Raw genomic sequence first — 120,646 nt, 5'->3', positions numbered from 1 at the left:
AAAGCATGACCTATATCTTTATCAAATTACAAAAAAATCCTAATATGAGCATTCATGTATATTCCAATGTACTCCAAAAACTGTAAAAAAAACTAGTAGTAATTGCATCAAAAACATCAATAGCCTTTTATTTCTTTCTTTTTGATAGTTTATATCAAAACTTGTTGAACAAGAAGCTAAACTATTTTGTGACAAGAAAAAACTGAATAAAACAAATAAAAAATGTCTATACACAATTCAAAAAGTGACAATGGCAGCCATTCTACCTAATCTGGATCATCAGTCTGAAAGAGACAATGCCTATTTGACATGGTTTTTCCTAAGGCTTCTTGAATAACACGTTCAGATTCAGCATTCAATGCACTTGTGGCTTCATCCAGAAGCAGAATTTTCGGATTCTTCAAAATTAGCCTTGCTATGGCAATTCTTTGCTTTTGCCACTGCCAATGTATCAATTTTCTGAAAACATAACAATAAACTTTCATTTATCTTAACCAAACATAATTAAAAACTTAAAAGAAAAAAGAGCAATGAAATTTGAATACTGACATACCTGAGGCAACTTGTCAATGAAATTTTTGGCTAACCAAACCAATTTGTTTTCCTATCCATCTAAGTTGGAAATTCTTTAAGTTGACCCCATCTGTCAGTAATTCTCCAGAATCAGGATCATAGAATTTTTCTAATAAACATTCGCAGTTGACTTGCCACTGCCACTTTGACCAACCAAAGCAGCAGTTGTGGCATTTGGAACACACAATGAGAATCCAACAAAGATATGCACATGTGTACAACTAATCGCTTCCTAAATCAAAATCAAAGCATGTTTGGTATTTACTTTTAAAAAGTACCAAAAAATAAATTTCCTCTATGAGAAAAAAATCAAAGCAACTGTACTGTACCTTATACAAGTTCAAGTCACCAGGAAATTATTTATGTTGTAATTATGGAGACAATGAACTCATACATAAAAGAATTTATTGAAACAAGATTTAATAGGAACATAAACATAGAAGTAGGAGATATCTGAAAATGGAACAACTTCTAATGATAACAGAATCAAACGCAATATAGGGACAAAATCCACTTTTCTCAATCTTTCACTCAATATGGTTTATTATATACACATATTGCGCTTAGATTTTATCAAGGTTGGTTTTGAATTTACTGGAAAAAAGTTTAGGCTGCAGTAATAATATATATACAGTGTCAAACCATGATTGAATTGAATCATGTTGATTCAATTTTAAGAATTTCTAATTTTTAAAATCTGGGTACCTCAATTACTCGCATTAGAGAGCATAGACAACAATTAAACCTTTTTTTCATGATTGAAATGCTATCAAAAGAATTTCAAATATATATGACATATATAATCACAAATGATGAAACCAGTTTTGCTTATTAATTTGCCTTCACAATAGAGTACTTGAAACAGAAAGATTAATCTTTCAACTTATGATCCGAAAATTACTTTCAGCTTATTACAAATAAATCTATGATAAACCTAAATAAAGATAAAAAATTTGTACAAGAAGATCCTTAAAAAATTAAATTGAATGTCAGATAATTTACAGTTCCTTACAAGGTCACAAGAGCACATAATGAAAGATATCAACTAAAGGATAACATAACTACACCAAAATGAGATGAAGGATACCAAAACTACATAATAAAAGCGTGCTTATTGACTCTTTTACACCACGCTTTTAAAGTATCGCAAAAAAAAGCGTGGCGACAGGATTTTTTCTTGTAGTGTTCTCTATTGTTTTCAGGGTGTAGGGATGGCTGTGAAGATTCTAGCGTTTTCGTGAACCATCATTTCTAAACACTCAACAAGTCATGCACACTATGGCTGAGCTTTATTACGAGAATGAGGCCATAATCTCTCAAATATTTTATAAATAAAAAATGAGAAAGTCTAGGAGAACTTTTATTGAAATCTGACCGGCACTTAACCATAAAAAAAAATGAGTAATTCTATACTATTAAATGTCATCTCACACTATTAAAAATATTAATGATGACTAATTGATAACTATACATTACAAATTCTCCTGGCCTCCTAGCATTCCTCTTAAAAAATAGTTATGACTTGTTTTATTTATATAAAAATTATTGAATTGGTTTTTATTTTCATGCAAGTCTTTCACAACCAGTGATCGTGGGTTCAAACCACATTTTGTTTTTTTATGCTGAGTTTAGAAAAGGGACTGAGACCGAGAGGTTTTATATTATGTTTCACATAAAATATATTTGATTGTGTAAATTTAAAATTTAAAAAAGTTAAATAAGAGAATTTTTAGAAAGAAATGTTATTAAAATTTTAACCTCCATCTATAGAAATTTTAATCTTTTATGTTTTTACTTTTTAAAAGTACTGAAGGGATTAAAATTTTGTGTTTCAAAACTAAAATTTTAGTTTTAATCTCTAATCACCAAACACAATACTCAATTTTAATCTCTCAGTTCCAGTTTCAATCTTAAAAAATAAATACAGCCTTAATTCCCATGGTTCAATTCTTCTTTTATAATAAAATACTTTTTATATTTCACATTATAATCATAAACAGCATTTCTTAAGTTTATACTTAGAAAGATAAGCAAATTATTTTAAATTATAATAATTTTATTAAATGAAATTCAATTATGAAATAATTTATGAATAAAAAAGTTCATACTGTTTTAATAATTTTAATATTTTATAATACAAATTTCTTTTTTTGATTATATATATATATAGAAGTGTTTATTAAAATAAGTATAATTTTTTAATTTTTTATGTCACTATCAAAATGTATTGCACAATAGAATAAGTGATATCATATAATCAAATTAAAGATTTCTTAGATTTAAATTTTACCATTTTATATTTTTTTATTGATCTTTATTTTTTTTTAAATTTGGACAAACAAAAATATATATTTATTATCATTTTAGATGCTATTATGTTAATTAAAATTTTTACTTTTTAAAAAATTTATTGCAATTCTATATTATAAATTTATAATGCCTATTGGAAAAAAAATCAAAGAATTAACATATTTAATTTGAGTATAAATATTTTTATATAATTTATATATTTAATTATATATTTAATCTCCTAAAATTTTTTTTTCAAACTCCACTATTGGATATACGGATCTACATTTTCCTTTCAACTTTCACTGAATCAATCATTCATGAATAATCTTTCTTCCTTTTTTTTCATTTCTAAGATTTAAGGTGTAATATTAATTACTTTGGGACAATGTAATAATTAATTAATTAATTAATTGAGGATGCTACATACTTCGACCATATCATAGATCATATAGGAGGGTGGCTTTCTTAATTTCTCTAGTGATTTCTGATATTCACTATTTTTATTATTATAGTATTTTAAATTCAAAATTTATTATATCAACCTTTAAAATTTAGATTTAGGTATCGTATTTATCTTTGGATCTTTTTCTATGTTGAATCAATAAATCGAATGTTAAACTAATTTTAATGTGTGTTATCAAAGATAGAAAAACTCGAACCCATAACCTCTTAGATGAGTATGAGGAAACTATGCTATTTGAGTTATAAATCATTAGTAAGAAGATGAAATAGTTTTTTTTTTGTTTTTACCAAAGATAAGAGACTCGAACCCGCAACCTCTTAATTGAGTATTGGAAGACTATACCATTTGAGCTATTATTCATTGGCAAGAAGATGAAATAGTTTGCATATCATATAAAACGAAACGATATAGTTTAAGCATATATTTAATGTGACAAGTCAAAACCAATTTAATATTTAATTCCTTAACTCACTGTTAGAAAAGTCTAAAAACTAATATAATATTAAATTTCATAAACCAGTATAATCAATTTTAAATTTAAAAAATTAAAATAATAAAAATTGTGAATAGGAAAGACCAATTTGATAATTAGTCCGTTGGCGGCACTTCCTTTGTTAAAGTTTATTGGATGTAGAATCTCAAAGTCTTGGTTACGTTTCAAAACATACACTAACTAACTAAATATTAAGAAAAAGGATTCAGCACAACATTAGCCATACCAAATTCAATTTATCCTTTTAATTTTAATAACGCCACGAGTTCTAGTTATTCCATGAAATAACATAAATAATAAAGTTGACTACTGATACCATGCGGCTTATACGTTAACAGAAGAAACATGGATTTTCAAACTGATTCAACGAATATGAAAAAACAATGATTATTGTTTCTTGATTGACAATGTGGGTTATATGAAATATATGCGTATTATTCAACCCACATGCAAGACAAGTTTGCAAGTATAAAAAACTCCCCAACCTAACATGAATATGTTGAATATATATAAGCTTTTATTTATGGGGAAAAAGGGGACAACATTTATCATTTATAATTATCATTGTCAAATATGTTGGTGAATTTGCTTTCTGTTAGAGAATCAATTAGAATCATTAGAATCAATTTAGATCAATTAGCATCGTCTATATTTATATAGCATATCTGTACATTAATTGTAGGATTCTATGTCTTTATTACTTTGATTTATTTAGCACCTATAAATACCCCTTGTATATTGTACCTGACACACAACTCAATAATACACTTTTCACATCATTCTCTCAGTCTCTTGTTTCTAACATGGTATCAAGAGCTTAGGTCCTTTTTTTTTTCAATGAATATTAGTTCATAGCCCCTTTGTTTTTTTCTTGTCGGCAGTGTTCTTTGGCCTCCTTTTTCGTACTTTTTTTGACGCTTTGGTTCGTCACCCCCATACCCTTCTTGTTCGTCTCCTCGCCGTGATTCCAACGCAACCAAAACCGTCGCCATCCGCCGCCGGACGCGCCTCCACGCGCCGCCTAAAGACGTCGTCACGACCAGGTTGATCTTTCACCCGTGCCTCTTTGCTCGCGATTTTCGAGCTGTTTCCGACGCTTTGGTTCGTCACCTCCGGTATCATCGTGTTCTTCTCTCCGTCAGCTTTCCAACGCCGCCAAGATCGCCGCCAACGACCACCACACGCGCCTCCACGCGCCGTCAGAACATTGCTGCCGACCACCATTCTTTCTCATCCGGAGGCTTCAGCAGCCGTTGGATCTTCGTGCAGATCGGACGTCCCTGGAGCGTCCACGTGTCACAAGGTAAGCTGGTTGGGCAACCCGACCCGCGACGACCCGACCCGACCCGCCCTGAGACCCGCGTGCCACCTGTGCGCCAGCGTGTCTCCATCCGCCTCTCCCGTGCTGACACGTGTCATCACCCGCTGACGTGGCGCTGACGCATTGCTGACGTGGCGCTGACGCATCGCTGACGTGGCTGCCAAGTGGACCATCCCTAAGGTTTTTTGGTGAGCTCTTTCCGATTCCGCGCTCTGTTTTCTCGTTTTCTGCCCCGAATTTGCAGTTTTCTTCTTCCTTTGCTATTTCTTCTATTACTATGGAAAAACCGGATGTCTTTCAGCCTATCCCTGTTATTCTTAATGGCTCCAACTATGCACATTGGGTTGAAGCCATGCGAGGATTTCTTAAAGGGAGAAAATTATGGCGATATGTAACTGGTGATATTGCTTGTCCTGTTAAGCCAACTGTATCCAAAGATGGTACCTCCAAATCCAAGGAGGATGCTGAGAAGGAGAAGGACTATGCAGAGAAATTGGAAGATTGGGATAGTAAAAATCATCAGATTATCACTTGGTTCCGCAACACTTCTACTCCTGGCATTCACTTACAATTTGGGCGTTTTGAAACTGCTAAAGAGGTATGGGATCATTTGGCGAAACGTTACACTATCTCTGATCTCTCTCATCAGTACCAACTGCTTAAGGAACTTCATAGCCTTAAGCAAGAACGTGGCCAAGCAGTTTTTGATTTTCTTGCTCAAATGGAGATTATTTGGGATCAGTTGACCTCCTGTGAGCCTGTTCTTAAAGATCCCACTGATGCTAAGGCATATGAGGATTATCGGAACCGGACACGTCTCATCCAATTTCTGATGGCACTTACTGATGACTATGAGCCGGTCAGGGCTTCTCTTCTTCATCAGAATCCCTTGCCTAGTCTTGAAGATGCTCTTCCTCGTCTTAAGTCTGAAGAAACGCGCTTGGGATTGCTTCGTTCTAAAAGTGAAACTGTCTTTGCTGCCACCGACAGAAAGGGAAAAATCTGTCGCAATTGTAATCGGCCTGGGCATTCCTTCTCCGACTGTCCTTCTATTGAATGTCGTAAGTGCAAACAAAAAGGCCACATTGGCTCCAATTGCCCGAAACTGTTCTGCCATTATTGTAAGCTCTCGGGTCACTTGATTGCTACCTGTCCTACTCGACCACCACGCTCAGATCAGAACAAGTATCAACCTCGTCCCAACCACTCTTCGCATGTGCCTGCCTCTGCTGCTGCTGCTACTGAGTCCACCTCTTCCACATCTCTCAACACACCTTCTGTCTCTCCATCAGATATTGAAACCCTTCTTCGGCAACTTCTCTCTTTCTCTGGTAATACCCCCGCTACTCTTTCCACCCCTCCAGGTAATTCTAAATGGTATTTTGATTCTGGTTGTTTCAATCATATGTCTCCTTTGCGTCATCTTTTTTCGTCGTTGTCTCCCACTACAAATGCACCTTCTGTTAACACTGCTAATGGTTCCCTCTTGCATGCAACACATCACGGGGTTATTTCACAGTCCAATATTCATCTTTCTGATGCTTATTTTATTCCAAAATTGAATTTTAATCTTATCTCTGTCGGTCAGCTTGTTGAACTTGGTTTTGATGTCATTTTTTCAAATTCTGGATGTCGTGTGCAGGATCGTCGGACGGGAAAGATCATCGGGACTGGATGTAAGGTTGGACGCTTATTTGAGCTCGAGAACCTTCATGTTCCCTCTACCCATATATGTGCTGCTTCCTCTCCATCTACTCTTCACTTGTGGCACCGACGTCTTGCCCATAGCTCCTTAGGCAAATTACGTCCTCTTATATCTACGGGTGTTTTAGGTCAAGTTCAAAATGAGTCTTTAGATTGCATTTCTTGTCACACTGCAAAACAACCTGCCTTATCCTTTAATAATAATTCCTCTATTGCATGCTCTCCTTTTGATCTTATTCATTCTGATGTTTGGGGACCCGCTCCCACCGCTTCTATGGGAGGGGCTCGATATTTTGTCCTCTTTATTGATGATTATTCCCGTTTTACTTGGGTCTATTTGATGACTAATCGTTGTGAGTTGCCTCAGATTTATATTAACTTTGCCACTATGGTTCGAACTCAGTTTTCAAAGGTCATTAAAATTTTCAGACGTGATAATGCTATGGAATATCGTGACTCCAAACTTTTAAATTTTCTCGCTGAACAGGGTACTTTGTCCGAGTTTTCTTGTCCTGGTACCTCTCAACAAAATGGCAGAGCTGCGCGTAAACACCGTCATATTCTTGACTCTGTCCGTGCGATGCTTATTTCCTCTTCCTGTCCTGAGCGTGCTTGGGGTGAAGCTGTCCTCACTGCTGTTCATGCTATCAATAGACTCCCTTCTTCTGTTCTTGGTAACACTACTCCCTTTGAGCGTCTTTATCGTACTTCTCCCGATTACAGTTCTCTCCGTGTTTTTGGTTGTGTCTGTTTTGTCCTTCTTCAGCCTCATGAACATAATAAGCTTGAACCTCGGGCTCGCATGTGTTGTTTTCTTGGGTATGCTTCTGAACATAAGGGTTATCGTTGTTGGGATCCTATCTCTCGCCGTATTCGTATATCTCGTCATGTTGTCTTCTGGGAACATCACATGTTCTCTAGTTTCTCCTCCTTTGAGTCCATTCCTTCTACTCCATCACCGTTTTTTACTAACCCAAATGTTGATCTCTTTCCTAGTGATGATACTACAGGGTCTACCCCAAGTCCACCACTCGAGGCTCCTGATCCTCCACCTTCTCCATCTCCCGATGATTCCAGTCCGGACGGCGATCCCACTCCTAGCGTCATGCCTCCTCCTCCCACTCGTTCTTCTAGAGTAAGGAATCCCCCTCCTCATCTTCTTGATTATCATTGCTTTTCTACTATTCTTCATCAACATGAACCTAAGTCATTCAGAGAAGCCTCCACAAATCCAAATTGGCAACAAGCAATGCAGGAAGAAATACAGGCACTTGAAAAAGCACACACTTGGGATTTGGTTGATCCTCCTTCTGATCAGGAAGTTGTGGGCAGTAGATGGGTATACAAGATCAAGACTCGCTCTGATGGCTCTATTGACCGTTATAAGGCACGATTGGTTGCTCAAGGTTGTACGCAAGAGTATGGTATTGATTATGAAGAGACTTTTGCTCCTGTTGCTCGCCTTACGTCTGTTAGAGCTCTCCTTGCCATTGCTGCGGTTAAAAGATGGTCTCTCAGTCAGATGGATGTGAAGAATGCATTTCTTAATGGGGATTTGAAACAGAGAGTCTATATGAAACCACCTCCAGGATATCCTTGTCCTTCCAGTAAGGTTTGTCTCCTTCGCAAGGCACTTTATGGACTTAAGCAAGCTCCTCGTGAATGGTTTGACAAGTTCAGCACTACCATATGCAGTCTTGGCTTTATTTCTAGTCCTCATGAGAATGCGCTTTTCATTCGTAAAAGCGACCGTGGAGTTGTTCTTCTACTTTTGTATGTTGATGACATGATTATTACTGGAGATGATGTTGATGGTATCTCTGATCTCAAGACCTCACTTCAGCGTACCTTTGAGATGAAGGATCTTGGTTCTCTCAGCTATTTTCTTGGTCTCGAGGTCATCTCCACAGATGATGGCATTTATCTCTCTCAGGCTAAGTATGCTTCAGATCTCCTTGCCCGCGCTGGGATTACAGATAGTCGCACCGAGTCTACTCCTCTTGAGCCTAATGTTCGATTTACCCCTATGGATGGCACTGTTTTGGATAATCCGACACTTTATCGTCAATTAGTTGGCGGTCTCGTCTACTTGACTGTCACCCGACCAGACATTGCCTATCCAGTTCATGTCCTCAGCCAGTTCTTGTCTGCTCCCCGTACTACTCACTATGCGGCAGTTCTTCGCATTCTTCGGTATGTCAAAGGCACTCTTTTTCATGGCCTTTATTTTTCTGCCCATTCCTCTTTGACCCTTCAGGCATACTCTGATGCTGATTGGGCTGGTGATCCCACTGATCGTCGTTCTACTACTGGTTATTGTTTGTTTCTTGGCGACGCTCTCATCTCTTGGCGTGCTAAGAAGCAAACGTTCACTGCTCGCTCAAGCACAGAAGCTGAGTACCGTGCCCTTGCTGACACCACTGCTGAGGTTATCTCGGTTCGTTGGCTTCTCGAAGATCTGGGTGCTCCTCAGTCGTCCCCTACTGATGTCTTTTGTGATAACCGCAGTGCTATTCAGATTGCCCATAATGATGTGTTTCATGAACGCACCAAACACATTGAGATTGATTGTCATTTTGTTCGGCAACGAATTCTTATTGATGCTGTTCGTCTCGTTGCTGTTGGGACACTGGATCAGACTGCTGATATCTTCACGAAAGCTCATCACCCGACTCGCTTTCGGATTTTGTTATCCAAACTCAAGCTGGTATCCTTAGCTCCCACTTGAGTTTGAGGGGGGATGTTAGAGAATCAATTAGAATCATTAGAATCAATTTAGATCAATTAGCATCGTCTATATTTATATAGCATATCTGTACATTAATTGTAGGATTCTATGTCTTTATTACTTTGATTTATTTAGCACCTATAAATACCCCTTGTATATTGTACCTGACACACAACTCAATAATACACTTTTCACATCATTCTCTCAGTCTCTTGTTTCTAACACTTTCGTTAGAGAAGATTTGATCCTATTTTTTTATTTTTCTTTCATTTTGGGTAATAATATATGCAGTCAATTATAAATATTATTACTCATCACTAATTTGATTGGTTTTGTAAACTAAAGAACTTAGGCTTCTTCATTAGCTAAAGTTTTTAGCGTTGCACTTTCACGTACTGGAAATTACATTTAAATCGAATAAATTAAATATCTTTTTATTAATATCATGTAGAATAAATATGGATCTAGAAATTGCTATATGTGAATTGACAAAATAATTAATGTATTATTAGTTCTGTTTAGATTCCAACTTTTAATGGCCAACAGAAATTGCTACGTGAACCATCACTTTCATCTATGCACAGCGTGATACTGTATACCTAGGCTTTAATTAATGTATCTTAATTAAAATTACATTTAGTAAAAAAATTTAAATTTTTATTTTGATAAATACATAATAAATACATTTAAAATATAAATTTAATTATATTTTTTTTTAAAAAATACAGTGTTACTGTGTTAACTAAACTCATATATTTATAGTGTGAAACATTATCCGTTGATTTAGTTTATATTATAAAGTACGCTTAGACTTTAGATAGCAGAGGATACATGATAGAATAGTGATGATGATATGAAATTGAAATAACAAGAACTTGATGATAGCTATAACTCTTGGTTTTTTTTTAAGATACCAACCATGAAAATAGACTTATATTATATATCTACCTGTTACCCAAATAAAATACTGTTAATGTGACTATTGGATGCTACCCATCAATTAAACCAATGTTCACTGTGACCAAAAAAGAGTTCACGGGCACAAATCTTTCTTGATTAAGGTTCAGGGTAATTTATTTCATGCTGTTTTTTCCCAGTGAAGATTAAAATTATTCTTAAGAGAGCATCTAAGATAGGATGATGACACACATACATAAAAGTTAGATTATCTGTATTTTTTTACTATATATATTTACATTTTGCTATAAAAATATTATGCATCCAATAAAAATTCATCAATATATTAATTGTTATGTATTTGTGAATAGATATTAGATACAAACTTTTATATATTTCAACATATATTTTATTTAAATAATTAATCTAATAAATAATTTTTAATATACATATAATTGTTATTACATATTTTATTCAGGGTTACTTTTTAAATAATAAGCAATCATGAATTTTTTTTGTTGACAAACAATCATACATAATAAGATCATATGAAAACTTAATACTTAATAATATTATATATAATAAAATTATAAAAAAATAAAAAAATAAAAAATAAAAAATAAAAAAATAAAATTCTATTAAAAAAAGATAAGCATAACTAACTTAAAAAAAAATAAGTATAACAAATTTTATTTAAAAAAATAAAATAACAAAAAAAATTAATAATATATACACCTAAAACAGTTGTGATTATATGACCTTAAATTTAAAAAGTTATCTAAAGCGAACATCAAATAAAATATGCAAATAGTATTAAGCAAAAAATTAATAGGAAATAGGCTGTTCTACCTGTGCCACATGCTGGTGGTAATGTTGAAGATGATTTTACTATTTAAAGGACAACACAAATATTAACGAAAAAAGCTGATTCCAATTTTCTTTATTTTTGAACGCTCATCATATAAGCAGGGGTAGGTTATTTTATTTTATTTTATTTTTTCCCGTTTTGTTAAACTATAGTATTAACTATTAAGTGTCTAATGAATGAGTCAAAGTGTAGTAAAAGCAAGGAACCTGTAAGAGTTGGTTTGACCAAGAAGAGAAATTCAGAAAAAGTATTAAATGAAGTAACTAAATTAACTAACTACCCTGAAGAGTGAATATTATATAATGTTACAGAAAATTAAGAAGTGTTACTTAATTAATGCAAGTTACATTAGTGATTACATGGCAACTAATTCCATTATTACACTAACTAAGGATCAATTACAGTACCTCAAAAAAAGGTAAGTACGCAATTCCTCGTAGAAATGAAGGGCATTCTTGGAAATTCACCGGGAATAAGATCGCGCTTTGTCGCCATGTCATTATCGTTCAGATTTGTGATTGAGATTTCCCGTTTTCCATTTTCTCTCTCTTACTCTTCTTTCTTTCTTTCTTTCTTTCTCTCTTTCTCTTTCTTTCCCTCCCTTCCAAATCTTCAACATTGAAAGCTCACAAAAATACAAGGAATCGATGAAGTGGAAGTGAGTGATTCAGGCGAGGAAGAAAAAATGAAAAATAGAAAGTGATTCGTATTACACGATTGTGTTGTGTTTCAAAGTGGGAAATTGGATTTGAGCACTCACTCACTGGTCCAAAAAAGCTGCTTCTTTTATTTCTTGTTTTTTTCATTCTTTGAAATATTGGGTTTGCTCTGAAGCAACCAAGTTGGTCACGAGAACTCAGCAGTGCAAAAAGATGGTACCTTGGGTGTGAAAACAAGGAATGCATTGCTACTAGTATTCAGTATTCTTGAAGAAAGGTAGAGAGAGAAGAAGAAGGCTTGACTATATTATTTTTTGGTTTCTGAGGAGTTGAAGGGGGACAAGAGCGTATCTGTGAAAACATAAAAATTGGATTCAGTTTCTAAATTAAACAAAGAAAAGTAAAACAAACAAGAGAGAGAGAGAGAAAAACTAAAAAAAGGGCAGATCAGAAAACAAAGCAAGGTGGTTCGAAATGTTCATTGTACCATGTACAGGTAAACATTGTCTCTCCTTCAAAAATCTCAACAACCCCCTCCCATCTTCTTTCGTTCTCTCTCTCCTTCATTGGGTAGTGTGCTTCGCTGTATGGTGTTTATGGGGTCAATCTCTTGTTTTGATTATTATATATGGAAGGTAGGGGTGAGTGTGTGAACGTGCTCATGCTTTGTCCTCGACTCCAACAATAGTTTTCACGCCTATGCATCATGTTTCATTTTTTTAATGTCATCCTTAAATCCCAAAACTCTGTTAAAAAATCACACTTAATTGAATAGAGAGAGAGAGAGAGAGAAAGAGAGAGCCAAAGGTGGTTCCTTTGAAATTTGAGCTGTTTTCCATCTTTTGAGACCCATGCTTGTCTCTCTCACCTTTCTGATTCTGAATGTGATTTTTTCCTTGTTTTATATTCTTCCTTTCTTTCTTCTTGGCATTTTTATTTTGGGGTAGTTTCTGAAATGGGGTTTGCTTCTTAAGGGGAGAAAAATAAGAGGGGGAATTATTTGGCTACTCATACATCATGCTTGGTTTGCTTTTTAGGTTCTCCTTTCTGAGGTTTGAATCACGCAAAACAATGCTGTAATGATGCTTTTTTGCTTGGAGTTTTGTTCTGTAACCTTTTTCTTTCAACTTTTGAAGACAAAGTGAAGTCCTCTTATTTAAGCGCTCATCATACTGATCCTTGGGACTTCTTCTCCAATCTCCTCCTAATAGATATGAAGAGTGAAGGGGACATAGCAGAAGCCCGTAAGAACTAGGCAAAGGGAGATTTTTCTTCTTTCTGATGGGGCTTGGGTTGAAGATGAAGATTCAGGAGATGCAGATGGTGATGCAGAAGCACCATGTCCCTGTGGCTTTGAGGATGCATGAGCAAAATGGGAGCCAAAAGAGAAAGTACACTTTAATTCAAAAAAACAGGGCTTTGATTCCACTGTTTCTGCTTCTGTGGACCCTTGTGATGGCTTACTTTTGTTGGTTTATCTTCAACAAAATGGATGCTGATGCCAAGGTGAGGAGGAAGGAGGGTCTAGAAAGCCAGTGTGACCAAAGGGCAAGAATGCTGCAAGATCAATTCAGTGTTAGTGTCAACCATGTTCATGCCCTTGCCATCCTTGTTTCAACCTTCCATTACTACAGACACCCCTCTGCCATTGACCAGGTTCGTGCTTTCGATCTTTCAATTCCACTTTCGCTTATCTGTTTATGGTTTTTATATGTGTATTGTTTATTTGCCTTCAGGAAACCTTTGCAGAATATACAGCTAGGACAGCATTTGAAAGGCCATTGTTGAGTGGGGTGGCTTATGCTCAAAGAGTGGTACATTCTGAGAGGGAAAGATTTGAGAAGCAACATGGATGGATTATAAAGACAATGGAGAGAGAGCCCTCACAGCTCAGAGACGAGTATGCACCGGTGATCTTTGCCCAGGAAACCCTTTCCTACCTTGAATCTCTTGATATGATGTCCGGGAAGGTAATTAACAACCTTAGTTTTGTAGTGCACATCTTGTTTTTATCTTTTTTCTTCTTTTAATTGCAATTCATTTGCATGATTTAGGAGGATAGAGAGAATATTTTAAGGGCCAGGGCCACTGGAAAAGCCGTTCTGACAAGCCCCTTTAGGCTTTTAGGGTCTCATCATCTTGGTGTGGTTTTAACATTTCCTGTTTACAAATCTAAGCTTCCTCCAAATCCAACATTGGAAGAACGCATTAAAGCAACAGCAGGGTATGCTTCCTCGTTTTCACTTCTTCTTGGTTTCTCAAGTTTATTTCTTGGATATATGAGGAGTATTTTCCATTTCTAAAATGCTCCATTGAGGCAGTAATTAAATATTATTTTAATTGTTTGGATTTTTTTCGCCAAAGAATAATAATTAAAACTTTCTTAATTCAACTTAAAAAGAGATTTTTTCTCCATAAAAGAGAATTTTAAGGACAACTTCTTGGTTCAATTCTCAATTAATTGATAGTCCTTTTGATTGCACTAGTGTAAACATTTCAATTCATACACCATGAAGACAGGCTCCAACTGTCCAACATAACACAGGTGACTTTGTCAATTATGGCCTCATTGCTTCCAGTGATAACCAAATACTGTGACAGCTTTTGCTTCACTCACAATTCATGGAGTTACGGAGCTGTTGTAATATGCATCCATGATCACGTTTGTTTGTCAATGCTACATTCATTGCGCCCCTTGGCAAATGGCAGAATACTATTTAGCCAATGGGAAGATAACAGTTGCATTCTCGATTATTAGGCTTGCTTTTGATTACACTTTGTTTTTCATTTCATATCCTTAAATGCAACATGTCTGCTTTGTATTCATGTCCTGTACAATATTTAGTTCAAATCCCATAATCACATCAGTGGACTAGTCAGTTACTTTTAGTTCACTCTGGTTGCTTACTTTTTACTGTGAACTGCCTACTGGTACAATGAGTTCAACAAACTTTCTGATTGAAGCAGATATGTCGGAGGATCCTTTGATGTTGAGTCCCTTGTGGAGAATTTACTCGGTCAGCTTGCTGGTAACCAAGCAATTTTGGTGAATGTATATGATGTTACAAACTCTTCTACCCACCTGATCATGTATGGGAGCCAAAATGAAAAAGGTGACATGTCACTTGTCCATGAAAGTAACCTTGATTTTGGAGATCCTTACAGGAATCATACGATGATATGTAGGTAGGTAGTTTGTTCTGTCTTCTGTACATTTTCTGAAAGGAAAGAAATGATTTCTAATCTTTTGTTACTAGATACTTATCTTCTAGTTTTTGAACAGGTATCATCAGAAGGCACCAACTAATTGGATGGCACTTACCACAGTATTCCTATCCTTTGTGATCCTCTTATTAATTGGTTACATTTTGTATGGTGCTGGAATTCATATTGTCAAAGTAGAGGATGATTACCAGGAAATGGAGGAGTTGAAAGTGCTCGCGGAAGCAGCTGATGTTGCCAAGTCACAGGTACTGTACCTTGCATATTGTTAGCATGTTTTGTTGTTTCCCCAGATTGCATACTGATTGCGAAAGATGATACTTTGTTGTTATTGCCAGTTTCTAGCTACTGTGTCCCATGAAATTAGAACTCCCATGAATGGAATTTTAGGTAACATCAAGTTTCTTGCTCTCTTTCATTATTATTTAATTTATAACATGTTTTGATCCCTTCAATGTTTATGTTACTGATGCTGTCATTAAAATCATATCACTGTAGGAATGCTTGGTCTGCTTTTAGATACAGAGTTGACTTCAACCCAGCGAGATTATGCTCAGACAGCTCAAGCATGTGGAAAGGCACTGATAACACTAATAAATGAGGTGCTTGATCGTGCTAAAATTGAGGCTGGCAAGTTAGAGCTTGAAGCTGTTCCATTTGACATCCGTTCCATTCTTGATGACGTCCTCTCACTTTTTTCTGAGAAGTCTAGGCATAAAGGTTTAGAGGTAAGGCCTAAGGTTGTTTTGATTCATGCAAGCTTCAGAATTTGATAATTCTGATTCCTTTTCTTTAACTAATGATCTTATTTCATTTTCCACATGGTTGCTATTCTTCCAATTTTGACTTTTAAATTGTTTTGGGAATTATAGTTGGCAGTGTTTGTTTCTGATAAAGTTCCAGACATTGTTATGGGAGATCCTGGGAGATTCAGACAAATAATAACAAATCTTGTTGGCAACTCGGTTAAAGTAAGTGTATATTGTATTATTAATATGCATGTTGTATTAATTTCTTTGCAAGGTAGTGACTGACAAGTATAAATTTGTTGCAGTTCACTGAACGAGGACATATATTTGTCAAAGTTCATCTAGCAGAAAGTAGAAAGCCCACAATGAATGGAACATGTGAGACTTATCAAAATGGAGAAACAGATGAAGTTGGGCATATATCCGGGGGTTGTAATTCAAAAACTCTGAGTGGGTGTGAAGCTGCTGATGAACGGAACAACTGGGATAATTTCAAGCATCTAATTGCTGATGAGGAATTTTTGTTTGATGGTTTGGTGAAGAAGGTGGCCTCAAGTGAATGCTATGAGCAAGTTACTTTAATGGTGTGTGTGGAGGACACTGGAATTGGAATTCCTTTCTCGGCCCAGGATAGGATTTTCATGCCTTTTGTGCAGGCAGATAGCTCGACGTCACGACACTATGGTGGTACCGGGATTGGCTTGAGTATTAGTAAGTGTCTGGTGGAACTAATGGGTGGTCAGATAAACTTCATAAGCCGACCCCAAGTTGGGAGTACATTTTCATTTACTGCAAACTTTGGGACGTTCAATAAAAATTCAAAAACAGATGTGAAGAAGCTGAACGTGGAAGATCTTCCTTCTAGTTTTAGAGGGCTTAAAGCTATAGTGGTTGATGGAAAACCTGTTAGAGCTGCTGTCACAAGATACCATTTGACGAGACTTGGTATTCAAGCTAAAGTTGCAAACCACATTAAAAAGGTTGTTTTGTTATGTGGGAAGAATGGTTCTTTAACTTCAGGGTAAGCTTCAATTTCCTTTTTGATGTTTACTATCTTTTATGTTTTGTAATTGAGTACATTCACTGAAGTTCAAATAATTGGATGTGGCAGATTATTTCAGCCTGATATTGTTTTGGTTGAGAAGGATTCATGGTTTTCGGGAGAGGATGGAGTTTTCAATATCTGGCAACTAGATTGGAAAAAGAATGGTCACATGTTGAAGATACCCCAAATGATACTTCTTGCAACCAATATTAGTAATGCCGAATTCGATAGAGCCAAAGCCACAGGTTTCAGCGACACGGTGATCATGAAGCCTCTGAGAGCAAGTATGGTGGCTGCTTGTCTGCAGCAAGTTCTGGGGATGGGAAAGAAGAGGCAGCTTGGGAAAGACATGCCAAATGGCTCAACTTTCCTAAAAAGCCTTCTTTGTGGAAAGAAAATGTTGGTGGTTGATGACAATATTGTAAACAGGAGGGTCGCCGCCGGTGCATTAAAGAAGTTTGGAGCTGATGTGAAGTGTGCTGAAAGTGGCAAAGTTGCTCTTGAGATGCTTCAGTTGCCTCACAATTTTGATGCTTGTTTCATGGATATTCAAATGCCAGAAATGGACGGGTATGTTTCTTTGCATTCATTGCTGCTACTGCTGCTGATTCTCCTTGCATTGCATTGCATTGCATTGATTACCACTTGATGAATTTTGCAGGTTTGAGGCAACTCGTCGAATTCGAATGATGGAGAGCAAGGCGAACGAGCAACTGACGAACGGCGATGAGCACCCCCACTTACCGATATTGGCTATGACAGCTGATGTTATCCATGCTACTTATGAAGAGTGCTTGAAGTGCGGGATGGATGGATATGTATCAAAGCCGTTTGAGGAAGAGAATCTCTATCAAGCAGTTGCAAAGTTTTTCAAGTCAAAGCATATCTCAGCAGCCTCATGACATCAAGTTTTGGAGGCTGCCATTCTTTCTTTTTTTTAATGATTTATGAAGCTTTCATCATGCATATGGAGCTGTAACAGTTGGTTTGGTTCCTAAGGATTCTTGATGATACAAAAGAATCAAGTTATAATATCTAACCAGCTGAGTTTGAATGTATACCACATAACAATCCATCCCCTCCTTGTGTACAGGTTCTCTAAAGGGATGAGTCAAATTATGTAAATTCAATATTTTTCTTTTTCTTAATAGGTTTTTTCTTTCCCTATTAAATTATTATCTTTGGACAGGATTTGGCTATTATATTCAGAAGGGAGGTTGTTGCTTAGTCTGTAGGCATCTCTGGCAGAGTGGTTTGATTCATTATGAAACATTTGCCATCATATATATTCATATGGTTCTCTTATTCTTTTTAATTCTTTCAATGTTATTGTTGTTGCTGGGACCACATGCATTTCCGGTCATATCTTGAATTGCAACCATAAGGAGATCCTATCCAACAACTAGATCGATGATCATCACTTTTAATAATGAAATAGATTAAATATCATTGGACTAGTTAGCTAGTTATTATTATTTATAAATATTCCATAGATACTCTTGAAATTGATCGCATAAATAAACTAAATGCATGTTAAAATGAATACAGCAGACGTGTTCTGCAACTAGAAGATCTGAACCTAGTAGCACATGGGGTGACGGACACGTGGCCTGTGTGAAGTGGCACGTGTCAATACCTAGTAGCAGTTAGAGTGACGAGGCAGTGAGCAACTCCCTCTAATATAAACCCTAACCTAACTCCACTAGTTACAATTCAATAGCTTGTTATCCAAGAATGGCGCACTATCAAAACCAGTATGGTGCAGTTACTTCAAGTGCAAGCACGGATCCAATTCAGAAGGAAATGGACCTGAGCGGCGACACCGCTGGCATAGCAGCAAATGAATACAGTGATACCACAGGTGGTGGTGGTGGTGGTGGTGGTGCATTTCATCATGATGCAGTGGGTGTAAATGAAGTAGAGCAGCACAAACACAAGAAGAAAGGAATAATAGAGAAGATAAAAGACAAGCTTCCCATAACTCACCACCATAACAAGTAGCTACGTACCTGTGTTTCGTTTTATTCCCTTTCGAGCTCAAGTTATGTAATTTTGATGTATGGTTGTTATGTTGCTAAATAAAATATCTAATTGCTGAAATTGAAAAGCGGTTGTTGAGAATTGATTACCCAAGTAAAGAACGTGATCGAAATTACGTTTTCTTCTGTTTACCCTTTTGAGTTCATTATCATTAACCAAGATCTTCTCGGTTCAAAATCAACCGGACATATTAGCACCCTGATGAGTTTTCATCTGTTTAGTTTTTCACTTATATTGAAAATCAATAACTCTGACGTTGACAGCATCCTTTCCTGTTCATTATGAGCTGGACAACGTCATCTCTTTGGTAAAAATCGTTTGCGTACAAAATGCTGTTTAGATAGCAAGCATGGCTACTCCCACAATTATCCAGTGCTTCAAAAGTATATACATATATAATTTTATTATTTTAGAAAATTGAATCCAAATTTTTTTAATTAAGGGGAAAAAAATTTACTGTTTAGCTTATGTCACCTTTCAAGTAATGTCTGAAATAGAGAGAAAATGTTAAAGATTTGCCTTTCATTTCAAACCGACTAGTAAGACATAATTGGAGCATAGGAGTAGCGATCAAGGCGAGAAGGTGCAGAACTGCAACCATAAAAGAGCATCAATCCCTACTAGAATGATTAATTAACTCGCATATGATGCACGATAAGGCATATGGCATTATAGAGTAAGTACTCGGAAGTCGAATCATTTAATCTAATCCCTGAACAAACTGATTTGCACACCTTTTGTAGTCGTAATGATAGTTCATTTCAATTAAGACTATGGAAAACTTTGTATCTAACCAGCGCTATGATTGTAGTTCGTACTTAGTCGTTTGTACCACCATATCATGGTGAATGCACGTAACTTGAGATTCGTTGGTTTCACCGTGGAAAATACGATAAAGGATAAAAAGGTTGCGACGTTTAGAATGAGAAAATAAATCTTAACAATGCCACCACCCTACACACAGAATCTTTGGCCGCCATTTAGTGACCAGTAATTGGAGAAGAGAACCCTTCAAATACAAAAGGAATATGACAGAAACATTAAATCTTTGGGTCTGGCCGCACACTGCTTCTGTCCCTCAGTTCCAAAATATAGTAAGAACCAGTTCACAGATTAACCACAAAATGGAGCAAAAAGACCACACCATCGGCAAATTAAGAACAAAAAAATTCCATGCCCCGGATCATCAGCTTCAAGGGGGAGTACAGTGTAGTCGCTTGAACCATTTGTGTAGCTGCTTTTCCTCTGGAGAACCAATTATCTAACCACCGCAAATTTGAGCTTTGCTAATCAGTGCCGGACCTAGGAGGTGTACTCAAATGGCTGAGGTGGTTGAGGTTCCTCGTCAACAGCCATTGCTGATGCAGAACTCTGCAACCCTGCTGCTGAACCACCAGCAGCTGACGTGGTAGATGAGGGTGTGTCTGTGAGAGAGAGCACTTCAGGCTCACTGGGGCGCAAGTCTTTAAGAAGCACAAATCCTGAAGGTGCCAACTTAACTGGCACGTATCTGCTGTCCTGCATAAACTTAATAAACTTCTCCTGGGCAGGAACCACCCTGGCTGGATTTGTAAGAATCTCGAATGAAGGCTCGGGCTCTGATTTCTTATCCACTGGGCTATCCACCTTCAAAAAATTAAAGAAAGTTATGTCTTTACATCTACAAATTAGATAGTTCATCTCAAGCATACATGTAAGGGTGCATGTATCTGAGACAATAATACAGTGTAATCAACAAGATGTTATTATATAGGGCTAATTTTACAAGAGATGAAAAACACTGGAGTCAGCTTAATTCCAAAACATGTTTTCTGTTTACATTTCATGTTTTCAATACTAAAATTAAACCATGTATTCATTCGGTTTTCCAATTTCAGGATTCTAGGTTTAAAAAACTACGAAAATAAAAAACATTGTTTTCAGCTTTTAATTCAGAGTGTTCTAAAGAAGCCTTCATTTATAATAAACACACCTGCATGGCGTCTCCATCCTTTTCACTTGAAGACTTCCCCTTCCCAGTTCCTGAAGCAACTGATGCAGACTCAGATGAAATTTCAGCATTAGCCTTCTGTTCTTCAGCTTTCTTAGCCCTTGCTTTGGCCTTAGCTGATGTAGACAGAACAGCAGTGGGAAGTTTCACAGCTGATGTAGTGGTGGGAACAGTGGTGGGCTTTGGGTATTCAAAGAGTGAAGGTTTTGCATGTGATAGGAACTCAAACTTTGGAGACTTAAGATCATAGTTCAAACCAATAAAGGCTGTGGGTGAAAAAGCCAAGCTTATGAAATAGATCAGAGGGTACCAATACCAAAACTGGCTGAAAACTGCAAGACCAACCACTGCAGTAATCTTATCATGTTTTGTCTTGGAGAGTAGTCTTATGGTCACGTTTCTTCCACCTGCATCAAGGATCCCAGAGGCCAAGATTGCACCCATCTTGCTCATGGTATCCTCATGCTTGTCCAGAATGATTTTCTCCAATTGCCGCCTAGAAGAATACTAGTAAGTCAGACAAGATATCAATTAATCCAATGCTCAAAGAAGGTGAATGCCTTACCTAAATGTTCCAACACGGGAATCACTAGCTTCACTGATCTGAACCATGACCATAGCCATCGCTATAAGAGCACCTTGACGAACAAAATCAACAACATCCGATGTCAATGGTTCCAACAAAGATATAGCCTCACTAAGACCCGTGCCCGCACAGGAAATGCCCACTGCAAGGGCCGCTCCATATCGAACATGAGGATTGTAAGATTCAGATAGGAGGGAAACGATTCTTGGAGTCTGCAATTTAAGAAAGTAGCATGGCATCTCAACAAAATTTCTTGAAGAAATCACAGAGCCAGAGGAAAACAAGTTCATAACAAGTGATAATAAGAAGAAAGGAAAGTACTAACCTGCTCTGGATCAGAGTACAGCACAAATCCTAATGCTAGAACTGCAGTCCTCCTGACATCATCGCTAACATCAGACACAGCAAAGTGCAGCAACTGCCGAATGGCCTTATTGTTTGCGGTTCCCCTATAAGCCAGGGCCAATGCATACATGCCACCATAGCGTAATATTGGATCCTGATCCCGTGTCATCTGCTCAATCAGAGTGTCTGCTTCTTCTTCTCTACCATAAACCGTAAGAGCTATGCCCAATGCTAATCCCCTGAAACATTAAGACACCAAATAAAGATCGGCAAAAGAGAAGCCATGGCTTAACAACTCGTCAGTTGGAGCACTTTTACCTAATAATCTTTTCATGCTGTGTTTCATGTGCATAAGTAAGCATTTCATTTGCCTTATCACTTCCTGTTCCAACCATGAGTAATCCCATACTGATACCAGCAGCTTCACCAGCTACAGCACTATCAGTGTATAGAACATTCTTTATTTCTTCATAAATATCCTCATCAGCTGTTCCTAGGGATGCCAATCCAAGACCCAGACATGCACCATGTTGAATAACCTGCCCCATAAAACTTATGTTAAAGTATAATCAAAGGCTAATTATTTTTCGACATCAAAGCAAAATTATTAGTTATACTAGTTATGAGCACCTCTACAGAAGTACTACGCAGGCTATCACGAAGAAATTGTTTGATTCCCTCTCCATGGTTAGCATGAATAAGACCAAGCGCATAGAGAGCACCACCTTCGGAGTATGGACTACCACCTCCACCAGTCCCACCCTGAGGCAAGTAAGGTGCCATTAGTGACCTTCCTTGCTGCAAATGGCCTCTGTGGATAACACCAAGACCAGCTGTTGCGCTAAATTTGGCCCAATTAGTTGCTCGGCTCAACCAATCCTAATTTATTCCAGGGACAAATATCTTCAGAATTGAAAGCAATCACACTTCCAAGGAAAACAAGGGGAGAAGGAAAGTGACAAACAAAATAAGCTACAACGACTAACCAAATTTTCCCTGAGGAAAGTATCTACAGTAGTTCCAGCATGCATTATTGCATTGGCATATATTGTAGCACTGTGGCAGACACTATTCCTCATTTCCACAGACTGCTTGATTGTCTTCAGAATAAGGAGGTCGGATCTAAATTCATTAAACAGCCAAAGCAGTATAAGAACCAATATGCTATCTGAAGGAACCTAAAACCAACAAGGAAAGGAATGTATACTAAAATATTACTAAAGAAAATTGCCTCACTTGTTATGACTGTACAGGAACTGCAGAGTCAATTGTATTGAAGTTTCCCCAGACAGTATTCCCTTTATTTTGGTTAGCCTCTCAGCATACAAGGTTTCGCTTGGATCTTCAGGTACACTGACAACAGAAGCTGAATCACCCTCTGTCATTTGAACGTCATCCGGACCACTCGCTGTAGCATTCTGTTCCGAACCTATGTCATTTGGCTTTGCTTGAGTAGATGTTGAAGACTGAGACTTGGGTGGAGCAAGGCGATCTCTAACATTTAGAAGAAAAGCTTGGTGCTCATTCTCCACCAAATCGAACGCTATTTGAAATGCCAACAGAGCATCATCTTTGTTTTCAGATCGTAAAAGCTTTTCCAGGATGCTTGCAACACCCTCTGGCTCATCCAAGAACATAAGACATTGACAAATGCTCAGATAATCTGGTGAAGGAAGCTTTTGATAAACTTTAACAAGGAGACGGAGAACCTGAACAAACAGAAAAACAATCAATGCAAACCTTCATGAGACAGCAGTGTTAAAATGTGTCTCACATTTTCACACTAAAAAGTTGCCAAAAAACATAATTCATTTACCACATGCATGATATGTATTGCAGTAGAGAACTTTAACATGACTAGAAAATTTTCATTTCACTAACCTCCTGTCTGTATTCCCGAAGATTCACAAAGGAATGAGAGACATATATGCAATATGAGAGAGTTCCTTGAATGTTGTCACTCCTTGTAATTGCTTCTTCTAGTTTATCCAACCTCCTGCATTCAATGGCAGTTCCCATAGCTTGCTGGTATTTACCATCTACGATACACCTAAACGAGGGGAAAGCAACACGTGAAGGAACTCCAACAATTAAGGAATAATTTAATACAAACATCAGAAGAATGATTACAGCTTGCATACTTATCCAACATTCTCTCCACGATTGCTTCCAACCTGGGGTCCACCGTAACAGATTCACTTGACTCTGCTGCCTTATTCTTAAGACTGGCATATTCATCTATGGCCTTAGCTGCCAGACAAAAGAAAGAGAATAAAATGTCCATCAGATTCCATCTAGAATTTTGAACCTTCATGATTATATAGCTCAAAATTAACTCACGTTAATCATTTTGTCTAAAACTAATTAAAATGAGTGATCCATATTACCAATCACACCTTGCTTTCATAAAAGAAAATAGGGGGGGGGGGGGGATAATTCTTACCAAGAAGAGTATGCACATAGTCAGAATCTTCTGAAACATTGAACAGAGGACCAGCTCCAAGGGCATAAGATAAGGAATCATTTAGTTCACCCAAGTAATAGAAGACCTGAAAGAACAAGAAGCAAAGCAAAATTAGATCATAAAAAATATACCCCAAAACCAACTTCAGCATCTAATAATACAATTTTAGTTTAAGTAAGAACACATATGTTCCCCTGATGACTGCTATAGATATCAGCAAAATCAAAAAGGAGGAAGTCCAGGTTTCTTTCTGCATATCTCAAATCTCAAATACTATGACAGGCGGAACCGTGACAACCAGGATATTTGAAGCTTGTTCAAATAAGCAACATAATTTCCTCAATGGAAGAAACTTGTACAAAACTTGGCAGAGCAATAATACCTTGGATACAAGAAGTGCAGCAAGTTGCCTTTGGTGTTGATCAAACTCCTCATCCTCATACAGACTCTCTCTGTTTGACAGGTAAAACAGAACATAAATCTTCAACAATCTTCAAAAAGCCTTCAACCAACAATTTTAACATGAACTACCTAGAAAAGCCCTAAATTTGAACACTAAATTGATTGGTGGCGTGTTATTGCAACAACTAAATGCGTATGGGAGTTCAGTCCCTACATCGAATGCAATGGACCCCTGTGTAAGTGGAGCTTCACTACTAAAATATAATTAAAACTTAAACCTTCTGCCCATAAAACTAGACAAATTTTCTTTCATGAACTACCTAAATTTTGAGTAAGGATTGTTGCAATTCAAACCAAACTGCTTTCACCTTGATTAAAAATAAACGTGCGAAACAGCTCAAACCCTCGGCAAAGAAAACGCAGCTGAAAACCCCAAATAAAAAAAGAATAAAAATTCAGAAGCACAGAAAGAGAGAGATCGAGAGAATGCGTACATGAGGGGGACGCTGGTTGAGATCTCGGGCCAGAATGTGTCAACCAGGTTGTTGAGGTTCGAGAGAGCGTGAAGCTTGAGAGAGAGATGGGACTCGTTCAGCATCGCCAGCATCCCACCGGCCGAACTAACCAGCGTCGTCGCCATGATTGTGCTCTCAGACGAAGAATTCGAATAGCTAGGGTTAGGGTTTTGGGTTGGGGGTCGTAGGGATTGGTGATCTCAGAACAAGGAAGGAAGAAATTAAGAATACTCTTCGCCTTGTTTATTTAGTAGTATCTTCAATTCTTATTCAGCACGAAATGTATCAGTTGGATGGATTTGATGGGTGCTCCTTTTTCTTTTTTTCCTCTTTTTAGTTTTAATTAATTCAAAATTTTGAACATGATCCCTCTTTTCTTTTTTTTTTGGATAATTTTTGACAAAAATATTATTTGAACACTAAAATTAATATTTATGTATAAATATATATAATTTAATTTATTTTTAATATTTATTTTATATTTTAATATATATTTTATATTAATTTTTTTTAACGACTGAATTTATTATACACTTAATATGATTGTAAAAATTTTGCATTCCAAAGTAATTTATCAAAGTTTGTTTTGAAATATAATCTTTTAAAAAGTAACTTTTAATAAATATAAGTAATAATAATAATTATATTTGATAAATAATTTTAAAATTTTAAAAATTAATAATAAATATAAATATAAAAATAAATTTAGATATTTATTAATATATAAAATTATATTAAATTTCTTATAAGTTCATATTAATTTAAAAAAAAATTTAAGTGCTTTTAAAAGCGAATTTATATATTTTAAAATAAAAAGATTAATAAAATAATAAAATGAAAAATTAATTATCATTGAATTTATAATTTTTATTATGTATGAGTCCCATTATATTAATTTGAGAGTGATTAAATTCATTTTACGATTTTATTAATTTTCTTACTTAAAAAAATTTGATCCTTCAAGAACATTTTCAACTTTTAGAAAATACAAGCATAAATATATTTTTATTTATTAAATATATAATAAAAATTTATTGTTTTTTAAAAAATATAACCATCTCTTAAAAAAAGTTACCAAATCAAATTAATAATATCTTGTGGTGAGTACTTCAATTTAATTCAATATTTTGATCAACCATAAAGGTGATTGAAGCATAGTTATTAGAACCGAACTGGTAATGAATCCGGTTAAACTACTGGGTCACCGAATCACAACCAACCTAATCCTACTTATCTTAATGAATAACTAATTCTTAAGATATCTTCCACTTATTTAGAAGATAGATCTCAACAACTTTTCTAAAAAAAAGGAACTGTTATTCACCATCAAAGGTATTACACTAAAATGTAGTTATTTATTCTATTATAAATACACTGATACCCTCAAGTATATTCAGAACCCAATCTACTAAAACCCTGCGTAAAGTTGTTTGCTAACTTAAGTATTGGAGTCTCTTGTAGGTACCACTCCCACCTCCTCACAAGGAACTCGGAAGGCCAGCACCTCGGCATCAGCACAAGCCGGACACTATCTCAGAAGGAGTCTGTACCTCACGTTCAGGCCCAAAGCACAAGCTGGACACTATCTCAGAAGGAGTCTGTACCTCACGTTCAGGCCCAAATCACTGTTTCAGGTAACCATCAGAATATTAGCGCTATTGTCGGGGACCTGAAAATCTATACCTAATCATGGCAGACGAGCAATTTGAAGACGAACACACTGCATATGAGTCTGAGCCAGAACCTCGTAACCACGATCAAGCCCTTGTGATACCTCCACGATAAGAAGGAACAAGTCATCGTAATGGGGAAGAAACATCACGAAATCCTCATAGCCGACGACTACAGTCACCCTCCTGAGAACGAAGAACCTCCACACCCAACTGAGATTATGGGACTCATACACGGACATCATGGCCGGTTGGAGTAACTTGAACAGGAGATCAAGTGACAAACGGAAGCCAAAAGAAATATGCGAAGAGGGGTACGAAGTAGAAGGGAACTCGAGAAAAAGCTTCTAAAATTAGAAGCTGATTTATGAAATCGGACCAACAACGCGGAATGAGAAGAAAATTCTTCGGAGGAGAAGATCCATTCATAGAAGAGATGATGCAGGCCAGGGTCCCAAGAAATTTTAAAATCTCCGATATGGATCTCTATGATGGCACGACCGACCTAAGGCATCACCTCAGCAATTTTAAATGGTAATCATTAGATTCTGTGATATTACTTTAATATAAGAATTTTTTTTTTGTTTTTTGAATATGAATATAACATATGTATTTTTATCCAACTTATTTTAATTATATCTTAGTTTTTAAAATGGATCTCACTAGGGAGACAATGGACTATTTGTACAATGTGTACAATGGTTTATTGAGTTACAAAATGAACATCTTCCATACTATCTAGAATAACCATCCGAGTACTAGGGATAATAAACTGTTTTTGGAGTTCACCAAAAATCGAACTCTTGACCTTTCGGATTTAGCGTTCTAATACTATGTCATGATACCACTCATCCCAAAAGTTTCAGTTGATGAAAAAAGGTAACACTAATGATTATATCTCTAATATTCCATAAACCTCCATTGTAGACATTGTTTAAATATTCTATTGGCTCCTCATACTTTCCCTTTTAAAATACATGGATCCTGTGCAATTGCACCAGTTATCATGCTAGTACAATAGATTTACGTGCACTGTGTCCTCCGAAGACAGAGATTTACAACATGCAATGCAAGCCATCAAATTCCACCATTTTCGATCTCTTTTCCCAATCAAACAACAAAACAATGTTCTATTCCTTCCTTCTCTCTTTCTCTGCCTCTTCTTCCAATTGCACCTTCTCTGACCTTTCTCTTCCCTCAACAAAGGGGAGTTTTCCCCTCGTTCAATGCAATGTAATAAACTTTCTTCTTAAACCCTTTGGGGATCGTTCTAGGTTTCCATTGTTATGATTTCACAATGCAGAAAGCTGTAGGGGGATTGATCATCATCATAGCGCTTCTTACGGTGGTTGGTGTGGGTCGGTGTCAGCGTAGTGCCAGTGATGCAGATGTGCTTCGAATTCTGAAAACCACCATCAATGCTCCAATGAGCTTTCAATGGACGGACCCTGACGTATGCAAATGGAGGCGCATTCAATGTGATTCGGCGAAACGCGTCACTGCCATACAAATCGGAAACCAGAATCTTCAAGGCACTCTCCCCAAGGAGCTTGAGAAGCTGTCAGCACTGCAAAACTTGGAGTGCCAAGGCAACAGTCTCACAGGATCGTTCCCTTATCTTCCCAAATCGGTGCAAAAGTTGATCATTCATGACAACAAATTCAACAGCATACCCAATGGCATCTTCAAAGGGTTGGGTAGTTTGCAAGAAGTGAACATGGACGACATCCCTTTCCCTCCATGGCAGATTCCTCAAAGCCTTGTTTAGCAAGAATGGTCATTTCCCAGGTTTGATTTTCTTGGGGCTTTCTGGTAATTCTCTTGAAGGTCCTTTGCCTCCAAGCCTTGGTAGTAGTTCAATTGAGACCGTTTTGGTCAACGGTAACTCTAGACTAAACGGTACCATTTCTGTATTGAAAACCATGACATCCCTTAAGCAATTTTGGGCTCATGGCAATGCATTTACCGGTCCTATACCAGACATGTCAAACCATAATCATCTCTATGATATGAACTTAAGGGACAACCAGTTGACTGGTGTTATTCCACTCTCACTTACCACTCTTCCAAGTTTGGAAGTTGTGAATTTAACTAACAATCTCTTTCAAGGGTCCCCTCCCAAGTTCAAAGATGGTGTAGGAGTTGACAATTACTTGGATAAAGGGAGAAATCAATACTGCACACCCATTCCTGGGGAACCATGCAGTAGTGTTGTGAATGCTTTACTATCTGCTATTGAGCCCTTGGGTTATCCTCTGATTTTTGCTAAGACTTGGTGGGGTAATGATCCATGTGGTAATAAATGGCTTGGGATAATTTGCTCAGGTGGGAACATTTCAGTTGTTAACTTTCAAGGCATGGGTTTGTCAGGTGCCATTTCTCCTAGTTTTGCTAGCCTTACATCTGTCACAAAGTTGGTTCTTTCAAACAATAATTTTACTAGTAAAATACCAACTGAACTTACCACTATGCCTCATTTGCAGGAATTAGATGTTTCCAATAATAATTTATATGGTAATGTACCTAAATTTCGGGATGGTGTAGTTCTTAAATTAGATGGGAATCCTGATATTGGAAAGGATATACCCAGTTCTTCCAGCTCAGATTCTGAAGATGATGACAATACAATAATAATCATTTGCTTGGGATTTTTATCTTACTTGTTCCAGGGATTTTGATATATATGTTCTTGTGCCGCAAAAAGCCTAAGCATGCAAGAAAGTTTCAACATCCAACCGCAATTGTGATACACCCTAATCAATCTAGTGATAGAAATGCCATATTAAAGATAGCAAGTGCTGGTGTTCATGGTGGAGGAGCAGAAGTATTCAGTCCTTCTAGTAATGCTTACCAAGTTGAATCCAGTGGTAATCTTTTGATCTCAATTGACGTTTTGAAAGCAGTGACTAATAATTTTGCTGAAGAAAACGTGCTAGGAAAAGGTGGCTTTGGCACTGTATACAAAGGGAAATTGCATGATGGGACAAGGATTGCAGTTAAAAGGATGCAATCAGGAATAGTGGCAGAGAAGGGAGTAGATGAGTTCATGGCTGAAACGGCAGTGGTCACGATTTGACACAGGAATTTGGTTAATCTCATGGGGTATTGCTTGGATGAAAATGAGAGACTTCTTGTTTATGAATACATGCCTCAAGGTACTCTTAGTAGACATCTATTCCACTGGGAAAATGAAGGGTTAAAACCACTTGAATGGAAGACAAGGCTCATTATTGCTTTGGATGTTGCTAGAGGTGTTGAATATCTTCATGGTTTAGCCCAACAAACTTTTATCCATAGGGATCTCAAACCATCTAATATTTTGCTCGGCGATGATATGCGAGCTAAAGTTGCTGACTTTGGATTAGTTCGCCTTGCTCCGCAAGGAAAAGCCTCGTTTCAGACCAGACTTGCCAGAACTTTTGGATATCTAGCACCAGAGTATGCAGGTAGGTACATATTAAATGCTTATTTTTTTTATCTATACTATACTAGCCACTTGATTTAATTTATGACGCATTATTACACGGTAAAAACTCAAGTACAGATGTCTTCATGTCAAGTGATAGATGAGAATGATTAGATGTTTGACTAAATTGCCATTTAATCATTTTCAAATATCAACTTAAGACAGCTGCATATGTATTTATATGTCTTATTCCAAATGATGCAGCCACTGGAAGACTTACAACAAAGGTTGATGTGTATAGTTTTGGGGTAATTCTGATGGAGCTCATAACTGGAAGGAAAGCACTTGATGAAAGTAGACCAGAAGAGAATTTCCACCTAGTTTCATGGTTTCGTCGAATGCCACTTGACAAAGATTTATTTCGAACCATCATCGACTCGACAATTGAAGCTGATGAGGAAACCTTGAGTAGCATCAAGACTGTTGCAGAATTAGCAGGCCATTGCTGTGTAAGGGAGCCACACCAAAGGCCTGACATGAGCCATGTGGTGAACGTGCTTTCGCCTCTAATTGAGGTGTGGAAGCCTACAGAACCAAATGTTGATGAAATATATGGAATAAACTTTAACATGACATTGCTAGAAGCACTTCAAAGGTGGAAGCAATTTGAAGGAAATAGCACTCTTGATTTTTCTTCAAATAGTTCTCCTCCACAATCTGGAATTGCACCTTCATACAGATCTTCAGATGGACGTCCAAGTTAGAGAACATTTGACATCGATGACCTTAAACTTCACTATTGTATTTAACATTTTTTTCTTTTTTTCTTTTTTTGTTATTGTTTAATGATTGAGTGCAATGTATGTGTAGTTGACCATCTATGACACCCTCCATCCCTTTGCAGAACATCTTCACCTTAGGGAAAAAATAAGAAAAGAAAGAAGAAAAAAGATAGCAATTTTTTTATTTTTTTATTTTTTAACAATGGGATGCAAAAGGATAGAGGTGTTGAGAATAGTTTCTGTTTACTGTTACTTTTTTGGTATACATTATCTCGATGGAATTAGAAGCATTGTTCTATCACAAATACTAATAAAAAAAAATAGAAGACATTAATTTTGTGTCATGAAGGAACAACGCAACATTTGATGATAAAATACATGCTTATATATTGTTTTGGTTTAATTTGTTTCTAAGACTGCAGGCAGAAAAAGACAAAGACAATGTTGTAAAAATGTTATTTGCGCACCTATAATATTGAATCATATATAAATTAAATTACTAAATGAATATATTATACAATATTTTTTTATAAATTAGCTTTTAAATTTAATATTAATTTACATATTATCTAATTTATTTTTAAATAATATAATATTTCAAATATATATTATATAGTATAGTCAGTTTAATTCTCCAATTATTGCGTGAGTCTTAATCTAATAGATATATAATTTAATTCAATTTAAATATGTATTTTATATTTTAATTATATTTTATTTTAATATCTAATTTTAATAGCTAATTTTAATGTATATTTACTATGTTAATTGTGTTTAAATATATTTTTTCGAGGTTTCTATTATACTATTTTCCGCGGTAACATTTTACTTTCCATTTATATTAACACTAGTATATTTATATATGTGAGGTTAGTTAATAATCCAGTAAATCTTTTATATTCTAAGTAGAGAAAACTTCGATTTAAGTCTTAAAAATAATACAATCTTTTTTAAAAAATTTATATATGATAAAAAGTATCTTAGAAAAAAAAAGTTATGCCCCAAATATAATGTATTTTCATTATTTATTGTATAGATAGATTTAGGGATATATACATATACATAGATATATAGTCATATAGATATTGACATATATTGTTATTTCAACATGCGTATTCATTTAAGAATGCAATGAAAATAATATATAAGTGGCCAATGAGTTATAGTTCAAATAGCATAATCTCTCCATACTCATTTATTAAGAAGTCGCGGATTCGAGTTTCCCTATCTTTGGAAAAAAAATAATATATATATAAGCGACTAAAGATGAAATATATAAAATGAAAATGACAATATATATGTGGTAACATATTGTAAGTTATTTTAGCTATTTATTCTAAGCTAAAAAAAAAAGTTGTATATTAAAATATTTAAAAATTACATATTTAAATTTTGTAATAATTAATTATTAACCGATTTTTATTAATTTTCTAGATTTATCATTGTTTTTAATTTTGCTTTAACTAAATACACGGTTATTAAATAGAAAATGTTAAAAGGCACTTTATAAGGAATTGATGTGCATACTCAGAGTACATACTCTTAGTGCTCTTCTAATAGGGTTCTTAATGTGCTATGCTAGGATTTCTATTCCTTCTTTTTTCTAATCAATCTTTCATTCTTTTATCCCATCCACCCTCATGTAAATCTATTATCTTATCTATGTGCTAATTTCATCCAAACTCTTCATGTTTTTATAATGAGCGCCGAAAATATGAAAAATATTTGTCTTGAGAAATACTCTAATGATGCTGTGACGATTGAGGGTGTCAGCCTTCAAATGGCACCCAAGGAGCCATAAAGCTATTAGTTTAGAATTGTCAGAATTTTGGGAGACCCTAACAATCCACAATTTAAAAGGGATTTGTAAATCCCACTCTCTCGAGATTGTTGTTCTCTGTGAAATCAAAAACCAACCTCGACAAGTGGAAGCAAAGCTTAAGTCTTGCGGTTTTGGTTCATTGCGGATCCATCGAGAGTTGCCGGTGGCCTTGCTTTGGCATGGAAGGAGAGATGCAATGTTCAGATTATTAGTTCTGAACATTGTGACCTCGATGGTGGAAGTGGGCACTAATGTTTCTTGGGGGTATTATTGGAGTTTATTTGACCTCTCATGATCAAGGTAGGCGAGTACAGTATGAGACTCTTCAACCTATCATTCAAGCATTTCAAGGACGAGTGACAATCATGGGAGATTTTAATACTATTTCTAACCAGAATGAAAATGTGGGCGGGGGAGTGAAGTCAACAGCTTCTATCGAAGCCTTTAATTTATTTATTAATGACAGCTCTCTAATGGATATTGGAATGGTAGGCAGACCATTTACATGGTCAAATCAGAGATCTGGTCCAAATTTAATTCAGGAATGGCTTGACCGTGTGCTGGTTGGTTTTGAGTGGCAGCAACTATTTCCTAATACTACTGTTCTTCAGCTTTCTAAATCAGATCATACTTCTCTTCTCACTTATTTAAACCCGAGAACAGAGAGAATTAAACGACGATTCAAATTTTAAGAACGGTGGTGTTCTAATAATGAGGTAAGATAGATTGTGAATGAGATATGGATGGAGAGAATAGAAGGCAGCCCTATATTTATTTTATTTCAAAAATTGAAGAAGTGTCGACACAGTCTTGTCTTATGGCAGCAGTCTAATAGAATGAACTCTAAAGAGGAAATTAATTCTCTTCAATCTCAATTGGAGGAGCTTCGGGCAGTAGGGGTCCATGGAGGTAATATCATCTCAGATTTAGAAAGCAAGCTAGAAAATGCTCTTCATAATGAAGAATTATATTGGAAGGAGAAGTCTAGGGTCAGATGGCTTCAAGCGAGAGATCAAAATACTAGTTACTTTCACCATAAATTTTGTAACCGTACTCGTCGGAATAAAATTTGGCACTTGACCGGAAACCATGGCGAATTACTTTCTTCAAATGCTGATATAGCAGCAGTGGCGGAATCTTATTTTAGAGATATTTTGTCCTCCTCTTGTCACAATGATCCAAGCTCATTATTCACTGACTTCAACCCTAAGGTTATAGCTTCCATGAACCGAAGGCTTGGACGTCCGGTTACTATAGAGGAAGTCAAACGGGCTACTTTCAGTGTTCACCCTCAGAGTGCCCCAAGAGATGATGGGATAACAGCTAAATTCTTTCAACATTACTGGGACATCGTCAGTAGTGATGTGTTTCGTGCAGTTAACGGGTTCTTTACAGGAGGTCATATATTGAAAAGTTTCAATCACACACAAATTTGTTTGATCCCAAAAGTCCCAGATGTTAAAGATATGTCCCAAGTGAGACCAATTAGCCTTTCTTCTGTAGTTTATAAAATTATTTCTAAAGTCATAGTTCATAGACTTCAAAGAATGATGCATAAACTTATCATCCCTTCTCAGAGTGCTTTTATTAAAGGCCAACTGATATTTGATAATATCTTAATTGCCCATGAATGTATGCATTACCTCAAGAACAAAAAATAAGGTCTAGAACATGAGATGACCCTCAAATTGGATATGAGTAAGGCCTACGACAGAGTAGAGTGGAACTTTTTATAGTTTATGTTGGAGAAAATAGGATTTGATCCCCTTTGGATTAATTGGATTCGTGAATTAGTGACGAATGTTTCTTATTCTGTGATTGTGAAAGGATAACCTTATGGTTTTTTCAAACCACAAAGAGGTCTCCGCCAAAGAGATCCTCTTTCTCCATATCTTTTCTTATTTTGTGCATAAGGTATCTCTTTCTTGCTACACAGAGCAAAACAAAACAGTATCATTGACGGCATTCAGATTAACAGGCATTGTCCTAAGGTCAATCATCTTCTATTTACAGACAATTATATTATTTTTTTTGTAAGGCTAATTCAACTGTTTGTGGAAAACATCCTTGATTTATTAACTATGTACGAGTGCTTTAGCGGTCAGAAAGTTAATCTTAGCAAATATGCAGTTTTTCTTTTCATTCATAACACTCCTTTTGACTCTCATGCTCATCTGGCTGTCTCTTTAAACATTTTACACATAGGAGCTCAAGATAAATATCTTAGGATGCCATCTGTTGTTAATAGATCAAAGAAAGCCACTTTTAACATGGTTAACGAGAAGGTACAGAAAAGAATTCAAGGTTGGAAGCGTAACCTATTGTTTGCTGGGGGGAAGATTAGTTTTATTAAAGGCAATTGGGGAGGCCATCCCGATTTACACTCTCTCCTGCTTCAGATTACCAGACAGTTTAATTTCCGATATTCATTCCTTACTGACTCAGTTATGGTGGAGTCAAAAAGAAAATGAAAGGCGACTGGTCTGGATCAGTTAGGACACTATGACCCGCCCACTAAATGAAGGAGGTCTTGGTTTTAAAGACCTTAAAGCTCAAAACCTTGCTCTGTTAGGCAAACAGTATTGGAGAATAGCAACACATTCTAATTTTCTATTGGCCAAAATTTACAGAGGTAAATATTTCAGAAACAGAAATATTCTAAATACATAACCTGGAACACTCCCTTCTTGGGGATGGAGAAGTGTTTTGCAAGGTAGAAATGTGGTAGAGAAGGGACTTATCTGGGGAATAGATAACGGTATAAACATTCGTACGTTTGACGACTCATGGTTGCCTCCTCCATATTTATTCACTGTGCCAACAAATGTTCAACACTTGGCCATTGTTGCTCCCAGAGTAAAAGACCTCTGTTGAAGAAAGAATTTGGAATCAGCCGTTAATTACAGAGATTTTTCCAAGTGATATTTCAACTAGAATTCAATCTTTAAAAATTGAAGGTGGAGATGACACACTCCAATGGGCACTGAACAAACAAAAGAAGTATGATACAATATCAGGCTATAGAGTGAAGTACCTATTCTTACACCCTCCGCTTGAACTCTGTCCAACCCATATGCAGCAAAAAGTCCCTTAGATCAACCTTTGGAAGATGAAGCTCCCTCATAAAATCAATTTGTTTATTTGGAAGTGCCTCCATGGTCGGCTTCCGATTCTAGCCCAGATTCACCGGAGATTTCCTGCAACACCGGCACTATGTCCCCGTTGTCAAAAAGAGGACGAAACAATCTCTCACTATTTTATGTAATGTCCAGCTATAAGAGATGCTTGGTCTAATAGTTCTCTGAGTTTATGTCTCCCCATCCATCCAATTACTGAATTTTGGTTTTGGTGGAACACCACGACGGAGCAGATTTGTTCGATGGGTGGTGACAATCGGAACCAACAACTGCTTGCTATTCTATGTTGGAAGTGTTGGAAAGCTAGGAATCTCGTTGTCTTTGAAGGAACCAACACTTCCCCAACTTCTATTCTCAATACTTCTAGTAAACTCTTTCGAGAGATTCAACGTCTTTGTGTAGCTTCTCATTGAATTAGTTCACAAGTCCTATTCTCTGGAAAGAAGTCTACTTTCACTTTTTACAATTTTCTTTTCTATTTTTCACTGTTAGATTTCTTTCTAAGTGTGGTTTATTTGTGAGATTCCCATTATTTATTGTTTTTGTCCTGATATAAATTCTGTATTTCATTTATCAAATTTAATAAAATATATTTTTATCTTTGAAAAAAAACCCAATTATTAAAAATTTGAAATAAAGAATAATTTAAAGATATAATTGTCAATTTAATGACAAATTGTAAGGAGAAAAATTGTGAATGGAAACATTTTCATTGTTACTCTCTCACCATGTATAATTTTTTTTTTCAAATGACTTAATATATTAATTTAGATTCTATTAATATAAATTAAATTAAATTAGTGGAGGGATAAGTTCGATCGGCGGCTTAAATAAGTGTATCAAATTATATTTTGGAATAATTTATTTATCGCAAATTCTTAAATAATGTTCAAATTCGTAATAAATTATTCATAAACTTATCGAGCTAAATGATACCTAAAAGAAAAAAAGATTATTAATACAAAAATGTCAATTATGTTAACTTTTCTAGTTTATAATTTTATGTATATAATATCTAAAATTATATATTAATTTTATCTAATATTATTTAATTATTTTAATAATAATTAATGAATATAAAATAAAATAAGTGTTATTAGAAAATATAAAATAACATAATTTTAAACCGTTTTAAAATTTTTTTTATTGTTTTTCAAATACGATTATTAATTGGGATATTAGCAAGATAAAATAAAACTAATTTAGAATTTATTAAAATAAATTTTCTTAAAAGTAATAATTTAGGTTGTATTTTATATTATCCACATCCGATTTTTGAGACACTAATACAAATAACTCTTATTTTTATAATAACAAAAATATTCTTTAAATATTATAAAAATAACAAAAATAACTAAAAATAATATTTTTTATAAGTAGTAAATAATTTTATATTTTGCAAATTGCTTATGCGTTCGATAAAAAATTTGTAGAAATATTTGAATAAAATTACATATAAAAAAAATAAAAATTCGATCTATATATATCTTTTAAAAATATTTTTTGTGTTTAATAAAAGATTATAAAAATTTATTTAGTATAAAATTATCAAAATTTAAAAATTACTTTTTAAAAATATATATTTAACATTAGGTATTTTCATTGTATTTTAAAATATTTTTGTTATTAATAAAATTGTGATGATTTTTTTGCCGGATATTCAAAAATTGAAAATAATTTTAATAGTTTATTCATATATTTTATATTAAAAATATTATTTATATATTAAAATATATATTAGAATATAAAATATACAATAAAAATAAATTAAATAATATATATTTTTATATAAATTTATATCGATATTTTAATGACTAATTTTAAATTTAATGCATAATTGTATATCGTTAACATATTATTTTATTTTATATTTTGTTGGGGGTAAAACTGAATCACCGGCAACTCCAACTTGTTGCGAAAAGCAAACCCCCTGGGTATCTCTGAAAACCCTAAAATTTTCCCATTGCTCTGTCACAGTCATCCATGGAAATGCTATTCTCTTCTTAAACCCTCCCATCCGATTCATCTCCGTACCTCAAAATTCGCGCTTCTCTCTTGGGTTTCCAATCAGGAACAATGTCTCTGCCACCCATAGAGTGTATTTACGTAACGGAGGACTGTGTTCGCGAATGGAAGAGTGGCAATCCTGCCCTCAGGGTTTCCGAACCAGTTCCATCGCTACGCTTCCTCTACGAGCTTTGCTGGACTATGGTTCGTCCTTTCCGTCGTTTTTTGCACTCATAATACATCTGTTCTTACCTAAATTTTTCGCACCCTGCGTTGGAAAAATTAAAAATTTGGTGGTGAATTCGGAGCTTTATTTCTCCGTTTCTGGGATAAAGAGCTGATTTTTGTTCCTGGATTGATGTCAGGTTCGGGGTGAATTGCCGTTTCAGAAGTGTAAAGTAGCGTTAGATTCTGTCATATTCTCCGACAGACCGCCGACTGAGAAATTAGCTTCAAATTTTGCAGATATAGTGACCCAAATGGCCCAAGATGTGAGTTACCGCCGCTTGAAGCTGTTTTTAGTCCCTCTCATCCTTTCTTATTGATTTTCTTTTTTCAAGAGTAGTTGTTAATTTGTTACACCTGCAAATTGGTTGATGTTCAAAGATTGGAATTGGAATGATCATTATATGTCATTCATTTTTCTTTTCTGTAATGAGAATAGTGAGCCTCCTTAAGTTATATTGTGCTTTCTTTCTCCTCATCTGGTACCATTTATAGTTGTTCAATTTTGTTATTGGTAAAGGATAGGGTGAATTAAATATATTTTTCTGTTTCAAATTGCATGAACATCAAACTGAGCTGGAGTTCCTTTACAACTTTACCTCAGTTGTGTGGCAAGAGGAAATCAGGACTTATATGATGACTATTCCCAAAGAATTGTAAATTGTGTTGATAGCGAATAGTGTTCAATTTTAAGTAGTTGACTGTTAGTTATTCATCGTTTGTGGTCAGCACGATACTATACTTATGTATATCTCTTTCTATACAGCATACAATGTCGGGAGAGTTTCGATCTCGTCTCATTAAACTGGTCAGTTATGATCCCACCGTGTTGATCTCTTCATGTTTACATCTTCAAATTAAACATTACGGTTCTTAATTCTTTATAATTTTTCTTCAATATCATTGCTTATAGACTTTAATTTTTCTAGGCAAGATGGCTTGTGGAATCTGAATTGGTTCCAGTTAGGCTACTTCAAGAACGTTGTGAGGTCTGCCTTTTTTGTTCCTTTCTTTCCGTCATCATTCATACTTTGTGTAACTTAACTTTCTATTTCTTCTGAGGCTTTTGGTTAGTGTCAACTGTAAGGGACTGAGATGTAGTCTTTTGTGAACTAACATGGTTTTTTATTTCTATCTTACACAATTTGCAGGAAGAGTTTTTGGGGGAGGCTGAAATGATCAAAATAAAGGCTCAGGATTTGAAGGGAAAAGAGGTGAGCAATGAATTGCTAGAAATATATTTGCGACAAGATACACCTATTAATTACATTAGCTGCAGACTACCATGAAAATCGAACTATTCTTGCCAAAGGCTGGCATTTATTGTTAAGCTTTGTGATTGCATGTATTTGATTCAATTGGGCTGTTGATTTCAGGTCAGAGTTAATACACGGCTTCTTTATCAACAAACCAAATTTAACCTTCTTAGAGAAGAGAGTGAGGGCTATGCAAAGCTGGTATGATCTCAAATTTATTTTAATTAATATTGTTATTATCATTATTATACAATTGTGATTTTGGCTGAAGTGAATTAGACTGTTCCCTTATTTGTCCAATGTTCTATATTTGTTTTCCCTTTCAAAACTTTGTTCACAATTTTATTCCTTGGTGTTATTGTGACAGAAGATATAGTATAATAGAAACATATTAATTCTAGCTTATAGGTAGAAATTGGTGATCATACTGTACCACGTGTCAGACAACTTAAGCATCTTCTGTTTACCTACAAAACAATTGGAAAATTGAGGTGATGTAAATTGTAGGTATCATTCTTGGTGGATCAAATGGAAGAGGGTTTTGGGTGTTATTTTTGTGATAGGAAATCACCCCTCAAATATAGGGGGGAAATACTACATAGCTACAAGACTTACAATTGTTGAAGAGGATTGAATATTGGGCATTGAAAAGCTTAAAAAGAATAAGCTCAATATAGTGAGGCTAGGAATGAACATCTGTTGTTTGATGACTAAACACTAGTAAAAAAAATATTAAAAGTATGTGTTGGAGAGTGCTAGTATAGTCCCTATGTGTAGAAGGTTATTTAATTTCACCTTAGGTGGTTTGGTAAGAAAGTAGATAAGATGGAGGAAGCTCATTTCTTAAAGATTAAAGTTGCAGAGTGTTTATATTTCAATGACTTAACTATTAAGATGGGTTACGATCTAGGTCATTATGGTGTGATTTGGTATGCTGTATTCAGTTCAGTTTAATTGTGTAGGTCACTCTTCTTTGCCGAGATTCCGAAGCTCCAACTCAAAAGGCATCTGCCGCAACAATTGGCATTATTAAGGTTTTGATGCTTTCAATGACTTTGAGAATCCCACTGTCCTTTTCTGTATTTAATGATGATGACTTTGGTGTTGATTTTGATTAATTCTGCAGTCGTTAATTGGCCATTTTGATTTGGATCCAAATCGTGTTTTTGATATTGTAAGTTTCTTCAATTTGAATTTTTTTTCTTTCTTTCTCGTTTTTTATAGTTAACTTACTTGCCTATTTATGTTCTCATTTTATGTTTTACCTGGCTATTGATGTTTGTTGATCAGGTTCTTGAGTGTTTTGAACTTCAACCTGATAACAGTGTGTTTCTAGAGCTGATTCCTATTTTCCCCAAGGTTATTGTTCTAAGTTTTTCTTATTTCAATATCTGATATTGATTAGACAAGTTTTAATACTCTGGTTTTATCTTTTTTTTTTTGCAGTCTCATGCTTCACAGATTCTTGGATTTAAGTTTCAATATTATCAGCGCATGGATGTCAGCTGCCCTGTTCCCTTTGGGCTCTATAAGCTCACAGCGTTGCTGGTGAAACAAGATTTTATTGATATTGATAGCATGTAAGATCTGCTCATGTGCTGCATAAGAATCACATATTGCATTCTCATAAGGCATTAAACACTCAACTTAAATCCAATATTTGGGTCTGTTTTGACTATTAGAAACATGCTGGTATTGGATGATATTTACAAATTTAATTTTGTCATGGGTTATGATTCCTTATTTTCAGAGTTGTGGGGAAAATGTTGTTATGCAGATGAGGAATGCTTTATAATCATACCAAAGTTGAGTAGTTTGTAGTTTAAGATATAATAAGGATGGTCAACTTTGTAGTTTGATGCGTTCTGTTCACTTCTTCTACGATTGACACCACAAATCTGATCACTAAAATATTGAAGGCATAATAAAATTGTGCAATTCATGTAACCCACTTTACCTAGTTGGAGAAGACTTCCATGCTGTTAATGGTAATGATGTTCCGGTATTTAGGCATGGGAAAAGCATATCTATTTGTGTTGTTAAAGATATTTCAAGTAATTAATTACTCGATAAGTAAGATGGGAGTGGTTGAAGTTAGCTTTTAGTGTATATAATCTGCCATAATTTATTTATCGAGAAACTTGTGTCAAATATATGTTCTGCTCGGCTGAGGTGCTAATGCTATTGGCATCTAGGTCTTGGTTATGTTACGATTTGTTATTTATGCAATGCATAAGATAGCTTTGTAACTATCATTTTGATTGAAGATATGCACATCTACTTCCGAAGGATGAAGAAGCATTTGAGCATTATAACACTTTCTCTTCCAAGCGGCTTGATGAGGTATTTATGCTATGAATGCTTATGATGAACAGTCCATCCTTGATTTTTATGTTTTTCTCTTATTTTTTGGCTAGTGTAATTTCCTGAAGTTTGACAATATCATTCACAGGCTAACAAAATTGGAAGAATAAACCTTGCTGCTACTGGAAAAGATCTAATGGATGATGAGAAACCGGGTGACGTCGCAATAGATCTTTTTGCTGCTATAGACATGGAAACTGATGCAATTGAAGAGCGAAAGTCTGAGCTTCAAAACAGTCAAACTTTGGGGTTGCTTACCGGCTTTCTTTCGGTGGATGACTGGTATGTGTGATTTGTAATTTGCATGTAATATGTGGTGGTAAATGGTGTTATAGTAAATGCTCTATTGTTTTGTTTTCTTTTCATTCCATCTTCCGTAAAATTTCTCGTTCATTTTGTTTACTTGAATGTTGCCATCCCCTCTGACTTCATTAGTATTATATGTGGTTATTGAATGTGATGGATCTCAAATTTATGGATGTAAGATTTAGTTCCTTTCCAGTCATGATAAACTAAGCTATAGCTTGACTGGATCCTTACGTTCTCTTTAGTTTATCGTTAGATTTCTATTTTTGTTTTTGCAGGTATCATGCACATATGCTGTTTGGTCGTCTGTCACCACTCAATGCAGTGGAACATATCCAAATATGTGAGAGTTTGTTTAGGTAAATGCTTGTTCATAATCTCTCGAGTCATGTAGACACTGGCATTGAGAACTTATTTGAGTTACATCTATATATGGAAATGTCCATTGAATGCATATATTGAATTTCTTGTTATTATTTTATTTTCTGCACAATGCATTTGGATATACATGTCATTGCCAATGGTGGTTTCTATATTCTTAATCGAAATTGTAAACGCGGTTAGACAATTAGAGGGATAGTACATCTTGAGGGTGGGAAGATCCAAGTATAAATGTTAGAAAACAAACAAAAGAAAAGATTCAAGAATGCAAAGATGATTTGCAGTGCCTCTGCATATCCTGGTAATACCATGAGTACTGCACTTGCGAGAGGCCGTGGAGAGATTCTTATCCAACGAAACCACCAGCCAAACCCAAGAGGAGTGCATTTACTGCAAGCTCCACCACATTGCGTCCTTTTTTATATGAAAGCCTTTTGAAATATACCATGAGAAATAGTTCCAAATTGAAATTGGCGGGAAGCACCCAATGTTAATGTGGATATCTGTATGGTGAAAGCTTGTGTATTTGTGCATACATCAAACAGTTTGTATCCTTGGGCCTTTAATTAATATTCAGTTGTTCATCCAGGCTCATTGAGAGGACAATTTCTTCAGCATATGATGTTATTCGGCACGCACATCATCAAAACTCTGGATCATCCACAGGAGTTAGTACTGATCCTATGGATGTAGATAACTCCTCAAGACGAAGTTCTTTCATAGATCTTCCGAAGGAGCTTTTTCAGATGCTTGCTTGTACTGGACCCTACCTTTACCGTGACTCTATATTGTTGCAGAAGGTGCATGAAGTTTTTATTTTCCAATTACTTTATTTTCATTGCTGTGCTTTGTGGTAATAATGATTCCCCTTCATTGCCTGTCCCCTAAAAACCAAGTAGGTTTGTAGGGTGCTGAGAGGTTATTACTTTTCTGCCCTTGAGCTTGTTAGTCATGGCGACAGTGCCTTGAATTCTCAATTTCCTGGAATTGGAAATCCTCATCTACACCTGAAAGATGCAAGGCTAAGGGTGGAGGATGCTTTAGGAGCTTGCCTACTACCTTCTTTGCAACTGATTCCTGCCAATCCAGCTGTTGGCCAGGAAATTTGGGAACTAATGAGTCTCCTTCCTTATGAGGTTATACTTTATAAATTTTCATCCTTCTACCCCATGTATTGTTAGCAGTTATCAATTAGTTTTGTTGATGAGTTTAATTTATTTAGGTGCGATATCGTTTATACGGTGAATGGGAGAAAGATGATGAGCGCATACCTATGCTCCTAGCAGCAAGACAAACAGCCAAGGTACTGATCTGCATATATTTGGGACTGCCTAGGCTAAATTCAGTAAGCTTTATTATTTATTTCCCTTGTACTTTTTACTTTCTCTTTCTATAGTTGGACACTAGACGCATTTTAAAACGGTTGGCAAAGGAGAATTTGAAGCAGCTAGGTCGAATGGTCGCAAAACTAGCTCATGCTAACCCTATGACTGTCCTACGAACAATTGTTCATCAGGTGCTGATTTAGTTGAGCTTTACCTTGAAACTTGATCACCATGTGCTATCGATGATATATATTCTATCATGTTGATTTTTCTGTGCGTATGAAATGCAGATTGAGGCATACAGAGACATGATTACTCCTGTAGTGGATGCATTTAAGTATTTGACTCAGGTCTGTGCAAATTCTTTGTTTTTTCACTTTATTCCCATGTTAATTGGATCCATCTATCAGTGATGTCAGCAGGTCTGAGTAGTGTTTCTGTTTCATTTATTCTGATAGTGATATATCTTTGTCAATATATAAAACTGTGTTGTCTATTCATTTACTTCTATTCAACAACTAAAACTTTTGGGATAGATAGTTCATGATAGGCCTGAGGCTTCTATGAGTAAGAGGTCTAGAATTTGACTATTGCTGTCCCTCATTCCTCTAAATAAAAGCTAAATTATGGCACGAGATGAACTGGATGTATGCATTATAAATGCTTCAAACCCATATGAGGCTTTGGTTGGTGACCATATAAAGTTATAAAATCATTTATGTGCCTGTACCCAACAACGTAAGCTTTTGAGAATGATAATTCATGAAAATCTTATAATCTTTTTTCTTTATAGATGGGGTGCTTCTCCATTTTTATATTTCTTTTGTGCATTCTCTATGTGGTGCATGTGAAGTTGTTTTCTTATTGATAGATGGTTTTCAACTTGGAAATCTATTTACTTATTTTTTCTCTCTCCCTCCTTCAACAGCTAGAGTATGACATTTTGGAATATGTTGTGATTGAGCGCTTGGCACTTGGTGGACGTGATAAGCTAAAAGATGATGGTCTAAATTTGTCAGATTGGCTTCAATCACTAGCTTCATTTTGGGGTCACCTGTATGTATATTTGCTTCATTCCCAACTCTTAACTTTTATTATTTCTATTGGATTGGGAGATAAAATCTGGTTTATTATTCTTGGCAGAATGTCCTGTGCATCTGGATAAATTATAGGAAGTAATTATCATGCTTTTACGTTTGCTGTCAGGATATGTGACTGAATCTTCTTGGTGATATGTTTCAATTAACTGATTTAAGGCATTAATTAATTTTTTTTGGATAAAAGATTTAGGAATTATTTATAATGGCTAAGCAACAAATTTGTAGGTTGTCCCTACATATTGTTTTGTCTACTTTTCTACTTCTTTTTCTTTGTGATGGTGTTTCATTCGCGAAAATACAACAGTTTATGGAAATCCTAATTTTATTGGGATTATTCTATGAATTAGTAATCATGGTTGACAATAACATGGCATTTTTCTGCATTTGCGTCATCGTATAGAGTTTAGAACATCCAGAATGCCTTGTATCAAATTCCAGGTTGCAGATCAACCTTAGCAAATGCGGGATTACAGGACACTAGGAGCTTTTCGTACCTAGTCATGATGTCAGATCAGTTAAAACCATGGGCATGCACAGACAATCATATGATGTACCACTGGGTTTTGCTCACAGATGTTTTGGAATGGATATTTGTTGTTGGTTGAATGGGGTGGGAACTTCTTTGTTGCCCTTTCAAATTTCAATATCTAAAGTCGAAACTTCTATTACATTGGTGCCCACTGCCCATGTCATTTTACAAGGGAAGATTAAAAAAGATGAGGAGTACAAATTTACCTGTCTGCTGCAATAGCACTTACCATGTTTGATGGAGAATCATCTGATTGAAGAAGTTTTCACTTAGTTGGACCTTTCCCAGGTACAATTAATTTGTGGAGAAGAAAAAATTATTGCTTTGAAAGGCAATGACGTCAGTTGCAAATCAGTGGATCTTTGAGTCTGAAGAATGATCTGTGTTGTATACATGATTTATCTGAATCTCAACAGTTTGTGGTAATGTCTAATGTCAGTTCCAAAATGACAGCTTAATGGCATTTATGGGATATGATCAGGAGGGAGATGGATCCATGTATTAATGTGAACCAAAAATCTTGTCCATGCTTGTTTTGTGATAAGTTTCATTAAAATTAGGTGCATAGTTGTGTAAGCTACTGGGGATATAGAGAAGATGGAGCCGGAACTGTTTACAATGGGTGGTGGTTATGGGATGATTATTTGTTGCTGACATCCAGCTGTTTAGGCTGATTATAGCTAGATTTGGAATTTTGGATCGATCTGATGACCCTTCAGTTAAAGCGTGCTTTAGGTGGTCTATTCCATTAGCAATTACTTTAATCTTGTGATGCTAATGGAGGCTGCAAGATTCTAAAGAAGTTAACTTCTTCTGGAGCTGTTCCCCATGCTTTTCTGCAAATGCACCTTCTAATGGAGTGTACTGATAAGTGGTATATTCATTCTTAAGTTGAAGATGTAAGAATACTGCTTTTCAGTTCACTTTTAGCATCAGTGGTTTTGATTGATCAACAGTTGTTTAAGTGCAAAGGATGTTTCATGATCATCATCATGTCTGTATACCACTGAGTCCCATCTTCTGAAAAAAGGATGGCATAACAAGTTTTTGTAATATGTGCTGATGGTCTTATGGAGGTAGATACTTCAATTCTTGTGGCCGTGTTATTTTGGGCAAGCATAGCTGTTAATCCTGAAACTTCGGGGGCCAATATTCCACTAGAAAAATGCTTTTGACTTGGAGGGTTGGGGTTGATATTCTTGGAGCTGTTTGGTTTGTTTGTTTTTTTTAACTCCTCATCTCCTTAGCTTTAGCTTTCCCTTCTTCTGTATATACTGATTACTCTGTTATAATATTATGTATTGTGATGCTGCATTTGATTTCTGCATTCCTCTGTTTTGTGAATTAAAGTGTAGGTTGAATGGGTTATTGGTTACCTTCTTTAAAGTGCCTTGATTGTATAATTAAAAGATGATTTGAAAATTTGTTCCCTTTAGGAACTCGTGGAATTAAGGCTGGGTGAAATGTAAGAAATGAATTAGATATGAAGATGTGATCTGTGAAACAAATTAGACCAAAGGCAGTGTCAATATTTCATGATTAAGTGTTGCTAAATAAAATAATCAAAATAATACCATTGAATAAAAAATTAATTATGGGACCATGATCATTGAGTTAGATGTTGAATGCCTAGAAAATAAGTGAATTGGTTATTGGCTTCTATGCATGGCAAACTTTTTGAATGTCTTGTCTACGTTTAGTTGCAGATTTGTGGTCTTGTGTGCTTCTGTTATTCTAAATCTACATTTTCTGTGTTGGTTTATATTCTTTTGTAATCATCATGATAATAACATTAGCATTAGCATTTGGGTTGTAACTTACCTAACCATTGTGATCAAAACCTCGACCTAATATGGGTTATGTGTTCAGCTAATTCTTCATGTGTGAGTGGCCAGTACCTGATTTACCTTCTACACTTGTGATTCAGCTAATTCATCATTTTGGTGGCAATTTTTATGATATGTGGCAATACCACATTAAATGGGTTTGGGTTCTCACCAGACCTAGTTCTAGTTATCGAGATTGGACATTCAACCTCTTTCTGTAATACTATTGGGTTTTAATATTTTGGGTGTGCGCGATAAAATTGGTGTTAACTTGTTATAGCTAGTTCGACTTGATTCTTGTAGTGTAGAACATTATGACGTATTTGACTTATTCTCCAAAGGGACTAGATGGGGAATGTTTTCATGAGCAAATGATATTTGTTTCGTTGTAGGTGTAAGAAGTACCCTTCAATGGAATTGCGAGGCCTTTTCCAGTATCTAGTGAACCAGTTAAAAAAGGGGCAAGGAATTGAGCTTGTTCTATTGCAGGTTTTCATACTTTCCTAAAAAATTGAAATTAAAGAATTGTTATGTATTATATGGCTGCTGATGAAAAAGCCAATGTTCCATGCTGATGTTGGATAAATCTTTTTCACTGATAATTTTCAGGAACTTATTCAACAAATGGCAAACGTCCAGTACACAGAGAACTTGACTGAGGAGCAGCTGGATGCCATGGCAGGGAGTGACACTCTTCGATATCAAGCAACTTCTTTTGGAGTAACTCGAAATAATAAGGTACATAAAAGTATATAATACAGTGATTTTGGAAAGCAATAGATTGGAAGTGGCTTATGAGATGCAAGTTTGTCAGGTGTGGTAAAAAATAATGTCTTCAACTTTGTTTTTTTAAGACTAAAATATAGCAGCGAATGCAATTGTCTGCTGTTTGAATATTAACTTTGGTGTTGATGTTGTATTTAAGTTTTATAAGCTCTAGTAAATCATGTATCTTTTGTTATGGGTGGCCGAAATATAATGTATTAATCTTCGACTACCATTAAAGGAGAGTCTTGGAGCAACGGTTGAGTTGTCTCTATGTGACCTTAAGGTTACGGGTTCAAGTTGTGGAATCAGCGATTGATGCTTGCATCAGATTAGGCTGATTGCATTACACCTTTTGCATGCGGCTCTTACCCGCACCCTCCATAATGTAGGATGCTTGGCACCATACTGCCTTTTAATCTTTTACTACCGTTGTAGAGTTATCCATAGTTTAAGGTTTTGGCATTTGGTTTTCTGTCATACCAAGTTAACTATATATATATATATATATATATAATCTTTTTGATGCAGGCATTGTTAAAGTCTACTAGCAGACTTAGAGATGCATTACTTCCCAAAGATGAACCGAAGTTGGCGATCCCCCTCCTATTGCTTATTGCTCAACATCGTTCTCTGTAAGATTAGAAAACGTACAAATACTGGAGCCATGACTCAATGTTGTTCTCATGATTTAATTTTTTTCACAGGATTGTCATCAATGCAGATGCACCATACATTAAGATGGTTAGTGAGCAATTTGATAGATCCCATGGAACTCTTCTTCAATATGTGGAATTTCTTTGCAGTGCAGTTACTCCAGCATCAAATTATGCTGCACTCATTCCATCGCTTAATGACCTGGTCCACCTTTACCACCTGGACCCTGAGGTCTGTGTTCCCATTCTATATACTTTTGTCTTGTAAACTTAGGGCATGATTTCATAATAACTACTGCTTGATTTTATCACGAAAACTGTTTATATCCCTTCACCTGCAACATTTATTCATTTATTATGCTTGAACTTGTTTATTTTTTATTGCTTGTCGTTTTCCTGGACATAGGTTGCTTTCTTGATATATCGCCCTGTGATGAGACTTTTCAAGTCTCAGAGGAGTCCTGATGTTTGCTGGCCGTTGGATGATAATAATGCTGCAAATGATGCATCTACAGAATCTGATCTTGTAGATCATTCTGGCAGTATGGTTCTAGATCTTGGCTCTGCTCGAAATCCTATAAGGTTATAATCTTTTCCTAGTTTCACTTTTACTTATTTGGTGCCTATGTGTTTTAGATGCCATTCCATCTGGCAAACCTAAGTCTAGAAGTGGATAATATATGCAAAAATTTTTTCTGCTCCCCCCCCCCCCCCCTCTCCCTTCCTTCTTCTTCTTGACTTTGGTTATGTAGTTTTTACTATTTGATTACTGTATGCAGCTGGCAATATCTACTTGATACTGTTAAAACCATGCTGCCTTCAAAAGCGTGGAATAGCCTTTCTCCTGATCTTTATGCAACATTTTGGGGCCTCACACTATATGATTTGTACGTTCCAAAAAGTCGCTACGAGTCTGAAATAGCCAAGCTGCATGCTAGTCTTAAGTCTTTGGAGGAGCTGTCTGACAATTCAAGCTCAGCAATCACCAAGAGGAAGAAGGAAAAGGAAAGAATTCAAGAATCACTTGACCGTCTGATTAGTGAACTTCATAAACATGAAGAGAATGTTGCATCAGTTCATAGGCGGCTTTCTCACGAAAAGGACAAATGGTTAAGTTCCTGTCCTGACACTTTGAAGATCAATATGGAGTTTCTTCAGCGTTGTATATTTCCACGCTGCACATTCAGTATGCCAGATGCTGTTTATTGTGCTATGTTTGTGCACACACTTCATTCGCTCGGAACCCCCTTTTTCAATACCGTCAACCATATAGATGTCCTGATTTGTAAGACTCTACAACCTATGATATGTTGCTGCACAGAATATGAGGCAGGCAGGCTTGGTAGGTTTCTGTATGAGACTTTGAAGATTGCTTACTATTGGAAGGTAATTGATTATTACTGGTGCATAACATTAGTTATGCAATCTTTTTATCCTTTTGTATTGTTGCTCCAGTAGTACTCGGTTATCTTTTTTCCTTAACTCCTAAATTCTTTTCAGAGTGATGAATCTATTTATGAACGTGAGTGTGGAAACATGCCTGGCTTTGCTGTTTATTATAGATATCCAAACAGCCAGCGAGTTACATATGGCCAGTTTATCAAGGCAAGTGTGTGCTACTTTTATGCTGCTCTGAAAATTATCTGCTTACATGTATTGGATAGATTTAATGTTTAAGGTTGTCCTCCCAAATTTTTTTATGCCTGCACCTTGTTTCTTCCTGATCCAAATACTACAGAAGTGAATTATTTTGATCAATTTTCTATTTCTTTGCTTATAGGTACACTGGAAGTGGAGTCAGAGAATAACCAGACTATTAATTCAGTGTTTGGAATCTAGTGAGTACATGGAAATTAGAAATTCTCTCATTATGTTGACAAAGATTTCTGGAGTTTTCCCTGTTACTCGGAAGAGTGGGATAAACCTTGAAAAACGGGTAACTTATAACTTATCTTTATAGTAAACTTGTGCTAGTAATTTCGAACATCAATGCACTATTTTACATATTTTATCATCATGTAGGTGGCTAAGATTAAAAGTGATGAAAGAGAGGATCTTAAGGTGCTGGCAACTGGTGTTGCTGCTGCATTAGCTGCTAGGAAGGTATGCTGTTAACTTGGTATAGGTATGGCTGTATTTTGTTGAGTTTTAACACTTCAAATCTCTTCCATCACACAGCCTTCATGGGTTACTGATGAAGAATTCGGTATGGGATATCTTGAGTTGAAGCCTGCGCCATCTATTAGTAAATCTTCTGCTGGAAATTCAGCATCTGTACAAAGTGGGATAAGTCTTGGTGTTTCTCAAACTGAATCTGGCAGTGGAAAACATCTGGACTCAGTAAACACAGTCAAAGACCAGACAAAAATAAAAACTGCAGACAGCAAGGTAGAAAGAACTGACAGCACAATAGCTGGAAAATCTGATTCTGGCCAAGCAAAACTCAAGGGTAATTCATCATTAAATGGATTGGATGCTCCATCAACCTTACCCTCACCTGCTGTACAATCTGGAGCAACAAAATCCATGGAAAACCAAAAGCAAGCAGAAGAATCTGTAAGTAGAGCATCGGAAGAACATGTTCCGAGAGCTGCAGAGGTAGCTTTTCTATATCTTAGCTAGGCTGTACAGTTAGGCATTTTCCTTTCCATTCATCGTTGTGGAATCCTTCTTTCTAGTGTTTCTGTCTTACCGGTGCATTGGATCCCCTGGCTTCTGCATGCAACCTAGACACACATAATCTTTTATTCTTCTTCTTCATTAACATTTTTTTAAATATCCCCTCATCCTCCCTCCCTCTCTAAAAGAATAATAAGTTAATTCTGCTGTTTTCAGTCAAGAGCTTCCGGGAAACGTTCGGCACCTGCTAGCTCACACTCAAAGCCCTCGAAACAAGATCCTGCAAAAGAGGATACTAGATCTGGTAAAGCTGTTGCCAGAGCGTCTGGTTCTTTGAGCAGTGACAAGGATATACAAAACCATGCATCAGAGGGAAGACACACTGGAAGTACTAATTTATCTTCTTCAGTCAATGCTAATGGTAACAGTATTTCAGCTTCTGCAAAAATCTCAGCTCCATCTACTAAGGGTGAGACCGGTAGTGAGCTCAAGGCTGAGATGGGTGGCGTAAAGTCTTCTGATATTAGGGCTTCTGTGGTGAAGGATGATGGAAATGATGTTATTGACTCGGTAAGAGGTTCCTCTTCACGTGTAGTTCATTCTCCTAGGCATGACAATACAATTGTTACTTCAAAGTCTACTGATAAAGCCCAGAAGAGAGCTAGTTCTGCTGAAGAACCTGATAGACTTGGTAAACGGCGTAAAGCGGAGGCGGAGCAAAGAGATGTCGAGAATGAAATCAGATTATCTGAAAGAGAGAAGCTTGTAGATCCTCGATTATCTGATGAGAAATTGGGGCCGGAAGAACTTGGTTTGTACAGGGCAGGGGATAAGCCATTGGAAAGGGCAAAAGACAAAGGAAATGAAAGGTATGAAAGAGAGCACAGGGAGAGATTGGACCGTGTGGATAAGTCTCGTGGAGATGACTTCATTGTGGAGAAACCTAGGGATAGGTCAATCGAAAGATATGGAAGAGAACGATCTGTTGAGAGAATGCAAGAAAGGGGTAGTGAAAGGGGTTTCAATAGACTCCCTGAGAAGGCTAAGGATGATAGAAGCAAGGATGATAGAAGTAAATTACGATACAATGATGTATCTATAGAAAAATCTCATGCAGATGATCGCTTCCATGGGCAAAGCCTGCCTCCACCACCCCCATTACCTCCAAATATGGTTCCTCAATCTGTTGGTGGTGGTAGGCGTGATGAAGATGCTGATAGGAGGTACGGAGCCACTAGACATTCTCAAAGGCTTTCTCCAAGGCATGAAGAAAAAGAACGGAGACGGTCTGAAGAGGCTGTGGTTTCCCAGGATGATGCAAAACGCAGAAAAGAAGATGATTTTCGAGATAGGAAACGCGAGGAACGAGAAGCATTATCATTGAAGGTAGAAAGAAATCAATGTTGTATCTTAGTTTTGCTATCTGCATCATATGTACTGGTGATTTACGCGTGGTTGAAGAACTTAAATAGAGTAAAGTTAGTTTTTCATTTGGTTAGATATGCTTCTGTCCGTAAACTAGGTCTTTTATTCCCTGCAGTAGCCAAGAGTACAATGCATGATATTTCTATAAAGTGCTACTTGTTCTCTAGATGGTTGAAGTTTTCTTTTGCTTCAAGTTGAAAACGCAACTGAAAAAAGTTGACATTATAATATTCTAATGAGATGGTATTGGGGTAAGTGTACATCATTCATCATGTAAAGCATAACCATATGTAGATTTAATCTTAGGTTAATATGGCTTCTCATGATTTGGTGTGATTTTAATTATTACTGTTTTACGATTTTTTTTTGTATTTTTTTCAATGATTTAAATAATGTATTTTCGATTTTGTATTTCTCTAAATCTTTTTTTGGTTGTATTTATAAAGTTATGCTTCTTAACATAAATTTCTCTCTTCTGGTTCTTTGATTAGATCAACCGATGACTAGGAGGTTTTCATTATTCTAATTGTTGGGATGCTCATATATTCTTCAGGTTGAAGAGAGGGATAGAGAGAGAGAGCGGGATAGAGAAAAAACAAATCTTCTAAAGGAAGAGTTGGATTTAAATGCTGCATCCAAGAGACGTAAGCTCAAGAGGGAGCATCTGCCAGCTGGTGAACCTGGGGAGTACTCACCAGTGGCTCCTCCACCTCCACCCCTAGGAATTGGTGTTTCACAAGCTTATGATGGAAGAGACAGGGTAGACAGGAAGGGACCCATGATCCAACATGCAAATTACATAGATGAACCAGGTCTCAGAATTCATGGTAAAGAGGTAGCCAGCAAGCTGAATCGTCGTGATTCTGATCCGTATCCTATACTGCACAGTGCTTTTTTGGTTTATATGCATAATTATTTATATCAAGATCACTTGTCTGTTAGTGTATCTTTTACTGCGATTTGCTTGACTATTTACCATGTCTGCATTTTTTCCTCCATTTGTAACATAGTTCATGGAAGGAAGAATATGGTGGTCCTTGGTTGATGAGATGGCATGATATTCATTCCTGTCTGCACTACACGCTGCTTTTTCTCTGTTTTTATGACTGAAGGAGTTTTAATTTAAGATCCTAGTGTAGTTGTAGCTAGGTTACTAAAGTCAAATACACATGCTTTTTGTTGGATGTTTGGTTTCCTTGTATCATGTTGTGCAGTTGTTTCCTTAATTGAGTAATAGAATGTATGATCGAGAATGGGATGATGAGAAGAGGCAAAGAGCTGATCAGAAACGGCGGCACCGAAAATAAAATACATCAAAGCAGGATTGTTTGTGACTTGCAAGTAGGTTCCGGGATCACATCAATTCTATCTGCTACTCCCTCATCCTGCAATTTTCAGCTGTTCAAAATTATTTGGTCTTCTAAAAGGCAATGCCAATCAATTGTGAATTGGCTTGTGCACTTGTATATAGTGTTGTATATTCTGGATAGCCAGTGATTAGCTGTACCATTGTGAGAATAATTTATTTTGCTGAGCCTACACTTACATGAATAGTCTAACCAACAAGAAACATGAATTTTGTGAATTGCTATATTAACTTGACATGAAAAGGGTTCGATACACATGGGATTTTCAGCCTTGCCATTGGGGATGAATCCTGTGCATTCTCATTTCATGAAGCGAATCTGCCATTGGCGACTAATATATCAATGTTTGCTCATTCTTTATGTAAACTGAAAAGGAGTAGAAGAGCGTTTCCTAGTGACTTACTTAGTTGTGCTATTTGTGTAGACTGTCTTTTATATATATATGCACGAAATAACTATAGCAGCATGTATAGTAGAAAACACCTCTATAACAGTAAATTACTAAAATGATATTCGAAAGTTTACATCACTAACAAAAATCATTTTAAAAGATGTAACGACAAATAAGTCTTCAAAAAATTTAAAAATACAATAAAAAATTTAGATATTAAATATTTATTCAAAAAAAGGATTTTAGAAATTATATTCTGATGCATTTTTTTGCAAATATTTTTAGCAAAGTAATATCTTTATTTTTAAAATTTTGTAATTTTATGGCATTTAATTTTTTTATTTTTTATTGAGATTAAATTTTATTCTAAATTTTTTTATATCTTTTAAATATTTATTTAAATATTGACACAAAAATTCGGATTAAATCGATAAATTGTTTGTCGAATACGATTTTTTTTCACTTTTATAAGATATAATATTTATTGGTTTTTTTGTTACATTTTCAAATAATTTAGGGTAGGCATGTAGAAAGCAAAAACTAGCGTGTAATGTCTTAACTATTTTGGGCGATCAAATACTGTAGTTATGAGTTTTCTAAATTAATTTATTCACCTACTTTGACATTAATAATGACCAGTGATCAACAACCAAAAAATGATCAAAAGGAGGAAACAATGAAATACTGATATGGTGAAGCTGCATTTGACTTTAAACTGTCATAGACCCCAAGGGTACGAAGGGTTACGAGGGAAACTCCCGCAATGTTCATTTGGCTGATAGAAAGGATTATAAGCACTAGCAGCAGCCTGTTCATCTTCATGTCCATGTCCAGAGCTGAAGAAGAAGCTGCTCATCATGTCATTCTGATGAGGAAAAGTAACAGAGGTTTCCAACAGTGTCTCCCAACTAACTTGATCATCTTCAACATCAATCAGTGGCTTCTCCTCCTCTTCGTCCTCAGTTAACTGCCACATACCGCTGAGAAAAGTTTCAAGAGCTTTGATTTGTATGTGTGGTATTGGATCCACCAAAGGGTACTCATAGGAACCACACAACCCTTTAGCCCTACACCATTCATGGAACTCATAGAGCTGATTTGATTGCATTGATGCTTTCTTGTATATGTTGAAAGCCGCTATGCAGCTTCTATATGGCATCTGAAGCAGATTGTCCAAAACCGCCGCCATCTCTTTCCTGAATCTGGTGTAGCAAACGAAACTGTCGCGGATTATGAGCTTCATTGCCGATTGCACCATGAAACTCTGTGCTGCTAGTCCCACTGGGAAACAATCCATGGCCCTATCAATCACGATCTGCAGTTGCGGCAACAGTTCAAGCACTTGTTCTTGTTGTTGGTCTTCAAAGTCTGTGGAATCCAGCATGACATGAAGAAGATGAGCATAGGATCTGATGAAGTTGGTGTAGGAATGGGAAGAGGAAGAACAAGTGTCCCTGAAATGGCAAGGGTGGAGAGAGATCAAGCCATTGGAACGAATCCAGAGGAGTTGCTCGGAAAGAGGGCTGTTTTCGGGAACAGAGCGAAGCAAACGGTGGAGAAGAATGAGGCATTTGAGGGCGACCCTCCAGCTGCGAGTGGTTCCGAATCGGCGAGTGAATGTGATTGCAAAGGAGTGGCATGAAGAGGGAGAAAGCGAAAAGAGTGTCAACAAGTATTCAATGTATTTGTCTTGAAGTGGAACATCGTCGGGTGTTGTTGCCTTTATCATCATCGTATTCATGTTTGAGTATCCACCCGCTGATGCTATCTTTGCATATCTCACGTGACTCTGCTCTTTCAGAGCACTGCAAACTTGCCGGAACCTCCTTTGCATCTTTCACTCCTCTTGCTCTTTCTTTCTTTCTTTCTTTCATTTGCTTATTAAATACTTTTTCTGCTTTGGTACTGTCGTGGCTACAACTACGAGAAAATGTGACCAATCAACTTGCGATACAAATTATGCTAACAAGGTATATACATTTCTTAACGATTATTCATTTATTCACCTTCGCTATTTTCTTTTTCTGTTTTGTTTAATAACTTATAAGTTAGAATTTTATCATTAATAAATGCTAATCATTTATCTATCAATGGTGAAAAACTATATATCAATGGTGAAAAACTATATTTCGAGGTCAAGTGGAAAAAAAAATTGAATGGTATCCAGTGTTTAATCTAATCATTGATTGCTGTCTGGTCCTATTTATAGAATCAAAGACGAGAGATCACACTACATTTTGTCCAATATTAAAAAAACTGGAGATGATCCATTTTCATATTTCGAGAATCCTCCTTATCCCCTTTTTCCCTTCAAGGCTCATGCCCCACCCTATAATTAAAAGCATATAGAATTTTTTTTTTTAAGTTTGTGCATGTATGTTTTTTTTTTATCTCCCAATCCGACAAGTCAATAATTAATTCTTTGTGAATCGAGGTTTTATTTAAGAATTTTGTCGATCACTAATGGATTACTGTATACACAAAGCGAAATTCAAAATCACTAACACTTACTTAAACAGAATAATAACAGAATAATAAAATAATTACTAGACTATCACAAATCAATTTAAAAATTTATGCATATGACCCTTGGAACTTAGTCTCTGGTTTTGATGTTTTTGGTCAGTAAACTAGTCTCTTAATGTTAGAGCATTGATATAGTGATTGGGCCTTCAGCCCATATATGATAATTGTAATTCCTTATTCCAATAAACATTTTGTTCTTATAAGAAGAAATGTTATCAGCTCTTTAGAAATACTAATCATATTAAAATTATTTTATTATGTTCTTCTTTTTTAATTTTTTATTCTATATTTTCTCTTCATCCATTATCTTTATTGCTATTGTGCTTTCTCTTTTTCGACATATTTTTTTTTATTTCTGTCGACTTCATCTTCTTATACACCGATGTTTTTACTATGTTTAGGTAGCTCTGTTCTATCTTTGCCAAAGATATCAATGCACAAGAAGATAAAGTTGACAGAAACGAAAAAAAAGATATATCAAAAAAGAGGAAGAGAAAGCATAATAACAACTATAGAAATGATGGAGGAAGAACAAAAAAAAAATAGAATAATTTTGTCATTTCAAATCTTATTTGTTGGTTCTTTCTTAATATAATATCTATATGGTCCTTCTTAATAATTTTGATATGGGTTTAGCTAACATATGTCCCAAGAGTATATGATAAATTTGTTATTAGTAGAAAATTTTATTGAAAATATAAAAAATTCAAATTTTCAATGCATTTGTTTTGCCTCCATTAATAAAAATATTCATTTATTCACCTTCGCTATATTCTTTTTCTTTTTCTGTTTTGTTTAATAACTTATAAGTTAGAATTTTATCATTAATAAATGCTAATCATTTATCTATCAATGGTGAAAAACTATATTTGGAGGATCCACCTTATCCCCCTTTTTTCCCTTCAAGGCTCATGCCCCACCCTATAATTAAAAGCATATAGAATTATTGTTTTTTTTTTTTAAGTTTATGCATGTATTTTTTTTTTTTTTTGGGTATCTCCCAACCCGACAAGTCAATAATTAATTCTTTGTGGATAAAGGTTTTATTTAAGAATTTTGTCGATCACTAATAGATTATTGTCTACACAAAATAAAATTCGAAACCACTAACACTTACTTAAACAGAATAATAAAATAATTACTAGACTATCACAAATTAATTTAAAAATTTATGCATATGACCCTTGGAACTTAGTCTCTGGTTTTGATGTTTTTGGTCAGGAAACTTAGTCTCTTAGGTAGCGTTTGGTGGAGAGACAGAGACAGAAATACTGAGACTGAGAGACAGAGACTAAGAGACAGGGATTGAAATAAATTTCAGTATTCTGTTTGGTGCAAAATAGGAGACAGGAATTGAAACAAGAATGAAACTCTAATTTAATTTGCATAAAGGGTAAAATTGGAATTAATTAATTAAAATGAAAGTATTTTAGGTATAAAATATTATTAAAGTTTCAGTCTCCATCTCTAAAAATTTCAGTCCCCTGTGTCCCTACTTTTTGGAGGTACTGAAATACTGAAATTTTAGAGACAGAGACAGAAATTTTAGTACCAGTCTCTGAACTAACAAACACGATACTGAGTCTCAGTCTCTCAGTCTCTGTCTCAGTACCTCAAAACAAACACTACCTTAATGTTAGAGCATTGATATAGTGATTGGGCCTTCAGCCCATATATGATAATTGTAATTCCTTATTCCAATAAACATTTTGTTCTTATAAGAAGAAACATGTTATCAGCTCTTTAGAAAGACTAATCATATCAAAATTATTAAAAAGGACTAAATAAATATTATATTAAAAAAAATTAACAAATAAAATTTAAAATAATAAAATTATTTTATTATGTTTTTCTTTTTTTTAATTTTTTATTCTATATTTTCTCTTCATCCATTATCTCTATTGTTATTGTGTTTTTTCTTTTTTGACATATATTTTTTTTATTTCTGTCGACTTCATCTTCTTATACACCGATGTTTTTACTATACTTAAGTAGCTTTGTTCTACCTTTGCCAAAGGTATCAATGCACAAGAAGATAAGGTTGACAGAAACGAAAAAAGATATGTAAAAAAAAGAAGAGAAAGCATAATAACAATAAAGATGATGGAGGAAAAACAAAAAAAAAGAAGATAATTTTATCATTTCAAATCTTATTTGTTAGTTCTTTCTTAATATAATATCTATATGGTCCTTCTTAATAATTTTGATATGGGTTTAGCTAACATATGTCCCAAGAGTACATGATAAGTTTGTTATTAGTAGAAAATTTTTATTGAAAATATAAAAAATTCAAGTTTTCAATGCATTTGTTTTGCCTTCATTAATAAAAATATTTTAAACTTTTCCCTAATGATAAGTTTGTCATGTACCCTAAAACATATATTAGCTAAATGCCTAAATCCTTTTAATATAATTGGTCCTTTTGTTAATTAAAGACTTAAAGTCTCATAATGGTCAATGACACTAATTTTCCCATTAATTATTCTATATTAGTATTGTTATTTTAGCCCAGTCCGGTGAAAGAAATATGGCATTAGTTGAACAAAGCCCGGCCCGTATAGCCACGACACAGTGGTGTAATAAGGAGGGTCCATGGGCTTAGGTCCCTTTACCATACCAAAAACAAAAAATTAATAAGGAGGGTCCAAATGGTCATTCCACCAACTCAAAAAACCCTAATTCATCGACACAATATATAAGCAGCCACAAGCTCATTCCAAACCCTAATCCCTCTGAAGAATAAGCAGGAGAAAGAGGAAGCCAGCAAGACGAAAATGGCGCAGCAACCACTGGAGCAAGTGCAGTGCTTCGGCCGCAAGAAGACTGCGGTGGCCGTCACATACTGTAAGAGAGGACGCGGCCTCATCAAGATCAACGGTTGCCCAATCGAGCTTGTGGAGCCGGAGATCCTGCGGTTCAAGGCGTTCGAGCCAATCCTGCTGCTCGGAAGGCACCGATTCGCCGGCGTTGACATGCGCATCCGCGTGAAGGGAGGAGGACACACTTCTCAGATCTACGCCATAAGGCAGAGCATAGCGAAGGCTCTTGTTGCGTTCTACCAGAAGTATGTGGACGAGCAGAGCAAGAAGGAAATCAAGGACATTCTTGTCAGGTACGACCGAACCCTCCTCGTCGCCGATCCAAGGCGCTGCGAGCCCAAGAAGTTCGGTGGTCGCGGTGCTCGTGCTAGGTTCCAGAAGTCCTACCGTTAAGGGAATTTCTCTCTTTTTATTTCATCTTTCAGTTTTGGAAACTTCTTTTTTACCTTTAATGTTATGTTAAAAACTTTTGAGCTTGAATTTTAGTTCTGTGATTTTGCTTGCTGCGTTGAGACGCTATATTTCGGTTTTAATTGAACTTAGTTATTTAGCCCTTTGAATACAGGTATAACATTATTTTATATGGTTCTCCGGGTTCGGATTTTATTTGTTTTTCTAGCTGCTGCTGCGTAATTATTTGTTGTTGTTCGTGCTTTTGTTAATGTTTGTTTATTCTGTTTCCTTGTGGCGAATATCGCATAATTGAGGTTTCCATTTGTTGAGATATATTATATGATTGATGGAGCCGAATGGAATCATGGTGTGATTCACTGTTTTCATTGCGTAAGGTAGGTATGTCTCGGTTGTTTGCTTGAGTTTCTGTAATTTTTTTTCTTATTTTATTTGTGGTGTTGAACTTTGCAATCAAATCAAAATACCCAGGCATATCAGCCTCTAGAACGTAATATAGCTTAATAGAATAAATGACCATTTGTACCCGTAAAAGATGAAAACCTTGAGATATGTATCCACACTAGATCGAAACTAAACTTGTACCCAGGTAAGATGCCATTTGTCCCTATCTTTAGAGGGTTGTAGTGCCACGTAGGGTATTTTTGTTGCACGGAAGACATTTTGCGTGGGTATAAGTTTAGTTTCGATCTCGTGTTAGTACATATTCTAGCTTAATAGTATCATCACATAGCCAAATATCAATCATCATTCATTCCTCTTACCTCTTTGAAGGTTCTATGCTTGTCTTTTTGGAATTCTTGTATTGGTTTCATTTCGTCTTAATCTGATTCTGGATAAACATGACATTATTTTGTTCCTTATTGGCTGTATCTAATCTATAAAATAAACTTTTTTAATTTATATTTCGAGATAGTGTTCTTGTATGTTTGAAACTAAATGTTATTTGGAATTTATAAATGCTCCCAACACACATACATTATCGGGTGGACTTATGTTTCTTGTATACGAATATGTGTGCTGCTTTGCCAGCTTTTTAATTTTCTTTGATCAGTAAATTACGATTAAATCATACCGCAATCACTCAAATAATAAATCATGCCAAAGTATTAGTTAATCGTCAGAATCCGTCGAAACTCATAACATATACTCGTATCCGAGCTTCGTTGTCTATGGATCCAATGGCCTATGGCCCTAATAGCCGCGTATTGTGTTACTAAAATATTAAATCATCGCTGATTCCCTGTCTCTCCTTGTGTCTATTATGTGGGATGCTATTGTCCTATAAGCGATGAATATAGTGTTTAATAATTAAAAGCTTTTCATTAGAATGCTATGTGTCCAGTTTATAAGTATTTCAATCACACTAATAAAGTAATAATAGATCATAAAGTTACTTGAGTAGTAAGTCAGTTCAAATGTCGTATTAAATAATTGTTTCATTGTGCTATCTTTTTAAATTTTTTGTAATCTGATTCGATTAATTCTAGAAAAAATCAATGTATTTGGAGTTATTTTTTAATACAAGTAGTATTTCAATAAGGTTGATTAAACTTAGGCCGAAGTAAATAAATTATTTGTTTTAATTATAGATTCGAGAATCGATTAAAGGACAAACAAGGCATGCATTCGGCTTCACATTCTGCCCCTAAGTTTTTGAAGTATTAATTGTGATATGATTAATTTCTTTGGCACCTTGCTACCAGTCATACCTTTCCCTCTAATTTTGGAGAACAAGAGAAGTAAGTTGGAGCTTGGCTTCGGACTTGGGTTCTAATGAGAGCATCATAAAAATAGTGACTACACCGTTAAAACAGGATATCACATAGCAAAAAAAGAGGAAGAGGAAAAATTCCCAAAAGACAGGCCTTCATCAAGCACAATTATAGAAGATCTTTGGCAAGGAATTTGGAACATGAGAGTACCCCAAAAAATAAAGATGTTTCTTTGGCGAACAACCCATAATATCCTCCCGGTTAAAGCCAATTTGTTGATTAAAAAGGTAACTAACTGTAACCTATGTCCTCTTTGTTTTCAGGAAATAGAGACAATGGAACATGCGCTGCTGCTTTGCGATTGGGCGAGGGCAGTTTGGTTTGGCTCGCAAGTTCAATGTACACCATCAAAAGAGAATGTCAGCTCGGTTGGGGTGTGGCTACAAAAGATGTTTAGAGAATGCAATCAAGGGAGCAAAACAGAAGCTAGACAGACCTGGAGCCGGATTGGCATCACTATGTGGGCCATTTGGAAAGCAAGAAATCGAAAAGTTTTCCAGAATACAGAGCCTAATCCAGAAACCACTATCAACTACACCAAAATGCTCGAACTAGATTATTTCAATGCAATAGAAAAGGAAGATGAAAGCACCACGGAACCTAACAGCAGGAAGAATATACCTGTAATTTGGAGAGCCCCCCCTCCAAATTGGCTCAAGCTGAATACAGATGCAGCATTCTCCAAAGAAACCAGAACAGGAACAGTGGCAGTGGTGATCAGAGACTGCAATGGAAGTCTCAGGGGAGGGACAACAGCAAATATCAAGACCAGCTCTAGCATCATAGCAGAAGCAACAGCCATCAGAGAAGCAATCATCCTAGTGGAAAACCTTAACATCGAAAATGCAACTATTGAATCTGACTGCCTACAATTAATTCAAGCACTCAAAAATGGAGATACCTTGTGGGAAGCAGAATCAATAATCCAAGATATAAAAGTCATCCAGAAGAGACTCCCAAACTGTGGATTCTCCTGGACTCCTAGAGAAGGAAATGTGCTGGCACACACATTGGCATCTCTGAAAGCACAAAATCAATTAGCCAACCACTGGTCATCTTGCCCACCAAAGAAAATTGCAGAATTAATCATAAATGAGAAGATGGGCTTACCTTTTCCTCTTCAAAGCCGTCGCATGTAACCCTCCCAGTGAGATTTAGCATCCCTGCTTCACTGAACCAGCCGGCCAGAGTGACCCGCTGTTGAAGAATCATTGGAAGTCATTTAACTGCTCAATCTTAGCCAATTCTCCAGGGCTTCAACGACATGTTCGTCAAATTGTGTTAGCATCTCCGTCATTGGCTCAGGCTCAAACCATTTGGACTGTATTACCTTACCTCTCTGCTCTGACCGTTGTGCTCCGCATCTAGGTGTCATCTGTGTTGGCTCCTCCATTAAGAAACATGAGCCAAGAAGAAGAAAATCCATTTGCTTTATTACCGGCTACAGTGGAGGGAATATAATTTCAATTGGGGTTAGAGTAGGTAGTGGGCTACGGGATCATTGTTTATGGGTTTGGGTTTGGTTCGGTTGGTCTCTAAAACTGAACACGTCCAAAAAAAAAAAAAAATGATTCGTTTATATGGATGGAATAAAATTATGAAAGTTTGAATGAATGTAAGTGCCTTCTTTGTCAATCATAAATTATAAATCATTTTACTCCATAATATTAGCAAGGCAAATAATAAAATTACATTCAATTTCTTTTGTACATTAAATAACTATATACATCACAAACAGTTACGGAATTACCAAATCAAATATTTATATAAAATATATATTAAAATATGAAATATAAATTTAAATACACAACAGCTGATTTTTTTTTTATAAATGTGGTTTTATTTATTAAACTAATGCAAAGAGTAAAGTGGCAATTAGATCTTTGAAGATGTTGATCTTAGACTAATTAGTCGAAAAAAATTATCAATTAGGTCCTTTAGGATAGCAATCGGTAGACATGTATATTTTTCTGTCAATGAATAGTGCGAAACGTAATGGAATTATTCATATATTTCGTTGTTACTGTCATATGAACATAAAAACGATTTAGTTTTAGACAGTGAAGTTTTTATTATTTTTTGAGTTTTCATATATTCTTTATCAACTGCTCTCAATTTATCATAGATCTCATCAAAACAAGTAAAGTTTCACTCCAAAAATTATTATTTATATGGTTATTTTTCATAGGCAGACACATAAGAGTAATTAATAGTATATATTAAACAATAAACATCACCTGATGAAAGACATCATGTGTCCACCATTTACTATCCCAAATTAGTAATTTTTTTAGGAACTAATTAGTACGAGGTCAAAATCGACCTCATTGAGTCATTGTCACTTTACTCTAATGCAAATGTGCCTTAAAAAAAAGAACAAAACTCCTAAGGCAAATCACTTATTTAAGCCAAGAGAATAAAAAAATTACACGAATAAGTCAAATAAAAAATTGGTTCATGAATCAATAAGTTCACATTTTTATATTGTTCGAATCACTCTAATTCGAACTTCATCCACATGTAATTCGAATCATACTGATTCGAATTACCTACACCCACTAATTCGAATCAACCTGATTCGAATTACACACAGACACGTGCACATAGTAATTCGAATTGGGCAGATTCAAATTACTCAATTTAAAAAAATATATTAAAAAAATTTAAAAATATATATTTTTCGAGTAATAATTTAAAAAATGTTTTTAAAAAAAATTTATTAAAAAAATTAATAATTTAAAAATTAAAAAATATATATTTTATTTCATGCATTAAAAAAAAGCTAACAAAATATTTAATTACGATACTTCTTTAAAATATTAATGAGCTATCAATTTGAATTTCATACAATACTCTGTTGCCAATTTTTAATAGCTCATGAATATTTTTTAATAAATTTTTTTAATAAATTTATTTCAATTATATGGTGAGATATTACATGATTCGAATTATATGGTGAGCAATTCGAATTTTATACAATACTCTTCTGCTCATTCTTGATAACTCACGAATATTTTTTAATAAATTTATTTAAATTATACCACAAAAAAATATTTTATTCTATACAAAATAATTTTTAAAAAATGGCTTAAAAGATGTTAGGAGTACTATAAAAATTTGTAATATCCTAATGACTTGGGACATTAAAGAAATACTCTACATAGTCAATAATAATTTAAAAATTAAAGAAAATATATTTTTATCATATATTTACCAAAATCACTAGAATATTACAAATTTTTATAGTATTCATAACATCTTTTAAGCTATTTTTTAAAAATTATTTTGTATGGAATAACATATATTTTTTAATTATTTTGTATGGAATAAAATATATTTTTAATTATTTTATATGAAATAAAATATTTTCTTTAATTTCAAAATTATTATTGACTACGTAGAGTATTTTATTTAAAATTTGAATACATGCATGTATTTACCTAAGTCATTAGAACATTACAAATTTTTATAGTACTACTAATATTTTTTAAGCCATTTTTTAAAATTATTTTGCATAGAATAAAATATTTTTTGTAGTATAATTGAAATAAATTTATTAAAAAATATTCATGAGCTATTAAAAATAGGCAATAGAGTATTGTATAGAATTCGAATTGATAGCTCATTAATATTTTAAAGAAGTCTTGTAATTAAATATTTTGATAGCTCATGAAATAAAATATATATTTTTTTAATTTTTTAATTATTAATTTTTTAATAAAATTTTTTAAATTATTACTCGAGAAATATATTTTTTTAAATTTTTTAATATTTTTTTAAATTGAGTAATTCGAATATGCCTAATTCAAATTATTATGTGTCTGTGTGTAATTCAAATCACCCTGATTCAAATTAGTGTGAGTGTAATTCGAATCAGGTTGATTCGAATTAGTGGGTGTGTGCGAGTGTAGGTAATTCGAATCAACATGTGGATGAAGTTCGAATTAAGTGATTTGAACTATATAAAAATATGAACTGATTGATTCATGAACCAATTTTTTATTTGACTTATTTAGTAATTTTTTTATCCCTTAGTTTATTTCAGTGATTTGCCCAAAACCTAATGCAAGAAACCCGGGCCGTAGCATTGTAAAATGGATCCGGGTCGGGTTGGAAATGTGGGCGCAACGGGTTGAGTCCAGTCCAGGTATAGAGAGAGAAAGAAAGTGTGAGAGAGAGGAGTGAGGAGAAGCGGGCAGCTTACGAAACAGAAGCTTAGGGTTTTAGCAGGCAGCCGTCGAAGCCTTCCGGGGTTTTAGAAAGAGAATAGAAAGGAATCCTCATTTCATTTGTGATACAGATTCTCTTTCGCACCTCACACCTCACACCTCACACCTCACTCTGCACCAACAATGGCTCAGGCGCCTCCCACCGACACCAAGCTCGATGAGAAGGTCGACTACTTCAACCTCCCATGTCCTATTCCCTTCGAAGAGCTCCACCGTGAAGCTATCAGTCTGTTCACTCTCTCTCTCTCTCTTTCTCTTCCAGATTCTTCATTTTGCATCTCACTCTTCATTCATCCTGCTTCAATCTCTTTTCAGTGTCTTTGAGGCCAGAACTTTTCGAGGGTATGCGCTTTGATTTCACCAAGATGCTCAACCAGAAGTTCTCCCTCAATCACAGGTACCTCTTCATATCTTTTAGCTGACTTCAAATTAAATTATGCAAAAATATTTATCTAATTTGTTTATTTGGTTCTTGGTTGGAATCTGATTGCGACCAGCGTTTCGATGGGCCCTACTGAGATCCCTTCTCAGTCAACGGAGACTATTAAGATCCCTACCGCTAACTATGAGTTTGGTGCAACCTTCATTGATCATCCCAGGGTGCTTTTTCCCCCCGCTGATTTTGCTTAGTTTCGTTTCGTTTCGTTGTTGTAAGTTCCAACTCTCATTGACGATGATATTATTGTGCTTGGTGCAGTTGATGCTGTTCGGGAGAATATTGACTGATGGAAGGCTCAATGCAAGAGTCAAGTGCGACGTCTCTGAAAATCTCACTCTTAAAGCCAATGCTCAGGTATTTATGCTCCTTTTCTGTTATAAGGGAAATGCCACAATTTTTCTGCTGTTTTTGAACCTTTGATATTCTGCTACACCTTATATTTACAAGAATTTAGTGCTGTTTTGTTTTGTTGAGTACAGATTCAGCTTTAACTTGATAACTTGCAAGAGTTGTTGAATGAGCATTATGTTCATTTTTATTCATCCAATATTTGATCTATGACAACCCCCTTCCCATTCTCATGCTTCTTATTGCTAATTCTCCTTTTGGCTAACCATAACCTACTGTTTCTTGTTTGCTTCTCCAGCTTACGAATGAGCCACACATGTCTCAAGGGATGGTCAACTTTGATTACAAGGTCAATTGCTTTAACCTTCCTCGATCATTTTTCCCCCTTTTTTGACATATATTGTATTAGTGTGACTTAATGGGAGTTTTATATACTAACCACAAGAACTGCCTTCAAGCCCCCCCCCCCCCCCCTTTTCTCTCTCTCTCTCTCTTTTGTTTATATGATTAACTGTAATTTTACAGGGAAAAGACTATAGGTCACAGTTTCAACTTGGGAATGGTGCCTTACTCGGAGCAAGTTATATTCAGGTAAAGGTTCAGCGTGCAGTATGCAAGACTTCCATACCTTTTTTTTAAGCACAAATTCTAGTGACAATCCGTACAGGATGATAAAACTAGACATTGGTATTAGTTTTTAAGCGGTCTATTATGTCTAATTATATATTCGTTGTGCTGCAATTTTTTTTCTTTCTCCAAAAAAAATATGATCCTTTCTTTAACCAAGGTTCTTAGGGTTTAGCTATTTTTAATTTCATTAGGTTGTTATTATGCTCACGATTCTTTTCCAATGAAATTTTGAAGATCATTAGCATTTTTTATCTATTTATTTATTTATTTATTTATTTATATTTTAGATAAATTTAGAATACTTTGGTCAATTTTTGCCCTGCTGTTACCATGTCTTGATGCATAATTGTTACCTTGTCTCTTTAGAGGTAATTAAAGGATGTATGTGAATTAATACTGAAGTATTTACTTTATTTTGTCCAGAGCGTGACTCGTAACTTATCATTGGGCGCAGAGGTATTTTGGGCTGGACAGCATCGTAAGTCTGGTGTTGGTTATGCTGCTCGCTATAACACTGACAAATGGGTAGGGTCACTTAAGAATTTCCACTGCTTACATTTGCTCAAGGATTGTGGCTATTGATTATACTCCTTATTTTAAATGCTTTGTATTTTTTAGAATCTTTTATCTGCTGCTATTACGCTGCTTCATATGCCAAATTCTAGGCTTGTCTTTTTCTAGTCTTTTGAGTACATGTGGTATGGATGAGCTGTATATGAGATGCTTCTGAACCGTGCAATTTCATTGGTCAAAGCAATGATGTTCTTGGATCCTCTCCTAGACACATTTTCATGTCTTGTTTTGCATTGAGATATACATCCATGGCTCGCATATATTCTGTGCTACTTGTAATCCTCTTGGAAGCATTAAAGTTATAGTTTCAGTCATACTATGCATTGCAATAAGTTCTATAGTAACACTTCATTATATTGTCATTTCTTTCATGATTTAACTGGCTTATCGTAAAAACTAAGTAAAAAATTTAGCTGGGTCAATTTATTCATGTACATCCAGGTTGCTACAGCACAAGTTGCTAGCACTGGAATGGTTCTTGCAAGCTATGTTCAGAAAGTATCTGAGAAGGTGAGTCAATTATGAGCTTATGAACTACATTTATATTGTTTTTCAATTGAAACATTTTTTTTTTATTTCTCGTTTTAAATGTATCTTTCAGGTTTCTTTAGCGTCTGAGTTAATGTGCAACTACTTGTCACGAGATGTCACGGCTAGCTTTGGATATGATTACATCCTAAGACAGGTAATATTTTATCTTCCATGAATTAAGTCAGATGTTAGATTTAATACAGAAATTAATGTGACTGTTAGTAAAATTAGCAGGATCATAGGAATGAACTTAAACTTGTAGCCTATCTTTTGTGCATCACATCTTGATTCACTTTAAAGTTTCCCTGTTCTTTGTATGTGCACCTCAGTTCACATCAATAATAACATCATATCAACATTCAAACTTAAATATACATATAGATTGTATGAATTATTGTATATTTTAATCTATGCGCAAGTCATTCTTCAAAGTGCATAACGGTTGCTTGGCCAAAAATACCACTAGAACATGCCATTAGTTGGCAGTGCAATTTGTTTGCACCTCCATATAATCTGGACCTGTGAAATAGTTGTTCCCTGAAGTTTTAATTGGTAACAAGAGTGGGTTCTACGTGTTTGTGGTTTCTACTTTAGTGTGAAAAATGGAACAATAGTTACACTTGTAACATATTTAGTTTTTACTCAGATTTTTGTACCCTATTTTTTTTTTTGGTAAGAATCTACAATCTTAAAACTTTGTTGTCTAAGAATCTTTAATAGCTGAGATGTACAACTTAAAGATATAAGAGGAAGGGATCCTCCTTATGAACACAATATCCAATAGGAGAGCAAAAAAAAAAAGAAAAAAAAATCAACCACGGAAAGCTTTCCCTTGTTAATTTTAATGAACCCCATATTTTTTTTTAGCTTTCTGCGAGTTGTAATGGGGATTTAGTTCTCAATTTTACATTCCAACAGAAGAAAATGGATATTAAATTTAATTATGAGAACATACAGAAATGTAACTAACCCTGATTGGCTGATTCCATTCAACTGGAAAAACAGATGAATAAATTAAATGATTGGGAAGAAAGAAAAGAAAAACTGTATATTCAGTTATTCGGATCATTAAGTTTAATATTACGTATTCATGATATTGATAGGTTCTTTCACTAAGTGGATTGTGTAGTTTAGTGAATTCATTATTTGGCTGTAAAGCCATTTTGAAGTTCTGCTTTTTGTGATCCTGAAGCCCATTATTCTGCCGATCGTTATTGGATAATAATGTTAAATTGTAATGATAATGTCCTGTTTATGAGTGATCTCATGTATTTCCCAAATCTTGTTATGCATCATAGTGCCGCCTAAGGGGAAAGATTGATTCCAATGGTTGTTGCGCTGCGTTTTTGGAGGAGCGATTAAACATGGGCCTGAATTTTATACTTTCTGCAGAGGTCAGAGGACTTAACTTCTATTCTGTATTATTGTTAGGATTGAGGATTATGTGTAGAACGCATGCAAATCAACTTCTGTAAAATCTCTTTGATAATTTGTCAGATTTTGCTTTGCCTTGACATGGGTTTCATATTTCTTCATTGCAGCTTGACCACAAGAAAAAAGATTACAAATTCGGGTTTGGTTTGACCGTTGGAGAGTAGATTAGCATGAGTAGACTTATGTTTCCATTGCAGCTAGTTTAGCAAGCTCTCTTGCTTCCTTTTCCTTTATTTCTAGAAAAGAACAAAATCAAAGGAGGAAAGATCATTTGTGCCGGGAAAAATACATTATTATAATCCACAAGTTACTGCAGAGATTTTTAGTAGTCACCAATTTATTTGAAACTTGTGCCTAAAAAGAGGAACTTTGATTTATTTGGACTCTTGCCCTGTTTTCCCTTGAGGGGGATGTAGAGTGATATCTGATTAATGCATATTATGAGATTCATTTCCAATAATGATTCTGGTGCTTGTTTTACACGCATCCAATTTTGTTTTTTGAGGACCTAATGTGACTGCTGCTAGATGAATGCCTGTGTTACTGGTACTGTCATGTGGATCAAAGATCATTTAAAGTGAAGAGTTGGTAAAGTGGTAAAATGAGGAGTTAATCATTCTTAAATTAAAATAGGGGAACACATTTCATGGAAGTTACAAAATCAACGGTGATTAACTCTTCACTTTACTACTTTGGTAACTTCTTCACTTTAGAGGACCTAAATTCATGGTCATGTTATAGGCCAAGTCATTACGTAAATTTGTGATAAATTTGAGTGAGAAAGATATTGTTGAGGCATAAAAGTAATTTGTTTCATGTAAAATCAGGAGAATAATCTCCCTATTCATTGCGGTTAAGTTACATTTGCTGACATCCACCTCTTGTTGGCCAATAGGGTTTGTATATTTTATCATAAATTCGTTGACATACCATAATCTTACCTGTAGAATCCTTGGTTATTCAGTTTTTAATTTGAACAAGTAATTCCACAGAAATAATTTCTTACTTGTCAAGTTTATCTGTGTTATAACAATTTTATATTGCTTTGCCCCCTTGGCTAAATGACTTTGTAGTGCTGTGCTACGAATATTAGTGTCTACTTTGTGGGTTCTAAATATATAATATTAGAAGAAAAGATTTCTTGAATAAAGATCGGCTTGCCAACACCTTATTTCGTATAAAGTCGCACCAAACAAGATAGTATTCAATTATTCATTTCAATTAAGGCTTTATGTGGCTTATTAATGTGTCGATAAGGATAAGTAGTGTCATTTTTTCTTCTGTTTTTTGTTGTAAACTTGTAATTTTCTTCACATCCATTTGCGGTGCAGAACCTTGAGGGAGATAAGGGTTCTCAAAAGGCTCGCTACTTGGAACTTGGAAGGTGATTTCCGACAAAGTTTCAACTCTGTTCAACGACAAGATATTCTGGGAAACTGAAGCTAATGCCATCTATCCCCACAAAGCGTGCAGAAAAAGTTGGCTACACATTTCTAATCAAATTTAACTCCGTCAAAATACCAAAATTTTGTACTGACTTTTCCACCGTAGTGTTAACCGGACATTTTTTGAATAATAGCAGATAGAATATAAGAAAATCAAAGGGCACCTAACAAAAACAAAATGAGTGAGCCTTTTGAATATTTCAAATACAACACCGATCTTTTCGTTTTAATTTATCTGCATCCACACAGTTTGAACTTAGAAGGAGTATCACAACATAATTAAATAATTGAAAGCAACAGCACTGTATACTAATCCAGTTGTCCTGAAGCAGTCAAGCAAAGCACGTTAACGCAACAGAAGTGCGATAAAAGTCGGTGGTGCCGCGAGGAAGTTAATTATTTTGACCATGCATCATGCATGTGCTTCCACAGGCACAAGATTTGGCCCCCCTTTAACTTCTTTTGTACAGAAAAAGTCTAAAAAGGGCTGCGTTTTTAATGCATGCCACATTTAATGTCTACTATAGTACTCACAAATCACTTGGAGGAAAACCTTTCATTGTTCAAAATTTGTGGCTTTATAATTGATTGTGGGGACACTAAATCTTTGCCATCTTATTCACTTAACAACCTTATATAAGCTTTCATGTCCTTTCTGCCTGCCATGTTGTGAGGGAAACATGGGCACAAGTTGTTGCCTGTACTGTGAAGGGTCTCATACCCCATTATAAAATTATTATTCATTCTTCACAATTGAAACATCATCCCATCAATTATCTGTCAGAGGCCGGGAATCCTACAGAGAAAAAGCATAGCAAGAGCTATTCCTTGCAGAATGCATAATTTTGCCTAGTGCACATGGGACACAAAGTGCAGAAGATAATTGATGTTAAAACTATGCTGACTGCAAATCAAAAGAAATGAAATTTTACATTACTATAGTGAGTCTTTCTTTTTGTTAAAGAGTCATTCAATCATAAGAGATGCTAAGTTTAAACCATAAAGAACTGAAAAGGATGGAATGGAGAGTAACCCTTTGTACCCTTTGAAGTCTTTGGATTACTATTGTTGTTCCCTTATGCTGTACAAGCTCAGCTGGTTACTTTTCTCAGTGCAACTAAACCTCAAACTCCCAGCTTATACTTGAATCCCAATATGGGGTATAGTGGGGTTGAGATTCCCTCAAATGTTCAAGAAATCTTAAATCTTATTCTCCAAAAATGGAAAACAAAAAAATATAATCGGAGAATGGAAGGAATTGATTAGAGTAGTGATATGACTTCAAATCTTAGGACATGAAAACAAAAATAGGCCTTTGAGGGGTTGTTTTCCTTGGGCGCTTTCTGTAGTTAACAACTTCAACCCATCCATATGGCTCAGCTTCAGATAAAGATGACTCTGGTTCTGAATTCTGGTTATCTAAAGTAAAATCACTACCTTCTGGTTTTGGAGTGTTGATGAACCTACTACTTTGACTAGCAGATTCCTCTGAACTCCTCCGTGAACATTGATTGTGATCTTGGTTTTGAGCTTCCAAGGGAAGCACTGAGACCTAACATTTACACATGAAACAAAATTAAAAACAATGCACATAAGTAGCATGTACACAATTGAATCAGACCATGGCTTGTTACCTTGCACGTAATAGAGCAGAAGCGATTCCGCTCATCTTGTAAGTGTTTCCCACATTCTTCACATGTACCACCCGGCTTTGTTCTTGATGAAAAGTTGTATTCTTTGAATTTAGAATCAGGGCTTAGATCAGAAGTTTTAGGTTTATTAGTTGAAGGCCGGGGTTTTAGATGCACAATCCTTTCATTGTTGGATATGTAAGTCTGTCAGTGCCAAGAAAAGCATGTTACCATTATAGGAAGGAAAAAAAAAGGTTCATGTTCAGAGCATACTATTATTAATTGGTCAGTTAGGTTTAGTGAATTAGATACTTCAACAATGTCCAACAAATCAACAACTACTTAAATCCAAATGAAGCATAAACATGGTTTATTTCAGCTATGATAGCACCAGCAAATTAAGTAGGGCATCACCAATCAGATCAAAATAAATCAAGCATCCATACCATCAATTAGTATAGAATATGGATATCAAGAAATTCAATTAATTTAGGTCAATTGGCAAATAAATCAATACAATATTGTGAGAAAGAAGAGAAAACCTGAATTTTTGAGCAGTCAAAGTATTTCTGCAGCTCGGAATGGCGGAAGACATCTTGATAGGAATATTTGTATATCTGAAACCTTCTGTGAAGGGAATGAGCTTCCTTACAGTTCTTACACATTCTAACTGCACAGTCTACACAGAAAAAATTCTTTTCCTTAGAACGAAGATCGGGATGATCATCACAGTGGCCATTGCTATTCATAAGAACTTTAATCCAATCTCTATTCCTTTCCCTTTCCCTTTGTGAATGATTATTCCCCACCTGCAAAATTCAGTCATTGGATGTAAAAGGAGTTCAAGAACCCTTCAATGGCAGATGCAGGAAAGCAAATAACAGATTTCACCAATCTATGATCAAAGTATCAAACTTTACACATCAAAGTACCAGCAGATTATTCTTCAAGAAAATCTAAACATGCTACTTCCTAAGATTTAAGATACAAGATACAAGAATAAACCAACCTAACCCATAGATTCAATTTGGAAATTCGATCCACACTTAAAACTGGCATCTTTACTGGGTAACAACTTAACAACTGATTTTATAAAGATTAATCCAAATGATCATCAACAATAAGCTCATGCTAGATAAGGTATGAAGTGATCATGGAATTGCAATCAAAATACAAGGAATGAAAGATAAAAATCCAAACTTTTTGAACACCCATTAAAAATTAAGCTGAAAAAGAAGTGAGGAACGAAGAAATACCATGTTTTTTGAATGAGATTTGGTTGGAGAGTAGCAGAGGCGGCTTGAAGGGAAGTGAAGAGAAAAAAACAGAGACCTCTGTCTATGAGAATGTGAAACGATTGAAATAGAAATAGGGAGAAAAGAAATGGAAAAAATAAAATAAAAACTAAAAAGGGCTTTTTTTCTAGTTTTACATTTTGATGATTTGAAAAAGAAAAAGAAGGGTAAATAATAATTAATGCAATTATCAAGGAAATATTTATTTTCATGAAAAATGAAAAGAGACCAACCAAATCGTTTCTTTTGCTGCAGAGTGCAGAGTAGAGGTGTCGTACGATAGGCGGGAATGGGAATGCGGTGAGAACCGTTGGATCGGAGAGTGATCGGAGGGTGGTGGTTGGTTGAGATTGAATGCAGGATGGGACCCACACGTGTGAGAAAATAATGCAAAACCCCAAAAGGCGCTAGCTGCCTCCCACCCATTTCCCGCCAATTTAACCGAAATTCTCGGAATCATTTAATTTCTATTATTTTAATCTTTTTTAATTACATTAAATCATATTAATAAATGGATTAATTGGATATACTATTTTGGTTTAGAATATGGAAAGCAATTATGTGCTGCCCCAATTCCAAATGACAACTTACTATTATTGCTTCCTTTTGTTTTAAAGTTTAAAACTTAATAGTGGCTTCTAGGGCATGCGGGAAATTGGAAATTTGGAATACTTGCATTCGCTACAAATCTATAATTAAGTTGTTTTTTTCTTTTTAAAAACAAAACGGTACTAAACGTTGAATATTGATAAATTTATGTGTTAAATTTTAGAGGAAAACGTTATGAATTGATATATTTAGTTAAAAATTTAAAATTAGGTTAATGTTTTTTTTTGTTGCCCACGGTATCCCCCAACCCGACAGATCAAGGATTAATTCGTCGCGGATCGAAACTCCATTTAAGGGTTTGTCGTTGACAAATGAGTTGCTGCATGCACAAGGCGGGATATATTGATTATCTAGTATATTTTTTATTTTTGTATATATTACAATAAAATCATGCTGAATTCGTTGGTGCATTAATAACTGTAATTAATACTTCACTTTTTTTCTAAAAATAAAAACCATTCTTACACATATGAAAATAAACTAAGTTTGTTCTAATTTGCAATGCAATTTTTTCACATTAGGAGAAAAATTGTGTATCTAATTTTATTTGATTTTGTGCATCCAGCTAGAATTTATCATTTTCTATTGACCTTATAAAAAAGATTCTTAATGATAAAATAATATGTTTAGATCTTTTTTAGAGAAAATTTTAAAATCCAAGGAATTTTAACAATGGATTTTGACTTGGAAGTACTAGAGACTAACATTGGAAAAAGGCTTTTTTTCATTTAAATAAAAAAAATCAATTATTTATCAATTTAAATGTAGATACAAAAATATACTATTTTGTGTATTTAGTTATGTTTTCACAGTTAAAAAAAATAAGAGACTGTATTTTCGCACATCTAAAATACAAAAACAAAGTAAAATTGTCAACTATTTTTTGTACACTTAAATTAGGAAAATGAGAAAGAAAAGTTTTTCCTATTTTAGGACTCCATGCCAAAAATAAGTTGTTTTTAGATTTTGACTATTCATTGCGTTTTCTCGTCGTTAATATACATAGAGCAATATCTTCTTCACTCGAGACATCTCATTTCTCAAGGTGACTCTCTCATTTTTTTTTATAATTAAATTTTTTATACCACAAATCAAATATAGAAGTTTTCAATTGATTCGAGTCAAATCCTAATTAAAAGAATGATTTTGATTGTTTTTTTTTTTTTACAGTATTAGTAGAATATCAAAATAATAGAAATTGTAATTGTATATAGAAAATGTTATTTGCTTCTTTATTTTATTCATTAAATTATTAAGCCAGCAAACACAAGTCTGATCTACACATACAAATTGTTCTCATAGCATGGAGTCCTACAACGAGAGAAACTTTTTTTTCCCAATTTTTGTAGTTTAGGTATATGAAAATAGTTGATAATTTTATTTTCTTTGAAAATATATTTTTTTAACTACTCACATGAAAATATTTTATTTAAAAATAATAATTAAAAATTATGATTATATAATTTAATATATTTAAATAAATTATTTAATACAGCAGTTATTTATATTATAGTAAAAGACAAAAAATATGAAAAATTTCCCAAGATAGTGACCTACCGCGTTGCAAGTATTGTAAACGTTAAAACGAGGAAGCCTATATATTCTTAAGTCATTTTTGATACTAGGCTCATGGTGGACCAACTGGGACGGATGTCACATTCTATCATATAAGACTTGTATGAGAAGAATATCTAAGAATTTCTCCACCTCTATACTAGTATACTCTAGACACTAGTAGGGCTGGCAATTCATACCCTACCCGCGGGTACCCAATCCGGTCCAACCCGTTCGGGTAGGGTATGGTCCAGGTATGCGTGCGGATAGGGTAGGGTACGGGTTTAGGGTGTACCCTACCCGCACCTTAAATATATAATACATATTTTATAAAAATTAAGTATATAGTGAAAGAAGTGAGAGTTGAACCTACAACCTCTCTTATGTAATGACTTACAATAAGTGAACAACCACTAAACTAGTTAGTCAATTTAGTAATTTGGAATATTAGTTTGTTATTTTTTATGTTATTAATATGTATAAAATTTGAAATGATTGAATTTTATATTTATTTTGAAAAAATTTGATATATCTGCGGGTAGGGTAGGGTAGAGTAGGATTTAGAACTTTAGGGTGCGAGTAGGGTTAGGGTTGAGAGATTCTCAACCCGCGGATAGGATAGGATAGAATTTTAATAGAATTTTCAACCCGCGGGTAGGGTTAGGGTAGGGTCCAACCCTACCCTACCCTACCCATTGCCAGCCCTAGACACTAGAAAGTAACTATTGCTTTTGGTTTTGGTGTTAGAAAGAAGGGAGGCCATTCCATACTTTTTGAAATTTTAGAATATTAAAACTCTTTTTAAGAGTTAGAAAAAAAAGTTAGTATTTATGATTATTTTAAGTTTTTTTATTTAAAATTTGTTTAGGCTAAGATTAATATTTTACTTTGGATCAGTTTGAATTTATTATATTTTTTTATTAATATTACTCATATTAGATTATTATAACATTTAAAAAACTACCAAAAAAATAATTAAAAAATACTATTATAATAACATTATAATTGAAACAAAAATAAAAAGTTAAAAAAAATAAAAAAATCAAAACATATTTTTAGTATTAATTTTAAAAGACTAAAAAATACCCGTTAAGATTAAAATTATTTAATTTTAATTTAAAATTCTTTAATTGAAAAACAAAAATATTCTTTTAGTATTAATATTATTTAAATGTATTAAAATAAAAAGACCAAAATACCATTTATTTTGTGTAAGTATATTAAAAGGGAAAAAATTTCTATGCCATTAATTACTTAAAAATATTTATGAATTTAACTTTAATTTTAAAAATTTAAATATGTAATTTATATATTAAAAATATATAATTATATAATTTTTACCTAACCTTAATTAAACTTTAACCATTATTTACATTTTTTTTATTCTTATTTTTTTTTATTGCAAATTTTTTTCTTTTTTTTCCTTTTTTTTATAAATATAATTCTAATTCGATATTCAAATTAATACAAACTGATATGATCCATCCGAATTTAGTCACAAAATTATATTTTTTCAATCTATTTTAAAGTGATCAAATTTTATTAGTTCAATTTTCAATTTCTTTCAAATTCAACCCAAACCAACTCGATTACATCCTAACTTCATAGATTAAACATTAGAAGCAACAACTCTAATTACAAATTTGATGATAATATAATACTATTCTGCTCCTTGATTTGCTCCTATAAAAATTTAAAATTACATTCAACTAATAATCTAAAATAAATATTTCCAATAAAATCTTTAAAAAACATTATGCAGTACCTCAATGCATCTAAATTTATTTTTAATATCTTTTTTTTAGAGAAAATTTCACTCTCCTCCCCCTACGAGATGTTAAAATGACATTCCACTCTCCTCTATTTTATAAATATACATTCCTCTCCCTTCTAATTTTAAAAAAACCTCATCTTTAATCCATTTTAACCTTTTTGTGTTAACTAATGTTAATTTTATCCATTTTTTAAGAAACAAAAAATTATTTTTAAAAAAAATATCCATTAACAAAAATTTTATTTTTTATCATTAAATTTTGCTTACCAAAATATCCTTTAATAAATTATTATTTTACTAATTAAATTGTATTTTTTAAAAAATTAATAATTATATTTTTTTCTAAAATACCCTTAAATAATTTTTTAATTATTAAATTATAATTTTACCAAAATTTTCGTTAACAATTTTTTTTATATTTTACTATTAATTTTTCGATATCTATATATATTCTTTTAACATTAAATAAAAAATTTTAGTACGATTATTTTTCAATATCAATATATATTAATTGTTATACATATTAACAGTGGTAAGATTTTTTTATTTAATGTTAAAATAATATATATTAATATCAAAAAATTAATAGTAAATATAAAAATAATTATTAACAAAAATTTTAGTAAAATTACAATTTAATAATTGAAAAATTATTGAAAGCTAGGTATCTTAAAAAAATAATTTAATTATTAATTTTTTTGAAAATATTTTGGTAAAAATACAATTAGATCAATAAAAGAATAATTTATTAAAGGGTATTTTGGTAAGCAAAATTTAATAATAAAAAACAACATTTTTTAATGGGTATTTTTTCAAAAAATAATTTATTTTTTCTTAAAAAATGGATAAAATTAATATTAGTGAACACAAAAAATTTAAAATGGATTAAAGATGAGGTTTTTTTAAAAGTTAGAAGGGAGAAAAATGTACATTTATAAAATAGAAGGAAGGAGAGTGTTATTTTAGCATCTCATAGGAGAGGGGAGTGAAATTTTCTCTTTTTTTTAAGTATCTTTTGACAAATTAATTTAAAATAACACTTTAAAAAAATATTAATTTTGTTTCTAATATATATATATATATCCTAATTAAATGATATGTTATAATATAGTTAATTTTTAAAATTATAATACTATAGATGAAAAACAATAATATATAAGACAAATTTATGAGATAAATTATAATATCAAATAAATAATTAAAATAAATAAATTTTAAAATTATTAATTAATTAGACTTTATAAACGAATTAATAATTTTAATAACTTATATACCAATAGAACATGTTAAATTCTTAATAATAAGTCATTAAAAAATCTCAATAATAATTATAATTGCCATTTTATTAAAAATATATCTTAAAGAATATAATTAATATGTTCATAGTTTTACAAAAAAAATATATTAATTGTTTAATAATTTTATATTAATATACAATAAAAATTCTATTAATAGAATACTTCATAAAATATTACGTCAACGTACATTATAATATTAGTAATATAAAAGAATTTCAAAATTTCATACAATATAAAAATATTGTAACATCCACTAAGAAGAGTGCCTATTTTTGGTGTGAAATAAAAGCAGATAAATGGGCTTAGACCATTGCTTTTGCTGAGACTACACAAACTAATAAGTAATAAGTAGGGATGGCAATATCACCCGAACCCACGAGTATCTACTTCATCTCTATTTGTTGGGGGCGGATAATTACCTGCCTCGCATCAGGAGCAGATTTTTAGCAGAGCGGATTGTTGGGAGGGCGGGGCGAGATCGGGTTTAAGTAATACCCGCCCCTACTCTCTCCGTTATATATATAATATATATAATTTTAATATATAATATATATAATATATGTAAAATAACTAGTAAATGATTAATAATATTGTATCATATTTAAATTTTTATTTTAATTTATGTTATGTATGTGATGATAATTATATAAAATTTAAAATTTAATTTTATTTATTAGATTTTAATAATTATAGGGACGGGACGAATACCCGCAGAGATAAATTAGAGTTCAACGTTTTACTACTCACAAATAAAAATGGAACGAATTCTATGTGAGTTGTTATACGATGGGACGAGATCGAATAGAGCAAAAACCCGCTCCTACTCGTCCCGTTGCCACCCTTAGTAATAAGCGCATGGCATGAGAAGAATCAAGAATCGAAAGCGCGTCATATCAAGTGATATTTTATTTTGCTAAGAAGGAATTACAATATTATTTTTAATGAACGAAAATATCCTTGCTTAGGTTTTACCGTTTTAGAGCAATTGAGCAATTTTTCACTGGCCAGGCACTCGGCCATGCTAGCTATCAATGAAAAAGTACAAATAGTTAACCAAGTCTAGATAGAAATTTTATTGTTTACAAACTCATTTAGATATCATTAGGTTGTTAGAAAAAAGATATTCTTTTAAAGTGTTTGACAAAATTTTAATAATAAAAAAAACATTAAAAAATATTTTTTAAAAGTATAATTTATCATTTATATTTTTTATTTAAAAGAAATTTTTACTTAAAAATATATTTTTAATATTATAAATAAATAAAGAATATTTTTATATTATTGTATTTAAATATAATTATTAAATAAAAATATTTTTTTATATAAAATATTTAAATATAAAATTGGTTTTTTTTAATCTTTAAAAAAATCACTTAAAAACAATCCTTATAAATTATTATTTTGTATTTTTGTTAGTAACTTTCATCTCAATCTTATGTACTGGTGTATTAAGAATAAGGGTATAAGAATAAACAATTAGTTACGAAATGTTTTATACTTTTATGTTCGAGGATGACTCTTTTTTGGGTTGGAGATGGGCACATCCCCAAAACACAAACCTCCAAAGTCCAACCCCATCTACCCGACCCGTTGTTCTAAATTATCGTTTCTGGCCTGACCCGATAGAATTCCAAGAACATCCTACCCTCTGCCGCAAGTATTTCTAAAGTAGCATTTATTTTGAGTTATTGTATTTGGTGTTCATAATTAGGAGCTAAAATTTCAATCATATAAAATTTTAATCTCTTTAATATCTTTAAAAAATAAAAACACAGAAATTGAAAAATTTAAAAACGAAAACTGAAATTTTAATAATATTATTTTTAAAATTACACTCATTCAACTAGAGATGTTTGGATCGAATATAAAAATTATGGATATAGATCTGATTCGTAAGACTATCAAATTGGATCTGATCCTAATAAGATCGAATTACGAATTTTGTGTAGGTATCCACATATTTATGTATCCACAAAAATAAATAAGTAAATATTTTTTTATATTTTATTTCAACAAATAATTATCATATATATTGTATTATTTTAATTTATTATTTAAAAAAAAGTATATTTAATTTTATTTTAAGAGTATACATATTTAAATGAATAGAAAAAATGAATTTATTGATATTTTTTAATAAAAATAAATTTTTAAAAATATTTTTGTATTTTACGGATATATCCGATACGCAAATGTGCGGTTTGGATCGGGATTCAAATCCGCGACAGTTGCTTAAGGAGACCAATTAACTAACCACTTGACCAACCAAATTTTTTTTAGTTATTCTTCTAGCAGCATTTTTTTGGGTCGTTTCCTAGCAGTTGTTTAGTTTTCCTTAGGCTTTCTTTTGGACAGGGTTTTCCTTAGTTTTAATTTTTAAAAAATTAAGATGGGCCAAAAAATGTAAATGGGCCTACCCAATAAACTAGGGTTTTCTCTCTTATAAGTTATAACCAGAATATCCCAAAACATGAGCTAGGGTTTTGCGATTTTTACCGGTTCGCACTATAAAATCTGCCAAGTCTGGTAGCTTAACCTTCGTCTTCGTCACTTTCCGATTTCAGATCTTGTGCGTAAGGTATGTTGTTTTTCCATTTTACGTACACCATTGTTCGAGAATGGTGGTTCTGTGGTTGAATAAGTGCTCCTCTGTGTGTGTTTGTGCATTTCATTTTTTGCTTAAGTTCGGTCTGGAAGTGCTGGTGTCTCTGATGAGGATCAATTTCAGTAAAACTTTCGTTCTTCTGATGAACAATTCTGTGAGGAATGCTTTTTTGGAGACCTGAACTGAGGAGACATGGTTGTCACTTCCCAAACACATCCTCCTGCTTATCGTTATGCTTTTTTCTCTTTTGAAGTGCTTTGTTTATAAGATGATAGATTCCGCTGCACCGTTTCTGATTATTTTGAACTCGAATTTGATTAGATTTGGTGATTTTTTTGTTCCTTTTTCTACTGCCCGATTGTAGTCGTAGTAACTGGAACCCTAGCTAAGGTTTATGGACATGGTTGGGGAAGCAAATCACATGTGAAGGTTTTGACACACTGAATAAATCAAGTTTCCATTATTTGGATTTTTAAGCTTAATTCTTTACCCAAGTCATTTTGTTCTTGGTATGAACCATTATTCTTAATTTGAAGGATGTTGCAGTGCTATCTTTTTCTTCTTCTTTTTTTTTTTTTTGAGTTTTTGAAGAAATCTTTTCCCCCTCTTTGTGGCCCTTTGTACACGGTGTGTGCTGCCATTTTGAAAACTATCATATAGTCTCTAAGGATGATCAAAAACATTATTCTGAGCTGTCAATGTGGAAATTACATGGAGACCTGAACTGAAGAGGCTTTATGCTTGCTTGTTTCCCCTCTCCCTTGCCTTCCCAATTTCATGATGTTTGTTCAACTATATATTCTACTGTTTTATTTTAGCTTGGCATGTGCTATTAGGTCTTCTGTCGATTTTGTTTTCTGAGTCTGCCCTGTCTTGAAACCAATTGGAAAGCCTCTGAGGATGATCCAAAAAATAACTTTCGTTCTTCCGATTTGTCCATGCGGAAACTATATGGAGACCTGAACTGAAGAGGCTTCCTAATGCTTGGCTGTTCTCCTGTAATAACCCCAGTTTTATGGTTCTCAATGTTCACTTTTTTATTTTAGTTTGAAAAATGCACGGGTTAAGTAGTGAAATAGTTTCTTGGTTGTTTCATGTTTATTAATGATGATGTAGCTCTTTTATTATCTAGTGATTTATGTTTATCCCATTCTGAAATCTCTATCAGAAAGCCTCCAAGGATGATCAAAAAAATATAACTTTCGTTCTTCCGAGTAATCCATGCGGAAAATATATGGAGACCTGAACTGAGGAGGCCTGCTAATATTTTCTTTCCTCTTTCTGTTGTTCCTATCTTACTTTCACTTTTTGTTGCACTTTCAATTCTTCTCTCTCTATTTCTCTATCATATGAATTGTATTTCTTGTTATTGTAATTTTTTCCTTTAAACTTATAAATATGTTCATAACTTTTTTTTTTAAAATATCTTTTGATTGATATGTTATCTATTATGTGTTTCAGCTTTGCTTGAAGAATTTTGCAACTGCATTTCATTTCTTCTCAACATGAGGTATTTATTTCTTACTATTTCCGTGTTTATTTTTTCGGATATTATCTTCCCTGTTGAACACTAACATTTCTGTTGTCTTCTTCCAACTTTCTCTTTGAAGCCGGCCCATGGAGGAAGATGTAAGTTCTTTTATTCTTCAAGCAACTATGCTGTGTCAAGTTTCCTTTATGTTCTGGTTTATAAATTGTAATTTTCGTTTCACATGTTTTTAGGTTTTTAGAGTTTCAGATTTTTAATAGACAGATTTCAAAATTTGGAGTTCGAACTATAGCAGATTTCTTTCTTTCCTATGATCATATGGAAGCAACATAACCTACCTTTCTTGAATTTAGTTTTAAGATTCATCTCCCTATGTCCTTGCAGTTTTTATTTTGTTACTGTTTAGTACTTTAGAGCTCAGTTCAACATCATGTTTTAATATCTAACCAAACTTACATATTTTATTTCTATAGACTAGTAAGACTGAGGAAGAGGAGTTTAACACCGGTCCGCTGTCTGTACTCATGATGAGTGTTAAGAACAACACGCAGGTGTGTTTACTCTTCAATTGTACAGTACCATCAACTATTGTTCCGAGGCTTAGATTTCTGATGTGCTCTCTTGCTCAACCAATTCACTGATGCAGGTACTTATCAATTGCCGAAACAACAAAAAGCTTCTTGGTCGTGTTAGGGCTTTTGATAGACACTGCAATATGGTTCTTGAAAATGTACGGGAGATGTGGACTGAGGTATTCTTTATTTCTTTATTTCTTTTTGCAATAAATTCCTTGTATTCATCACATGCGCCTCCTATAATAGTTTTTATTACAAACAGGTGCCAAAGACTGGTAAAGGTAAGAAGAAGGCTCAGCCAGTCAACAAGGATAGATTCATCAGCAAAATGTTCCTCCGTGGAGATTCTGTCATCATTGTTCTTAGGAACCCTAAATAAGCATATTATCACTCAATCTTTGAAGTCATTGGCTGAGTAGTTGCTTTTCTTTGATGTCTTGAATTTCCCGATGACATTCTCATAGACTATGCTGCCCTTGATATTATATGCGTCTTTAGATGTTGGCGGATCATGTATATTATCGTTTTGATTTGATGAGTTGCCCAAGAACGAGCCAAAACTGAAATGAATACCTTCCATTTTATGTACTTATTTGACATGTACAACCAATAGATGTATTGAATAGCTTTTAACCTTAGATATTTGAAGTTCCTATTTCGCTCTACTCTGATTATGTCGTCTCCCCCTCCCATGTCTTTTGCCACAGTACGATTTTAGGATATCGACTTAGTTTTATAAGCTTTTCAATCTCAACCATACATAAATACTTTTTGAACTTGGTGTCATTATCGGAAAACTAGCTTCTTCATTTTTACACACTTTCCCTTGACAAGTATGAAGAAATGGCATCGGCAAACCCGTCGTCAAATGTCCATTATTAAACTCCTAATTACAAATATTAAAGACGCAAGTGATTTGCGAGCATCAATATAAAATAAAATACACCAGAGGAATCTAATCAATTCTTGATCTGTGTAGAGGTTGGAACTAAGCAGTAAGCATGGGTGGGTGTTTTGTCTTCGGATGCTTGTCGTTACCAATAGAAAAAGGATTATAGATTACAGAAGTTTTGCAAATAAAAAGCCTTAAACTCTCATAAAAAAACATAGTTTCAAAACTAGCAAGTACAAAACTGATTCCAAAGAACCTCAGAAGTTAATTCTAATGAGAGGAATGAATAATCGCATCAAACTAGCAAGTACAAAACTGATTCCAAAGAAGCATAGTCCTTGAGTACCACAACCTTCAAATATCAGAACTCATAGAAGCATCTCAGCAATCTGGACTGCATTAAGTGCAGCTCCCTTGCGAATTTGATCACCACATACAAATATGTCCAACCTGTGTGCATAACCACCATTATAAGATCCTTGCAATTATGATCAAGTGCAAGCTGAAAACTAATAATATGTTGCCGTGGAAGAAATTTACCCTTTATTCCCATCTTGAGACAAGTCTTGGCGAATCCTGCCTACAGCAACATCATCCTTGTTTGAGACTTCCAACGGTGTAGGAAAATGATTGGCTTTCCGGTCATCGATAACCACAACTCCAGGAGCATTCTTCAGAATATCTCTTGCAGTATCCTGAGGTAGTGAAACCCAAATAGACGAGTTAGATCATAGCCTTCCAGACAAGATTTCTATTTCACCACCAAAATCCTATATTTCATAACATATAATTGCCCTCAATAAATAGAAAAATGCATAATATAAGTTCACAGCACCAATTTATCATTTGGAAACTCCATGTAGATGAAACAGAGCAAAGATGTAAAAGAACTGAATAAAAGAACAGACAGTCTGACTCAGTAAAATGATCAAATGATACAATGATGTAAAAGGAACATGTGTGCATATAATGAATATTAAAAACATGGAATAGCCTGTGTCTAGTTTTCTATTCATCAGAACATGAACTACCTCATGAAGGGGGCTCTCAAATTGAAGATTCACACTCTCAGCATGAGCCCGCATAACAGGAACACGTATACATGTTGCAGTTACTTTGACATCCTTGTCATTCTGCAAGAGATTAACAGTGAAATAAGCAATGCATAAGAATTGCACATTGTGAGATAAGCTAATAACAAGTTAGGCACGTCCAATTACAACTTACCCAGATTTTCCTTGTTTCCTTGACCATTTTCATTTCTTCTTCATTGTATCCGTTTGAAAGAACAGATGCATTGTGCGAGAATATATTAAAAGCATACTGCAAAAGAATAATATAATCAGGGAGCTGTTCTTGATCCCTTTGATCATTATAAGTATCCATCCACAAACAGAAAATGGCAAACCTGTTGCTTAAATATTTTACAAGTTGGTGGTCTTCCTTCCAACACCTTAAAAAAGAAAACAAAAAAAAGAATAATCAATTCACGAAATGAAAACATTCTCTTCTTATTCCCACAGGCAGAATTTGAAATAAGTTAATGAACTAAGTAAGTAGATGAAGAACAGATCAAACCTCACGAGTTTGCTGCTCAAGCTCTTCCATTGCAGCAGCACCAGCTCCACTAGCTGCCTGATATGTGCTAACAACCATACGCAATACCTGCAACATTCATCAATTAACATCAACATCAAAGACCCAGAAAGCAAAAGAAGGAAAAGTTTGAAGCTTTGGCACCTTGGCATGGCGATGAAGAGGGGTAGCAGCCATCAAGCAAATGATGGTGGAGCAATTTGGGTTGGCAATTAGAGCACCCTTCCCCGTTCCAAGCTTGATACCGTGCATGGCTTCAGGGTTCACCTCTGGAATAACCAGAGGAACCTTCTCGTCCATCCGAAACGCCGAGCTGTTATCCACCACGATGGTTCCCTTCTCGGCGGCGATGGGGCCGAACTCCTTGCTGATGGAGCCGCCGGCACTGAATAGAGCAATGTCGACGCCGCCAAAGCTCTCCGCCGTGAGCTCCTCCACGACGTACTCGTTGCCTTCGAAGGTGAGGCGGCGGCCGGCGGAGCGCTTGGAGGCCAGCATCTTGATCGAGCGGTATGGGAAGTCGCGGTCGGAGAGGACGGAGAGAAACTCCTGGCCGACGGCGCCGGTGACTCCGACGACGGCGATGGAGGGCCCACTCTCGCTGAGTGACATTCGGACCTTGACGGGCGCGGCGTATCTGAGGGTGGGACGCGTCGGGAGGGACCCTGAGAAGAATCCGGTGTGGCGCGGGAGGGTGAGGGAAGCCATTGATGTGTGTGTGTGAGAGAGAGAGAGAGAGAAAGAGAGAGAGAGTGTGTGTGTGTTGGCGGCTGAATGGGATAGATTTTCTTTCTTTAAAACACACCGGATCTTGGAGGGTGCAATAGTCTTCTTACTTCTTATCTTAAAAAGTCTTCACCCTAAAGGGCTAAACCCTTTCTATCTCACTCCCTCTTTTGTCGTATTGTGGTAGACAAATTGAATAGCATGAATCAAGGGACTGTAGTAGCGGCTCGTGCCGGAGGGCAAAATCGTCCTTCAACTTGCGTTTCCTGCTCAATACCAGATCAACATAAGCACCGTTACTATGATTATTTTATTTAATTCCTGTGGCGCATTCAAATGTTTGACGACGACACGTTCATGTTGATCTGCTCAAACATGTTCGGTAAAACCTGACTAATTAAATTGAACTGCAACCACTACCTTCTACTTTTTCACACGTTGAATCGTTCATGCAGAAGATTTGCTACTAATATATACATACAACAAACACGAGATATATGCAAATTAAAGTTGAGTTATGTTGGGGAATACGAAGCATGATGTGTTCCTCAGCTTTAGAGGAGAAGACACACGCAACAGCTTTACCACTCATCTTTACGCAGCCTTAAGCGCTAAAAGGATCAAGACTTACATGCATGACACGCGCGGTGATGATGACGGAGGAGAAGAGAAAGAAGCAATACAAGAATCAAATATCTATGTGATCATTTTCTCTCAACACTATGCCTATTCGGCGCGGTGTTTGGACCAACTCACAAAGATTCTGGAATGCAAGGAGAGATATGGAAGGGATGTCATACCTGTTTTCTATAAGATGGATCCATCAAATGTTGCCAATCAAACAGGCAGTTATGCTGATGCGTTTGTTAAGCATCAACAACGATTTGGAGACAAAGTGCAGAGGTGGAAGCTTGCTCTAACTCAAGTTGCTGGATTATCTCCCCCTCGTTCAAAAATAAACAGGTCGGTCACTAGTACTCATAAAAAATTTTAGTTAAAAAAAATGATAAATAGGTCTTAATTTCTTTTATCTCGATGATTTAATAAAAAATAAAAAAACATTTTTCATATTTTAAAATGCAACACATTTAAGTTCTAAACTCTTACTAAGGGATCTGTTTGTCTTTATATATTTTGAATGAAAAGACTTAAATGTCTTGCATTTAAAAAGGTACATGACGTTTTTGTATTTTTAATTTGTCAATAATTTATGTATTTTTGAGTTAAAAAGCCAATGACCTATTTATTTATTTATTTCTTAAGTATTATGCATAAGTTGTTATAACAAAATTATATTCGGTATAAACCAACTTAAGTTGGTTGAGTGATCAACTTATTCATCCGTTTAAGCAAGAATTAGGAAGTTTGAATCTTACTTTATGTGTAGTAATACATTGACCAGCAATAAATTTTTAAATAGAATTTCAAACTGCAACAAATTAGTCCTTGATCTATCGAATTAGAGGATATTGTGAAAAGAAAATTATATTAAGTAAATGTGAATAATAATGCCAAGAAATATTTCTTTGTTTATGTAGAAAAAGTGCAATCACTTCGAATTTCATTTCATTTTGATTGACTCGTGTTTTGTACATAGGTTAATTAGTTTTAGTTTGTAGGTTGAAGATTATTAACTAGCTTCTTTAATTAATTTATCATGATGTGCCACTTCAGTGCCAGTCCTGATTACATACTTGTTGAAGAAATTGTTCAACACATTTGGAGAAGATTGAAAAGCAATTACTCAACTGATTACCAAGGACTGGTTGGAATTCACAACCATATTGCACAAATCCACTCCTTGTTGCGTGTTGAGTTAGAAGCCGTTCGGATCATAGGAATATGCGGCATTGGAGGAATAGGTAAGACAACAATTGCTGGTGCATTGTATCATGAATTGTCATCCCAATTCAGTTTCAGCACTTTTGCTGTAAATGTTCAACAACAAATAGAAAACCATGGGATGCAGCACACACAAAGCAAATATATATCAGAGCTTCTAGAAGAAAAAATGCCTGCAGATTATTTGGGATTGAGAGTGTTAACAGAAAAGCTTAAAGTGGCCAAGGTTCTCCTCATTCTTGATGATATGAACAATTCAGCTCAAATAAGAGATTTCATTGGAGGACATGGTATCTTTGGCCTGGGAAGTAGGATCATTGTGACAAGTAGGAGCTTGCAAACGCTTAAGGATGCTGGAGTTGATGAGATATATGAGACTAAGGAGATGAACTTTCAAGATTCCCTACAACTATTCAGTTTAAATGCCTTCAAGCAAAAAAATCCAACAGAAAATTATATGAACTTATCAAGAATGATGTTAAATTACGCAAAAGGGATTCCTTTGGCTCTCAAAGTTTTAGGATCAATGCTTCATGGTAGCAGAGAGGAAGAATGGGAACGTGTATTGCAAAAGCTTGAAAAGATTCCCAATCTTAAAACCTATGACTTGTTGAAACTGAGTTATGATGGGCTTAGTGAAGAACAGAAGGATATGTTTCTTGACATAGCTTGCTTCTATAGAGAGGGACATGATGTGAATACTGTAAAACAAGCATTCGATAGCTGCGGTTTCAATGCTGCCACTGGAATCAGAGTTCTCAGTGATAGAGGCCTCATATCTATGTTGAGAGGTGAACTGATGATGCATGATCTAATACGGGAAATGGGTCAAGAAATAGTTCATCAACAGTGTGCTAATGAACCTGGAAAACGAAGTCGATTATGGAAGCATGAAGACATTTACCATGTTATAAGAGAAAACAAGGTAAAACGTTTATGCATTCATCTCGAATTCTTTTTTCTTTTTCATTCTTTACATATTGCAAAAGAACTTGGCAGGTATTGAATTTTGCTGCAACTGCATTTTCTTTCAGGGGACGGATGCTATCCGGTGTGTATTTCTTGACATGTGCAAAATCAAAGAAGTTCAACTACATCCTGAAACTTTCAAAATGATGCATAATCTGAGACTGCTCCAGTTCTACAAGTCTAGCTCAATTCAAGCCTTAAAAGTGAGCCTTCCTGCATTTCTTCATAGTCTCCCAGATAGTTTATGGTTTCTGTGTTGGAATGGCTTCCCTCAAAGATCTTTGCCACAGCACTTCTGCCCCAAAAATCTTGTTACACTCGACATGCGTGATAGTCAACTTGAACAACTTTGGGAAAAGGATCAGGTAATGCAGTTTCATTCACTGTTCCTGTTCTATGCATGTATGGCTAGGTAAAATTTACACAATTATTCATCTACTTTTCTTTTCTTTCCTTTTTTTTTTGGTTGCAGAAGTTACCAAATTTGAAAAGACTTGACCTCAGTGGTTCCAAGAACCTTGTTCAACTACCAGACCTTTCCCACTGCCCAAATATTGAAGAAATATTTCTCAGCCACTGCAAAAGCTTGGTTCGAGTTTACTCCTCAAGTTTCCTTAACAAGCTCAACTGCGTATGGCTAAACGGCTGCACTGAGCTTAGAAATCTAAATCTTCCAAGCAACATTCTGTCAAAATCTTCAGGCTTAATAGTTCTCAATGACTGTACCAACCTTGAGTTGTTTTCAATAAGCATCACCACAAAGGATGTTGTGTTACATGGTTGTTCCCGCAGTAGATCAATAGAGAGTCTCTTCAGAAACTGTTTGCCAGGGGATATGATTCGGTGTATGATGGGAACAAGAGGAGGGTCCTTATTTGAGAGCTTTTCTGACACTTTTGACCCCAATGGGGGTGCTGCTGCTAATTTAGATGATGAACCAATGGATAATATACACTTACTAAACTTGAAAGTGTTAAGAGAAGGTTCACCTTCATTATTTCCAAGTCTCTCAGAGCTTTGTTGGTTAGATCTCTCTTACTGTGAATCCCTCACATCCCTTCCAATTAACCTTTTTAAGCTGAAATGGCTAAGAAAACTATATCTTCGTGGCTGCTCAAATCTCGAGAAGCTCCCTGAGATAGAAGAGGATATGGAAAATTTAATGGTGCTCATCTTAGATGAATCAGGAATACAAGAATTACCTTCAACAATGCAAAATTTGGTAGGTCTTGAGGAGTTGAGCTTGCATCGTTGCAGAAGCCTTGTGTTCATTCCATCTTCAATTGGACGTCTCAGCAAACTCTGCATTCTTGATCTTACCTACTGTGAAGCACTTGAATCTCTTCCTAGCAGCATTTTCAACCTGAAGTTGACAAAGCTTGATTTGCATGGTTGCTCAATGCTGAAGACTTTACCAGAGATCATGGAACCTGCAGAATCTGTTGCTCACATGAACCTGGCAAAAACAGCAATTAAAGAAATACCCTCATCCTTGGCCTTTTTGGTTGGGCTTCAAACCTTGCAGCTCAACTTGTGCAAAGATCTTGAGTTTCTTCCAAACAGCATTGGTAATCTAAACCACCTCTCCAAGCTTGATTTTTCAGGCTGTGAGAAACTATCAGAACTTCCTAGGGACATTGGAAACTTGTCATCATTAAGGGAATTGTCGCTGCACGAAAGCAGCATTGTGGACCTTCCTGAGAGTATTGCTCATCTGTCAAGCTTGAAATCACTGGATTTAAGTGATTGCAAGAAGCTTGAAAATATCCCAGGCCTTCCACCATTTTTAGAACACTTTGTGGCGTTTGATTGCCCATCTGTTAGGAGAGTGTCAAGTTCAGGATTTGACATTAAACTTCCATCAGATTCCAAAGATGGTATTTTCAAGTTTCACCTTACCAATAGCCAAGAACTGACTCAAAGTTCTCAGAGTAATATTGCTGGTGATGCATGGCAAAGAATGCTAGATACAGCATATAGGTCTGTGTTGTTTTGCTTTCCAGGGAGTGCAGTTCCTCATTGGTTCCCTAATCGTTGCAAGGGACATTCAGTAACATTGAAGCAGAGTTCTCTAAATTGGTGCAGTGATAACAGGTTCATTGGTTTTGCTTTATGTGTGGTTTTTGGACTCGAAGGTATGCATGATGAAGAATGTAAATATAGTGTTTTTAGCTATAGATTCACATATGAATGTGATGATGGCATTCATGTTGTTCCCAGCAATGATCAGCTAAGATACTATTTCAATTGGAAGGACAGACAGAGATTCATTCTTCATGATCACACATTCATTTGGAAATCTTACTTGGAGACTCAGACCATCAACCACATGCTGTCTCATAATGCACACAACTTCAGTTTCCAGATATGCAAGTACGATGTTGGTCGCTCTTGGCCAAATTATAGGCCAAGGTTCAATATAAAGGAGTGTGGAATATCTCCCCTTTATACCAAGTGATTTAGCCATTTAGGATCATTTTCTATTTCTTGTATTCTCTGTTATAATTTTAATAACTCAATCACATTTATTAGCTTTTTGGAGAACATTCAGAATGTATTGTAGGTTCTATGAATCTATATAAAAGAACAATATGCATGAACAAAAAGGAAAAATATTTTGCAAATTAAATGATAAGAGTGATTAAAGATTGTCTACTATATATATATACTTTAAAATTTTTTTAAAAATAATAAAAGAGAATTTAGAAGGTGACTAGGACAAATGATTAGCAGTCATAGACAAAAGACTAATACGGTTTATTAGTAAAAAAATTATTTATATATTAAAATCAGCCGCCAAATATATTTACGGTGAAAACTCACATGAAGTCGACTTCACGCAAAGTTGATATAAGCTGTTAAATAAAAATTTAGTCAAATCAGTCAAATTATGTTGAAGTCGCCTGCACCTGAATTTGCACCTATATTTATATATAAATACATGGAAAATTGATTAGTGTACCTAGTTACCTACAGATGTTGGATTGTTAATGCTAATAGCTACCGCACCGAAAGTCAGAGTTAATAAGGCTTTGTTTGGTTCGAAAGATCACATTCTCACGTTCACAGAACAGAAACAGCGTTGCAAAATGGGTGACCACGAAAATGGCATAAGGCTTGAACCTGAGAGGCAGAAGCTTCTCAATGAACACAGCGAGAAGCACTTCACCGCCGGCGAGATCGTCCGAGACATCATCATCGGAGTCTCTGACGGCCTCACCGTCCCCTTTGCCCTCGCCGCTGGCCTTTCCGGCGCCAATGCCACCTCCTCCATCGTCCTCACCGCCGGCATCGCCGAAGTCGCCGCCGGCGCCATCTCCATGGGACTCGGCGGGTACGTACCTTGAAAACTAACTCTTCGCAATTACTCTGGATTTTCTCCGAAAGCAAAACAAACCAATTGTGTTGCACTTTTCAGGTATCTGGCGGCAAAAAGCGAATCCGATCACTACAAAAGAGAATTGAAAAGGGAGCAAGAAGAAATCATCACTGTTCCCGATACTGGTGTGCACTGTAATTTGACTAGTTTCTTCTTTCTTTTTTCTTTTAATTTAAAAAAAAAATAAATTATAATATTCATATGTTTTGTTGGAGAAATCAGAAGCGGCGGAGGTAGCAGAAATTCTAGCTCAATACGGAATAGAGGCACATGAATATGGACCTGTGGTCAGTGCTCTCAGAAAGAATCCACAAGCATGGCTTGATTTCATGATGAAGTAAGTTCACACACTCAATTTTCATAATCTCCAAATTTAATTAAACTTCACAACTTATTCATGATTTTTATCTGCAATAAAGCGAAGCCAATAATAGTATTTATTTGGCGAGTCTATGAAATTGGGTATCTTTTTCTCTAAATTAATGTCAAATCCACTCTCAAAAATCCGCCTAACATTACTCTAATATCTATCGTCAAGGTTTGAATTATAAACATGAATGTATTGCATGTGGCCTAATGACAATTGGTTGACAAGTTGAAATGGATAGCCACCTTTTTGTTTGTGGGTGCAACTAGGTCATCACATTTTGAGCATATATGGTTATCATCACATTACATGGTCCAATGACAATGAGATAAAGGAATGATATTCGAAAAAGTAGTTTTAAGTGAAACCGTGGAATTGGTTTTATAGAGGCATGGGGGTTACATAATCTTAGCATTAAGTTGCATAATATGCATAGAAGTAGGAAAGGGGGGGGGGGGGGGGGTGATTATGAACACATAATAACACATTTGATATTATACATTTTACTTTATACTTTTTAATAAATAGCTCAAGTAAATATTATATAAATAATATTTAAAGATATATACTTACTCAAAATAAAACTGTAGGCATATATTAGGGTCTTTTAATCTTTTGGATCTAAAATCAATATTTTAAAATATCAATTAACAATATCCCAAGAGTACATTACAAACAACGTTTCGTTTTTGTTCTCAAAACAACATTTTTCTATGCAAAAGGTGGGCAGATTGTGCGTGTCCCAAAACAATGTGGACTGTTGATGGTGTGCACATGACCATAATGTACCTTTATGTTTTGTTTTATTCAATTATTGGATCAACAAGCTATCACATTAAGACTTGGTTTGATAAAATTTTTCAAATTTAAAGATGAAATTCTTTTTTAAAATTGACATGTACTTATTAAAATTAAAAAATATAATATAATTTTATATATTAATTAATATATAAATTTAATTTTTATATTAATATTTATTATAATAATTTTAAATTTTAAAAATTATTTTACTAAACATATTTGTTGTTATTTATGTTTATTAAAAATTATTTTTAGTTTAATTTATCAAATATAAATATAACAACTTTTAAAAAATTATTTTTAGTTTAATTTATCAAATATAAATATAACAATTTTTAAAAAATTATTTTTTTAAAATTAATTTTTATAAACTATTTTTAAAAAGTAAAAACTTTAGTAAATTAAGGTCCAGTTTGGAAAAACAGTTTAATTAAGCTAAATAGCTTAAACAATAAATGACTATATTAAAAATAGCTTATAAATAAGTTATTTTGTATTTGGATTTTTAGTTTTAAAAGTGCTTATTTTATAAAAATATGATAAAAAGTAGTAGTATTATGAGAGAAGTTATTTTTTTTAACTTTTCTGTAAACTCCTAAATAGCTTCTTAGAAAGATACAATTTGGTTTTGAAAATTGTACTAAATATTAATACTACTATTTTTGATAAATTAAAAGCTCAAAAAAATTACTTTTAAATGGTGCTCTAGGTTAACGGGGTCTTTCTATCTAGGTTTTTTTTATTTAAGTAAAATAAATTAATTATTTACTCAAATAAATTGATTTACAAAATTTTACTTTTTTTTTTTTAAATATGTAGTTCAATTTCACTGGCATGAAAAAGCAAAAACGGTAAAAAAGAGAAAAAAGAAACGGAGAAGTGATTGACAATTATTTTCTCTTTCCTTTTTTTTTGTCCATTTTTGTTGGCAATAGCATCCTAAAAGTGAGAGAAAAAAATTGTTCTATTTTCGCTAGTAGCAATAGCGAAAATGTAGAAATAATTCAGTGCTATTATGGCTGCTAGTATTAATACAAATATCGTAATCTTTATTATTTTTTTTTTGCCAACGAAATTGTAACTAAATATTTAAAAAATGTAAAATTCTGTAAATCAATTTATTTGAGTAAATAGTTAAATTTATTTATTTAAATAAAAAAGCTCTTTCTACGTAGTTGACATAAAATAAAATCTAGTTATTTATGTTATGCAGTAAAATTAAATAAAATAATATATTTTATTGACTCGGGATTAAATACATATGATTTTTTTTACTTAGGTTTGTTTGGATGGGTTTTTATAAACAAAATTCCAGTGCTTTTTTTTAAAGATTTTTTAATAAAATAAAAATAATTTTATATTTAGATACTAGATGTAAAAATATTTTTTTATCTAATAATTATGTTTAGATATAATAATATAAAAATATTTATTTATTTGTTATGTTAAAAATCTTTTTATTAGTAAAAAATATCTTTTAAAAAATGTAAATTGTAGCTTTTATTTTTTTAGTGCTTTTATTTTTATAATTAAAATTTTGTCAAATATACAAAAAAAAATTCAGTGAAATTTTTTTTTCTGACAACTTTTTTTGGTGACCTTTTTTTGTAACAACTTAATGGCACCAAAACAAGATATAAGGCTTGTTTGGGTGAATTTTAAAAAAAATATCTTTTTTTGAGTTATCTTTTTCCAAAAGATTTTTAAAAAAATAAAAATAATTTTATGTTTCGATTTTTAATGTAAAAAGAACTTTTTATCCATTGATTATATTTATGTACAATAATATAAAAATATTTTTTGATTATCTATTATATAAAAAATATAAATTGTAACTTAAAAAAAACTAATAGCACCCAAATAAGCTCAAAATGCATTATTGATAGTATTGTTAGGTTAAAAGCTCCTTGGAAAAATAATATATTATAGCAAAATTATCGAGTTTGAAATCTAAGAAACAACCAATATGATTCAAGTTAGAAATCAGATTCATTTTATATGAACCCAATTTCAAAATAACAATTTTTTAATTTCTCATCAACTATTATCCCCCCTCTTTTCTTTCTCTTTTTTAGTCAAATACTGATATACATCATATTAGTCACTATTGCCATCTCTTATTACCTTCTACTTAGCTTGAATGGTCATAAGCATGAAAAGTTTTGATCAAGTAACACATGTTGAATATATATCTAATGTTTGGGTGAGGATTTGATGAGTTGCTTTATTATTGGGTTGGCAGATTTGAGCTGGGACTAGAAAAGCCAGATCCAAGGAGAGCCTTGCACAGTGCAATGACCATTGCCATAGCATACATATTGGGTGGCATTGTTCCACTCATTCCTTACATGTTCATTCCGAACGCAGCTGAGGCTGTTGTCATATCAGTGGTTGTTACCTTATTTGCATTGCTCGTCTTTGGCTATGCTAAGGGATATTTCACAGGCAACAGACCCTTCAGGAGTGCTTTCGAGACAACTCTAATTGGTGCCATTGCCTCTGCTGCTGCTTTTGGTCTCGCAAAGGCTTTTCACACTTAGATTCATGTTTTTACGACTATGTGCTACATCTTTCATTTTCTCTAGCTACCATTTGTTTCATACAAGTACAATTTGCTATTCAACTTTTGATATTATAATGTTATCACTAGATGTTTTATCTTTGTAGCTTGCATGAGTGCGTATCATGAATTTCATTTCCACCCAAAAACAAATAAATTAAAGAATGAAGCTTATACGTCTCGTTGTAATGCTTAAAAAATGAATACTAGAAATTTGGCAATAACATATTTCTTCATAATGCATCGATCTTTAAGGTATCTTCCATGTCAGTTGAGGTAGACACTATAGGAGCGATTAGCCTAATCCTATAGGAGTCACTGAGCGTGAGCACAGACCTCTTTTCATTTTGTTTCATTATATTTTAGCCGAATCCTATGGAAGACTTGAAAAGAATACCCCTTCAGTTGCCAGGGTTGAGTTTATCTCCTTAACGCATCAACCTGTGGGAAGAAACAGGGAGAAAGAAAGGAATATGTTATAACAAAGCAACGATTACTAGTTCACTACTACTACTGCCTTCTGCCAAAAATATGACAGAAACCATGCTTTCAATTATATATATATATATATATATATATATATATATTAGTACATGTGCCACTAATAGAAAATGAATCTCCTTTTAAGGCCCTTTTCCCCTGACATTTTCTATTGCTACCAAATATTGATTTCATTGTGTATAGCTAAGTAAGTGCACCATCCTACAACTAAGTGTCAAAAATCAAAATCTGTCAATAAAAGGAAACCGCGATTAGTATTCAGATACAAGTTGGATTCACATATAGAACATAGAGAAGAATATTATCTATATTTAGCATCTAGATCATGTGTAATAACTAGGAGACTCACTATAATTTTGGTTGCGGATCTAACAAAGATTGGAGGTAGAAGATGGAAGACAAAAAAAACTTAATGCTATATCTATATAGTATAAGGTACTCAATGAAGATAATCCAACTGAAAAATATCCCTCCAGCATTATTATCACTTCCTTCCTTCCTCTTCCTCCTCCTCTTCATTGTCAGTTTCAGAAGCCAGAAGTTCCATTTGCTTGGTTAGAGATTTCAGTTTATCCGATCCCTCCAAATGAACTCCATCAGCTCGTAATTCCAATGCATCGGTCTCTTCAGTTTTCTCCATTTCTAGAATCAAAGATTCAAAAGATTGAGACTTTTCAGTTTGATCTTCGTGTGTGATGGGTTCTATCTCCATTCCGCTGACAGTGGGCTTGTCAGCTTCATCAGTGTTTTGCAAGAAAGGACTACCAAGAAAAAGTTGCTCCCATGAACCATCATCAGGTAAATCCGGAAGAAGAAATGGAGGATGATTTTCCAAAGGAGACAACTTCTCATCCATAAGAACTTTCAAGAACTCAGAACTGATGCACAAGTCTTTTAAACCATCGAAAGAAAGCTCAGGTTCCGGTTGCTTCTCGAAAGTGGGTGATCGGGGAACTACAGGCTTGAGATTTTCGGGCACCGGAGGTTTATACTTTACTATCATCCCATTCCCATCTCCAAGTTCGGCCATTCGCCAATTGTTTTCGTTAGGCTGAAGGAGTTGAACCATGAAGCCGGGACTTTGAACAACCATGACCAAGAATGATAGCATCTGCTGCTGATGCTTCTCCATTCCTTGAAGGCGATCAGTGAGGAGTAGCAGCTTATTCTCGGCAGATTCTTGATGCTGCCTAAGTTTAACCAACTCCTGCATGAGGGAATTCTTGTTGGATTTTAGATTCTCCACTTCCTTCCAAAGCCCATCATTTGCTGGTGCTTCATCAGAATTGTCTTTCATGGCCACTGGCTTTTGATGATCTGCAGCGTGCGGATGTTTCCTTCTCCGAATATTGATCAACAAATGCTTTTGACCCTTGACAAAGTTGTCATTGGCGAATTCCCAGCGGTCCGTATCAATTTTCCTGAAGCCCTGATGCATAATCTAGAGTTATCCATGACCGACTCAAATGGAGAAAACAATTGTAAATTGAAAGCAAATGAAAGAGATACGTACGTAGATGTTGAGCTGGCGGATGAAACTGGAGAAGTTGTTGTGCTTGAAGTAATTGGGGAGAAGAGTGAGGGAGAATTGGGTGATATCGGAGATGAGGAAGGTGTGGCCTTGATGGGTCCAAGAGATGACGGAGTCGGTGGAAGGGTCGGAGACCATATCGTAGCACTTCTGAAGGAACGGAGCCACACAGCCATTCTCCCCTGATTTCGCCACCATCACTTCCAATTCGAGGGTTTATGGTATGCTCAGAAAAGGGGTTCAGGGAAAATAACAAAAACAAATTCTTGACTTGGGCAACAAGGCCAAAGGAAAGGAAAAGGGGCCTTCGCTTCTCTTCTTCTCTTCAATCGAAATTTCCACGCACGCCCTGCTTTCCAACTTCTCACGCCTTTCCCAAATCTTCTTCTTTTTGTCTTTTCTTTCTTTGTTTTTTGGTCACGGACTTTTTCTTTCATTGTTTAGTTGGGCTTCATCTCTAGACTGGGCTCCCAGACTCCCTCTAGACTGGGCTTCATTGTTTACTTGCTAATAAGGAAAGGCAGCCAGACACAATACCAAAAAAAAAAAAAAAAAAGCAGAGAATGGGAGTTTATCTTCCAACACGCTGCCAATGAGCTTTGGCTCTAATGGCATATCTCCCCCTCCCCACCTCAAAGGTCTAGGATTCAAACCTTAGAAAATACAATTGAGGAAAATATGTGATAAAATGTGTGAGGAGTGTGTGGGTGTATTGTGTACCTAGGATTGGGAGTTGTCCAATCCATTGGGGTACTTAGGATTGGGGGTTGTCCAATCCACCGAATAAAAAAAAAAATCTTCCAACACGCTTATAAAGAGGAAACAGGTGTGCAGATTTTCTTGCAAAAAAGAGTCTCAATGCTCATCAAGGATTACATTTTGTGGATAGCCCTCCTAGAAATCTTAAGTAGATTATTGAGGATGATTATTACACAGGGTTAACATTCCCCAGGAAGTTTTGGATTTTGGCCTCCTTTCAATACCAAAATAAAAAAGTATGTACTTGCCTACTTGGTCAGTCCAAAAAATTCTATTCCATTATTATAAATAAAAAAAATCTAAAAAGCCAACTATAACTTAAGCCAATTCAAGTTAATTCCTTGTATTTTTAATTTTGAAATTCGAAAAATTAGAATAGTGAGAAGTTGTTTCTTTTTTTTAATAACACTTCTTATTTTTCAACTAATTAGCTCTAGTTGACTAACTTTTTAGTTGGTTCCTAACGGAACTGTTTATTAATTTATTATATAAGGAATCAATTCATCTGACTCATAATTCGTACTTGGTTTCTTTACAATACAAAATCTTTAGGATAAAAAAAAAATACTTTAGCCTAAAATTTTTTATAACTGAAGTAGGCTTAAACTGATGTATAACTGATTATACACTAGGCGTAACTGGAGTTCCTTATTACACTTTCCATACAAAAAAGTTTCACCTAATATATATAAAAAATTCTTAACTGAAACGGTCTTTAATCCAAATATTAAGTCATAATTCACCTAATACAAAGAACAATTATACATGTCTTCATAAATTATGAACTCAACCAACCAAAAAAAGGAGGGGGAAACAATCGCGTTCATCATGCGTCGTCATGCAGGAAAACTGAACAAGCAGGTACTGATGAATGCAGAAAATGCCACCACAGAATTGCGTCTGCCAAATTCAAAATAATAATAATAATAATAATAATAATAATAATAATAATAATAATAATAATAAATGCCTGAAATTAAAAGGAAAACCAAGTATTGTCCCAAGGAATTGCCCAATGCCTAGTAATGGTAATAAAGTAAAACATTCTAAGGGCAAGACAAGTGGGTTTGGAAGAAAAAGCATGGTCATACCCAAAAATACAAAGACTTGTTATCCTCAGCTGTTCCACGTTCATCATGCAAAACAAAAGATCTTCTGGTTTCACATCTAATATTTTACCCTTTCAAATGGCACTTGTCTATCGGCCTATCGCTGAAAGAATTGCAGTTAATGCATAATAAAGATAGAGTAAAAATGAAAGGTCCAATGAATTTCATATCTCCCAAAACCAAAGACGTTTATGCATATATGATATATGAATATTTCCGTGGGACGAAAGAGAGCAGCTAAAAAAATAATGACATGGAATACTTCAAAAGATATCTCACCATAATTCAGTGACCTGGTGCGCAAACCTTGTAGTGAACCCAATAATCTCCAGCAGGAAAATCATTATCTTTCTCTTTGGAATAAAGAGGGCATATTCCACATTCTACTACATTGGAAGTTGGTACACCATGTGATTCTTCGCATATCTCAAAATTGAAGTTTCGGGCACGAGAGAGCATGTAGTTAATGGCTGAAGATTCCAAAGTATATTTCCACACGAGAGTATGATGGACCTTGAATATACGTTTACCCTTCCAGTAGAAATAGTTCCTTAAAAGATCATTATTGGCAAGAAGATGCATGCCTTCATATTCAAATTTGAGTCCGAAGAGAAATTCCCTATCCTTATTTCTCTGATCTTCAGAGCTTCCTAAAACTACACACAGTGCGAAACCAATGAGCCTATCACCGTTGATCGGATTCAGAGAACCTGGATCCAGAGTAACTGAATTTCCCCTGCATCGATAAGGGAACCAATGAGGAACTTCACTCCCTGGAAAGCAGAAGAGCACAGACCTATATGCATCCTGGTTAATCATATCACATGCATTAGCAGCAATACTATGATCATTTGGATCCAATTCTTGGCTGTTGGTGAAATGAAATTTGAAGAGACCCTCCTTGGAATCTGGTGGGAGTTTAAGCCTGGAACTTGACACTTTCCTAACAGATGGGCAATCAAATGCCAATAACTGTTTTAGAAATGGTGGAAGCACAGGGATGCATTCAAGCATTTTGCAATCACTTAAATCCAATGATTTCAAGCTTGAAAGATGAGCAATACTCTCAGGAAGGTTCACAATACCACTTCCCTGCAATGACAATTCTCTTAGTGATGACAAACGATCAATGTTATTTGGGATTTTTGTTAAATTGACACAACCAGAACAATCGAGATCAGAGAGAAGGCTTAGATTAACAATGTTGCTCGGAAGGAACTCTAGATCACTGCACAATGATAAGCACAACGTTGTAAGGCCTACCAAATGGTCCAATGACAAAGGCAATTCTTTTACTGCAGCTTTTGTTAACCGAAGGTGTGCAATACTTTTTGCAGCTTCCATGATCTCTGGCAAAATCCTCAGCCTTGAGCAACCGTGTAAATCAAGTTTTGACAACTTCAACTTAAAAATGCTGCTTGGAATAGTTTCAAGCAATTCACAGTAGGTAAGGTCCAGCTTGCAGAGTCTACTTAGACTTCCAATGGAAGATGGAATAAACTCAAGCCTTCGGCACCCATGCAAGCTCAATTCTTCGAGCCCTACCAAATGGTGCAAGGATGAAGGTAGTTCTTGTATTCCTGTTTTGTCTAAGATGAGAACAGTTAAATTTTCCATAGTCTGGTTTATTTCAGGTAAACTTTCCAAACTTGAGCAGCCACAGAGATCAAGTCTTTTTAGAAATTTCATCTGGAAAAGTTCAACTGGAAGGATTGTGAGGGATTCGCAATTAGAGAGATCTAACCAACAAATCTCTTTAAGACCTGGGAACGACGAGGGCGAACCTTCTCTCAACACTTTAAACCTCAGTAAGTGTATATTGTCCCCAGTGTTTTCATATTCTTTAGCACTAACAATGGGATGAAAAATATCAAAATAATGCCTTTGTGGTGCATCTGGTGCACACTTTTTCTCTTCCTTCCATCTGCGTGTTCCATCACGTGAACAGCCAGATGGTAGAACTCCCTCACTTGTTTTACTGACTGAAAACATCTCAAGGCTATGACAGTTATAAAGAACTACTACACCAAGAGATTTCAATAGGATACTACTTGGAAGATTTAAAATCCTAAGCTCATAACAACCATCCAACCATAAGCAGCTGAGCTTGGCAAGGAAACTAGAGGAGTAAACGACATCCAACTTTACACAATGACTAAGAATAATTTCTTCAATATTTGGAGACTGCGAGAGGTCTGGTATTTGAATCAGCTTCCGAGAACCACTGAGGTCAAGTCTTTTCAAATTTGGTAAATCCTAGGACAAAAATGTTAAATGAGTAATTAACAAAAAAACACAAGACCAATTCTGCTTTGCATGGATAAGATTGTAATTTACTTAAAGAGTCTCATTACTAAAACCTAAAAGAATAAAAATAAAAATTACACGACGCTTGTAATACCTGATGTCCGTCCCAGAGTCGTTCAAGATGGCTATCACGCATATTGAGTTCAACAAGATTTTCTGGGCAAAAGTCCTGTGGCAAAGATATTTGGGGGAAACCATCCCAACGAAGAAATCTTAACTCCTCCGGAAGAATGTTAAGAAATTCAGGAATGTGCACATTTGAGTGTATAGCTGACTTTGACGTGTAGAATTGGAGCATTCTCAGTTTATGCATCATGTTGAAAGTTTCAGCATGCAGGTTAACTTCTCTGATTTTGCACATGTCAAGCATGATACATTGGATTGCATCTGTCCCCTGAAAGTAAAAGCAAGGAACTGGTAAATGCTACACCTTTTATTAGTCAATCAATATAACTATGTGACTGTATGACTTAGCATTTAGCAAGTGATATTTGTTGTTGGGTAGGTAGGGGGAATAAGAAAGCAAAGTCAGAGCTAAACATATACCTTGTTCTTTTTTAAAACTTGATAAATGTCCTGATGCTTAAATAATCGACTGCGTTTTCCAGGATCGTTGACACCTTGACGACGGATGATTTCTTGTCCCATATCTTGTATTAGGTCATGCATCACAATCTCCCGATTCAAAACAGATATGAGGCACCTCTCCTTGAGAACTTCTATTCCAATGGTAGCCGAGAAACCAGAGTCATTAAGTTTTTGTTTTGCAGTATGCTCTTCATACCCTCTATAAAAGCAGGCTATGTCAAGAAATATATCTTGTTGCTCCTCATCAAGCGCATCAAAACTTAATTTCAACACATCGAAGATTTTAGGATTAGGAAGTTTTTCCAACTTTTGCAACTCACTTTCCCATGCTTCCCTTGTTCTACCATAAAGAAAATAGCCCAAAACTTTGAGAGCTAACGGAATCCCTTCAGCATAATTGAGTACCTTTTCTGATACTTCCATGTAGGATTCTATTGGGTAGTTTTGTTTAAAGGCATGTAAGCTGAACAGTTGTAGAGAATCCTGAAAATCCATATTCTTAACCTCATATATTTCATCAGTTACATTGTTGAGCACTTGTTTGTCACTACTAGTCACAATAATTCTACTTCCCGGACCAAAGCTATGACGCCCTCCAATCAAATCCTCAAGTTGATCTGCGCTGTTCACATTATCAAGAATGAGGAGAACCTTCAGTCTTTGAAGCATGTGCCTCCTGTCCTTATATCCTCCATCATTTTTGTACTCTTCAATTTTTTTTGAGACATCGTCAAACAACCTTGTGTAACTGAATTGGGTTGCCAGCTTACGATATAATGCATGGGCAATTGTTGTTTTACCTATTCCTCTCATGCCCCAAATCCCTATGATCCGAAAATCTGCTGAATCACCATGCAAGATGGACTCAACTTGTTGAATATGCTTGTCAATTCCAACAAGTCCTCCATTATCATTAATGGATTGACTATTCAATTTTGTCCAAATATCTTCCACAATCTCTTTAACAAGAATGGATTCAGGTCTGGCACATATTAAAGAAACTAATTAAAGCATTAGATATCCTTGGCAAAAAGTGAACTTTCTTCTCAATGAAGAGAAGAATCCCTATTTTAACGAAAGGTCAAAGGATCAATCTTTCGAGAAAAGAAAGTTCAAGTTTTGAATAATTTATATTTATAATTAATTTTCCTTATAAATCTAATAAATAGCTAACCTGAATGCTCGTGAATCCCATCCGGAGAGATTAGCTGCTTGGTTTAGAGCAGATCTCCATCCCTGCACTTTGTCTTCGTATCGCTGTTGGTGCTTCTCAAATGGTTGTCCATAAGTTCCTATCTGATGCCTAACGTGTGCCGGGTCCACCATAAAGAACACTGGAATCACTTCCCTCCTGAATCTGTGCTTGCAATCCATGATCTTGGTGAGTTCATCCAAACACCACCGGGAAGAAGCATAGCCTTGGGAGAAAACAATGACATAAATGGTGGATTCTTCAATTGCTTTCTCCAGTGCGGGTGAAATCTCTTCCCCTCTCACAAGCCTGTCATCCATGTAAGTTTCGATGTGCCTCTTGCGCAGTGCTGTGCAGAGATGGCTGGTGAAGCCGTCACGGGTATCCTCCCCTCTGAAGCTGATAAACACATCATACTTCATTGCAGGAGGAGGAGAAGAAGAAGAACTGCCCAACATGGCTACCCAATTTCTCTGCTCTTGGACTTTGGTCTCTGAGGAAGGCTAGAAACAAGTCGTGTTTTTCAGCTACTGCCACCAGTTGACTTTGACTCGACAACGGACAGGGACAGCAGGCGAAAAATGGGCCTCTATATTTTAATAATTTAATGAGTTGGGCTTTTTTGTAGCCTGGGCCCCCACTACAGTCTCATGGTCCTCTCTCAAAACAATTTTTTTATTATAGGACAAAATAAAATGTATTCCATTATAAGTAGAAAAAAAAAATTATAATTTCTTATACGGCAATATTTTGTCCTTGTAAACATTTTTTTGAGTTAATATTCACTTTGGTCTTTGAAATTTAAGGTCGAATTCAAATTGATCTTCAAATTACAATTGACTCCATTTGAATCCTAAAATTACAATAATAATTCGTATTAGTCTCTAAACTAATTTCTGTAAACAACATATTGATTTTGTACATTAATTTGTCAAAATTTAGGTTCCTTACCTAAGTTTCATATGATTGAGATCTACTAAATATTATATAAATTTGACGTAATTTCAACATCCGAAAACCATAATAACAAGTTTAATTTGGAAATTTTGGAACTCTGGAGTAGTAGTCAAACTTCTGAAAGTTTTAATAGTTCTCGATCACATAAAATTTGAGGAAAATCTAAATCTCAACAAGTTAATATATCAACTCAATATGTTGTTAGTAAAAATCAGCTCAAGTGCTAATGTGAGTTACGATTACAAATTTCAGGATTCAATTTGAGTTTATTAAAATTTTGAGGGTCAAATTGAGTTCAACCTCAAATTTCAGGAGTCAAAATGAGTATTAACTCTATTTTATTCGCTAAATAGATTTTTTTTCTTAGGACAATCTCCGTTCTCCAAATAGCACTCAATCTCTCAGCAGTCAGCAAAATCCATTACCAAGTTGAGTTTTATAATAATGCAAAATTTAATTATTATAAAAATTTTTGTCAATTTTATCGACTAACTATAATTCAAATGGCATAATGTCTCGATACTCATTTCAAAGTCTCGTATTTGAGACTCACTCCATTCCAGGACCACAACGTCTTTTTTTATTCGGAACATATGTATGTGGGCCATCATTTCTAGCTACATATATAGTTTTGAAAAAAAAAAAAAAGAAATTGGTTCGAAATATCCTCACCATTATTTAGATGGCATTTCCCTTAATTTCTTCAAACGGAATGTTCCAGTTGTTTCATTAATCTTTAATCATCCAAAATTGGGTCCCAAAAAAGAAACAAAAAAAAGAAAGAAGAATTGATAGAAAGAATACGCATGAAAATATACTAATGCTCTATTGGTCAAATATCCATAGCAATAGCAATGGTACTTGAAAAGGAGTATGCAAATCTTGACCAATCTCTACCCCTTGTTGGCATTTCAAATATTATCCGATGCTTCTAGTCCAACTAGTGAAAGTTTAGTCTCTCATCACATGCTTAATTATTACCAATCACTTCTCTTCATGGAAAGATTCCAAGGGAACAAAGACAATGGATAATAATTAAGTAAATAGTTCACTATAATGCCTATTAATTCCTAAAATAACATTGAGAGGGCCAACAGTTTGAAACATGAGTGGTTATCCATTTATTTGTTTTGCATTTAGCGAAGCCATTACACCCACCCTTATCCAATTCTTTCTTTTTAATATTTATCTGCAAAGACTTTATGCTTTGGCAGGGGACACCAATTTGATAAAGATTGATAGGTGTTTTAATGTGTATTTTTTTGGGGCATTGTGTGTTTGGTTTTGAGGGCCTATTCATCACTTTGCATGCTGCACCCCGAAAACGCAATTGGAAAGTGCGATGCCCATCAAATTATTATTGAGATCTAAACAGATATTCAGCCACATTTTGCGCTCTGATTGGCTATCATCCAAGCCATCAACATCGAAGGTTTAGATTATAATATATCCTTCTAATTATAATTAATAATTTAATATATAGAATATATCATAGCTTTTGTAAAACCCAAAGTGCATGAATGTAATGGAGGGTACCCGATGCGTGAATATTAAGTGTATGTTAATTTATAATTTAGAATAATAAAGTGAATTTAGTATTTAGTTTTTTTTTTTAAGTTATGTGGGATATTGATTTTTTTTTCAAAAAATCATATCAATTTATTTTATTTTAAATTAACATTATACAAAGAAGTTGCTTACCGTCAAATAAATTCTTGTAAAAATTGATATGAAATAAAGTTGGTCTATAAAGACCAATGTAAACGGTCCATCTCATCATTCAGTATTTTGTTAGTATCAAAAGTCTATTTTTAGAGATTAATAAATTAATGTTAGACTAATCTTTAATTTTACACGTCAAATTATAAATTTAATTTCGATACACTCTAATATAAAGTGATTTATATAATTATCCAATTAAAAACACACAATTTTTTTGAGTGATGTTATGTATAGAAAATTTTTTTTAACCAAATTCAACTAAATTAATGTAAAATCTAGCCAAAAAAAAAAAATGCGCGTATATATTATTACGCCTATTTTTTATATTTTCTGTCGCACATAAATTTTTATTAGAGAGCATAAAAATTGATTGATATAGCACATAAATTTTCAAAATATAACATACAAAATTTTGTACACAATATAAATTTATTGATATAGTACAAATATTTTTACACATAGCACATAAATTTTTGCTACGAATGTATTTTATTAGTTGGGTGAGTCAATGTTGTAACACCTTACCACACAAAATCTTATGCTATAGTCGTAAATCAAAGGTACTGAGACATTACGACGCCTAAAAACAAAATACATACATATCTATTTGAAGAAATATTAATATGCTAGGAGCCTGTGAAAAAAGGTGAACAAAAACGACAATCGCATCGCACTTGATATACAAAAAAGATATATATATATATATATATATATATATATATATATATATATATGATTCAAAAGAAGATACATAGCAAGTACTAGCCTCGACCTGCAAAGAAAAAGTCGGCTAAAAAGTATAGTACAACCTAGAAAGTATACAAAGTACAACCTGTTTTTCCATAAATCAACATCTAAGAGGGATATAAAAATACATGTTCAAAAATGAAAAATATAAATGCACTAAGTACAAAATAAAATTCCAAAAGCAGTCTTCGCTTTTCAAGAGAAATTCAGCACGCTTAGCGAGATGTGTCACGTCCTGTATCTGAAATTCAACAAAGTTCCACAACGGATGAGAACTCGAAAGTTCCCAATAGGATAATAATTCCAAATAAAGACTATGTAAAACTACATGAACCCGCTAGACAATTCTTGCCTCCAAACATACCAAGTTCAAGCTTAGGGTTCCACTAATCCAAATAGGTAAACAGACTAAATCTCAACTATATTAGTGATTTCTAGATCTCAGTTCTTTTCAATACAAGTTATCATCTCTCTCAATATCATAATTGTCCAAATTTAGTAATTCTATATCAAAATTTAGTCTCAATAGTATCGATTTATTCTCAATATTTAGTCTCAACATCTTAAATTCCCAATTCGTTTTCAATGATTAGTTCAGTAGTAATAAACACAGGTAAAGTAATTTAAACACAATCAATAGACAAGTATAGCAAGTAATACAATTAGCAAATAATAGATATTTAGATAGGTAAACCAAATATAATAAGCACACTCAAACAATGTCATATATGCAGATGATGCATGCCTGTCCTACTGCTATGAGCTTATGTGTCGGTTAAACTGCCAGAACTCAACACATCCAGTAGCTAACCAGGACATTGTCTCTTGATTGCGCATCTCCAAGAGAAAAACTATCTGCGCTTATCACAAGTCGATCTCAGAGGGAGAGTGCCCTGTCACCTTCTCACTAGAGGTATCGTTCTGTCTCAGAGGGAGTGTGTCATGTCACTTTTCTCAGAAGGAGAGTGCCCTGTCACCTTACAGTCAGAGAGAATGCGGGCAAAACAACCCACCACATCCCCAAAAGGAACATTTTCAGCTTATCATAAGCTGGTCTCAAAGGAAGAGTGCCCTGTCACTTGTCTCAAAGGGAGAGTGTCCCACTACTTTCTCATTGGAGGTATCATTTTGTCTCATAAGGAGAGTGTCCTGTCACCTTTCCCAAGTTATACCGCAACTACGAGCAAGCAGGATGAGACCTCCGTCCCTGCCGGGTGCAAGTGCCAAACAAAAAATACGCAAGCGGGACGAAACCCACGACCTTGTCACGCAAGCGGGACAAACCTCTGACCCTGCCAATTTAGCCATTCAAGCCATATTCAGTCAACATTAGTGTCTTTAACCAATTTCACAAGTTATTATATTTATTAACCACAATCCTTTATCCATTATCAAACTTAGATTCGTTAATCTCAATTCGTTATTAAGTAATTAATTTCGTTTTCTTGTGAGCGAGATAACACCACCGTCTTCACTGTGGGCGGAACAAGACCACTATCCCCACTTAACCTGGAATAAGTGGGACGGAGCCACAATCCTTGCATCTTATCCAAGTGTTTTAACTCTCAACCCAGAGCAAGTGGGACAAACCACAATCTTTGCATCTTACCCAGGTGTTTTAACTCTCAATCCAAAGCAAGTGGGACAAACCACAACCAAGCATCTTACCCAGGCAATCAATTACTAATCATTAACTTTAATTAATTCCACAAATTATTAGTCTGTTTAACCTCAATCCATACATTTACTAATCAACTTCAATTCGTTATTAATTCTACAATTTTAGGTTCATTAACCCCAATCTTTTATCAATTTGTCAATTCCATTAATACGTGAGCGGGATGACATCTTTGTCTTCACTGCGGGTGGGATAAAACCAACATCTTCGCAAGTTTTGATTAGTCCTCCAAGTCTCCAACAAGTGACCCAAAATCAGCCCAAGCGCCACTTCAAACCTCAACAAAACTCCGCAACCACACCAAGCATTCAATTTGCGCAAAATCAACCAAAGAACTCTAATATCACCAAATTCCACAAATAGTTCAACTAGGACTCGCACATATATGAAAAAATTGAAGGGAAGAAAATTTTCTTACCTCAAGCCACGTGTTCACGGGTCAAAATCTTGCTAGAAATCAAGGTTAAGCTTTCCCTAAATATCAAAACTCATAATCTCAGCACCAAACTAATCAAAACGCATTTTCAGTGAAGAAACTGAGAATAAGACAATGATTTTTAAGTTTCTTACTACAATAGTTAGATGAAATTGAAAAGAGAGTAAAGACAAACACGTAGCCGCAAACGGATTGTCAATCAGAGTTACAGATTGAAAGTTATGTGGATTTGAAAAGAATAATAAAACTAGGGCATTTGCTCTCACTTTTCTCTTCTAACCGTGTCTCTCTCTCAAATGGGGAAGATGAGGCTGAAATGTTGCTAAGTGTGAGGTTTATAAGCTTTGGACTTAGGCCCAAAATGAGCCCGTTTGTAATTTTAAGCTCATTGATCTCATTTTAGGACAAAATCTTTAAAATAAGTGTTTAGATTTCTATTCTGAACTATTTTTGTTTATAATTAATTTATTAATTAATTATTCAGTATTTATTTGAGTTTTACAAATATTCTAGTTATGAAATTCTCTAAAAATTTCTGTGGTGCAAATCAAAATTTTTGTACTATGTATTAAGATTTTTGTGTTAGTACACTAAAATTTATGTGTTACATAAATGAATAATGGTGTATTTGGATTATAGAAGAAGAAAATAAAATTGTGCACTAGATGCAGGGAAGAATTACAATAGAAAAGAACTAGATGGAATTGAGTTATAAAAATGAACTATTATATCCCCTACAACTAAAAACGCTTATATATATATATATATATATATATATATATATATATGGCTAAGTCAAGGAATTAACTACAACTTCAATAGAATTTAACTAACTAACGAACTAAGGAACCACTTTTGGATTTTTTTATTTTTTAATTTTGTAATTTATTGTGATATATACATCAGTACCTTGTATACTACACGTATTTTATTGGTATAGCATACAAATTTTTACACATAATATACAAATTTTTAAAGCATAGCACAATAATTTTTGTTGCACCAAAATTTATGTGTTGTGCATCAAAATTTTTGTGTTTTAGTTTTCTAAATATTTATAGAAGAAATTAAAGAAGATGAAGACGACAACAAGGACAATGATGATGATAAAGAAGGATAAGGAAGAAAAAACAGAAGAAGAAATTAAACAACAATAACATCAAGAAGAAGAAGGAGGAGGAGGAGGAAGTAGCAACGACGATAATAATGTTAAAAAATACAATGGTGGCAGCAATGTTAAAAAATACTGTGGTGGCAACAACAACAACGACGGCGGTAGTGGCTGTTGGGAATAATACACCATTCCCCCTTGAGAAAATACTTTTCACAGAGAAATAAAATAGACACAATCACAACACAAGAATTTAACGTGGAAAATCCCAATTATTGGAGAAAAAAAAACCACGGCCGTTGTCAAATGACAACCAAAGAATATCACTATGTGAAAATTGTTACAACACATAGACTTCTTTCTCTCTAACACCGGCATCCCAGTACACCCACACTCTCAAAGCAAATATTTAACTACACCTCACAACACTCTCTAATCAAAGAGTATAGAGGAAAAGAAAATTCAGATACAAGCTTTAAGTGTTTCCGACTGGTGCAAAAAATATGGAGAACTTAGCCTCATATTTATAGCCTAGGCCACCCACTCCATTTGCTATCCTAAGCAATGTGGGACTAATTCAACCAAATCCTAACAATCTCCACCTTGATTGAAATAGTCACACATCTTCAGCTTCCATAGTCAACACCGACAATTCTTTGCTGTCATTGTCTATACCGACAATCATAGTTCAGAGAACTATCATACTCCACCATGAAAGTATACTCACTTGGAATTAGACCACTCCAAACATTTTGCCTTAGTACAGATCGAAACCTTGCTGAAAATTCATGGTGCAACTTCCAAATTGGCTTTTCCTAAAAGTTCTTCAGCCATCGACATAACTCCGCCACACACCTTGCATCTCAACGCCAACCAATGCCCGTGTGCAATTGTGGACCCGATTGCCACAACTTATCCTTATCCATGGCAGTGCGGTAATACCATGAGGATACTTCTTATCTTCAACGCCTTGTGCAAACCTGATTGTATCAACACATCCTTGACTTGTATTTGCCACAAGACAAAATTGATTCTTCCATCAAATTTCTCTATTTCAAGCTTCACAGCACTTGAATATCCTGACATTGTTGCAACCGTATACTGGAATAGTATAACTCAACTGTAGACCGTGCACTAGGAATGGTCCCCAGGAAAGAGAGGTGGGTCACAATGGACACACTTAAATACCAAGTCTTTCCTTAGCCAGAACCTTTCTAAACTGCACTCTCACAGTGTCACACTACCTTCCAGCAACAACAACAGCAACCAAAGATCCACCTCAAGCCACAGGACAAAATTCTTTTCTGATGTGAAAGGTCAGACTAGGCTACAACCACAGAGCATACTAAGAATAAATCACACCGAACCGAAGCTCTGATACCACATGTTGGGAATAATACACCATTCCCCCTTGAGAAAATACCTTTCACAGAGAAATAAAATAGACACAATCACAACACAAGAATTTAACGTGGAAAACTCCAATTACTGGAGAAAAAAAACCACGGCCGTTGTCAAATGACAACCAAAGAATATCACTATGTGAAAATTGTTACAACACATAGACTTCTTTCTCTCTAACACCGGCACCCCAGTACACTCACACTCTTAAAGTAAATATTTAACTACACCTTACAACACTCTCTAATCAAAGAGTATAGAGGAAAAGAAAAGTCAGATACAAGCTTTAAGTGTTTCCGACTGGTGCAAAAAATATGGAAAACTTAGCCTCATATTTATAGCCTAGGCCACCCACTCCATTTGCTATCCTAAGCAATGTGGGACTAATTCAACCAAATCCTAACAGTGGCGGCGGTAGCGACGATGACGACGACGTTGAAGAAGAAGAAGAAGAAGAAGAAGAAGAAGAAGAAGAAGAAGAAGAAGAAGAAGAAGAAGAAGAAGAAGAAGAAGAAGAAGAAGAAGAAGAAGAAGAAACAATAGTTAAAAAAATAGAGAAAATAATAGCCGCATGAATAGTTTTTATTTTTAACAACTTGGTTAAACTTGATTACTTAATAGACTTGGACACTTTATATTTTTGAATTTCTTTTGTACTGACTATAAATGAAAATTGAATTACTTGTTGTGATAAGTACGAAGGATGTGGATGCCCATTTTCCATAAAACTCAAGTTTTCAAGAGAAATCACATTTAATAAGATTTGACAAAGTAATCTTATGTATGTATATAAATAGAAGCTTAGGCTTAAGCCTCTGACGAAACATACAACATAAATAAAAAGCAATTCTCTCTCTCTCTTTATATTGTTTTTATACAAAACTTTTCTCCTCCCTCTTCATACGTTACTAATATATGGTAAATATATAAGTTTCTTTTATTATTACGGTGAATATCAAAACTAGAGTCTTCTATTTATACTTATTTACTTTATATTTATTATATCTTCATTAGTTTTTTATTTTACAACATGTTATCAGCACGAGACTCTGATCAAATTTAAGGAAGACTCTAGGTAACAATTTTTTATTATGTCTAAACTCTCTCATCTTGAATTTAATGCTCTTGATATATCTGGAAACAACTTTTTATCATGGATACTAGATGCTAAAATCCATCTTGATTCAATGGATTTTAGAGATACCATTAAGGCTGAAAATAATGTATCCCAGAAGGATAAAGCCAGGGCCATGATTTTCCTTTGTCGTCATCTTGATGAAGGTTTGAAAAATGAATATCTCACATTAAAAGATCCTGTAGATCTGTGGAAAGATCTTGAAGAAAGGTACAATCATCAAAAGACGGTGATACTTTTTCAAACCCGATATGAATGGATGCATTTGCATCTACAAGATTTTAAATCCATAAATTAATATAATTCAGCAATGTTTCAAATCAACTCACGAATGAAATTATGTGGAGAAAAGATATCTGATAATGATATGTTAGAAAAAACTTTCTTGACCTTCCATGCCTCGAATGTGCTCCTGCAGTAGCAGTATCGAGAAAAAGGATTTAAAAAATATTCTAAACTAATTTCTTGCCTTCTTGTTGCTGAACGCAACAAAGAGTTGCTTTTAAGAAATTATGAAGCGCGTTTAGTTGGCGTCGTCCTATTTCCTGAAGTAAATGCGGCAAATCATTATCCCAAAAGAGGTAAATGGCAAGGTTTTGGTAACAAGAAAAATTATGGAAGGAAGAAGAATTATATTCACAAGAAAGGATCTCACCAAAAGTGGGATAAAGAAAGAAACAATTGGCAAAGTAAATCAATTGAGGATAAATGTTTTCGTTGTGGTGGAAATGGTCATTGGTCACGTACCTATCGTACCCCAAGACACCTAGTCGATCTTTATCAAGCATCTTTGAAAAAGGATGACAAAGGAAAGGAAACGAATTTCGTTTCAAATGATGCTGTTGAGAATTCCATCACTCATTATGATATATCTGATTTCTTTGAGGATCTTGAAGGAAATATTGGTCATTTGATCAATGATGGAATAGTTTAATATATGTATTTATTAATTATTCATGTGAATAAATAATGTAAAAATTTTTTTGTTAAGTTTTATGCATTTGGATTTCAAGTGTGATATATGAAAAATGTTTGATAAAATATTTATGAATTTCAAAATTACTGAATGTGCTAAGATAATAATAATAAAATTTTTATACTATACTTCTTATAAAAATATTTTCAATCAAGGAAAATGATTTTACTGTGTATATATTTCAACTTATTTTATTATTATTTGTCTTTGAACAAAATGGTAAGGACATATAGTGAATATATTTGCCTTGCGAATAGTGCGAGTTCGCACACCATTCTCAAAAGTAATATATATTTTACCCATCTTGTGCCAAAAGAAGAATATATTAATACTATTATTAGCTCGGGCAATGTGATAGAAGGCTCTGGAAGAGCTATAATTTTGTTTCCTGGAGGAACAAAATTCATAATAAATAATGCCCTATTATCTACCAAGTCTCTGAAGAACTTGTTGAGTTTCAAAGATATTCACCGAAATGGATATCATATTGAAACAATGAATGAGAAAAATCATGAGTACTTATGTATCACAACTCATGATTCAAATAAAAAGGTTATATTAAAAAAGTTACCCTCACTTTCATCTGGATTATATTATACCAAGATTAGTGCAATTGAATCCCATGCCATTGTAAACCAGAAGTTCACTAGCCCAAATGAATTCATAACTTAGCACGACCGATTGGATCATTCGAGAACAACCATGATGCAGAGAATTATTAAAAACTCCCATGGACATTCACTAAAGTACCAGAAGATTCTTAAATCTAGTGAATTTTGTTGTGCTGCATGTTCTCAAGGGAAGCTAATTTTAAGGTTATCACCAATAAAGATTGGATTTGAGTCTCCTGAATTTCTAGAAAGAATTCAAGGCGATATATGTGGACCTATTCATCCACCATGTGGATCTTTTAGATATTTTATGATCCTAATAGACGCATTTTCGAGATGGTTACATGTGTGCTTATTATCTTATCGCAACCTGGAATTTGCGAGATTACTTGCTCAAATTATTTGATTAAGAGCACGGTTTCTAGAAAATCCAATCAAAGCAATTCGTCTTGATAATGCTGGTGAATTTACTTCCCAATCTTTGATGCTTATTGTATGGTTAATGGAATAAGTGTTGAACATCTAATAGCTTATGTTCACACACAAAATGGGTTAGAAGAATTACTTATTAAACACCTCCAATTGATTGCTAGACTCTTACTTATGAGAACAAATCTCCCAACCTCGGTTTAGGCATGCTATTTTACATGTCGCAACACTTATTCGTTTGAGGCCAACGAGTTACCATCAATTCTCTCCTATACAATTAGCTTTTGGCCAACAGCCAAATGTTTTCCATTTAAGAATATCCGGGTGTGTGATATATGTTCCCATTGCACCACATTCTCACACCAAAATGGGACCCCAAAGAAAATTGGGGATATATGTTGGATATGATTCTCCCTCTATAGTAAGGTATCTTGAGATACAAACTGGGGATGTATTTAAAGCCCGATTTGCGAATTTTCATTTTGATGAATCAAATTTTTCAACATTAGGGGGAGAGAATAAGCTTCCTGAAAAAGAACTTAACTGGGATGCATCATCCTTGATGCATTTAGATTCTTGATCCGGGCAATGTGAACTAGAAGTTCAAAAGATTATACATTTGCAAATGATAGAAAATGAATTGCCTGATGCATTTTCTGATACAAAGAGGATAACAAAATCCTATATACCAACTGAAAATGCTCCGATTCAAGTTGATGTCCCAGTCAGACAAACTGCCACCGAAGCAAATTCACGCCAAAAGCGTGGTAGGCCTTTCGGTTCCAAAGACAAAAATCCTTGAAAAAGAAAAGAGGTAAATACTATTCATGTTGAAAAAGACATAGTAAAGACACCTACAATTGTCCAAAATTCTGATATAATTTTAACGCCAGAAGACATTTAGGTACCTGAAAATTGTGAAAATGACGAGATCTCGATAAATTATGTCTTTATAGGAGAGAAATAGAACCGAAATAAGACAATTATCAATAAAATATTTGCATATAATGTGGCATTAAATATCATGCATGAAAGTAAGGATCTTGAGCCAAGATTAGTCGAAGAATGTCGACAAAGGAATGATTGGCCAAAATGGAAAGAAGTCATGAAGGCTGAATTAGACTCACTTGCAAAACGTGAAGTCTTTGGACCTGTAGTCCGTACACCAGAAGATGTAAAACCTGTTGGATACCGATGGGTATTTGTGATAAAACGAAATGAGAAAAATGAAGTTGTGTGCTATAAATCCCGACTTGTGGCACAAGATTTTTCACAAAGGCCCGGTATAGATTATGAAGAAACATATTCCCTTGTAGTGGATGTAATAACATTGCGTTATTTGGTCAGTTTATCAGCATATCATAAACTACATATGCATTTAATGGATGTAGTAATAGCCTACTTATACGGCTCATTAGATCGTGATATCTATATGAAAGTCCCTGAAGGACTAAAGATATCTAAACCATCCAATGAATATTCGCAAGGGTTATACTCAGTCAAATTACAAAGATCTTTATATGGTCTAAAGCAATTTGGACGAATGTGGTATAATCGTCGTACTGAGTATTTAGCCAAAAACGGATTCAAGAATGATGATATCTGCCCGTGTGTTTTTATAAAGAAATCTACATCTGGATTCATTATAATTGTTGTGTACGTTGATGATTTAAATATCATTGAAATTCTTGAAGAGATTCTAACAATTATAAAAACTCTAAAAGAAGAGTTTGAGATGAAAGATCTTGGAAAGACTAAATTTTGTCTTACCTTGCAGATCGAGCATACAAAAAATGGGATCTTCATTCATCAAACAACATACACAGAAAAGATCTTGAAGAAATTTTATATGGATAAGTCACATCCGTTAAGTACCCCAATGATCGTAAGATCTTTGGATGTGCAAAAGGATCAATTCCATCTTAAGGAAGAAAATGAAGATATCCTTGGTCCTGAAGTACCATATCTTAGTGTCATTGGAGCGCTAATGTATCTTGCTAATAACACATGATTCGATATATCATTTGCTGTGAATTTACTAGCAAGGTATAATTCCTCTCCAACCAGAAGACATTGGAGTGGAATCAAACAAATCTTTCGATATCTTCATGAAACGGTTGATATGGGATTGTTTTATCCATATGGATCTAAGTTACAACTAGTTGGCTATGCAGATGCATGATACTTGTCGGATCCATACAAAGGGAGATCTCAAACAGGATACCTGTTCACATATGGTGATACAACTATATCATGGAGGTCCACAAAACAGACGATAGCAGTAACCTCCTCTAATTATGCTGAAATACTAGCGATACATGAAGTTAGTCGTGAGTGTTTTTGGCTCAGGAGTCTGATCCAATATATTCTGTTATCATGTGGATTGATTGATCATAAGATAGCTCCAATTGTCCTGTTTGAAGATAATACAACATGTATTGCTCAACTTAAAGGCGGATATATCAAAGGTGATAGCACAAAGCATATTTTCCCAAATTCTTCTTCACTCATGATCTTCAAAATTAAAGGACAATTGATACCAAACAGATTCGCTCAAGTGACAATCTGACAGATTTATTTACAAAGTCACTCCCAAAATCCTCCTTTGAAAGATTGGTACATGAAATTGGGATGCGCCGATTTCGAGACATTAAATGATGTCGACAAGAGAGAGAGAGACTGTACTCTTTTTTTCTTGGTTAGGTTTTTTTCCATTGGGTTTTTCTTGACAAGGTTTTTGATGAGGCGGTTCTCATCACAAAAGGATATTGTACTCTTTTTTCTTCACTAAAGTTTTTTCCATTAGGTTTTTCTTTAGTAAGGTTTTAATGAGGCATAATTTTAAATGGTCATTCAAAGGAGAGTGTTATGATAAATACGAAGGATATGGATACCCATTTTTCATAAAACTCAAGTTTTCAAGAGAAATCACATTTAATAAGGTTTGACAAAATAACCTTTAGGTATGTATATAAATAGAGACTTATTACAAAACACACAACATAAATAAAAAGCTATTCTCTCTCTCTTTATATTGTTCATATACAAAACTTTTCTTTTCCCTCTTTCATACGTTATTATATACGTTATTAATATATAGTAAATATATAAGTTTCTTCTATTATTATAAATAGATAATTTTATTAGTGAATATCAAAATTAGAATCTTCTATTTATACTTATTTATTTTATATTTATTATATCTTCATTAGTTATTTATTTGACAACATTACTAAATTATATATGTACTCTAAAGAAAAAATTTTAAACCAAAAATATTAGTGAAATGATACAATAAAAATAAATTATTATAATATTATTAATTTTGTGCTTAACGTCATCAGTGAAGCACATTGTTTTAATTTAATAGTGATTAGATTTTATTTTTTATTTATTTATTAATTTTTTCAGTTTGATGGACTTGGTTCCACTAATATATATATAAAACATGATTTTCTTATATATTTATTTATAACTCATTTTTCATTAAAAAAAATTTGGAAAATAGAGAAGTGAGCATCTTTTTCGTGAACAAGTTATTGAAATTTATTAATCTGCCTACGAAGAAGTTACAATGACAAGTTGAAAATTGAAAACAAAAAACTAGTGCGTGAGTAAG

The 120,646-nt window shown here is 34.5% G+C and overlaps 13 protein-coding genes, 4 non-coding genes and 1 pseudogene across 22 annotated transcripts; 12 read left to right on the top strand and 6 right to left on the bottom strand.

The window, feature by feature from the left end:
- The first annotated feature begins 11,840 nt into the window (after positions 1-11,840).
- On the top strand, positions 11,841-18,329 carry WOL (CHASE domain containing histidine kinase protein). Of its 3 annotated transcripts, none has more exons than XM_021119768.2 (12): positions 11,841-12,494; positions 13,135-13,654; positions 13,735-13,968; positions 14,053-14,222; positions 14,966-15,184; positions 15,282-15,468; positions 15,559-15,610; positions 15,719-15,948; positions 16,093-16,191; positions 16,275-16,990; positions 17,081-17,584; positions 17,676-18,329. In XM_021119768.2, exons 2-12 carry the CDS (start codon positions 13,280-13,282, stop codon positions 17,914-17,916), a joined length of 3,027 nt encoding a protein of 1,008 aa, XP_020975427.1. In that variant the 5' UTR covers positions 11,841-12,494; positions 13,135-13,279; the 3' UTR covers positions 17,917-18,329. The 3 variants fall into 3 exon arrangements, with proteins under 3 accessions (XP_020975427.1, XP_016190820.1, XP_016190819.1); XM_016335334.3 differs by having other exon boundaries at positions 13,036-13,654; XM_016335333.3 differs by having other exon boundaries at positions 11,844-12,494; positions 13,210-13,654.
- Positions 18,330-19,970: 1,641 nt separating this feature from the next.
- LOC107631786 (26S proteasome non-ATPase regulatory subunit 1 homolog A) lies at positions 19,971-25,718 on the bottom strand. The gene is made up of 13 exons (XM_016335335.3): positions 25,336-25,718; positions 24,822-24,891; positions 24,419-24,524; positions 24,117-24,225; positions 23,857-24,025; positions 23,212-23,684; positions 22,962-23,097; positions 22,606-22,854; positions 22,294-22,514; positions 21,956-22,214; positions 21,610-21,842; positions 21,027-21,540; positions 19,971-20,680 (listed from the first exon to the last, which is right to left on the bottom strand). Exons 1-13 carry the CDS (start codon positions 25,479-25,481, stop codon positions 20,357-20,359), a joined length of 3,009 nt encoding a protein of 1,002 aa, XP_016190821.1. The 5' UTR covers positions 25,482-25,718; the 3' UTR covers positions 19,971-20,356.
- A 2,605-nt stretch (positions 25,719-28,323) lies between these two features.
- On the top strand, positions 28,324-31,196 carry LOC107633928 (receptor protein kinase TMK1 pseudogene; annotated as a pseudogene). The gene is made up of 2 exons (XR_015907092.1): positions 28,324-30,472; positions 30,697-31,196. The product of XR_015907092.1 is annotated as a receptor protein kinase TMK1 pseudogene (transcript).
- A 6,844-nt stretch (positions 31,197-38,040) lies between these two features.
- On the top strand, positions 38,041-54,690 carry THO2. 2 transcript variants are annotated; one of them, XM_088507703.1, is made up of 32 exons: positions 38,041-38,384; positions 38,546-38,671; positions 39,172-39,213; positions 39,335-39,394; positions 39,557-39,619; positions 39,782-39,862; positions 40,624-40,695; positions 40,788-40,835; positions 40,952-41,020; positions 41,108-41,241; positions 41,929-42,004; positions 42,114-42,307; positions 42,610-42,690; positions 43,302-43,512; positions 43,612-43,848; positions 43,935-44,015; positions 44,109-44,228; positions 44,328-44,387; positions 44,966-45,093; positions 47,885-47,981; positions 48,102-48,230; positions 48,789-48,892; positions 48,965-49,145; positions 49,320-49,495; positions 49,693-50,299; positions 50,414-50,518; positions 50,694-50,849; positions 50,936-51,016; positions 51,092-51,511; positions 51,749-52,918; positions 53,511-53,827; positions 54,195-54,690. In XM_088507703.1, exons 1-32 carry the CDS (start codon positions 38,250-38,252, stop codon positions 54,262-54,264), a joined length of 5,631 nt encoding a protein of 1,876 aa, XP_088363829.1. In that variant the 5' UTR covers positions 38,041-38,249; the 3' UTR covers positions 54,265-54,690. The 2 variants fall into 2 exon arrangements, with proteins under 2 accessions (XP_088363829.1, XP_088363830.1); XM_088507704.1 differs by having other exon boundaries at positions 38,048-38,384; positions 51,092-51,469.
- A 743-nt stretch (positions 54,691-55,433) lies between these two features.
- LOC107633929 (putative clathrin assembly protein At4g32285) lies at positions 55,434-62,885 on the bottom strand. Its single transcript, XM_016337516.3, has 2 exons — positions 62,868-62,885; positions 55,434-56,635 (listed from the first exon to the last, which is right to left on the bottom strand). Exon 2 carries the CDS (start codon positions 56,547-56,549, stop codon positions 55,434-55,436), a length of 1,116 nt encoding a protein of 371 aa, XP_016193002.1. The 5' UTR covers positions 56,550-56,635; positions 62,868-62,885.
- LOC107631788 (small ribosomal subunit protein uS9) lies at positions 59,933-60,641 on the top strand. Its single transcript, XM_016335337.3, has one exon. The coding sequence runs from the start codon at positions 60,016-60,018 to the stop codon at positions 60,451-60,453; it is 438 nt and encodes a 145-aa protein (XP_016190823.1). The 5' UTR covers positions 59,933-60,015; the 3' UTR covers positions 60,454-60,641.
- A 3,457-nt stretch (positions 62,886-66,342) lies between the features above and the next one.
- LOC107631789 (mitochondrial import receptor subunit TOM40-1) lies at positions 66,343-70,887 on the top strand. The gene is made up of 11 exons (XM_088508104.1): positions 66,343-66,701; positions 66,791-66,872; positions 66,973-67,075; positions 67,173-67,268; positions 67,561-67,611; positions 67,788-67,853; positions 68,316-68,417; positions 68,907-68,975; positions 69,067-69,150; positions 70,295-70,390; positions 70,538-70,887. Exons 1-11 carry the CDS (start codon positions 66,599-66,601, stop codon positions 70,592-70,594), a joined length of 909 nt encoding a protein of 302 aa, XP_088364230.1. The 5' UTR covers positions 66,343-66,598; the 3' UTR covers positions 70,595-70,887.
- Positions 70,888-72,576: 1,689 nt separating this feature from the next.
- Positions 72,577-74,908, bottom strand: LOC107631790 (uncharacterized). Its single transcript, XM_021119767.2, has 4 exons — positions 74,763-74,908; positions 74,049-74,315; positions 73,510-73,710; positions 72,577-73,427 (listed from the first exon to the last, which is right to left on the bottom strand). The coding sequence occupies exons 1-4, from the start codon at positions 74,763-74,765 to the stop codon at positions 73,164-73,166; spliced, it is 735 nt and encodes a 244-aa protein (XP_020975426.1). The 5' UTR covers positions 74,766-74,908; the 3' UTR covers positions 72,577-73,163.
- Positions 74,909-82,497: 7,589 nt separating this feature from the next.
- On the top strand, positions 82,498-85,370 carry LOC107631791 (uncharacterized). Its single transcript, XM_016335341.3, has 6 exons — positions 82,498-82,614; positions 84,103-84,151; positions 84,252-84,270; positions 84,604-84,681; positions 84,777-84,881; positions 84,968-85,370. The coding sequence occupies exons 2-6, from the start codon at positions 84,147-84,149 to the stop codon at positions 85,082-85,084; spliced, it is 324 nt and encodes a 107-aa protein (XP_016190827.1). The 5' UTR covers positions 82,498-82,614; positions 84,103-84,146; the 3' UTR covers positions 85,085-85,370.
- Positions 82,741-82,833, top strand: LOC148572632 (small nucleolar RNA Z159/U59). The gene has a single exon (XR_015908957.1). It is a non-coding gene; the product is annotated as a small nucleolar RNA Z159/U59 (small nucleolar RNA).
- On the top strand, positions 83,301-83,375 carry LOC148572631 (small nucleolar RNA Z159/U59). Its single transcript, XR_015908958.1, has one exon. It is a non-coding gene; the product is annotated as a small nucleolar RNA Z159/U59 (small nucleolar RNA).
- Positions 83,532-83,615, top strand: LOC148572630 (small nucleolar RNA Z159/U59). The gene has a single exon (XR_015908955.1). It is a non-coding gene; the product is annotated as a small nucleolar RNA Z159/U59 (small nucleolar RNA).
- On the top strand, positions 83,813-83,898 carry LOC148572629 (small nucleolar RNA Z159/U59). The gene has a single exon (XR_015908956.1). It is a non-coding gene; the product is annotated as a small nucleolar RNA Z159/U59 (small nucleolar RNA).
- Positions 85,371-85,549: 179 nt separating the features above from the next.
- LOC107631792 (semialdehyde dehydrogenase family protein) lies at positions 85,550-88,870 on the bottom strand. The gene is made up of 8 exons (XM_016335342.3): positions 88,720-88,870; positions 87,338-88,185; positions 87,176-87,262; positions 87,006-87,050; positions 86,825-86,920; positions 86,629-86,730; positions 86,138-86,292; positions 85,550-86,047 (listed from the first exon to the last, which is right to left on the bottom strand). Exons 2-8 carry the CDS (start codon positions 87,899-87,901, stop codon positions 85,966-85,968), a joined length of 1,131 nt encoding a protein of 376 aa, XP_016190828.1. The 5' UTR covers positions 87,902-88,185; positions 88,720-88,870; the 3' UTR covers positions 85,550-85,965.
- On the top strand, positions 88,419-93,357 carry LOC107633930 (TMV resistance protein N-like). The gene is made up of 4 exons (XM_016337517.3): positions 88,419-88,882; positions 89,594-90,686; positions 90,796-91,095; positions 91,203-93,357. The coding sequence occupies exons 1-4, from the start codon at positions 88,437-88,439 to the stop codon at positions 93,186-93,188; spliced, it is 3,825 nt and encodes a 1,274-aa protein (XP_016193003.1). The 5' UTR covers positions 88,419-88,436; the 3' UTR covers positions 93,189-93,357.
- A 336-nt stretch (positions 93,358-93,693) lies between these two features.
- Positions 93,694-97,943, top strand: VIT1 (vacuolar iron transporter 1). Its single transcript, XM_016335344.3, has 4 exons — positions 93,694-94,064; positions 94,149-94,234; positions 94,332-94,446; positions 97,520-97,943. The coding sequence occupies exons 1-4, from the start codon at positions 93,721-93,723 to the stop codon at positions 97,815-97,817; spliced, it is 843 nt and encodes a 280-aa protein (XP_016190830.1). The 5' UTR covers positions 93,694-93,720; the 3' UTR covers positions 97,818-97,943.
- Positions 97,944-98,546: 603 nt separating this feature from the next.
- HSFA8 (heat shock transcription factor A8) lies at positions 98,547-100,248 on the bottom strand. The gene is made up of 2 exons (XM_016335343.3): positions 99,852-100,248; positions 98,547-99,767 (listed from the first exon to the last, which is right to left on the bottom strand). Exons 1-2 carry the CDS (start codon positions 100,065-100,067, stop codon positions 98,823-98,825), a joined length of 1,161 nt encoding a protein of 386 aa, XP_016190829.1. The 5' UTR covers positions 100,068-100,248; the 3' UTR covers positions 98,547-98,822.
- Positions 100,249-101,196: 948 nt separating this feature from the next.
- Positions 101,197-106,372, bottom strand: LOC107633932 (disease resistance protein RPS6). 2 transcript variants are annotated; one of them, XR_015907203.1, is made up of 6 exons: positions 105,807-106,344; positions 104,591-105,614; positions 104,139-104,438; positions 102,017-103,993; positions 101,720-101,840; positions 101,197-101,528 (listed from the first exon to the last, which is right to left on the bottom strand). XR_015907203.1 is itself a non-coding variant. In XM_088508035.1 (5 exons), exons 1-4 carry the CDS (start codon positions 106,280-106,282, stop codon positions 102,023-102,025), a joined length of 3,771 nt encoding a protein of 1,256 aa, XP_088364161.1. In that variant the 5' UTR covers positions 106,283-106,372; the 3' UTR covers positions 101,197-101,528; positions 102,017-102,022. The 2 variants fall into 2 exon arrangements, 1 of the variants encoding a protein (XP_088364161.1); XM_088508035.1 differs by lacking the exon at positions 101,720-101,840 and having other exon boundaries at positions 105,807-106,372.
- Between the last annotated feature and the right edge of the window lie 14,274 nt (positions 106,373-120,646).

This window comes from Arachis ipaensis, chromosome B3 (genome assembly GCF_059453495.1).
Source record: "Arachis ipaensis isolate K30076 ecotype BB chromosome B3, ASM5945349v1, whole genome shotgun sequence".
NCBI lineage: Eukaryota > Viridiplantae > Streptophyta > Magnoliopsida > Fabales > Fabaceae > Arachis > Arachis ipaensis.
Note: the sequence above shows the minus strand (reverse complement) of the source record. Positions and strands in the feature narration are given on the sequence as shown.

Bases quoted from the DNA above. Each gene is read 5' to 3' on its own strand.
- WOL (XM_021119768.2), top strand. From the start codon at position 13,280: ATGGGGCTTGGGTTGAAGATGAAGATTCAGGAGATGCAGATGGTGATG. The intron at 15,611-15,718 runs GTAACATCAAGT...ATATCACTGTAG, and splicing joins TCCCATGAATGGAATTTTAG to GAATGCTTGGTCTGCTTTTA. The intron at 15,949-16,092 runs GTAAGGCCTAAG...TGGGAATTATAG, and splicing joins CTAGGCATAAAGGTTTAGAG to TTGGCAGTGTTTGTTTCTGA.
- LOC107631786 (XM_016335335.3), bottom strand. From the start codon at position 25,481: ATGGCGACGACGCTGGTTAGTTCGGCCGGTGGGATGCTGGCGATGCTG. The intron at 22,515-22,605 runs GTGCTCATAACT...TTTATGGGGCAG, and splicing joins TGCGTAGTACTTCTGTAGAG to GTTATTCAACATGGTGCATG. The intron at 22,215-22,293 runs GTAAAAGTGCTC...TTAATGTTTCAG, and splicing joins CAGCATGAAAAGATTATTAG to GGGATTAGCATTGGGCATAG.
- THO2 (XM_088507703.1), top strand. From the start codon at position 38,250: ATGTCTCTGCCACCCATAGAGTGTATTTACGTAACGGAGGACTGTGTT. The intron at 41,242-41,928 runs GTAAGATCTGCT...TTTTGATTGAAG, and splicing joins TTTATTGATATTGATAGCAT to ATATGCACATCTACTTCCGA. The intron at 42,308-42,609 runs GTATGTGTGATT...TTGTTTTTGCAG, and splicing joins TTTCTTTCGGTGGATGACTG to GTATCATGCACATATGCTGT.
- LOC107633929 (XM_016337516.3), bottom strand. From the start codon at position 56,549: ATGCAAAGGAGGTTCCGGCAAGTTTGCAGTGCTCTGAAAGAGCAGAGT.
- LOC107631788 (XM_016335337.3), top strand. From the start codon at position 60,016: ATGGCGCAGCAACCACTGGAGCAAGTGCAGTGCTTCGGCCGCAAGAAG.
- LOC107631789 (XM_088508104.1), top strand. From the start codon at position 66,599: ATGGCTCAGGCGCCTCCCACCGACACCAAGCTCGATGAGAAGGTCGAC. The intron at 67,269-67,560 runs GTATTTATGCTC...TTGCTTCTCCAG, and splicing joins CTCTTAAAGCCAATGCTCAG to CTTACGAATGAGCCACACAT. The intron at 67,854-68,315 runs GTAAAGGTTCAG...TATTTTGTCCAG, and splicing joins TCGGAGCAAGTTATATTCAG to AGCGTGACTCGTAACTTATC.
- LOC107631790 (XM_021119767.2), bottom strand. The intron at 73,711-74,048 runs GTTTTCTCTTCT...TGGCACTGACAG, and splicing joins TTGACTGCTCAAAAATTCAG to ACTTACATATCCAACAATGA. The intron at 73,428-73,509 runs GTAACAAGCCAT...TGTAAATGTTAG, and splicing joins TCTGCTCTATTACGTGCAAG to GTCTCAGTGCTTCCCTTGGA.
- LOC107631791 (XM_016335341.3), top strand. The intron at 84,682-84,776 runs GTGTGTTTACTC...TCACTGATGCAG, and splicing joins GTGTTAAGAACAACACGCAG to GTACTTATCAATTGCCGAAA. The intron at 84,882-84,967 runs GTATTCTTTATT...TATTACAAACAG, and splicing joins TACGGGAGATGTGGACTGAG to GTGCCAAAGACTGGTAAAGG.
- LOC107631792 (XM_016335342.3), bottom strand. From the start codon at position 87,901: ATGGCTTCCCTCACCCTCCCGCGCCACACCGGATTCTTCTCAGGGTCC. The intron at 86,921-87,005 runs GTTTGCCATTTT...ATTCTTTTGCAG, and splicing joins GTAAAATATTTAAGCAACAG to TATGCTTTTAATATATTCTC. The intron at 86,731-86,824 runs GTAAGTTGTAAT...AATCTCTTGCAG, and splicing joins AGGAAACAAGGAAAATCTGG to AATGACAAGGATGTCAAAGT.
- LOC107633930 (XM_016337517.3), top strand. From the start codon at position 88,437: ATGTTGGGGAATACGAAGCATGATGTGTTCCTCAGCTTTAGAGGAGAA. The intron at 88,883-89,593 runs GTCGGTCACTAG...GTGCCACTTCAG, and splicing joins CCTCGTTCAAAAATAAACAG to TGCCAGTCCTGATTACATAC. The intron at 90,687-90,795 runs GTAAAACGTTTA...ATTTTCTTTCAG, and splicing joins ATGTTATAAGAGAAAACAAG to GGGACGGATGCTATCCGGTG.
- VIT1 (XM_016335344.3), top strand. From the start codon at position 93,721: ATGCTAATAGCTACCGCACCGAAAGTCAGAGTTAATAAGGCTTTGTTT. The intron at 94,235-94,331 runs GTGTGCACTGTA...TGGAGAAATCAG, and splicing joins CATCACTGTTCCCGATACTG to AAGCGGCGGAGGTAGCAGAA. The intron at 94,447-97,519 runs GTAAGTTCACAC...TTGGGTTGGCAG, and splicing joins TGGCTTGATTTCATGATGAA to ATTTGAGCTGGGACTAGAAA.
- HSFA8 (XM_016335343.3), bottom strand. From the start codon at position 100,067: ATGGTGGCGAAATCAGGGGAGAATGGCTGTGTGGCTCCGTTCCTTCAG. The intron at 99,768-99,851 runs GTACGTATCTCT...ATTATGCATCAG, and splicing joins TCCGCCAGCTCAACATCTAC to GGCTTCAGGAAAATTGATAC.
- LOC107633932 (XM_088508035.1), bottom strand. From the start codon at position 106,282: ATGTTGGGCAGTTCTTCTTCTTCTCCTCCTCCTGCAATGAAGTATGAT. The intron at 105,615-105,806 runs GTTAGCTATTTA...AATATGTGCCAG, and splicing joins TGGGATTCACGAGCATTCAG to ACCTGAATCCATTCTTGTTA. The intron at 103,994-104,138 runs GTATTACAAGCG...TTTTTGTCCTAG, and splicing joins GACTCTGGGACGGACATCAG to GATTTACCAAATTTGAAAAG.